The following is a 144,179-nucleotide window of genomic DNA, read 5'->3' as shown; positions in this document are numbered from 1 at the left end:
AGGTTTTGATAAGAAAAGACAGGAGCTGCATTGTGAGAAAGTTACTTACCTAGTAAGGGTCAGCTCCTAAGAAAAATGATAGAAAAACATTTGCACCTTCCTTTGCGGGGCAGCTTACAGTGCAGGCTGCAGGAGTACAGCGATGTGGAGTCCTGCTGACAAAGCGATCCACTCCTCAGCTGAAATCTAGTACGATAAAGCATCACATCTCTCTAGCTGAGCACATATTGCACATTGGCTGGAGAGTGTGGAACTCTGTCTGAGGACAGGTGATCAGCCAACAGTGAGCTTGTGGGCCAGGGTCAAAGGGAGAACAGCGATGGGGGACATGACTGTGGGGATCTGTTACAGGCCACCTGATCAGGAGGACTCTCTGGATGAAGTGCTCTATAGACAGATAGAAGCAGCCTCACGCTTGCAGGCCCTTGTCCTCATGGGGGATTTCAACCATCCTGATATCTGTTGGAGGGACAGTATGGCCCGGCACAAGCAATCCAGGAGGTTCCTCGATTGTGTGGAAGACAACTTCCTCTTGCAAGTAATAGAGGAGATGACAAGGAGAGGTGCCATGCTGGACCTCGTGCTCACCAACAGGGAGGGACTGGTTGGGAATGTGACGCTCCAGGGCAGCCTTGGCTGTAGCGATCATGAGATGGTCGAGTTTGAGATCCTCAGGACAGTGAGAAGGGCACGCAGCAAGCTCCCTGCCCTGGACTTCAAGAGAGCAGGCTTTGGCCTCTTCAGGAACCTGCTCAATAAGGTTCCATGGGATATAGTCCTAGAGGGCAAGGGGGCCCAAGACTGCTGGTTGATATTCAAGGATCACCTGCTACATGCTGAGGAGTGTTGCATCCCAACTAGAAGGAAATGTGGCAGGAGGGCCAGGAGACCTCCATGGATGGATAAGGAGCTGCTGAGGAAACTTAGAGAGAAAAAAAGAAGCTTATAAAAGGTGGAAGAGAGGACAGGCGGCCTGGGAAGAAGACAGGGACATTGTCCGGGAAGCTAGGGACCAGGTTAGGAAAGCTAAGGCCCAGCTAGAACTAAATCTGGCAAGGGAGGTGAAAGATAACAGGAAAGGCTTGTATAGGTATGTCACAAATAAAAGACAGACTAGGGATAATGTGGGCCCTCTCTGGAAGCTATCAGAACTGGCTACCCTGGATTTGGAGAAGGCTGAGGTTCTTAATGACTTCTTTGCCTTGGTCTTCACTAGCAAATGCTCTGACCACACCATGAAAGTCTTGGAAGGCAGATGCAGGGACTGTGAGAATGAAGACCTTAGGCCCACTGTAGGAGAGGATCAGGTTCGAGACCATCTTAAGAACCTGAATGTGCACAAGTCCATGGGACCTGATGAAATCCATCCACAGGTCCTGAAGGAGCTGGCGAATGAAGTTGCTAAACCACTGTGCATCATATTTGAAAAATCCTGGCAGTCAGGTGAAGTTCCCGATGACTGGAAGAAGGGTAATATAACCCCCATTTTCAAGAAGGGGAAAATGGAAGACCCGGGAAACTACAGACCAGTCAGCCTCACCTCTGTGCCTGTCAAAATCTTGGAGCAGATTCTCCTGGAAAGCATGCTAAGGCACATGAAAAACAACGAGGTGGTTGGTGACAGCCAACATGGCTTCACTAAGGGGAAATCCTGCCTGACCAATTTGGTGGCCTTCTATGATGGGGCTATGGAACTGATGGACAGGGGCAGAGCAGTTGGTGTCATCTACCTGGACTTGTGCAAAGCGTTCGACACTGTCCTGCACGACATCCTTGTCTCTAAACCGGAGAGACATCAATTTGATGGATGGATCACTTGGTGGATAAAGAATTGGCTGGATGGTAGCACACAAAGAGTTGTGGTCAATGTCTCAATGTCCAGTTGGAGACCAGTAACGAGTGGTGTCTCTCAGGGATCGGTGTTGGGACCGATCTTGTTCAACATCTTTGTCAGCGGCATGGACAGTGGGATTGAGTGCGCCCTCAGCAAGTTTGCTGATGACACCGAGCTGTGTGGTTCGGTTGATACGCTGGAGGGAAGGGATGCCATCCAGAGGGACCTTGACACGCTTGTGAGGTGGACTGATGCCAACCTTATGAAGTTTAACCAAGCCAAGTGCAAGGTCGTATACCTGGATCAGGGCAATCCCAGGCATAGCTACAGGTTGGGCGGAGAAGAGATTCAGAGCAGTCCTGCAGAGAAGGACTTGGGGGTGTTGGTTGATGAGAAGCTTAACATGAGCCGGCAGTGTGCACTTGCAGCCCAGAAAGCCAACCGTATCCTGGGCCGCATCAAAAGAAGCATGACCAGCAGGTCGAAGGAAGTGGTCCTGCCCCTCTACTCTGCTCCCGTGAGACCTCACTTGGAGTACTGCGTACATTTCTGGTGTCCTCAACATAAGAAGAACGTGGAGCTGTTGGAGCAAGTCCAAAGGAGGGCCACAAGGACGATAAGAAGGCTGGAGCACCTCCCGTATGAAGACAGGCTGAGAGAGTTGGGGCTGTTCAGCCTGGAGAAGAGAAGGCTGCGTGGAGACCTCATAGCAGCCTTCCAGTATCTGAAGGGGGCCTACAAGGATGCTGGGGAGGGACTCTTCCTTAGGGACTGTAGTGATAGGACAAGGGGTAACAGGTTCAAACTTAAACAGGGGAAGTTTAGATTAGATATAAGGAAGAAGTTCTTTACAGTGAGGGTGGTGAGGCACTGGAATGGGTTGCCCAAGGAAGTTGTGACTGCTCCATCCCTGGCGGTGTTCAAGGCTAGGTTGGACGGAGTCTTCTGTGGCATGGTTTAGTGTGTGGTTTCCCTGCCCATGGCAGGGGGGTTGGAACTAGATGATATTAAGGTCCTTTCCAACCCTAACTATTCTATGATTCTATGATTCTATGATTGTGATACGAGAAGCACTGAAGACAGGAATAAAAAAGCAAAACAAAAACCTTTCTATTTCCTGGTAGAGCTGGGATGAATCACACAGCTGGGTGTGGATACCTGCCTCGGACCTTACACCCGGCACAATTTCTGATGAACTGAGGAGCTCTAGGAAGTTGTTTCTATAAGTGAATTACAGAGTTTGATCATACAAAACACTTTGAAAACATCAAGAGTCATTTTGAACTTGACTTCTAAAACCTCGCTCTTAGTGATGGATGGGAATGTTTTGGGTTTGGATTTAAGGTGTCTTTTTGGCATTGCAGGAATCAAATGCACTGATTTTTTTTTAGCTTCATCTCGTGAACTTTGCATGCAAACATTACTCATATGAGATGAATTTTGCCATCATGTTTTTAGCTTTCATCTTGCTGTGTTCTAGAACATGAATTTTATTTCCCATTTTGTTCCATATCTCTACTTTGTTAAGTGTTTCAACAACTGTTCCTGAACTCCTTTTTGTATAACTCTAATCACCTTTTCCTTTCCCTTGGTATGATTTGTGGATTTTTCCACTCTTTCTGTGAACAGTTTAAATTCTGAGGAGGTGTTAGTGAGTTTTAATTTGCCCATGTTATTTTTATATTGGAATACTTCAATAGGACTGGTTTTTTTGTTTGTTTGTTTTTAAATAACAACTACTTCTATTGCTAATATTCAGAGAGGATGGTTTGACCTGTAAGCTTGACTTCTGTGATCATTTCTGGAAACCTGTGAGCCATCTGCTAGGTATTTTAAAGAGAAGTAGATGTCCATAAAACTTAGGGAGGCATCACTGATCTGTGCAAATCTGTTCCTTAACTTTTCTACTTTAAAGAACAAATGATTCAATATTCTGTATTTCCTTAAAGGGAAGCTATACCTGCACTTAAAATTTAACTGAAAGCAAATTCAGTGAAAATTCATGAGGTTCATTAGGAAAACAAGGTGTTTTGATAAAATCACTGTGTTGCCAACTGGAGTGTGATTGAGTTACTTTAAGAAAGGTCAACCCTTGGTACAGCTGGTTTGAAACGGTAGCTCTTGCTTAGCAGACTCTGGTAACAATAAAAGCTATTCTCATCTGTTTTGCCTAATGCTTTTATACTTTGGCAAACATTACACATGGTTTATGCAGTAATTGCCTTCCTTGGGATACTCTCAGTATATGAAGCACATTGCTTACGAATAAGGGTTTTCACATGCTGAGAGGAAATTGGCAAATAGTTTGAATACATAATAGGAACTTTACTAACATTTCCATTAACTTCTCCAGTAGAAAAATGTTGCAGTGGTCAAATCTTTTGCTATTAAAGAGCTGGCTAACAGTAAGGAATGTAATTCTGCTAGATAGGACATCTATTTATAACTGATAAAAAAATGAAATGCCTGCTCAGAACCAAGTGTAGAGGATGGCATTTGCCAAAAATACTGGTTTTGGTTTAATTTTCCCCATCTAAGTCAGTGGTAGAATACACAGTGACTTCAGTGTTAGCAGAATACATCCAAACACTGAATTCCTTTAAAAACTTACCAAGAGAATACATTAACTCCCCCAGAATATGCAGCCAGTCTAAAATTGCTTTTTATATTAGACTAACTTTGTGAGAAAAATTATTCAGCTTAAAAAAAACCCCATCTTATATAGATTATAAATTATAAAAGGTGAAAATAAATATAAATTATTGGAAATACCACTAACGGGTTAGTGTAAGTAAAAAACTCAAGAGAAAAGTGGTGAGATAGTCAACTTCTCCAACGTACTGAGAATAATATTAATGGCATTTCTAAAAATTTGGTAGAAATTAATATTTAATTATGCATGACCTACTCTTTTATCTTGACTCTGCTGCAGTCCTGCTGCTTGGAACCAGAAAAGCAACTTCAGTGGAGGAAGTAAAGTAGGTTCTTTCATACTTGTTCTCCAGCAAAGCCCAAATCCTTCATATAAATGCCATCAGCATTTATAAAATATGTAAAAATAAGTCTCCTTGTTAACTGATATCTGGCACAATTATTGGAATGGATTCTGACATTCTGGTCTGTATGTTCTGTTATACAAAGGGCATGGGTTTGGCCACAGCCGGCTATAAGATAAATCCTTTACTGTAGGAGGACTCCCTGCTGGGTCTTCAAAGCTGGGCCTCAGCCCAGGAGCTCTATCCTTACTAATATGTGCTCTGTCTTCTGCACCAAGTAGAGCTCTAATGAAGAAGAGGATCTGTTTCTGTCCACTAGTTTCCTTAACTGTGTTTCTAGTTTGCAAATCTATAAAAAGGGAAAAGCAGGGTTCAGAACAGTATGACTCCTATGACCTTATTTCTTTGTCCAGTTGTATTAAATGTCTTATCCACAATTCTCATGACAAGGTTAAAATAATTTCTTCTTGAGCTAGTTCACTATGATGAAGTAGAATTGCTCAGGAGACAGATTGCTCTGAGAGTGGAAGATTATGGAGTGCAATTCACTCTGTTAAAGAATTTGGCAGCACAATGAGACTGTTCAGCTGACTGATGCAGGACTAATATCCTGCACTGAACAGGAGAATCATTGTGTGTTTGAGGTATCTTGTGGCTTTTGGCATCATTTAACTTCATTAACCTTTAAAAACATGAAATAACTTTACTTGCCAGAAAATGCCTGTATGGACAAAGCTTTGATAACATTCCTAAATGCCTGCCTTATGGTTTTATATTAGTTCTTCTGGAAGTCTGTCTATTCGAAGACTGGGCCCTTTGGATTTACAAACTTATAGAATGACTTCAGTATAATCATGTACTAAGTATCTAGAAGCTGACAAAAAATCAGATTAAACGTTAAAGGTATTTTCCTCCCACAGAGCCAGTTCTGCCCTTTATGTGAAATACAGGTGACCTCTATGCAGCTGCAGAGGAATTTGACCTTCAAACGTATTTTCTCAGCAATGACTAGGCACCTCCTTTTGTTTTTAATTTAGTCATATAAAATTATCACCTTAATTAAAAGGAAAACTGTAAGCACTTGGCCTTCTGCTTAAATTTCAGGTCCCTCTTGTTCCTTGGTTTGTTGAATGAAGATACTGTATTTTCTTTCATACAGCAATGTACTCTCTTTAGTTAACCCTTCCCGTTCCTTCAGAGGGGAATTATTCACCAGTCAGAATTAGGGCTCACTCATCAGTAAATATGGATTTTATAAATTCATTACACTTCCTTCCTCTGGATAGGATTGCATACTTCTTAATGAAAAATTGGCTTCAAATTCCATCTATAGAAACTATTTCATTTGTAATCTGTAACTGACAGCTATACAAAAAGCAACATTTAACATGATTGTAAAAGTCCCAAGATGCCATAAGTCAGGAACAAATAGTCTTGGGAAAGGTTAGTGGTGATGCCTGCAAAAAGGATAACAAAACTGCACGGTACTTTTGCTATCCGTAATTATCAGCCTTTTTGTAGAAGATTCATTCTGTTGCCCTTGTGAGATTAATACGTGGTCAATGGACCGAAGTTAAAAGCTTAGCTAACAGGAGTAGACTAAATTTTTGAAGCTTAGCAAATACAAAATAGAAGGTGAATTGTGTTGACATTACTAACAATGACAATTTGGGCACTGGCTTCTAAAGAAGCTGTAATTTAATGTTTTGATTTCTGTGCAAGGAACTTAAAGTTTCCTGCATTCTTAAATGCAGGTTTCTCCATTACTTTTCAGAGCCATGCTCCTCTTTTACAAAATGCTGTCCTCCTTCTACACAATGTAGTTGTTTCACAACTGTATTGCACAGCAGCCAAATTTCCTGTAAATTGACAAATCATGCAGGTCTTTAGTGTAATTTAGAAAGCAGTCTTGAAGTCTGAACTTAGCCCCTGTGAAGATTTTACTTTTTGTGGATGAAAATTGTCTGGGGGACTTTTCTCTTATTTATCAATGAGATGACCAAGTAGATGGTGTTAAAAGACCAGCAACCCTAGAAATAATTTATTTTACACATTTTATTTCATTTCTTTAAACATATTTGTGGGCAAAGTCTGTGTTTGGGGCTTTGAATAGGTAAAGACTAAAATAGTGCAGAATGACTGTTATACTTACCATGCTTCTTTTCCTTTTTTTTTTTTTTTTTTTTTGAAGCAGGGGTATCTTAGAAATGTCAGCACTTGAAATCAGACATGAATGTACCTCTTTTTCTGACCAGGAGTGGGGTCGTGGCCTCTGCCCAGTGGAAAGCCTGTATCAGTGCAAACGTCCTCCCTCTTTGCCGCTCGAGTGGCGTGCTGGAGGAAGCAGGCAGAGCCAGCAGCCTGACCCAGCTGGCTATAATTAGCTCCTGATGTAAACAACAGAGTTAAGTCCTAACTACTCAACTTTCATAAACCTGCTTTTGTCATCACTTCATGCGTGCTGGTCTACAGAGCAAGCAGGTATCAGAGCTAATCCTAAAAATGCATTGTTATTTTTATAGTGACCTTTCTAAATAACCTGGAAGTGGTGTCATTTGGATCAAATCAGAGCTGTTGGTAGTTCACTATGCTCATGTCACTGTGCATTTGCCTCCAAAACATTTAATCAAATATCCCCAATACTCGTTTAATGCCCTTAATCTGACATAAGACTATCTTCTTTCCCATTTAAAATAAAATCATACTATGTTTGTCTTTGGCATGGAAAAAAAGAAAGGAAATGTTTAGCTATTTTGATTTTTTTAAGGGTTGAAATGACAAGGTCTCTCTTCATCAGAATGGAAAAATCACTGTTTAGTTGTCACTTAAACTTTATCCTTTAAACTTTAAACATCCCACTGTTACTTTTCCTGATGCTGTAGTTATTTTCAAATTAACTTTTGTGGGAGTTGAAAAGCATGTAGTAAAAACATGTATTAGTTACAGAAGTAACTTAAAACTAAAAGCATACTGAAAAAAAATCCAAGCTACCCTGTACTTGAAAGCAGTTTGATAATTAAACTGAACAATTTAAAAAGTAAAAAAAAGCAAAGCAATTTGGAAAGGAAGTAATTTGTATAACTAGCAAATATTTAAATAGAACAGGACTATTTCCTGCAGTGTGGGACTCCTTGCAGAGTGTTTCAAACAGTTGAATTCACAACAGGAAGTAATTTGCTGTTGAAAATAAGATCACATGAAACTCACTGCCTATAGTGATAAAAGGGAAGTACTTCACTTGGTGAAACTGCTAGTTAATGTGAAGGCATCAGAGCAGTTTAATGACACTGTGTATTCTAAATTGGTTTGCAATGTTAGAAACAGGAGTAGAGAAGACATGATAATCACATGTAACAAGCATTAACTGAATATGGGTCCCACCAGACATCAGATTACACGAAATGGCTGTTTGAAAACATCAAAATCTTTATCACAGGTGCCTGGAAGTGTGAAACCAATTAAAAAAGGATGTTTTAGATCCCTACACTGTCACACACAGAGGAATAATTGATGACAGTGAATAAAATTCTTTTTAAATTCCTATGCAGGCCAAGGTGTAAGTATGGACCTGTAAGTAGAAAATTAAGCACCTCGAAAACCAATTTGCATATTTCCTCTAAAGTGACCACAGGAACGATGATGTTTGACAATATCTGATTATGCACTTGGAGACAATAAACCATGATACTGTTCATTTTGAATGAACGTCCTTTCAGGTGGCAATGGGGCAATCTTTTTCAAAGGAAAAACATCAATTCTTAGTATTAAACAATGCAGAAGGATTAAAATTTTTCTGGAGTTGATGCACAAAGTCACTTCTGTCAGCTGTATCGGCTACTACTTGTGTCCAATTTACAAAGGACTTTGATAAAACAGAGTATTTTTATAGACCTCTTTATATTTGATTTTGTGCCTATTTTGGGGGTTTTTTTGGTTTGGGTTTTTTTTTTTTCTCTTACTGTGTTGTCACCTGTGAAGGACCTCTGAGACTTCCAAGAGTGAAGCTGCTGTTTAACCCACCATCCTTATATTCCTAAAATACTTAAGGCAGGATTACCACTTTTCTAAATCAACCACTTTTCTTAGGGCCTGATGCCAAAATTAATAGGAATTGTTCAGTTGACTTTGGTAACCCATGCATGTAGTTTCAGAAACATTAGATCTATTGAGTACATCTTTGTAGGAATCATTCTTATAAGATATTTATACTTATTCATTCTCTGGCACTGCCAGGCAGCATTTGCTGTGTTGTTGGGATGTTTGGCCATTCAATAGCAGACACTAGAATATGGTCATCTGCTCTAATCTGCACTGAATTCACAAATGTGGCGTATTCCTGACACATGTCTGTGCCAATGTACCCTTTTAAATTTATAACAAAAGAAATTTAGCTCTACGTTTCAGTGTTAAATTATTATTATAATCTGAATGTTAATTAAATCTTTGCTATATAACATGGCATTTTAATGCTCTTAGTAATAAAATAGTATTTCAAGTAAGTTGCTAGAAAGATGTTATAATAGTTGAGATCAAATATATTTGCACTCATTCTAGGAGGAGAAATGATCTTGTTTCCTGGTATAACACAGTGGCATGATTTATCAGTTTATCTGTACTATGTCCAAATATGCCCATATATATGTAAAAATAATTTTCATTTCTATATTAGCCACAAGTGCTTGCTCAGTGGAAGTGTTGTCGCTTAGTGTCATGTGTTTCGTTTTGCCAGGAGTCACATGGTGTCTTCCTTCCTTTCACCAAGATCAATTGGACTTTAGTAATGAAGTCAGTTGGAATTACTTGATGCTTGGTTAGTTTCTCCCTGTATTTGTACAGGGTGTTATGACTGGAGGGAGATTCATCTGCTTTCTTGGGATATTGCAGTGTAACTGTCCCGTATACCACATGCAGTGCAGGATTGCACTGCCAGGAACTGTGGCTGCTCTAAAAGATGAGTAGTCCACAGTGTAAATAGTTTGTGCAGTTTAAGAAGTTTGGATTTTTTTGTTGCTTTGCCCTAGCATCACAAAGCAACAGGCTTGGATTCCACTACAGAAATCAGCTCAAAATGCACATGATGTAATTATTTCATTCCCAAGTTTCTGTACAGTTGGGACTCTCATTAAGGCGAAGATTACCAGTAGAGTGAAACTGAAACTAGTTGAAGTTTTATTTCCCTCAAATTTGTTAATTTTGCAGTTTCTACTTAAAATCAGTTTTGCAAATACTCTTCTTTAATCACAGCAAGCCCTGTTGACAGAAGTTATTTACTTAGTAAGCATGTCGTACCTCAACATCTATGCATGTTAATGAAAACACAGAAAAATGATGGTGTAAAAGTTGCTTCAGACCCAATGCAATCACATATGCAATGATAATTTACATATGTATTACACAACTATTTATTCAGCCTTTAAAAGGGGAAAATATCAGTTACCAAAGCGACTGCTATAGTGTGTTACTAGTGCTATTTTTAAAATAAAGAACATCAGTATCTCTTAGGAACAAGTACACACTTTGCAAAGCAGAAAAGCACCAGAACTATTATAATTAATTTGTAAAAAGAGAAGTTCAGACCCGTTTGCTAAGTATTTCCTTATAATTTTTATCACCATTTTTAACAGCATTGTAAAGTATTCTTACAGCACTTCTAGGTAGTATTCAGGAAAAAAATAAAGGGATATTATTATATGTGACAGTAAGGGCCAAGTGAAATACGTTTGTGTTTAGGATTAGTCTGGTAGATCAAGCAGCATTTGAATCTAAAGTGTGCAGCTGAACGTGCAACATTTATATCATTAGAGAAGAAGACTCTATATAAAAACAAGCTACTGATGATAGTTTTATTCCTTTCTTTTCTGCTCAGCCAGCAGAGTACTCCCCTATCACTGCTCTGAGAGTTGAGAACATAATGTTCTCTGTATTCCTTGCCACAGAGCAAATACTTGGGACACAAGATGTTTGCATATCACTGTTATGGGCTGAACAACTATGATTCTGTGTCATAGTGGAAAATAATAGCACATGATGTAAGCTTCAGTAAATCATTTTTGTCCTAAGTGCACTCATAATCAAGTTACAGACTTTTTAAATGCCCGTTTCTACTTTTCGATGTGGCAGCCCAAAGGGCACAGAAGAATACAGTCGGTTTAGGAAGAGCTGGGGTTTATTCATCATATTTCAACTTTTTCTGTGAATAGAAATTCTGTTCATGAATAGACTGATGTTTCCTTGATTCTAGTTGCACTTCAGAATTGTTTACAAGATAATAGTTTCCAAAAAAATCCTGGTCTATGGCTCACTATAGCCCATGCATGTCCTTCAGATGGGATAAGTTAAGTGATGTTATCCTGAATATTATGATATGTTTTAAATGCTTTTTGTAAACCTGTGGGGCTATGAATGTGAATATAGCTTTCTGTCAGTATTAGACAAAGATCTGTTTTCAGAAACCCTGGAAAACTTAATTTGAAGAATGCCTGTGACATCACTTGTTCCTGGCAAAACCTTACATCTTTGACCAGCCAAGATAAAGCAATAGTGAAACTGGAACAAGTAGAGCTACTCTGATGGTCTAAATGAAAAGATGTTCTGGAGCAAGTATTTTGTGTATGGGGACAAAAGGAGCTACGTACAATTTGCCCCAAATCAGCCCTGCTTCCTACTTGCAGAAAGTGCTGATGCACCTCGTTGAAAGACCAGACCATGCAGGCTCTGGATTACTCGCTTAAATAAATTACCTGTGTGATTTTGTAGCTGAAGAGCAGGGCCCAAAATGAGCACCCAAGAAATGCTGAAGTGATGCAATGTAGAGATCCCCCTGCTGCCCAAAGGAAGTGTTCCAGATTTTATTGTAAAGGAGCTCTGGGTCAGATTTTCAGAGTTGTGTAAATGAGACGACTTGCAATGAAAGAAGTGTGAGTGGGTTTTCCTACCACTTATGGTGATCTAGTCCCTTTGCTTAGAAAGAGAGTTGATTTATGTGATATTATCAATTTATCTAGCAGCTTCTTCAGTCATTTATGTTGCTGGCTGAATAAGGCTTCAAATTGTCTGCTATCCTATTTGATGAATGACAGCAACATCTGAGTACTGCTAATCCAGTGTTAGCCATTTCTCCACTCGGGTGCGGTATCAGTGTCTCGGTTACTTGATTCAGGGGTAATCATCTATGGAGAGGTATTTTGGGAGAAGCACGAGCCATGGATCAGTGCCTGCATCCTCTTTGTGGCTCAGCTCTGCAGAATACCGCAGGAGAACTTTCGTCTCTGATATCAGGATTGAAGTACACAGCAGGGAAGTCATCCAAGTCCATACAGAGCTCTCAATTTTTTCTATAAATTGTATAAATCCTGTTGGTCTCTGATGGAAAGTAAGTCTAAAACATTTAAAGATATTTCATTGCATTTAGGATGCCTCTGTAGTAGTGGGAATGGATAAACTGTATCAGGAATCCAAGAGTATGTCACTTTCAACAGAGAGATGGAGGTGGGAGAATAGATGTATTAATTTGTCTTTACTTTCTAACTCTGGATACTCCGGGCTTTTCCTGGCTCCCTCTGCTATGAAGCTGGTTTAGATTTTTTTTTCCACTACAGTATTATTTTTGCTGATTAAAATAGCTATGGCGGCTTTGTTTCTATCTCAGCCTCTCACCCCCCACTATCCTGCTCTACAGATTCTTCAGTTCTTAAATACACAATTGTTTTTATGAGTAACTCCTCCCTTGTAAGATTACCTTGTGATTCATATTTAAAAAAGAACCCATCCTTTTGAAAAGCAATTGGTTACTCCAAGTACATAAACAAAGAAGCAAAAAAAAAAAAAAAAGAGAAAAAGCCAAAAGCCATGAAGTTCCTAAAATATTAAGCAGTAATTTCCAGTATGGACTGACTTTTTATCAACACCGAATTTAAATAATGAAAGAAAATGATAACAACAGCATAGCAGCAGAAGCCCCAACTACAAAGTGTTTGTATTATGCTTTATATAGTGCCTCTTTTCTAGTCACCTGAGGTTTGAAATGCTGCACCTGCTTTATAGTACTTTTACTTAAACAATAGTAGTACTTGGCCTGACATGGAATTTCCATCTCTAGAACATTGAAGTCTAAACTGATTAAATCTAACAGTTCTCCTGTAGAGCAGGTAATAACAACCATTGCAGATATATCACAGAACATCCCAATTCACAGAAGGGGATGCTCATCTGGTAAGATAAAACAAAATATCAAGTCAAAGCAAAAACAACCCTGGTTCAGATAGTCACTTTTAACAGTGAATTCCACCATCTAGGTTTGGATTTCCACTGCATCTGCAATCAATCAGTTATTAGTATGTAGCTGGTGATTAGCACACCTAGAGTCATGCTGTGTGTGCATGATTTTGGTATTAGCACGAACGGAATTACAGACCCATTTTAAAGGGCTGTTGAAATAGCAGCTACACCAGTTGATCTTGCTTCCAGGCTTTGAAAACCAATGAGCACTGTGACCACTGCAGCAACAACTGCATTAGCCAAGCAGGACAATGCAGCTGAATACTCCAACTGCCTCTGCTTCCATATCTTTCAGTTAATCTAAGCCCTTCGCTTCTGTGAGTCACCACTTTCCTCCCAAGAACAGCACTCCTGTCTGTCTCTGGGCTGGAACCCAGCTGAAGTCCTTTGTGTGGGAAACAAGCTCCTGGGCTAAATTTTTTCTATGCAATTTTTAACACTCCTTAGTGACTCAGCCCAAATCCTGTGGGAATTCCTAAACCACTTTGAGGGTTTTGAAAATGTTGCCCTGTACCTGCGGGGCTTGCTGTGTTCCAGAGTTAATGGGTAAATATGTTGGTAGTAGGCAGAAAATTCTATTAGGATTCTTGTATTACTGTTGCTGCTATAATATATGGATGCTGCAAGATCTTGAATGTTTCTATCTTCCCAGCTTCCTGCTGAGGTCATATTATTGCTTGGGTTAAAAGCTGAGTGTCTTTGTGTATGTACACACTCCAGTAAAATATATGATTGCTAATCATCTGCGTAGCATGAAGGGAAAAGTATTTCAGATGTGGTAGCACAGAGTTTCGCTTAAGCTAGTAACTCACATTTGGATTGAGAAGAGCTGCTGCAATCTGGGTTGAAGATTGCACTTTCTTCTTAAATTTAGTCTGTGGTTCTCCAAGGACTTATTTGGTTGTTTTTATCCTCATTACCGCGTGAATATAAACTTAACCTTGAAAGTGCTTCTTGAAAATTTTATATAAAAAACTTTTCTAGATATAAAATTGATTTTTTTCAAGTGAAAATTTTAAGGTTTTAATACAGTAAAAAACTGCAATAAAAATTATCAAAATACATAAAATAACTTGAGAGTTCTAATTTTTTTGACAAAAAGCCTGCATTTTTAGTGATTCAGGGTAGAGTGAGAGGATAGCAATACTGACATGTTCTAACTAACTTCTCTTTGAAGAATGCTTAATATTCTGAGCCATAAGTACTGATGGTAACATCAGCCATATAAACTGATACATGCAGTTTTGGACCACTCATGAAGTCTGAGATCCTGCCCTGATCCTGCAACCCCTGGTTAGGGTGCTGGAGCTGAGTCAACTGTGGACTGCAGGCCACATTCACCCTGGAGTTTTGAGAAAATGCATGGTGATATTGAGACCTGTAAATGTTTTGCTTTCTATAAAAGAACTTGATTTCTAGATTTTCAACCTAGAGGACAGTGCCATCAGACATTAATAATCATTATTCTTACTAATTGACCATAAACTTCCCTTATCTGATACTTCACAAGAACAGGTCACCTAGTAGAGGAGGTGAGTTTATACAGTAAAATCTCCTAAGTGTAGAATAAATATTCCAAATTTGCTGCTGCTTGCACACAAGGGATGATTTTAGCACTTCATTTGGAATTTGATAATAATCCATATGTATCATACCATAAATCAGTTTTAAAATATCAAAAGAAAAACAAAGTTACATCAGTGAAGCTACGTAGATGAGCTGTTACTGCTGTACAAATACTAGTTCGAGCAGATGTCCACTACCCTACCTGGTTGCCTTTGCCTGTTTATTTCAGGCATTTGCTGCAATGACTTTTGCTGGAAGAGCTCCTGTGTTTCCAGAGTCTAGGGTAATAGGATCCTGTCTACTTAGGTAATAAAAAGCTGTGACTTGATGAAAATTTACATATAAGCCATTCACATCAGTCTGTCTAGATAGAACATCATAAATGGTATGACTTCCATACAGTTTCTTTCCTGTGAAGGTGAATAGAGACTTAACATGTTTGTATTTCAGAGAGTGTTTCTAATGCATCTTTCCTGTGACTATGTTTACATCATTCTTTTTTCTGTTAAAACTGATGTAAGGAGCACAACCTGTCATTTGGTTGAAGATTAGTGTCTAATTCCTTGCATTTTTTGAACTTCTTATCATATTAAGAGCATTTCCAATGGAATCAAGATGGCTGATTGATAGAGATCAAGGCACAGAATAGGCCATCTCTTAGTGAAGTGACTTTGTCTATATGCATGTGTGTGATTTTGCCTTGTAATTAATTTTCATTCAGAAGGGGAATCTTTTAAATATTAAAATACAATTCCTCCAGCTGCTGGTTTTTTTCTGCTCTTCATGGTTTTTGTGTTTGATAGAGCTGTCTTTTCACCAAGGCTTCTTGTGTGACAGATGATATCTATGTATTGCCCTGCTGTTTAATGTGAAGCAAATAGGATAGCTTATCTAATGTGACAAGTACAGTCATCTGTTGTCAAAGCTGTGACAGTACTGACCAGGATTACTTGGATGACTGGTCATCTTGATGTTGCAGCATGGAAGGTGTGGGCCTCATGGATAAACTGCAGCAGTACAATGAGATATGGCCAATGAAGTGGAAAAGGTGAGGTAGACTAGATGCTAATGTGATATATAAAGACATCAGAAGCTGCCCAGTGAAATTAGGATAAAGGTTTTGGGGGTGTAGGTAAGTGTAGTGGAGGATGCATGAAATACCTCCTGGAAAATCTGTTAGACATTATTTCCAATAAAATAGGATGTAAATTCATTTTTATGCAGATAAGCAGATGTCTGCACAGACTGCTATTCAGCATTATTTGTGAGTCAGTGGAGGAGTCTCTCAGAGCTAATATGGTACAGAGGCAAGTGAATGAGCAGCCAACAGTACGAGATATTTTCCTAAATATAATTGTGAGCAAATAAGCCAAGCATGTAAACAGTTTAAAAGTTGTTTTATTATGTGTTATAGTGAGTACAACATTGTCCAACTTGAAATGAGAGTGGCATTACAGTAGCTTTGATAGAACATAAAATTTTACTGTTACAGCTGTGATTTTCACAGGGGCATACAAGTGCCACATTTATGGACATTCACTGGGGAATTAGCTATCTTAGGAAAGGCAGGGTCTACTGCAAAGAATGAGTAAATAGAACTTTTAAAATGTCCATATGATGAACATAATGTGAAATTTGTAAAAAAAGTCTATGTGGGTGCAAGATGATGGAATTTTTAATACATATGGTGAATGAGCTTTTTAATCGCAGAAAAGGCAACTAGTGGTTGTTTAAAAAGACAAGATGACTTGCTTCCAGGAAGAGGGTCAGAGAGAAACAGAAAATCATCGCTGATATATGTTTCAACAATAGAAATCAGCAGAAAGGAGTTGAGCACACTGATAGATCTACTGCTGTACAGCAGAATGCACTCAAGAGCATGTGAGTATGACAGCCCAGCAGATTGCAATGTTTTATCAGGTGTTTCACAGTGTTTTCTTAAATCATCGTCTTCCACAGTCATACGGATATACAAAACCCAAAGCTTTCATCTCCAGGAAAGTTAGCTAAGTTCTTCTGTAGAAAAACTTCCAGTGTTAAACCCATCAGAGTCAGGAGACTTTAGCCAGTCCAATCAATGATCCTGACAGTTTGTCTCATACTTTTTCCAGTGGGTGGGATTGGCAGCACTGCTGTAATGGTGTGGTTGGAAGAGTACTTCTTAGTTTCTTTCCGAAGAGCATCACTATATAAGAATGTAGAGACTTTCATGGCTTGTAAAAATTAAAAGTTCATGTGGGGTGTTCAGAGAAATGGTATTTCTGCCTACCCTTACTGGCCTGATAAGAATTTATCATCTACACCACGTGCCACTCAGCTTTTCTTGGGACATGAAGACCTAAAAAGTAGCTGAGTGGTTCCATCCTAGTGCTTCTCTCCCAGTCTGAATCATCAAGCCTTGTCTTTAGTAGCTGCTCTTTCAGTGTAGGCAAGGTCCTGGGCAGTAGGGAACAGCAGGCTGCAGTCAGTGCCAGCTTGCTGTTCTGCTAGTTAGCTGATTTTCCAATAAAACCAGCATGATCATTAAATACAACTTCCTTATACCTTAGTGACTAGAACAATGTCAACATGCTGTGGTTATATACAGGAGCATCTGTGGGGTCTGAGAAAGAGAAACGAGATGTCTCTTTACTATTTTTGCCACTGATGGTTGATATTTCTTCCATTTGCAGACCCTCTGTGCCATTTTCTGATGACAAAACTGATCCCTGAGGGCACAATTGATATTAATGAGATGTAAATGAGAGATGAGGTGACAGATGACCGTGTCATCAACCAAAGAAATAAAGAACAGTATCATGAATAAGCACAGAATGTTCGCAGGACAGAAATGAACTGTATGTAGTATTGTTGAACAGGTTATTTTTTTTTTTTTTTAAAAAGGTAATGCATTGGAAAAAAGATAATCAGAGCATGAAATATTAGCATGAAAGAGCTCTGACAATGATAGCTCTTAGCAAACATTTTTACGGGTATATATTGTAGGGGATTGAGAAAGAGAAAGATGATTCATTTATTTATTTGAGTGACAGTGAAAGAAGACGTGTGGCAATGGAAAGCAGGTATTACACACTTGCTGTTCATGAAAGAAAGGTTTGATGTTTTCATGGTTCACCACATGAATAAAGAAAGAGAATGAAAAATGATATTTAAGCAAAGGTCATGAAAGCTTTAATCTGGAAGCCTATGACATATGTCTTGGTATGTTAAGTAACCTTGAAGCCTGGTAGAATATGAAAATTTCACCAGGACTTTTTCTTCTAACTAGTACAGACCTTTACTCTGGGTGACACTATCACAACACACTAGACTAGAAAAGTACTCTACTAGAGGCCTTTTCTGAAGATGTCAGGGAGATAAGGATACTAAATGCAGAAGCCATATATACTGAGAAGAATCAGGGGAAGATTTAGGAAAAAATTAAGAGCTCAAAATCTAATTTCAGATGTGAAGAAAACATTGGACCCATAAATAAATGATAGCTATGGAACATTTAGAACTGCAAAATTAATTATAGCCTTAATAGAAGGCTGAGAGCAAGAGCGTGCTGTGAAGGCATTACAGGGCTGATTAAGGGCAGGCTTGGAAACAGAACACTGAACAAAAATTATTATATTATTTTTTTGAATGACACATGAAAATGCTGGTGCAGAAACCTAGCATGGAGTTCAGCTAGCACATATACAAAGTAAAGGTATGTGCCAGAGGCCAGGTAGATTTCTGACTTGCAACTAATACTTGAATTTTACTTCCTGTGTTAAGATCAGTTAATCACAGCAGTGTTATACACAACTATCTTAAAAATTAGGCCTATTTCTATGGAAATGTGAAGCTTAGTTTTGTTTTTCTGACATGTTTTAATAATTTTCCTGTCTCCTTTAGTCAAAATTTTTCTTCAGATTGGTCATTATGAAACTAGTGTGGATTTGTGGTATACATGAACAAACTGCATTTGGAATCTACCACCAAATAGTTGGGGGATAAATTTAAAAGCTGATCTGTTTCAACCTGTCTGAAGAAAGGAGTCATAATTTTTTGAATTAGTTATTTTTTATGAGCAGGAGATGAACTATTAAAATAGAAATTACACTAGGTTTTGTGAACTGGATAACAGGGAGTGTGTTTCCAAAGTGTGAATTCAATTATGGGCTGTAGTAAGAAGTGTGATGTTACAAATCTAATAGGCAATTTGTTGAAGGTATAGTATTCATAGACTTGCTGAGTGTTTCTTTCATCCTGTAAGTACAATATGTTCTTGTGTAATTTTACTCAAGAGATCAATTTATATTATAGGATTAGGAACAAATAGACATCTGTGGACAGTGTTGATGTGTCATACTCTCAAACCTGACATCAGGGATAGGATAGTGGTAATGATGGTGACTATAATTATGATTCAGTTCTGCTTGCTTATTTGTGAGGAGGTTGAATGATCACAGGATGGCTGGAGTCCAGTGACATGGGCGAACCAAGGATAGATGTGAGACAGACTCATCAGTAAATTTAAAAATAAATTGAGGATTTAGTTGAGCTTACTGAAGATGGCATTAAGGCTGATGTAACTCAGTTGCCCTCTTCCAGTCTTCATAAACATCCAGTGTTCATGTGAAACCATTGTTGTGGTGCTGTGACAAACTGACGTGCAGAAAACGCTGTAGATTTTGTCTCTGCTGATAACTGGAACTGCACCATAGTACTTTTTCCTTTCTTTTTGTTTGAGAGGTTAGAATCTCCATGTCAGGAATATTAGAATATTTGGACAGCAGTTGCTGAGATTAGGTACTGTTGCTCACAGCAAAAGCTGAAAATAACTAGAAAACATTTCCAGTTCTAATTACAGAACACTTACTCTGAGATACAGAGTTGTGTACACTACCCACTCTGTGGGTTTCCCATTTTCTCGGCTGACATCTGTAAATAACTTTCAGCTTGTCCCTATTGATTCCCCAGCTTACTGTTGCTAATGTCAGAGACAGATTGTGAGAGAAACAGAGTTGTTTTCGCATTTTGGGGATGGGGCTTTGCAATATTGGGGCTTTGCAATATTAAGGCTTTGCAGTATTGGGGCTGGGGCTAAGTTACTAAGGAAACAAAACAAAGGGTTTGAGATATCATAACTCAAAAAGACACACTGTGGTTAAAGACAATATCATCTTTTGGACGAAAGACACTCTGTGGTTAAAGACAATATCATCTCTGGATGAAAGATACTCTGTGGTTAAAAAGAATATTATCTGTGTACAACCTATGAAACTCAGCTGGTGCAGGCTGGTTAAACAGTAAATTGGGGTACCACAAGTCTGCCAGAGAGTTATGAAATCGAACCATAAAAGGAGATAAATAAATAAGAGGAAGGGGTGTACAAAATCGAGTAAGGGTAGATGTAAACAGAGGCGGGACAGTTAGCATGTAGATTACATGCATCGGATAGGCTGTAAACCTTGGAGTACCCAACCAATGGGGGAAAAAGGGAGGGAACTTGCGGACAGAGGTAGGAAATATAAATCAAAGTTCTGCTTTTGCTGTGTGTGCCTACTTTCTAGGACACCCGTTTTTGCAAAAGCGTTAAATAAATAGCTGCTTCACTGTTGTGTCTACCCTGAGCTTTTACAAGAAAAGTTTTTATCTAGAGACCATTTCTCACACAGATGAGTCTCGAGGGAAGCATGCGAAGGCTGGAACAGAACTACTGCAAATGCCTACAGAGCAGTCAAGATGTTCCAGTTGGTCACTGGCATCCTTCTGGTACCCAGAGAGTCTGGAAGTTCATTGAGGTCATACAGGTTTTCTGAGTATCCATCCTGAACATTTACACAGGAACAGAGGCAAAACTAAGGGTTTACTATGTGTTCAAAGGTAAATCATCTTCCTCTTCATTCTTTTATTGTGTTCCCTTTCTGGGTTTTATCTTCCACTCATTGAATTCAATAGCAAAACTCAAATTGGCTTAAGTGGGATAAGATCAGTTCCCATGCCAGGAGGAGTTCCTACAATAGGGTAATGATAATCTCACATTTGGTGTTTTATGTAATGATAACATGGTATTTTCAGGATTTACCTATGAGTTCTGTCTGAGGTTATGAAGCTACTGTCTGATAATATTTTCCACGCATTTTACAGGCTAGTGTTGTTAGAGGGTCAGTAAACATTAGAACCTATTCCAGTCTGAGCAATGGACAGTGCAGTAGCTGATGGTTAAATAAACATGACCATCAGGTTTGTCATCAGCTATTTAGAAGGTGGTAATTTCCCTGGACACTGGATTACAAGACTGTGTGTTAAGACTTGGTCTTCTGTACCACAGATGCCTTCTAGGTAGGAATGCAGATAATTTCTGAGAAAGGGAGCAGACACAGAGGGCTTTACCTTGCTGATAGGAGGGTTATAAAAATGCAGTTAATAAACTGTAGGACTAGCTGAAAAAGAGGGAAAATGTTTGCAAAAGAAAGGGAGGATTTGTGAATCAGATCACAGTATATACAGGAGAGGAGAGTTACTTGCTACAGAAAGGCCAAGGTAAAAGTGATGCTGGAGCCCCCTTAGGCCAAGCAAAGCTCAGATGTACCTACCAACACTGGCAGGTCTGAAAGCATTAGGTTCAGTGACAGTTGCTGCACAGCTGATGGATCTCTGCAGAGCAGATCTGACACATCCCAGATGGGTCAGACATACTGCACATTTGCACACAGGCTCTGTAGCGTATGGGCAATGAAGTTGATGCGGCGGTCTCTTTGCATATGTGATTCGGCATTCCTGTGAAATGGCCATTTGTTCAGGATATCCAGACATCCAGAATTTGGACAAATCTATTCAGTCACTGCTCAAAGCAGCACAGAGAGAGATTTCCTGATGTAAGCAACAGACTAGTATCCATGCTGGGAGAGCTGGCAGGTCTGCTGAACATGCCTGCATCCAATACAGTTGGGACCCAAACACAACTGTGTGTGAGCTCTACCAGGAAGATACAACAATTGAACTACTCCCAAAGCCTTCAACCTGCATAGAATAACAAGATTGGGTTCACAAAGCCTAGTCCTATTAGCTGGGGGTGGGGAGAAAAAAACATTTGTATGAAGGTCAAATGGAGTAATACTCCAGTCATTCTTACAGGCACCTTTTACTCATTCACATTCAGTCCCTACCCTCTCTCTCAGATTTGTCTGTTCATTTCCATCCTGCCTTCTCCAGCTTTGCTCCTTCTTATTCCTTTCTTTCTGGTTTCCCCTTCCTCTGTGGATATGTAGACTCCAGCTTCTCCTTTAAACTCCTTCCCCATGAGACAGTATTTCTGCAAACTGCATTTCTTACTTAACAGGATTTATTTTTTTTTTCTTACCAGCATACTAGGAAGGTAGGTCCCAGTGCAATTAGGGATACACATGTCAACAACTGGCTCTCATGAAAACTACAGAGCTGAAAGTTTGCTGCATCTGTGTTTTATTTTATTTTAAGCAACTTAGTATCTCGTACAAATTCCTGTTAAAAGTCAGGGTGTCAGTTCTTGTCTTTGAGTTTCATGGACACCTAGAGCTGTTTGTGAGACTGGATTCTGTAGTTAAAGTTCCTGGGTGAATGAATAAAATATGCAGTTTAATAAAAATTGAAGCAACATGGATATTAACCAAAAATAACAGCACAGAGCAGTTTTCCTGGCCTTCATCCTGTATAGAGTCAATGGGAATTTCTTCATTGGTTTCAGCAGGATTTTCATTAAGTCTGTTGAGAATACTGTACAAACCCCCCACTTCAGAAAGCAAGCTTTATAATAGGCAGTATGAAACATGAAGTAAGAATTATCAGAAAAAAATACTGGGCTGAAGCCAAAGGCTAGTGGAAATTAGCTGTCATGGAAGGCTCAAAGGTTGTTCAGGTTCTGTGTAGCTGCTAAAGGTGCCTGGCAGTGCAGTTTACACACACGACACTACCTGTTGAGCTGGGATGGGTACTCATGGGATCACACTATTTCAAGAGTGTCTGGGTTCTCCAAATGTGAACTCAAATGGAAGGTGCTTTAGGCGACATCACGCTGCCAGTGACATTAAAAAGAGGCTTCAATGTTCATGTTCATTAATGGAGACAAACCAAAAAATCTGAGTCACTAGCCACAAACTATTTTGCAACGCATGTGCAAGATGCTAAATGTCTTGAGATGTTTGTAGAAGCAGAAGCAAACACTGAAAGCAAAATAATGAAAATTAAACATTTCCTTGCTCATTCAAGGTTAATGATGTCAAGGTTAATCACTGCCATATAAATACCCAAATAAATAAAATAGATTAGGCAAGCATTATCTGAGTATTTGCCTGGCTATCTGGCTTTCTCAGGATCACTAATTATTGACTTTTCAAAACTTGCTTCTAATTGACTTTAAATTCACAGTATCATAGAATAAGTTAAGTTGCAAGGAATGTCTAGGTTTTCTGAATCACTTACCAAGTTTCTTTCCACCCAGTGCATATGTAACACAGAATGATCACCCTCAGATCTGACATGCAGTAAGAATTGAGAAGCTGTGATTAGATCAGTTAGTTTAGAAACACTGCCTCTAAATCATCCCCATGTCTTTTCTTGAGAAAAAGTAAGAGGTTAGTGCAGCATCTCTTCTCTAACCTCTTCTACAAGTTGGAAAACAATGTCACCAATGAATAAAACATTTAGTCTGAAAAAAGGGTTAATTGCTTTTTTTAAAAAAGAAATAGCCAGTGGTAACCATAATTCTCCTACTGAATATTTTTGCATAAAGTTTCTATTTATATGAAGCTGAAAGACTCAGTGTGGTACTCTGGCTTCAGAGTGCCTGGAACTATATACATAACAAGATGTTATTTATCAAAAACATTACATGTACGATTAGGTAGATCTGACTATACCTCATATCCTAGTCACTTTTGTACTGAAACTAATGTTTAAATAACCATTCTTTTAGCTTAGAATCTGGTGATTCTTTTGAAAGCTCAGAGTGCTACTATTGGACAACTTTTCAGTACATGGAAAAGTTTGCCAAGTAGTTTAAAATATTGCATTCATTGTAAAATGCTGACGCTAGGATCTCAACATGCAAGACATGCTAAAAACCCCTTTTTAAGTGGTAGAAGTGTGTGCATGTGTTTGATATACACTTGGATATAAAGGAGTTTATTGATCTTTTGCAATTGAGAAAGCTGAAGTACAGGCAATAACTTTACATTGTGTCCCAGTATACGTGCTTCTCTGGGCACAGGATTGAATCCTGATTCCTTCCCTTCTCCAGGGAAGAACTATAATACTTCATCCCTTCTTCATGAAGAAATGCATTTTCTTCTGGGCAGCTAGATTAGATGAGTGGAAATTCTGTTTTCCACATTGCAGAATAAGTTGCAGCTGGACATTTTTGGGTGCATACACTGTACTCTTCCGCCACAGCTGTGATTACCAGCTGAGTAGAGCTAACCAGACTGGGGACCGGTTTTGTCCTCCTCCTTTGGCATTGTGTGGCAGCCTTGTGAAAACCAGCATGGATGCTCCTGCAGTAGGATGCTGAGTCAGGACAGCCGAGTGTTACTGAAAGATCTGTCAAATTACCTCTCTGTGGACTTTGTCATTTCATTGATATAATGCAAAATTCATTGTTAAAACCCTATTTCTTTCTCTCCCAAAACAAACATACTGATAATTACTACATAGTAATATGGTGGTAGGCTTGCTGCCTCCTTTCATATGTCACCAGCCCTTGCAGTAAATGTTGTCACCCTCTCCAATGTCTTGTCATGCCTTTCACCCATCCCTTTTGCTTTATCTGCTTGATAACATCTCACCTGTCTCAAGCACTTAGGCAGCAGCCTTTCCTGCCATTTGTGCCTCCTGCTTTTTGTAATTTTCCTCTGCACATAACTTCAGTCTGAATCTCTTCTGTCCTGCAATACAGCCTATGTTTTATACATATTATAACTCTTAAAAAAAATTAAATCTATCCCTGATTGTCCTTCATAATTCTTCACCCACTTCTATTGCCCCTTTAATGTTTTATTCTTGCCATATTTATTACAAGATGTCATGCAGATGCTTTGATCCTGCATATATTATTCTGCCCATTCTATTGCTTCTTTATTCCACTGGATTTAATCAAGTATTGCTCCATTATTCATTCATATTTTTCTCTGGTAAAATATAACTTCCTTTGTAAACAAAATTATCTTGTTTTTTAAAATGTCTTGTATTATCCTGCTGAAAATTCATCTCTTAGTTGATGGAGAATTTTCTTGATTTGTGAATTTTCTGCAGTTTCTTTAAAGTTTTGTGGAAAAAAAAAATCAATACATTTTAGTAAAAAGAAAGCTCCTTTACAGAAAACAATGTGCCTAATTCATTAGCATTATTTTATGGCATCTTGTATAGAAAGGTTTAATGTCAATTCAGTAAATAGGTGTAGATTAATAGCACATTGTGAAACCATCCCTTTCCCCACAAAGTTTAAATTAAGAATGGCCACTTGGATCAGCAAGTTTAGTCTCCCGCATAACACAGGTCATACAACTCCATTCTATTTTGCTTCACATCCACTAACTTTGCTTATTGTTGGAACAAGACCATATGCTTTAGAAAAACAGTGCATGTTGTTTTTTAAATTATCCAGTGTTGGGAAATGCACTACAACATGTGTAAGTTTCTCCCATAATTACTTAACCACACTGTTAATAGCATGTGCCTTATTTCTAATCTGAATTCATATAGCTTCAGCTTTAACAATTGGTTCTTTCTTTTCCTCCTCTTTTTAACATAAAGCCCTTGACAAAAGTCTTCCTCAGACAGCTGGAAATTTCTTTGTCTGGTGTTTTGCAAGTCAGCCTGAGCAGCCATCCCTAAGAACGTTTTAGCATTTTCCATTTTGTTACAATAGCTGGATCTTCTGAGCTATTACCTCTCATTGTGCTGAGAGCTGATGTTTCTGTCAGGATAGAACTGTAGCTCCTTCTCTCTGAGCACTTGAACCTGTGCACCCTTGGTGTCTTCAGTCATCCAAGTTCCACCCGGACCCTTGTCTGTGTCAAATCCTCTCTGTGTTGAATCTGGACTGGACAAGCTAAAAGAATAACATTCCCAAAATGTTTTTCAGTGCTTCAAATATAGGTCAGCTCAGAATGGTGCAGAAGGGTAAGGGATTGAGCAATCTCTCCTCATTTGATTTGGGGCCACCATCAAACCAAAAGCAGTCTTCCTAGAGAGCAAACAACAGGCAGTACAGGCAGTCCACAAGCCTGCCTGTAGCACAGTCTTTTAGCTTCTCTGTGGCTACTGTAGTGTGTATGTATGAGTATGCATGTAGGATGTATGACCCATATATATGTGCTTTTTACATATACATGTGTTGTATACACATACAAGTTAGATACGTATACACATTAGATACATATACACGTTAGATATGCACACATTAGTCTGCATATATATGGCAAAATAGCCATTTATGGTAAAAGCAGATTAAAAAACAGTTTGTTTTTTTTGGGGGGACAGATCATACTTAAAATCCTTGAGGATTCATTATTCAGGGACAGCAGGTTCTCTGTGTACTACAGCATCATCATGGCAGAAGCTATAGAGGCCTCATTCTTGTGAACTCTGAAGAGTTGAGAGGTGGCTGGTTGGGAAAGCTGTGGATGCTTCTTTGACTTGCCTTTGATATAATGAACATACAGTAATCACACTTAAAAAGGGGAGAAACAAACCTACACCAAGCCTTGTCAAAAGGAAACATGCACAGATACACATTCCTGATTACTGAATGTAGTTTTTTACATTTATTTTTATACTTTACTACATGACACAATTGAGAAGGTGTGTGTAAAATAGTAGTTTTAGTAGTAGTAATATGTAAACATACTACTATGAATACAGTTTTTCTAAATATAGGACAATAAACTCCTGAAACCACTTTTCCATTAAAAATATCTCTAGAAATTGAGCTTTAAATTAATAAAAACCCTAATGAAAAGTCTCTTAGGCAAAAAAAGAGACTTGCAGTAGACTATCGTGGCCTGAACGAAGTCACACCACCATTGAGTGCTGCTGTACCAGACATGCTAGACCTTCAGTATGAACTGGAGTCAAAGGCAGCCAAGGGGGATGCCACAACTGATATTGCAAATGCGTTTTTCTCAATTCCCTGGGCAGCAGAATGCAGGCCACAGTTTGCTCTCACTTGGAGGGGCGTCCAGTACACTTGGAACCGACTGCCCCAGGGGTGGAAACACAGCCCTACCATCTGCCATGGACTGATCCAGACTGCACTGGAACAGGGGCAAGCTCCAGAACACCTGCAATACATTGATGACATCATCGTGTGGGGTGATACAACAGAAGAAGCTTTTTGAGAAAGGGAGGATGTCGTGGTTTGAGCCCAGCCGGTAACTCAGAACCACGCAGCCACTCGCTCACTCCCCCCCCCCCCCGTCTTCCTCCCCCCGCTCCCGGAGGGATGGGGAGGAGAATGGGAAGAATGTAACTCCCACGGGTTGAGATAAGAGCAGTCCCGCAACTAAGGTATAATACAAACCACTACTGCTACCACCAGTGATAATAATGATTAGTGAAATAACAAGGGGAGAGGATACAATTGCTCACCACCCGCCGACCGATACCCAGCCCGACCCGAGCAGTGATCAGGGCCTTCCGGGTAACTCCCCCCGGTTTATATACTGGGCATGATGTGCTGTGGTATGAAATACCCCTTTGGTTAGTTTGGGTCAGGTGTCCTGTCTCTGCTTCCGCCCGGCTTCCCCTCCTCCCTGGCAAAACATGAGACTGAGAAAGTCCTTGGTTGGAATAAACATTACTTAGCAACAACTAAAAACATCAGTGTTATCAGTGTTGTTCCCAGGCTGAAAGTTAAAAACCACAGCACTGCACCAGCTACTAAGAAGGAGAAAAATGACTGCTATAGCTGAACCCAGGACAGTATCCACCCCTTATTCCATACCATTCATGTCATGTTCAGATCCCACATCTCTCAGCACACCATCACCCCTGTCCCATATATGCACATATATATATACACCCACACCCACACACAGAGAAAGATATCATTCCCTAGTCCATGGACCAATCCCTGTAAAATTGCTGAACTCATCCAGTCCATGATGTCAGGCTCCATCTCTTGTAATAGTCTTTCAGGGCAGGAGGGAAGGTATGTAGTGTTGGGTTGTTGCCTGCTGATGACACCACCAAACTCGTCTGGTCACTGCTGAGCTCATCTGGTTTCCTCAAAATTCATTCTTTGTTGAGGTGATGATCGGAGGGAAGTCAGGGTCAATTGCTGGCGACCTGAAGATATCTAGCTGGTGGGCTATAAAAGTGTTATAGAGCAGGCAACAGCATACAATTGAGTTCATTGGCTGTTTTCCCCCAAAATCAAATCCCCTTGAGGTACACATCGGACTTCCCCATCTTCCCGCATTACCCGCCAAGTATATCCAGGTCCCTGAGCAAAAGCAACCCCACGAGTGGGTTTGCCTTTACCTGAAGCAGGAATAACAAGACTGTCTTCCCCAACAAATTCTTTATGTGCACCACAGGAACTTTATCCCCCTCTACAGTACGTAAAAGTTCTGATTGGGCTGGGCCAGCCCTGTTGGCAGATCCCCTACTGTTAACCAACCAGGTAGCTTTTGGTAAATGTGTATCCCAGTGTTTGAAAGTCCCACCACCCATTGCTCTCAGTGGAGTTTTTAACAGCCCATTGTACCGTTCGATTTTCCCAGAGGCTGGTGCATGGTAGGGGATGTGATATACCCACTCAATGCCATGCTCTTTGGCCCAAGTGTCTATGAGGTTGTTCTAGAAATGAGTCCCATTGTCTGACTCAATTCTCTCTGGGGTGCCGTGTCGCCACAAGACTTGTTTCTCAAGGCCCAGAATAGTGTTCGGGGCAGTGGCGTGGGACACAGCATATGTTTCCAGCCAGACGGTGGTTGCTTCCACCATGGTAAGCACATAGCGCTTGCCTTGGCATGTCGGTGGGAGTGTGATATAGTCAATCTGCCAGGCCTCCCCATACTTGTACTTCAGCCATCGTCCTCCATACCAGAGAGGCTTTAACTGCTTGGCTTGCTTAATTGCAGCACATGTTTCACATTCGTGAATAACCTGGGCAATAGTGTCCATCGTTAAGTCCACCCCTCGATCACGAGCCCATCTATATGTTGCATCTCTGCCTTGATGGCCTGAGGTGTCATGGGCCCACTGGGCTAAAAATTATTCACCCTTATGTTGCCAATCCAAGTCCATTTGAGCCACTTTAATCTTAGCAGCTTTATCCACTTGCTGGTTGTTCTGGTGTTCCTCAGTGGTCCGACTCTTGGGTACATGAGCATCTACGTGGCGTACCTTCACCACCAGGTTCTGCACCCGGGCAGCAATATCTTGCCACAATGCAGCAGCCCAGATGGGTTTACTTCTGCGTTGCCAGTTGCTCTGCTTCCATTGCTGCAACCACCCCCACAGGGCGTTTGCCACCATCCATGAGTCAGTATAGAGATAAAGCACTGGCCATTTTTCTTGTTCAGCAATGTCCAAGGCCAGCTGGATGGCTTTCACCTCTGCAAACTGACTCAATTCACCCTCTCCCTCAGCAGTTTCTGCAACTTGTCCCAGGGGACTCCACACAGCTGCCTTCCATCTCTGATTCTTTCCCACAATACAGCAGGACCCATCAGTAAACAAGGCATATTGCTTTTCACTCTCTGACAGTTCATTATATGGTGGGGCCTCTTCAGCACGCGTCACCTCCTCTTCTGGTGACATCCCAAAATCTTTGCCCTCTGGCCAGTCCATGATGACTTCTAGAATTCCTGGATGACTGGGATTTCCTATTCGAGCTCGTTGTGTAATTAGTGCAGCCCACTTACTCCATGTAGCATCAGTTGCATGATGTGTAGAGGAGACCCTGCCTTTGAACATCCAGCCCAGCACAGGCAACCGGGGTGCCAGGAGGAGCTGTGCTTCAGTGCCAATCACTTCTGAAGCAGCTCGAACCCCTTCATAGGCTGCCAGTATCTCTTTTTCAGTGGGAGTATAGCTGGCCTCGGATCCTTTATATCCCTGAGTCCAAAAGCCGAGGGGTGGACCTCGAGTCTCCCCTGGAGCTTTCTGCCAGAGGCTCCAGGTAGGACCATTCTCCCCAGCTGCGGTATAGAGCACATTTTTCACATCTGGCCCAGCCCGGACTGGTCCAAGGGCTACTGCATGAACTATTTCTCGTTTAATTTGTTCAAAGGCTTGTCGTTGCTCAGGGCCCCATTTGAAATCATTCTTCTTCCGGGTCACGTGGTAGAGAGGGCTTACAATCAGACTGTAATTTGGGATGTGCATTCTCCAGAACCCCACAACACCTAAGAAAGCTTGTGTTTCTTTCTTGCTAGTTGGTGGAGACATTGCTGTTATCTTGTTGATCACGACTGTTGGGATCTGGCGGCGTCCATCTTGCCATTTTATTCCCAAAAATTGAATCTCCTGTGCAGGTCCCTTGACCTTATTCCGTTTTATGGCAAAACCGGCCTTCAGCAGGATTTGGATTATCTTCCTCCCTTTCTCAAAAACTTCTTCCGTTGTAACACCCCACACGATGATGTCATCAATGTGTTGCAGGTGTTCTGGAGCTTGCCCCTGTTCCAGTGCAGTCTGGATCAATCCCTGGCAGATGGTAGGGCTGTGTTTCCACCCCTGGGGCAGTCGGTTCCAAGTGTACTGGACGCCCCTCCCAAGTGAAAGCAAACTGTGGCCTGCATTCTGCTGCCAAAGGGATTGAGAAAAATGCATTGGCAATGTCAATTGTGGCATACCACTTGGCTGCCTTTGATTCTTGTTCATACTGAAGTTCTAACATGTCCGGTACGGCAGCACTCAATGGTGGTGTGACTTCGTTCAGGCCACGATAGTCTACTGTTAATCTCCACTCTCCATTAGACTTTTGCACTGGCCATATGGGGCTATTAAAGGGTGAGCGGGTCCTGCTGATCACTCCTTGGCTCTCCAGTCTGCGGATCAGCTTATGGATGGGAATCAGGGAGTCTCGGTTGGTGCGATATTGCCGCCGGTGCACTGTTGTGGTCGCAATTGGCACTTGTTGTTCTTCGACCTTCAGCAACCCCACAACAGAAGGATCCTCTGAGAGACCGGGTAAGGTGGACAGCTGCTTAATTTCCTCTGTCTCCAAGGCAGCAGTACCAAAAGCCCATCTATACCCTTTTGGGTCTTTGAAGTACCCTCTCCTGAGATAGTCTATGCCAAGGATGCGTGGAGCCCCTGGACCAGTTACAATGGGGTGCTTTTGCCACTTCCTCCCAGTCAGGCTGATTTCAGCTTCCAGCATAGTTAACGCCTGGGATCCTCCTGTCACTCCAGAAATATAAATGGGTTTCACCCCTTGATACCTTGATGGCATCAGAGTACACTGTGCACCGGTATCTACTAGAGCCTTATACTTCTGTGGGACTGATGTGCCAGGCCATCTGATCCACACAGTCCAGTAAACCCGATTATCCCTCTCCTCCACCTGGCTGGAGGCAGGGCCCCTCTAATAGTGATCATAAAATTCTCCACTTCTGTCTTGTAGAAAGGGATTAGTATTCCTTATCACAGGAGCTGGAGTAAAATCAGCTCTTTCACTCCATCTGGGAAACTGCTCACCAGAGACTGGAGCAGCAGCTTTCCTGGGAGGATCATCCTTGACCATTGTTCTCCTCTTCAGTTCATGCACCCGTTGCTCCAGAGCTGAAGTAGGTTTTCCATCCCACTTTCTCATGTCTTCTCCGTGATCCCGCAGGTAAAACCATAGGGTGGCCCGTGGCGTGTACCTCCTATATTTTCTTTCTCGAGCAGTAGGGCGCCTTCTGTTAATAGCTGAGACATGGGTTGGTACACGTGGGGAGCTGGATAGATCGGATAAATCGTCTCTCGATTGTTTGAACTCCTGGGACAGTTTTTCCACAGCTGAAATGATGGAAGGGGTGAGATTGTCTTCGAACTCTCGGAGTTGACGAATCAGGCAATCCACTGTTGGTGATATTCCGTCATTCCAGGTCATTGATGCCAATGTGTGGGCATATGATGATGGCGCACTCCGTGTAAGTTTCCGCCACATGGGTCGTGTACATTCGACTTCATCTGGATCTACGGATGTGTTCCTGGCATCCGGCCTACGATAGATCATCTCTATAATGGCTGATTCCCTCAGGGACTGGATGCCTTTCTCTATCGTGGTCCAGTTGGCTGAGTGACTCGTAATATCGTCTTTGTAGGGAAACCTTTCCTTCACAGCTGCCAGGAGCCGCCTCCAAAGACTGAGGGCTTGCTTCTCTCTTGCAATCGCTTTGTCAATTCCTCCTTCCTTAGCAAGTGATCCCAGCTGCTTGGCTTCCCTACCTTCTAGTTCGTGACCGTCGGCCCCATTGTCCCAGCACCGGAGCAACCAGGTGACAGTGTGCTCCCCTGGAAGACGGGTGAAATCTTTTTGCATATTCCGCAGCTCGGTTGAGGTCTGGGGTCGAGAAGTGACCTCTTCTTCTTCTTCCTCTTCCTCTGACCCACGTAGTAGTAACTCTTGTTCAGATGCTGTTGCATGTAGTAATGGCATTGGGTCTTCATCTTTCTTCGTTTTGCGGGTTGCTCTTTGTGCCTCTCGTCTGCTTTTGCTTACAGGGGCAACAGACATTGTCACAAACTGGCCATTTGGTTTAGCTGCAGTATTTGTCACTGTGGTTGGAGTGGCTGCAGTGTCTGCCACTAGGATTGGAGTGGTTGCAATGTCTATTGCTGGGGTTGGTGCAGCTGTTGTGCTTGGGAGTTGAGTACCACCAACAGCTGCATTGTCTGTTGCTGCCGGGGTTTGAGTAGCTACTGTGCTTGTCACTGGGGTTGGTGTAGCTGCGGTGCTTGGAGTAGCTATATTGTCTGTTGCTGTCGGGGTTTGAGTAGCTACTGTGCTTGTCGCTGGGGTTGGTGTGGCTGCTGTATTTGAAGTTGGAGTAGTTGCGTTGTCTGTTGTGGTCAGGGTTTGAGTAGCTGTTGTGCTTGTCACTGGGGTTGATGTAGCTGCTGTACTTGGAGTAGCTGTGTTGTCTGTTGTGGTCAGGGTCTGAGTAGCTGCTGTGCTTGTAGTTGGCATAGCTGCGTTGTCTGTTGCTTTGCCATCAGATCCAGAGACATTTTTTTCCCTTTGAAGGTGCTGGAGAGTGTTGAGCAGGGCTCTGTAGGCATAGGCCAAGCCCCAGCACGTTGCCAAGATTTGTCCCTCTCTGGTATAACCAGGGCGACAGCACACCTCGTTTAAGTGTTTTACTAGTTTTTCCGGATGTTGCACTTGTTCAGTGGTGAAGTTCCAAAGCACTGGAGGGGCCCACTGGCCTAGTTACTTGCCCATACTATCCCACACACCCTGCCACTCATAACTGTCCAGCCTCAGGGAAAATCTCCTGGTGGTCCTCCTATATCGTCGTTTAACCCTAGACCAGATTCGAACCTGATACTGCTGAATTTTTGAGATTAAACGAAATAGGATGTTCCTACGACGGGATGGCCGTGGGTAAAACACACTCCGTATGTTTGCCAACATGCTGATCCCCAGCACAATCAGCAGGCAGGTTTCAAGGGTATTCAAAGGCCATCTAAAACCTTCAGAACTCTCAACTGCTGTTGCAAATAGGCTGGTGGGGGAGCGGGGGGTGAAAGAGAATGCTTCCTTCGTAAGTTGACCCCCCGAGGAGAAAAAAAAAGATATGCAATTGCTAAAATATTTCATTATATACCTCCCAATGTATAGTGGTGATGGCCACGCTGGAAGCACAAACCAGACCAGTTTCATGATCAATGAGTCTATTGTATTACAAGTCATTACCATGAAGTACAGTGAAACAAGAACCTTAGCCCAGGCCCCCCAGCTGATAAACACTAAAACAGCCAATAGTGGCTGTAAGTAAGGTACGACATGCTGAAACTCTGAGATCAAGCGCAACAAGTCTGAGAGCCAAATAATCACCATTGTGAGGAGTAGTAACAATGAATGCTTATCACAAATATGATTAGACACACTCTGGTCAGATCTGTCGTTATCTCAACCTTTCGTGCCCCAAGTTGGGCGCCAAAAAGAACTGTCGTGGTTTGAGCCCAGCCGGTAACTCAGAACCACACAGCTGCTCGCTCAATCCCCCCCCCCCTTCTTCCTCCCCCCGCTCCCGGAGGGATGGGGAGGAGAATGGGAAGAATGTAACTCCCACGGGTTGAGATAAGAGCAGTCCCGCAACTAAGGTATAATACAAAACCACCACTGCTACCACCAATGATAATAACGATTAGTGAAATAACAAGTGGAGAGGATACAATTCCTCACCACCCGCCGACCGATATCCAGCCCGACCCGAGCAGTGATCAGGGCCTTCCGGGTAACTCCCCCCGGTTTATATACAGAGCATGATGTGCTGTGGTATGGAATACCCCTTTGGTTAGTTTGGGTCAGGTGTCCTGTCTCTGCTTCCGCCCGGCTTCCCCTCCTCCCTGGCAAAGCATGAGACTGAGAAAGTCCTTGGTTGGAATAAACATTACTTAGCAACAACTAAAAACATCAGTGTTATCAGCGTTGTTCCCAGGCTGAAAGTTAAAAAACACAGCACTGCACCAGCTACTAAGAAGGAGAAAAATGACTGCTATAGCTGAACCCAGGACAGAGGAAAATAATCCAAATTTTTCTGGAGGCTGGTTTTGCATTAAAACAGAGTAAGGTTAAGGGACCTGCACAGGAGATTCAGTTTTTGGGAATAAAATGGCAAGATGGACGTCGCTAGATCCCCACAGATGTGATCCACAAGATAACAGCAATGTCTCCACCAACTAATAAGAAAGAAACACAAGCTTTCTTAGGTGTTGTGGGATTATGGAGAATGCACATCCCGAATTACAGTCTGATTGTAAGCCCTCTCTGTCACGTGACCCAGAAGAAGAATGATTTCAAATGGGGCCCTGAGCAACAACAAGCCTTTGAACAAATTAAATGAGAGATAGTTCATGCAGAAGCCCTTGGACCAGTCTGGACCGGGCCAGATGTGAAAGATGTGCTTTACACCGCAGCCAGGGAGAATGGTCCTACCTAGAGCCTCTGGCAGAAAGCTCCAGGGGAGACTCGAGGTCGACCCCTAGTCTTTTGGAGTCGGGGATTCAGAGGAATTAAGGCCAACTATACTCTCACTCAAAAAGAGATACTGGCAGCCTATGAAGGGGTTCAAGGTGCTTCAGAAGTGATTGGAACTGAAGCGCAGCTCCTCCTGGCACCCCGGTTGCCTGTGCTGGGCTGGATGTTCAAAGGCAGGGTCTCCTCTACACATCATGCAACTGATGCTACATGGAGTAAGTGGGCCGCACTAATTACACAACGAGCTCGAATAGGAAATCCCAGTCGTCCAGGAATTCTAGAAGTCAGCATGGACTGGCCAGAGGGCAAAGCTTTTGGGATGTCACCAGAGGAGGAAGATATGTGTGCTGAAGAGGCCGCACCATATAATAAACGGTCAGAGAGTGAAAAGTAATATGCCTTCTTTACACATGGGTCCTGCCCTATTGTGAGAAAGCATCGGAGATGGAAGGCAGCTGTGTGGAGTCCCCTACAACAAGATGCAGAAAGTGCTGAAGGAGAGGGTGAATCAAGTCAGTTTGCAGAGGTGAAAGCCATCCGGCTAGCCTTGGAAATTGCTGAACCAGAAAAATGGCCAGTACTTTATCTCTATACTGACTCATGGATGGTGGCAAATGCCCTGTGGGGGTGGTTGCAGCAATGGAAGCAGAGCAACTGGCAATGCAGAAGTAAACCCATCTGGGCTGCTGCATTGTGGCAAGATATCGCTGCCCAGGTGCAGAACCTGGTGGTGACGGTACGCCATGTAGATGCTCATGTACCCAAGAGTCGGGCCACTGAGGAACACCAGAACAACCACAGGTGGATCAAGCTGTTAAGATTGAAGTGGCTCAGATGGACTTAGATTGGCAACAGAAGGGTGAATTACTTTTATCCCAGTGGGCCCATGACACCTCAGGCCATCAAGGCAGAGATGCAACATATAGATGGGCTCGTGATCGAGGGGTGGACTTAACAATGGACACTATTGCTCAGGTTATTCACGAATGTGAAACATGTGCTGCAATTAAGCAAGCCAAGCGGTTAAAGCCTCTCTGGTATGGAGGACGATGGCTGAAGTACAAGTATGGGGAGGCCTGGCAGATTGACTATATCACACTCCCACCAACCCGCCAAGGCAAGCACCATGTGCTTACCATGGTGGAAGCAACCACCGGATGGCTGGAAACATACGCTGTGCCCCACGCCACTGCCCCGAACACTATTCTGGGCCTTGAGAAACAAGTCTTGTGGCGACACGGCACCCCAGAGAGAATTGAGTCAGACAATGGGCCTCATTTCCGGAACAACCTTATAGACACTTGGGCTGAAGAGAATGGCATTGAGTGGGTATATCACATCCCCTACCATGCACCAGCCTCTGGGAAAATCGAACGGTACAATGGGCTGTTAAAAACTCCAGTGAGAGCAATGGGTGGTGGGACTTTCAAACACTGGGATACACATTTGGCAAAAGCCACCTGGTTGGTCAACACGAGGGGACCTGCCGGCAGGGCTGACCAAGCCCAATCAGAACTTTTACATACTGTAGAGCGGGAAAAAGTTCCTGTGGTGCACATAAAGAATTTGTTGGGGAAGACAGTCTGGGTTATTCCTGCTTCAGGTAAAGGCAAACCCACTCTTGGGGTTGCTTTTGCTCAGGCACCTGGATGTACTTGGTGGGTAATGCAGTGCCGTGGTTTGAGCCCAGCCAGTAACTAAGAACCACGCAGCCGCTCGCTCAATCCCCCCTCCTTCTTCCTCCCCCCGATTCCGCAGGGATGGGGAGGAGAATTGGAAGAATGTATGAGGAGAGATGACAACGGACCCTACGCAATCCAATGTGAATCAAGCAGAAGCCACTTTATTGTTCCCACAATCCCTTTATATACAGAGTTCTCTATCTCTATGTTCAGTCACGGGCCTTTTGATTGGTAAAAGCCCTCTTGCACGCGGCAATCATGTGGCTCAGTAAGTGTCCTTATTGGTTCATCTAATTCCTGGTGTTCTTCCCATGTATCCGACTGCAGATGTTTTCTTCCTCTTATCTTCTTCTTGGTATGCGGCTACGTGTTTAGAAGAAGCTCTCTGATGGCTGGTTCACATCCTTTTATCTTCTTCTTGGTATGCGGCTGCATGCTTAGAAGAGGCCCTCATATGGCTGGCTCATCACATGTCCACTGTCCTCCAAATACGACCCCACAATTCCCCCTTTTTCTCTTTGAACCAGCCAAACTTTCTTCAAGGAATTAGTAATCATGTTAGACACTCCCTTTAAGATACAGGGAACGATTAACAATACAATCACAGTTATATTTAAAATTACAATGCCTTGTTTACAAAGATCTAAAAGCCATCCCGTTATGCCCCAACCCCTTAACCACTTATCTAAACCTGAATTGACCACTGTTAGTTTGTTCATGTTGTCTTTTATCTCCTTGAGACTTTTGTGAATTGACTCCGAATGGTCAAATTCATACAACACATCCCTTCAAAATCCTCACACCTGTGACCCTGTGCTAAAAGCAAAAATCAATTGCAGCTCTATTTTGCAAAACAGCGTGTCTTGTGCTATCTACATCATTAAGCATTTGCGTAAGTACTTCTGACGTTAAATTTATCTGCTTTGCGGCCCAACACCCTAACTCAGTCACGTTTCCTAATGCTTTTGCTGCAGCTACTCCAGGTGCAAACAAGGAGGCGATAACTCAAGACGGCACATCCCAAAATTGTACCTGATCATTACAATCGGGCCTCAGTTGTATCCTTGTTGACAAGTAATATTGAGCTCTAACTTAAACAATGTGTCATTTGACACATATCCCTTGAACCATTGTGACTGATATAACCTTCTACCCCACGCGTGCCCTAGAACTTTGACTATACCATCTGACCCCACAATACTTGCAAACACACAAACTCCAAGGCTCCCAAGTTCCACAGTTATGGCATGGAGTCCTTAGGTGCTGGGGTGTTTTCGGGTGGGTCATGCAACTTTTCTTGCCATGGCTTTACCCACTTGGCTGGTATCCATCTGGTTCCTGTATCTGTAACAACACATGCATATCCTCTTCCCCCTGTGATTAACTTAACTGGTCCTTCCCAGGCCCCTGTTATTCCATTTTTAATCATTACCTTGCATTGTCTGCTCTTAACTTCTTCCAACCCTCCTTGTAGACCAGCCCCATGTTTTACCATTGGTGGCACCAAGCTATCTTGCGGCAATCGTAAGAAATTTAACACATATAGGACTTTGTTTAATCTACCTGTTGGTGATATAGCACTTTCTCCCACTTTTTGTTTTTGAAGCAAATGCTTCAATGTCTGATTCATATGTTCGACCATAGCCTGACCGGTAGGTGAATGGGGCGTACCCATCACGTGAGTAATGCCCCAGAGCTGGAAAAATGCTTGCGTGGAATGAGCTACATAGCCAAGGCCGTTGTCAGTTTTGATTTCTCGTGGCATGCCAAGGCCCGCTATAGCCGAACGCATGTGACAATGCACATGTTTGCTAGATTTGCCAGTCTGAGCTGTAGCCCAAACTGCAAGAGAAAAACAATCCAAGCAGACATGCACATATTTTTGTTTACCGAATTCTGGGACATGCGTAACATCCATTTGCCAAATTTCTAAAGGTCCAGTACCACGAGGATTGACTCCAGGAGCCAAGCCTCCGGTATACTGTTGACAATCGGGGCACGACTGGACAATGCCCGGGGCATCTGATTCAGACAGCCTGAATTGGCGGCGCAGTGCTTTGGCTGACCGGTGGAAAAAATCATGAGACCGTCTGGCTTGCGCGAACTGGTCCGTTGAGGGAGCCGCCCATAGCGGCACTACCAGCTTGTCGGCTCTCCGGTTGCCTTCCGCTAAGCCTTCGATTATTCCTGTGTGACTCCGAATATGGGTGATAATATATTCACATTGTCTTTCTGACAGCAATAGCCACAACCTCCAAAATAGCTTGTACAATACCTCATCGTTTATCTCTTTCAGCAATGCTCGTTCTATACGTGATACAACTCCTACTACATACAGTGAATCACAAACAACATTGACTGGTGTTGTCTTCCATCGAGCAAACACTTCTACCATGGCTCGCAACTCCAAATGTTGTGTGGAGCCTTGACAGTCTGTTAAAACTACATCATGCCATTGCCCATTGGCCTGCCACGTGATGGCAGCCTTTTGAGATCTTCCTCCTGCGTCTGTAAAGACTGTAGCACCGTCTACCGGACGTGCAGAGTGTCTAGGTCGCTCTTCTATTTGACAGGAATGTAGTACACTAAAAAACTTGTGTGGTGGATAGTGCACCTTTACTTCACCCGAATAATCCAGCAACGCCACTTGCAATAAAATACACTGGCGCAAAGCCCAAGCTAAATATTCTGCCACTAAAGGTATTATGATAAAAGATGGTTCTTTCCCTGCTATTTCAACAATTCGATTTCGCCCCCTCATGATTAATTGTGCTAGCGCCTCCATTCGTGTTGTAACTGTCCGCTTTGACTGTGCCGATAAAAACACCCACTCTAATAACCGCAAAGGATCTCTTCCAGGAATCCATTGCAGTATTACAGCAAAAGGGTGCTGCTCACTATTGATTATTGCTAAACCTATCCCATAATCAGGCTTCCAGTGATGGGTATAGGCCTTACTAACTTTTATGCTAATATGCTGCAAAGCCTCTTTGGCCTCATTTGTCAATGTCCGGGGTGCGTTTGCACCACCTCCTCCCCTGAGTAACCTCATCAGAGGTGCCAACTCCTCATTGGTAATACCACATAGGTCCTCACCCAGTTTAAATCTCCTAACAATTTTTGTACATCATTCAAGGTGTGGATCTCCGTCCGGAGTTCCACCTTTTGAGGTTGAACAACTGCTTTGTCGATTTCCCAGCCAAGATACTTCCATACTTCTGTTTTTTGTATTTTTTCAGGGGCCAATTGTAGCCCATTTGACTGCAACACATTTTGTAATTCAACAATCAATTGGTCTCCATTCAGCTGTTTTCCAGCTATCAAAATGTCATCCATGTAATGATAAATAAGCAAGTCTGGATGCGCTTCACGTGCCCAGGCCACGTAAACCTGGCACATGGTTGGTGAATTTTTCATGCCCTGCAGTAACACTACCCAGTGGTACCTTTTCATAGGTTCACTTTTGTTTACGCTCGGTACAGAAAAAGCAAATTTCTGATAATCTTCTGGATGCAGGGGAATGGTAAAAAAGCAATCTTTTAAATCGATAATTAAAATGTCCCAATTTTTCGGAATCATATTTGGGGAGGGTAATCCAGGCTGTAACGCCCCCATATCCTCCATGACCTCATTAATTTTCCTCAGATCATGCAATAGGCACCATTTGCCACTTCTCTTTGGTATTGTAAAAATTGGGGTATTCCAAGGGCTTGTGGTCGGTTTAATGTGACCTTTCTCTAATTGCTCCTGTCCCTTTCCAAAGCTAAAATTAAGGGATCTGGTGGAGCTCTCTTAATTCCACATTCCTTCTGCCACTCCTGCTGGTTTCTTAACGTGAAAAACATATCTGCATACATTACTTTGCTCTGTTGATATCCCATTATTAATTTTACACACACACACAAGGGATCCCACAAACATACTCCACACAACTACAATACCTAAAACACAAACAAAACCCAATTAGACAAACAACTATTAAGGACACAATCACAACATACAGTGCAGCCTTAACCATATTATATCGTCAACACCAAAATCATTACCATGATAATCCACAAAACAAGGTCAAATACCAGCAAGTCGCAAACAGAAACAAATGCAAATGTATACCAGTCTAGTGCTAGCAGCCGGGTATATGCCTTTACCTACGAGATTTCTATATCTCGATTTATAGAAGGCTCCAAACAAAAGGTTAACCCACCAAAATCCAAACTTCAGACAGACTCCCGTGCAGGACGTCTCCTACGACTTACGGAATGTTAACCAAAACAAAACAATATTTACAAAAGAATACCTTCTTAAAGATGGTCCTTGTCTGCTCCCCCAGTGATCCGAGTGAGTCGAGGGGTCCCTCTGGGAAAATTCCCCGGGGGCCCTAGGGAGCCCTGTTCTCAGCGGGTCCTGCAGCCGAGCAGAGAGGGTCCCACCTGGGTCACCAAATTGATTCATAGAACTCGTTAAGAACTTGCCAACTTAATTAGTTCGGTAACACTGCTGGCATAAATGAGTGATTTCTCCTTGTCCTTCTACTTATCAGTTAACTTCGCTACATCACCTCCTGAACATCTGCTTAGTTTCAGCTACTCCTTAGCTACAATCCTGTTTTGGCTACAATAAATTTTGTGCGTAGGTCATAAGGTTCCAAAACTATGTCAGCTACAACGATTCATCTTAGACAAGGACCCTTATTGTGTTCTTTTGGTCGGGCCTTTTTTAGGTTTGGAAAGTTTTGTTGTTATATACAAAGCCACCAAGCTTAAAGTTACTTAGAACTAAATTTTCTTATTTACAAAAGATTATATTTCATTTTGTACTTCCTTGTCTCAAATCCCCCTTTTTTCTATCCTTTTGCAAATTCTTTTGCAATTTTATTTTTTTTTTTTTTTTCACTAACGCATTCGGAATAATCCCTCTCCATCGTCGTGTTGGGTCCCCGTCAGTTTTAGCAGTTTCGCCTCTCACCTCCCCCCACCCCCTGGAGCTTCCCGCAGCTTCGCCTCTTGCCTCCCCCCACCCCCCTGTGTTCTTCTTGAGTGATCTTATCTCTTTCCAAGTCCTCCAACTTTCGAAGTAGTTTCTGTGGCCAGTCCAGTTCCCTGTGGGGCTTGAGTGTGGATGATTTTCATGGAGACGTTGGTGGGGGAGGCGTGGACGGAGGGAGAGGTGGAAAAAGCGATGGCTGGCTCTTGGAGTGAGACGGGTCGGGTGGGACGGGCGGCGTCTCTCCCCTGGGTGGCTTTTCTACACAAGGGTAGGGAGGCAGCGGTACGGGCCAGGATTCATCCACTTCCATCCCCTCGTCTTTCCGGGGATCCACCTTGTCCTCTATCGGAGGTGCCGACGGGGCAGCGGGGGAAGGGACAGGGAGCCGATTGAAAACTTTGATCTTAGACGATGGGGGCTGTGAAGCTATAAAAGCTCCGGCAGCGGATGATTGCCCCGCCCTCATTGCTTGAAGGGTCATTAGAATCAGCTTCCAAGTTATTGCTAGTCCCTTAGCTTCTTTGTTGCCGTCGCTTACGGCATCCCATAACCGTTCCCCAAACTTTTCCCAAGTTTCGACCTTAAAAGCAGCCTGTGGATCTGGGGGGAACCCGTTCTCTCGGCACCATATTAATAACTTTCGGAGCACAAGCTCATCGTGTTTAATTCCTCTCTTAGAGAGTATATGCAGGAGCAGTTTTACAATCTCACTTTCTTCCTTTGTTACACTCTGCCCCATCTCTTATTACCGGCTGCTCACCTCCAAGGGTGTCCCGTTGCAATGTGCATTCTTTTTCTTCACAGACTGTCCTCCGATCTGTCCCGACTCCAGTCCCACTGGCTCGGCTCTCCAGCCGGTCCTCTCCTTTGGGGTTGCTCCCGGTACTATCGTATGACGATCACGTCGGGGTCACCAACTGAGGAGGGATGACAAGGGACCCTACACGATCCAATGTGAATCAAGCAGAAGCCACTTTATTGTTCCCACGATCCCTTTATATACAGAGTTTTCTATCTCTACATGCGGTCACGCGCCTTTTGATTGGTAAAAGCCCTCTTGCACGAGGCAATCACGTGGCTCAGTAAGTGTCCTTATTGGTTCATCTAATTCCTGGTGTTCTTCCCACGTATCCGACTGCAGATGTTTTCTTCCTCTTCTTCTTGGTATGCGGCTACGTGTTTAGAAGAAGCTCTCTGATGGCTGGTTCACATCCTCTTATCTTCTTCTTGGTATGCGGCTGCATGCTTAGAAAAGGCCCTCATATGGCTGGCTCATCACATGTCCGCTGTCCTCCAAATATGACCCCACAAATGTAACTAACTCCCACGGGTTGAGGTAAGAACAGTCCAATAACTAAGGTATAATGCAAAACCACTAGTGCTACCACCAATGATAATAACGATAAGGGAAATAAAAGGGGAGAGGATACAATTGCTCACCACCCGCCGACCGATACCCACCCTGACCCGAGCAGTGATCCTGGCTTTCCGGGTTACCCCCCTGGTCTATATACTGGGCATAACGTGCTGTGGTATGGAATAACCCTTTGGCTAGTTTGGGTCAGGTGTCCTGTCTCTGCTTCCTCCAGGCTTCCCCTCCTGCCTGGCAAAGCATGAGAATGAGAAAGTCCTTGGTCGGAGTAAACATTACTTAGCAACAATTAAAACCATCAGTGTTACCAGTGTGGTTCCCAGGCTGAAAGTTAAAAAACACAGCACTGCACCAGCTACTAAGGAGAAAAATCACTGCTATAGCTGAACCCAGGACATGCAGGAAGATGGGGAAGTCCGATGTGTATCTCAAGGGGATTTTACTTTTGGGGGAAAACAACCAATGAACTCAGTTGTATGCTGTTGCCTGCTTTATAACACTTTTATAGCCCACCAGCTAGATATCTTCAGGTCACCAGCAACTGACCCTGACTTCCTTCCGATCATCACCCCAACATAGAATGAATTTTGAGGAAACCAGACAAGCTCAGCAGTGACCAGACGAGTTTGGCGGTGTCATCAGCAGGCAACAACCCAACACTGCACATCGTCCTTCCTGCCCTGAAAGACTATTACAAGAGATGAAAAACTGACATCATGGACTGGATGAATTCAGCAACTTCATAGGAATTAGTCCATGGATTAAGGAATTATATCTCTTTCTCTGTGTGTGGGTGTATATATATATAAGACAAAAGCGATGGTATACTGGAAAATGTGGGATCTGAGCATGATGTGAATGGTATGGAATAAGGGGTGGATACTGTCCTTGGTTTAGCTGTAGCAGTCATTTTTCTCCTTCTTAGTAGCTGGGGCAGTGCTGTGTTTTTGACTTTCAGCCTGGGAACAACAGTGATAACACCGATGTTTTTAGTTGTTGCTAAGTAATGTTTACTCTGACCAAGGACTTTGTCAGTCTCATGCTCTGCCAGGGAAGAGGGGAAGCTGGGAGGAAGCAGAGACAGGACACCTGACCCAAATTGGCCAAAGGGGTATTCCATACCACAGCACGTCATGCCCAGTATATAAACCGGGGGGAGTTACCCGGAAGGCCCTGATCACTGCTCGCATCGGGCTGGGTATCGGTCGGCGGGTGGTGAGCAATTGTATCCTCTCGCATTGTGATTTCCCTTATCATTATTATTATTAGTTGTAGTAGTACTGGTTTTGTATTATACTTTACTTACTGTACTGCTCTTATCTCAACCCGTGGGAGTTACATTCTTCCGATTCTCCTACCCATCACTCCGGGAGTGGGGGGAGGAGGAAGCGGGGGAGTGAGCAAGTGGCTTCGTGGTTCTGATTTACCGGCTGGGCTTAAACCATGGCACGCACCCACCGAGATTGCCTGATTCCCATCCAGAAGCTGATCCATAGACTGGAGAGCCAAGGAGTGATCAGCAGGACCCGCTCACCCTTTAATAGCCCCATATGGCCAGTGCAAAAGTCTAATGGAGAGTGGAGACTAACAGTAGACTATCGTGGCCTGCATGTAGTCACACCACCATTGAGTGTTGCCATACAGGACATGCTAGAACTTCACTATGAACTGGAGTCAAAGGCAGCCAAGTGGGATGCCACAATTGATATTGCCAATGCATTTTTCTCAATTCCTTTGGCAGCAGAGTGCAGGCCACAATTTGCTGTCACTCGGAGGGGCATCCAGTACACTTGGAACCGACTGCCCCAGGGGTGGAATCACAGCCCTACCATCTGCCATGGACTAATCCAGACTTCACTGGAACAGGGGTAAGCTCCAGAACACCTGCAGTACACTGATGACATTATCGTGTGGCGCGATACAGTGGAAGAAACTTTTTGAGAAAGGGAGGAAAATAATCCAAATTTTTCTGAAGGCCGGTTTTGCCATAAAACAGAATAAGGTCAAGGGACCTGCACAGGAGATTCAAGATTTGGGAATAAAATGGCAAGATGGACATCACCAGATCCCCACAGATGTGATCAACAAGATAACAGCAATGTCTCCACCAACTAACAAGAAAGAAACACCAGCTTTCTTAGATGTTTTACGTTCTGGAGAATGCACATCCCAAATTACAGTCTGATTGTAAGCCCTCTCTGTCACGTGACCCAGAAGAAGAATGATTTCAAATGGGGCCCTGAGCAACAACAAGCCTTTGAACAAATTAAATGAGAGATAGTTCATGCAGTAGCCTTTGGACTGGTCTGAACTTCACAAGATATGATAGATGTGCTCTACACTGCTGCAGGGGAGAATGGTCCTACCTGGAGCCTCTGGCAGAAAGCTCCAGGGGAGACTCAAGGTTGACCCCTCAGCTTTTGGAGTTGGGGATATGGAGAATCCAAGGCCGGCTATACTCAAACTGAAAAAGAGATTCTGGCAGCCTATGAAGGGGTTCAAGCTGCTTCAGAAGTGATGGGCACTGAAGCACAGCTTCTCCTGGCACCCCGGTTGCCGGTGTTGGGCTGGATGTTCAAAGGCAGGGTTTCCTCTGCATATCATGCAAATGACGCTACATGGAGTAAGTGGGCTGCACTAATTACACAACGAGCTCGAATAGGAAATCCCAGTCGTCCAGGAATTCTAGGAGTCATCATGGATTGGCTAGATGGCAAAGATTCTGGGATGTCACGAGAAGAGGAGGTGACGCGTGCTGAAGAGGCCCCACCATATAATCAAATGTAAGAAGGAGCGGAGCAATATGCCTCCTTTACTGATGGGTCCTGCTGTATTTTGGAAAAGCATCGGAGATGGAAGGCAGCTGTGTGGAGTCCCCTGGGACAAGTTGCAGAAACTGCTGAAGGAGAGGGTGAATTGAGTCAGTATGCAGAGGTGAAAGCCATCCCACTGGCCTTGGACATTGCTGAACCCGAAAAATGGCCAGTACTTTATACTGACTCATGGATGGTGGCAAATGCCCTGTGGGGGTGGCTGTAGCAATAGAAGCAGACTAACTGGCAACACAGAGGTAAATTCATCTGGGCTGCTGCACTATGGCAAGATATTGCTGCCCGGGTGCAGAACCTGGTGGTGAAGGTACGCCACGTAGATGCTCATGTACCCAAGAGTCGGGCCACTGAGGAACACCAGAACAACCAGCAAGTGGATAAAGCTGCTAAGATTGAAGTGGCTCAGATGGACTTAGATTTACAACACAAGGGTGAATTATTTTTAGCCTGGTGGGCCCATGACACCTCAGGCCATCAAGGCAGAGGTGGAACATATAGATGGGCTCGTGATCGAGGGGTGGACTTAACAATGGACACTATTGCCCAGGTTATTCATGAATGTGAAACATGTGCTGCAATTAAGCAAGCCAAGCGGTTAAAGCCTCTCTGGTATGGAGGACGATGGCTGAAGTACAAGTATGGGGAGGCCTGGCAGATTGACTATATCACACCCCCACTGACCCGCCAAGGCAAGCGCCATGTGAAAACCGGATGGCTGGAAACATATGGTGTGCCCCATGCCACTGCCCCAAATGCTATCCTGGGCCTTGAGAAACAAATTTTGTGGCAGTGCGGCACCCCAGAGAGAATTGAGTCAGACAGTGGGACTCATTTCCGGAACAACATTATAGACACTTGGGCCAAAGAGAATGGCATTGAGAGGGTGTAGCACATCTCCTACCATGCACCAGACTCTAGGAAAATTGAATGGTACAATGGACTGTTAAAAATTACACTGAGAGCAATGGGTGGCGAGATTTTCTAACATTGGGATACAAATCTAGCAAAAGCCACCTGGTTGGTCAACACTGGGGGATCTGCCAACAGGGCTGGCCTAGCCCAGTCAAAACTTTTACGTACTGTACAGGGGGATAAAGTTCCTGTGGTGCACATAAAGAATTTGTTGGGGAAGACAGTCTGGGTTATTCCTGCTTCAGGTAAAGGCAAACCCACACATGGGTTTGCTTTTGCTCAGGGTCCCGGATATACTTGGTGGGTAATTCAGGAAGATCGGGAATTCTGATGTGTACCTCAAGGGGATTTAATTTTGGGGGAAAACAGCCACTGAACTCAATTGTATGCTGTTGCCTGCTCTATAACACTTTTATAGCCCATCAGCTAGATGCCCATCTCCACCACTCTGTGCTTTGAAAAGAAGATATGCCCTGTCATGATCATCAGCGGAAAATAAAGCCATGGGAAAAGCCAGCAGCAGCAGAACTGTCTTCAGGTCACCATTGACTGACCCTGACTTCCCTCCGATCATCACCCCAACAAAGAATGAACTTTGATTAAACCAGACGAGCTCAGCTTTGACCAGACAAGTTCGGTGGTGTCGTCAGTTGGCAGCAATCCAGCGCTACACACTGTCTTTCCTGCCCTGAAAGGCTCTTACAAGAGATGGAGCCTGACATCACGGACTGGATGAATTCAGCAACTTTATAGGGATTGGTTAATGGATAAGGAATGATATCTCTCTCTTTGTATGTGTACTGGTGTGTATATATGTATATATATATGAGACAAAAGTGATGGTATATTGAAAAATTTGGGATTTGAGCATGATGTGAATGGTATGGAATAAGGGGTGGATACTGTCCTGGGTTCTGCTATAGCAGTTATTTTTCTCCTTCCTAGTAGCTGGTGCAGTGCTGTGTTTTTGACTTTCAGCCTGGGAACACTGCTGATAGCACACCGATGTTTTGAGTTGTTTCTAAAAGTAATGTTTACTCTGATCAAGAAGTTTTTTGGTCTCATGCTCTGCCAGTGAGGAGGGGCACAGGAAAATAGGAGGAAGCAGAGATAGGACACCTGACCCAAACTGGACAAAGGGATATTCTGTACCACAGCATGTCATGCCCATTGTATAAACTGAGGGGAGTTACCCGGAAGGCCCAAATCGCTCCTCAGGTCAGGCTGGATATCGGTCAGCGGGTGGTGAGCAATTGTTTTCTCTGCCCTTTGTTATTTCCCTTATCATTATTGTTATTATTATTGGTGGTAGCAGTAGTCATTTTTTATTATACCTTTGTTAGTGGACTGTTCTTATCTCAACCCATGGGATTTACACTCTTTCATTTCTCCTCCCCATCCCTCTGGGTGTGGGGGGCAAGAAGTGGGGGAGTGAGCGAGCGGCTGTGTGGTTCTGACTTACCAGCTCAGAATCCATGTCCTTGATCAGAGTAAGCATTACCTAGCAACGACTAAAAACATCGGTGTGTTATTCAGCACCCTTCTCATACTAAAGTCAAAAACAGAGCACTGCACCAGCTACTAAGGAGAAAATTAACTGCTACAGCTGAACCCAGGACAGGCACCAATATCTGCATCTGTTTGTCAACTTAATTGCTCTTTACAAGTATTTATAACAGAATAAGTAGCTTCTGTTTCTACAAGAAATTTTATCTTATCATTCCCCAACCTAAGTGTATGCAGGGTCTCTGTTGGGGAGGGTTTTGAATCTTCCCCTGCTCCTCCTCAGTCTTCATCTAAAGTAATAGTTTTCTCTGCCTGTCCTGAAATTCCACTATATCTCCAGTGTTTATTTTGATTCTGGGGGCATTTTCTTTTCCAGCGCAACCTGTGGAGTCTGTTCAAAAACCTTTCCATGTAATCCTTCTTTCCTCTCCTCCCAGGCTGCTCCCCCCTTTCCTGGTTTCCTAGGTGAGAGCTACAGCCAACAATTTTTCTCTTTTTTTTCCCCCTAAAAATTCCACTTTTACTCTGGAGCTTATCTTATGCCTCCACATATACAATAACAGATTCCTAGTTGAAACCTGACACACCATAACCCACAGTACACAATATTGTATTATAGTAATAATTTAATAATATTAATATTATATATATTAATAATCAGGGACTCGAATCCCTTTCTACCACCATTTGAACCTTTTCAGGGAACTTGCACCAGAGCAATGATGGTATGATTGCGATTAGTCTCCCAGGTCACTTTCATTATTTTTCCCAAATCATGTTGTTCCTCTCCTTTAAGCTTTTGTACCTTTTTCCTCACATCTTCCATGGATTGACCTTTTATTAAATGGCCTAATTCTCTCCTTCGTTCCTGTGATTCAGAATCAATAGTAGTATACTTATGCATCACCTCTTTTAATCTTTCCACAAATCCAGAAGGCAATTCATTTATATCTTGCTTTATTTCATATAGCTTAGACCAGTTCACTGCCTTGGGGACCACATTCTTAATACTAAATAAAATCCACCTCTGATATTGTTTCAAAGCCTGCCTGTCCTGGTCCCAATTAGGATCCCAGTTAGGATCGGCATGAAGATTCACTGTACCTGCCAATGTGCCTGCCATCATTTGTTGCTCTACTGTGGTCCGAGCTGTACGAATAACCATATCCCTGTCAACACTCTCAAAAACATGATGCATAATTACCAGCCACTTGTTTCCAAATATTCAAATCTATAATGGTAAAGGGAATCTTTATCATGACCGGACCATCATTGCCCACAGCTTGTCTTAAAGGCGCAATCACAGTTTCCCCTCATTTTCCCCTAGTTCACCTCGCTATAGGGCAAAATCCTTCAGCCCCCCTCTAACATCTCCCTTTCCGGTGCCTGTGCCTGTTCTTGATTCTCATTGTCAGCACCTTCGGCCCTACAATTCACAATACCCCTTCTCTGGGGGGCTACCATCAAATCCAAATCCTCCTCCACATTTCTCAAATGTTTAGTGCATAACTGTCCTATGCTGCACAAAGAGCAACAGTGTTTAAGTGAATTTTACTATCTTTCTCCAAGGACAATACTACCAGGTCCTGGGGTGCAAAATTAAAACTACAATCCTTTTGCCATTCCAGATGATATCTCAAAGTGAAAAACATTTCCACATAAGCTACTTCATCCCACTTTCCTTCTCAAGAATAACGTCAATTGCAACAAAGTATTATAATTAATTGTGCTGTTCACAGCCCACTTTTCCCCAAAATCCAGTTTGTACAATGGCCACCACTGACTACAGTATTTTAGCAAAGTCTCCCGGGTAACCGAACCACCCGGGGGTCCACCACTTTGTTTACAGTGTTGCAAAATGCAACCCATCAGGAACCTTTTTACAACTCCCCCTTTGGAGGCGGTGGCACCCATGATCCTGACCTCCACCAGATACCAGAGTTTGGACAACCAGAACTAGAATCAGACTACCTTTACCCACTGCACTGGGTGTCCCCTGTGACTAACGTGGTAAGGGATCAGAAAGAATGAGTTTTTAAAGAAATAAAATCAGGGGTCTTACCGAGGTCCCAAGTTGGTCCAGGGATCTGTGGTTCCTTTCAGGGAAATTCCCCAACGCCAGCATGAAGGTCCCAGAGATTCCCCGGATCCGCGGGAAACACGGCAGAGGGTCCCTGTTCAGGCACCAAATTGTTACCGTAAAAGTCAGTCGGAGAAACTCTCTAAGACTCAAGTTGGAGTTTTAGAAAGCGGGCATTCTTTATTGCAGCACTGGGCGCACACGTGAATAGTCTCACAAAGTTGAGCGCACCCTTTACTTGCCAGCAGCAGCTATATATTTAGCATACTCGTGCATATTCATAGATTTTTCCCCAGGAACTAATTATAATATTTGCATCCTAATTATGCATGCGCTTTCTTGCTGAGTGGGGGTCTCTGGTGGTCGCTGATAGTCTTCCTCACTGTGTTTATTGAATGACAGTGCTTGTGCATGCTCACAAGGTCCTAGTGCTGAGTTAGCAGTTGGTATGTCCTTGCTTCTGTTCTCTTCCAGTCTCGCTCCATGTTGAGTGCCACTCTGCTATCTTGAAGGCTGGCATCCTTGGTCTTATTTACTGTCGTCTTAGTTGTTATCAGCCCCATGATGTTCCTTCCTCCATCAGCCGAGCATTCCTTTCTCTCTATGTGTTAGTAAGTAGAGAACAGTTTGGTCTATTCTACTATGTTAAAGGCACACACACTATTGTTAGTTTAAAATTTAAGCCTACACCTGCAGGACCAGAGACATTTAACATTTCTAAGTATTTTAATCCTTTTACCTCTGCAGATCAAATCTGCAATTTTCAGTCTAGATGATTCCATGGAAATACCACCATTTGCGTCTTGTGCATTTTCTCATTGTTCTACTTTTTCAGCATACCTAGTCCAGACTCTCTTAATAGCCTGCTCTCTATTATAGAAACACCCACCACAACATTAAGCCCAATATTCAGTGTATGCATCTCATGCTTTTCCCTCATAGTATCATTCACATCAAACATAGGCAGCAAAGCAGGAGGTGCAGGCACACAAAACAGCTTGGTAAAGGAATGCAGACGACCTCAGAAGCCTATAAAATGCTTAATGGTACTGCTGATTCAAAAGCTAAAAGTTGCCTCATATCCACATATACAACATTGAGTAAACCTACTAAAGGTGATATGTACTGCAACAGTTTGATGGTTTTGAACAATAATTTGGGCATGAATGTTTAGTGCAAATGTATTCTGCTTTGGGTTTTGGTTCCTTATGTATGCAGCATTTGTAAGTATTTAACAACATCTAGCAAACTGTTATTGCAATTACAATGGGCACACCGAGTCAGTATTTATATCTTCAACTGATCCAATACAAACTCCTGATAAGAGCATTTTCCTCACCGTCTCAGATAATTTCAAAATTTCCACACCATTCCTTAAACAAACACATATATGTCACTGGTATCCTACGGCCTTCACAAAAGAGGTCCATGAACTTCCAGTTCTTATCATTTCTTAATGTTATTTGAAAAAATACATGAGGCATTAAAAGAAATAAAGGACGATGAGTAAATGTTTATCAAACCTTATAGCATCATCGGTCACACAACAGATGCAGTAAAGTCACAGTATTTGTATTGGGTTTGCATGGCAAGGTTTTGGTAGCTGGGGGGCTACAGGGGTGGCTTTTGCAAGAAGCTGCTGGAAGCTTCCTCCATGTCTGATGGAGCCAGCTCCAAGATGGACCCACACTGGAGCAGTTCATAAAGAACTGCAGCCTGTGGGAAGGACTTACATTGGAGAAGTTCATGGAGGACTGTCTCCCATAGGAGGGACCCCACACTGGAGCAGGGGTAGAGTGTGAGGAGTCTTTCCCTGAGGAGAAAGGAGCAGCAGACACAACATGTGATGAACTGACCACAACTCCCATTCCTTGTCCCCCTGTGCCACTGCGGGGGGAGGAGGTAGAGAAAATCAGGATTAAAGTTAAAAGGGGGGGACATGCAGCCTTTGCTTTTGTTTTATTAAACTGCCTTTATATTGACCCATGAGGTTTTTCCATCTTGTTTTCCCCTCCCTGTCCTGTTGAGGAGGGGAGTGATAGAGTGGCTTGGTAGGCACCTGGTGTAAGCTATAAACAAGTTTGGCATTTAAATAATTTAATTTGAATGGAGGAACAGAGAATATGTTAAAGGCTTGTGCCTTCAGTCAATAAAACTAGCAATATTTCTAAGTTTTAGTGAAGAAAGCAACTCAGCTTCTAAACAAGATCAAGGTCCACTTATGCCAAATGATCTGCAGGCACATCCAGCAGAGCCTCTTCTGCAAGGGGCGAAGAGAAGTATGGGGCAAAGCAAACTAAAATCTTATGCATTTGCTGTTCTTGTAGACCAAAAGACTTACATAAATTATTAGCAAGTTTTTCTTTTGTTATTTTTCCATCCTCCTCTTTGATCCAGTACAGAGAGGCTGTTGTTGGGATGTACCCAGCACTGAAGAATACCCCTGACTGCCCCTTGTATTCCCACAGAGCAAACATGTACTTCCACTGGACTTTAACCAGTGTCAGAGAAGCCACAGGGCTATTTAGACATTTTCTGCATAATAACCCATTACTTTGGGTTTGTAATGTAGAAAGAAGCCTCTCCCACAAAACTCTTATCTCCATTCCATCAGACTGCTTGTCATCAAAACCTGGGAGATTGGTAGTGCCAAGCCACAGCCATATGTTCAATTCAAGGCAGAAATAATGCAAGTGAAGATAAGATGACATAAGGATTTTATGGACTATAAAAGGAATATGTGATGGAGCATTTCTTAAGCATGGCTTGCAATTGAGTTGGGAGTAGAATTAGAATCTCTTCTGTTTGCAAAGAAAATTTACCCCAGTGGAATGATCTACATAAATTCTTCTGTACAACTGAAGAACCACATTAAGCACCTAAATTATTGGGCAAACGTGTCTGAGAATGTGAATTTCAAGGGTGCTGTTAGAAGTGAAACTGCATCCATCAAAAGGAACTGGTTTCCTGTTTCTATTCTTCTTGCCTTTCATTTTTCAGATGTGTAAGCTAGACAATGAAAAGCCATTCCAGACCATTTTAGGTATTGCTGGGATGAAGAAAGGCTGTTATCTATTTGAAGGAGAATAATTTTTCATTGTCTGCTAGTATAAACAAGTAGAGACTTTTTTGCTTTTCCCTCACATCCAACTGACATAAAAATCTTAACATTCTCCAAAGAGCAGTATGGAATTTACCCATTCCATTTGCTTTAGCCCACAATACAGCAACAGGGATTGATGACTACAGCTATGCTTTTCCTTGAAAATCTGGAGTGTACAAATTTCACATTAAGTTGGTTTTATGTGGTTTCATAGTTTCATTTTTCATCCTTTTTCCATTTCCTTCTCTCCTCATCAGATTTGCAATACACATGGAGTGTAAACTAATGAAAGCACCTACCTCATCCCAAACTTTGACTTTTCATACAATAGCATATTGATATAATTGAGACCAGGATCTCAATTTCATGTTGTATTTAAAGATGGTTCTAGGAACCCATGTCCCACCTACTACATTATAAGACCGGATCTACTCCTCTCAGTGTATCACCAACACTTTCTGCACCTTTTAAAGTATCACCCATGCAATGGTTGAGCCAACTGAGCACTAGTTAACAGTGTGTATAACAGCATTATTTCTCAGGGGAGGCTTGACTAAAGACATTGACAGCTAAAGGCAATCCAATTCTGAATTATGCAAAATTACTTGAGAGAAAAGTCGATGAAAAAGCTGCATGCTTCATGGTCATTGTACATTTCTTAATTCTCCAGGCCTTCCTCTCATCAGTCTTTTTAACACACAAATCTTTCAGAATCCAGACTAAACTCTGCAAACCAGCCCACTGCTTTTGGGTCTTGCAAATAAATATCTCTTACAGTCAACAGGCAACTGAACCAATTCCATACTGTCAGGTGTAAAATAGTCCTCATTCTGGAATATCAAGAACCATTATGCAAGCTCAATTCACACTCATTTCACAGCCCCAACTTTGCTGATGAAGTTTCCTGTGTGAAATAACGTGACTGCTAATTTTCATGAAAAATCAAAACACCACTGCAATTTATTAGTATAGAAAACCTCTCTTCTTGGAGGAATGACGACTCACCTCATTCCTCAAACTACTCATGTGAATTTCTCAAACTGCTTAGGCTCTTTTCAGAGCTGAATTGTACTTCTGAGTTCTAAAATTTACATAGACTCATTTTTCAGGGAAAATGTATTTGTGGATTAATGAGCCCAAGGCTGTCTGCATCAGGCTTTGAGTGAAACGGATATGCCGTGTGCAATCTACTGTTTCTCATTCCAGGATGAGGCCACTGGATTTAACCACTCTCACATTATGCAGCTTTATCAGGAAAATAGTTTTTGTTAAATCAGCAGTTTTTAACTCATCTCAGAAGTTTTGGAATTTTTTTTGCAGCTAATATAAAAGTTGTTACAAGAGCAAAGATGAAGATTATTAAAAATAGAAACTTGTGCAAATATTTCTAAAACCAAATTTAAATTGGGCAGATTGCCAAAAATACTCACTGACTGCAATGGGAAAGACAAATACTTGGTTTTCTTTAAAAAACTGCCATTTATTAAGTAGTCTAATTTGGGGATTCTCTTAGGAAAGTGTCTTACATCCTTTCATACTCCAAGACCAGAGGGAAAAGTTTTGATCAGCTCCTAACACAGTCAACATAAATGTACCCAGTGAGTCCTACATCTAACCTAAACCCATGTCAGTGATCTAGGGAACTGCTCAAGTACAGCCCAGAAACCAGACAGTGATTTACAACATGAAAAGCCATGGGGATTTTCAATCCCTCACTTCAGGACATGGTCCTCATGAGCTGTTGTGCAGCTACACACCAATCCTGCCCTTTCCCTTTCAATATTCAACATTACAAAGTGCTCTTCAGTCCAAAAGTCCTACAGCTTGCAACTGATTAACTTCCAGTATAGATGGCCTGAAAACAGTGTGACACAGCAATAAACTACAGAGCTATCCCTTAGCAAGTACAAAATTAATAAATATTATACTTGGCAAGATTTTTACTAAACTCTCACTGGTCTCTGTTCTGCCTTAGGACTGGCACAGATCTTTGCACCTGCATTAACGTCAACTTACAGCAGTGCAGATCCGGCACAACACAGTTTTGCTAAATCAAGTATTGTTAAATTACACAACATTAATTTATTTGATTCCATTTGTCATTACACAAATGGCCACCTTTTGGAACAGCACTTGCAGCATGACTCCATTGTCTCAGATTTTCTCAGGACAAAAAAAGTAAAAATAATCCAGCTTTTGCTCAGGGATTTGCTTTGGCACTGCATTTCCTTCCCCAGTCCCTGCCAAATGTCAGAACGTTTGGAGAGAACACCATAAAAACAAAGCAACACAGAAATAAAGGAGCAAGACTGCTATCTTCTCACCTAGAGCACACCGTGATGAGGAGCAGTTGACTGCAACACAGGCTTCCCAGTGTGGGACAGCTTTCCCAACACAAATATGTAACCCTAAAGAGACTGTCACAGCAGTAAGCCGTGGTAGTTTTATTATTATTTATTTCTATTTTACTTAGATGCTTTGGTCTTTTTGAGTTCACATGGTGACACCTGGGGGGGGGGGAAATGTAAAAATCTTAGAAACACTCACCAGGTTTATATTTCCTTTTCTTTTCAAAGAAACTAATGTAAAGAACAGCATCCCTATGGCCTGCAGGCACCTCTCCAGCCAGCAATTACAATTGAAAAGAATTACAGCTTCAATCTAGCTGAAGAAATTGTCTTATCTGCTCCATGAATGCACCCTTGGGAGGATTCTTAAATGCTATTTTATATCCCTGGAGAAGAGTAAGGCAGAGACAAAGATGAAAAAGGAATCTGTTTTAGATGCATTTAGTTCTAACCACTAATGGGATCTATGCCTGTGGACAGTATGACTACTGCTCATTAAAATTTTATCATAGGATGCTCCATATCTTATTCACTGTGTAGAAGCTCAAATGAGACCTAAACACAGTCAGCCTAGAACCTCCAAAAGAGGTGTTTGAAAACAGTGGAGGGATAAGCCATAAAATTTGTCCTATTTATGAAAAAAGAAAAAAGTCTTTAAATTTATCTGACTGCTGCCAGCTATGTATTCCTGCAGTGAAGTAGCATACACCAATATGGACTCTCCCAATGGCAAGCAAGACAGGAGATATATTCTGAAAATAAATTTCAAAGAAATCAATCTAGAAAATGTTGAGGAATTTTCACCAACAACTCTTTTTTCAAAAAACATCTCTATTTTTGAAAAGCAAGGTACAAGAGAATCAGTCTGGAAGGACTGAAAGTTTTCAGCCTTCTCTCCTGAATGGCGCAGGTTAAAGGTAGTCTTCTGATAGAACCATCTTTCAGCATCTCTGCTCCCTACTGCTTGGTTCTTGCTCCTCATGCTTTTACAGAAGTGTAAGGTACACAAGATCCCATTGTACTTAAAGAAATTACCCTAATCATGACCCAGCCACATCTGAAGTATCAACTCCAGATTATTTCAAAATTAGCATTCTTGAGTTAGTCCAGCCAATTTTAATAAATCTTAAAGCAGATTTAGATGGCTTAATCCCCAAACCAGTGAGAAAACTGTTAGGTAGAAACAGTTCAAATGCAAATTTACTTAAACAGGTTCTAAAAAAAAACCAACCCAAAAACATCAATAGTGAGGTCCCAAGGTATTTGCTCATATACATTTAGTGAGCTGCTAGCCAAAACACATTAAAGCAAGGTGGCACTTCTGTATAATTTGTCATATACTTGGGCATAGAGATGGTGTTGTGTTAAAAGGTAAGACAATTTGGCAGAAAATAAACCCCCTTGCTTTCCAGCTGGTCCTCAGATATTAGAGGGGCTGGGTGTGGCTAGGCTTAGATTCTGAGTGATGCTCAATTTACCACTATCAATCTAGTCGCATTCAATAAATTGAATAATCACAATTTCGGATGCACTAATAGTGCACTGCACCTTCAGTCTAATCGTGCTCATGAACTAACATGGCCACACTGAAGGATTTGGTCACGTTCAATGAGAAAATTATTATGATTAGCTACTTAAACAGTGCAGTTTATTGAAGCAACAGATACAGGTTCTTGTGGATTGCCGGTGATAAATACACTGTCTGCAAAAGCACGTGCAAATAATAAGGTATACAACTGTGCGACAAAGTTATGAATAATACAGCCTGGCTTTAAAGTATAAAAGTAGAAAGAAACTCTATATAGAGATTCCTAATTTTCCTGAGGAAGCACTGGATACAGTGCAAGTCTTACCCAAAGGCGTCCCTATGGGGGGCAAGAAAGGTCCAGCCCGTCAACCGGTCCCAGGAGTCAAGGGTAGTCTGCTGATGGAATCTTCCTCGACTCATTCACGATGATGTCTTCCCTAATATCCCCTCCTCCTTGGGCCATTTTTATACTATTTTTCACCTTCAAGGTGGAGCTTGAGTGACTCTAGTCATACATACCTTTACTGTTATTGGTGTAAAATTCTTGTGCTTTTCTTTTAAAGGTATATTCCACAAGAAATTCAAAGAGCATGCATAAAGAGGGGTGGTCTCACTTTGGAGGCGGGTAGCATTGGAGGTGGAGGTGTGGTTTTGTATTAAAATGCATTATAATGAAGCAAAGTTCACACAAAGGATAGCATTTTGTCAAAAGATGACAGACTGTTGGCTCAGGGCAGCAAGTATGCAGCTTATCAGTTTTAAGTACCACCTAGTTCCCATCTCTGCTGGTGTTGGGACAGAGCTTGGCCGCAGAATCTCCACTCCGCTCCATCCTCCATCAGGCAATGTTGTCACGGGAACCACTGTGGAGTGAATTCCTGTCATACCACGTGCAGCTGCATCTTACCCTGAAAGTCCATTTTTCCTTTATGTGTGAACAATGCTACATTTTTAAATATAAGTTTAATTTCTAAATCGTGTTCAGTAATTATTCTACAGATAGAAGTAATTTATTGTTCAAACAACCCCAGAATGTATGCAAAATACAAGTTTCTAAATCACGTTTCATCCCAGGCCCCAAAAGGCATGGAGAAACATCAGTGCACTCATTAAATACCCACCTCTAATCCCACACATCTAGTCAGTAGTGTTGTCATGGTTTGAGCACAGCCAGTAACTCGGAGCCAAGCAGCCGCTCACTCACTTCCCCCCTTCTTCCTGCCCCCGCTCCCGGAGGGATGGGGAGGAGAATCAAAAGAATGTAACTCCCACAGGTTGAGATAAGAACAGTCCAGCAACTAAGGTATAATACAATACTACTGCTACCACTAATAATAATAATGATAAGGGAAATAACAAGGGGAGAGGATACAATTGCTCACCACCCGCCGACCGATACCCAGCCCGACGCGAGCAGCGATCTGGGCCTTCCGGGTAACTCCCCCCGGTTTATATACTGGGCATGATGTGCCATGATATGGAATACCCCTTTGGCCAATTTGGGTCAGGTGTCCTGTCTCTGCTTCCTCCCGGCTTCCCCTCTTCCCTGGCAGAGCATGAGACTGACAAAGTCCTTGGTCAGAGTAAACATTACTTAGCAACAACTAAAAACATCGGTGTTATCAGCGTTGTTCCCAGGCTGAAAGTTAAAAACACAGCACTGCACCAGCTACTAAGAAGGAGAAAAATGACTGCTACAGCTGAACCCAGGACAACAACTTATTTCTTGCCTGAGAAGTGTCCACAACCCCTTTGTACCTGTCTTTCCATCCATAAAGTAACAAAAATAACGTTCTTTTGTCTTCTGTGTAGTGCTTTTTTTGGAGTGATTATGCAATTATTGCATTGTAACAGGTCTCAAGTGCAGTAATTAGGGCTTCTCTAGGGGATAACAGCAACACAAAACACAAAATCCTCACAAATAGCCTTTTGTAGGTATTTGTCACTATGGTATTATGAAAAAAACATAGATCAAATCAGTGCTTTAGGTTTTCTTAAGCTAAATTGACTGAAACTCACTCATTAATATGACATGCACTAAATTTTTATATTTGCACCTAAAATAGTCCATTGACAATGTTTTCTGGACACAAACAGATTACATAGTTGTACAGTTACAGTTCTGCAGATCACTTCTACAAAATACCTAGGTCATTTGAACAGGAGTCTGCAATTTATAGTGACAATTTACAGGGATGTGGTTCTACCAGCTATATCCAGTCACAGAGTTCTCCTGCTTTTTACTTGCTTAGGATTTTTACCAAATCACTTAAGCCCAACTCTCTTGCCTTTCTCTCATACAGGAAGAATTTAAAAATAACAAAACCCAGCTACGCCATCAGCTAAAACAGAGTCTTCAGATTGAACTAGTTCAAATGATATAATACTTCCACTTAATTTAGCTCTCATTCTATTTTTAGGTAAACCATTTTTACAATATTCAAACCATAAAAATATGATCAAATTAGAAAGTTAAGCACACCATGTGGGAAGCCAGAAACATGGGTTATATTACCAGATGAAGTTTATTTCTGTCTCCTTTCACATCCATGAATGACCTGGGCAATATTGTCCATGGTCAAGTCCACCCCTTGATCATGAGCCCATCTATATGTTTCAAATCTTTCTTGATGGCCTGAGGTGTCACAGGCCCACCAAGCTATAAATAATTCACCCTTCTGTGGCTAATCCAGATCCACCTGAGCTACTTCAATCTTAGCAGCTTGATCCACCTATTGGCTGTTCTGATGTTCCTCAGTGGCCCGACTCTTGGGTACATGAGTATCTAGGTGGCGTACCTTCACCACCAGGTTCTGCACCCGGGCAGCAATATCTTGTCACAGTGTGGCAGCCAAGATGGGCTTTCATTATGATTTATTATTATTTTATTGGACCATTTTGTTTTGAAACAAACAACTGCATTTTGAATGGTCTTGTGATGTAGAATACAGTAACAAAATACTGTACGCTTTTCAGGATCTTTTCCCCTTTTTATTTCTTCTTTGCTCAACACAGCAGTACTAACCCAGGGCCTATCTTAGGCTTAGAAGTATAGTCAAGACAAGAGCCAGGATTTCTATCTCCTGTCAGGCTCACTTATTTTTCGCTCCTGTAGAGAGTTCTGCTGGCCAGCGTGAACTTGAATCCAAAATACATATCAGATTTTTTCCATTCCTTCTTCGTATGGTTAGCTACTCTGCAGCTCTATTCACGTCTCCTTAAGCCTTCCTTTTGTCTGCCTGCCCCACTTCTCCATACCTTCTGGGACAAGCAGCACATCAGCTCTTCTACACTCTTTGTCAACAACCAAAAGCAGTAGGTAAAGCTCATTATTCCTAAACTCTCTTTTAAGAGCAGGCCAGGCAAAGGCAGGAAAAAAGGACCCCTTCTGTCCCAAAGACAGAGACGCTAGAAGGAGCAGCAGAAATCTGAAACTTCAAAGAAAAGAACAAGAACTTGGTGTCTTCAGAAAAACAAATTCTTGCCTAGTATCAAGTACCTACTGCTTGGTATTTTCCTAGCTTTGTAGTTTCTGCTTTCCTTCTTCTCTACTGGACTTCCCTCATTGCATCAATATTGGCATTTTCAAGCCCAGCTGGGGAGCTCTGATCCTCTGCTATGTCCCTGAAAGCGATCACTCACTCCATGAAGAAGGTCATGCCTTTTATTTTCCCCCAAAGAAAATGCAAAACATTTTTCTTCCTGAAGAAGTCACAGTCAAAGGGGAAGGAGGAAGAGAGAATTTGCCTCAATATGAAACTAGGTCAAATTTAACACCTCAGAGTGGGAATTTCCAATTGTCACACAACTCTAAGTGCACCAGACCTGAAATAAGGCTGCTGCAAGAAGGAAAGAAAGGAAGCTGCAACAAGAAGCAAACAGGTCTTTCAGCTGGTGATGTAAAGCATGGAAAGACAGACTCACGCATGATCCAGAGACTTCTGAAATCGGAGTCTTTCCAACAACTGCCAACTTTGGATTCAGCATTCCTAGACATTCTTTGCCAAAGTGAATAATGCTGCAGTGTTTTACAAAATCATGAAAAAACAACTAGACATTTCTGATTGTGAGAGATAAAGAAAAGATAATGGCAATTAACTGCAAGAAGAGATCAGTTTCTGTGGACAAAACAGAAATGGGATTGGCAGCAGCTTGCTCAGAAATATGCTACAGATGTACTTCAGCATCAGACAACTGGAATCCTGTCACAATTGGCTTTCCGGAAATAAAACAAATCAATAACTAAGAAATTACACTCCACAACAAGTTTAGAGGAATTCCTCTCCCTGTGTGGAGGAAGGATATACAATCACCTCCTGCTGGTTTGGTATTTCTAAACACAGAATGAAATGCCACTCATATTGTAATACTCAGTGGAATTACTGTTTAGTGTCATTTCAGAGCGCATGATGATGGTATTAACAAGACAGCCATTGCAACTTGCTAAGCTCCATCTGAAGTTTCTCTTTTTGACTGTCTAACAGTGGCACATTATTTCATATTAATTAATAGCATTGGACAAATGACAGTCCATGGAACAGGTTCAGAATAGGCGTGGGTCTGAAAATAAACAGCTTTACATACTGTCCTGGGTTTGGCTGTAACACTTGTTTTTCTCCTCCTTGGTAGCTGGTTCAGTGCTATGTTTTCAATGTTAGTATGAGTACAATGCTGATAACACACCAATGTTTTTAGTTGTTGCTAAGTAATGCTTACCCCGATCAAGGACATTTCAGTCTCATACTCTGCCAGGGAGGAGGGGCACGGGAAGATGGGAGGAAGCAGAGACAGGACACCTGACCCAAACTAGCCAAAGGGGTATTCCATACCACAGCACGTCATGCCCAGTACATAAACTTGGGGGAGTTACCTGGAAGGCCAGATCGCTGCTCGGGTCAGGCTAGGTATTGGTTGGTGGATGGTGAGCAATTGCATTGTGCATCACTTGTGTTTATTGGGTTCTTTTTCCTTTTCCCTTTTAGTTTTATATTCTCTCACCTTGTTATTTCCTTTATCATTATTATTATTGGTGGTAGAAGTAGTAGTTTTGTATGGTAACTTAGTTATTGGACTGTTCTTAGCTCAACCCATAGGATTTAGATTCTTTCGATTCTGCTCCTTGTCCCTCTGGGAGCAGGGGGAAGAAGGGGGGGAGTAAGCGAGCGGCTGCATGGTTCTGAGTCAACCTATGAAGGAGATATTCCCTCACACCCTCCGCTCACCCACCAGGCTATTTATAGTAGAAGTAGATTCTGGAAATGTTAAAGATCTTGAATATCCTTTCAAAGCCCTTGAAAGCACCCTGCTCCTTTTGCTGAGAATCAGCTTGTTGCTGAATATGCTCTCTGTGTTTTACCTATGGTGTGACCACCCTGAGAACACCCAATCTTGTCCAATCTAAGATGCTAAGAAGGGTCCGGCTCAGGTCTTGTCTAAGGTTAAATGACTATTTAAGAATATTACCAAGAGATCTTCCCCAAGGCTGGACAGTCATGAGTGGCAGGGTGTGTGGGATCATATGGGCAAGGTCCTAGGCCAGCTGGCCCCTCCAGTGCTTTGGAATTAAACTCCGGAACAAATGCAGTATCTGGGAAAACTAGCAGAACACTTAGACAAGCTGTGCTGTCGTCCTGGCAATACCAGAGAGGGACAACTCACTGCAACATGCTGGGGCTTGGCCTACGCCTACAGAGCCCTGTTCTGTAAGGAGCAGGAAAAAGATGTCTCTGGATCTGATGGCAAAGCAACTGACAATGTAGCTACTCAAACCCCAAGCACAGCAGCTACCCCAACTCCAGCGACAAGCACAGCAGCTACTCAAACCCCGACACTGGGAGATAGTGCAGCCACTCCGACTCCAGTGAAAGACATGGCAGCCACTCCGAGTCCAGTGAAAGACATGGCAGCTGAACCAAAGGATCAATCCATGCCAGTATCAGTAGCCCCTATAAGCAAGAGGAAAAGCAAACAAAAAGCATGAAAAACAACTCATGCAGTAAAGGAAGATGAAGACTCAGCACTCGAAATAGAGGGGGCAGCATCTGAATGATAGTAATTAGTACAGGAAACAGAGGAAGAAGAAGGGGTAACTTCTCGATCCGTGACCTTGAGTGGGATGTGGAATATGCAAAAAGATTTCAGCTGTCTTCTGGGGAGCACATTGTCACCTGGTTGCTCCGATGCTGGGATAATGGGGCCGACAGTCACGAACTAGAGGGTAGGGAAGCCAAGCAGCTGGGATCACTTGCTAGGGAAGGAGGAATTGACAAAGTGATTGCGAAAGAGAAATGAATCCTCAGCCTCTGGAGGCTGCTTTTGGCAGCTGTGAAGGAAAGGTATCCCTACAAGGATGATGTCATATGTCACCCAGTCAAGTGGACCATGATAGAGAGAGGCCTCCAGTCCCTGAGAGAATTAAGAATTCTATAGGTGACCTGTCGTAAGCCAGATGCTGGGAATGCAAACGTAGATCCAGATGAAGTTGAATGTACAAGACCCATGTGGCGTAAGTTTACACAGAGTGCACCATCATCATATGCCCACTCAATGGCATCAATGACCTGGAGTGAGGCAGCAGCACCAACAGTGGATGAAGTGAGTCATGAGCTCTGGGAATTTGAAGATAATCATCTCACCTCTTCCATCATTTCAGCTGTGGAAAACAGTCGCAGGAGTTCAAACAATTGAGAGACGATCTATCCAGCTCCCCACGTGTACCGACCCACGTCTCAGCTATTAACAGAAGGGGCCATATTGCCCAAGAGAGAAGATATAGGAGGTACATGCCTATGGTTTTAACTGCAGGATCATGGAGAAGACATGAGAAAGTGGGATGGAAAACCCACCTCAGTTCTGGAGAAACGGGTGTGTGAATTGAAAAGTAAAACAATGGTTAAAGATGATCCTCTCAAGAAAGTTGCTGCTCCAGTCATTGGTGAGGAGCTTCCCAGATGGGGTGGAAGAGCTGATTTTACTCCTGTGATAAGGAATACTAATCCCTTTATACAAGACGTAAGTGGGGAATCTCATGATCACTATTAGAAGGGCCCTGCCTCCAGCCAGGTGGAGGAGAGGGATAATCGGGTTTACTGGACTGTGTGGATCAGATGGCCTGGCACATTAGTCCCACAGAAGTATAAGGCTCTAGTAGATACTGGTGCACCATGTACCATGATGCCATCAAGCTATCAAGGGGTGGAACCCATTTATATTTCTGGAGTGACAGGAGGATCCCAAGAGTTGACTGTACTGGAGGCTGAAATCAGCCTGACTGGGAGGAAGTGGCAAAAGCACCCCATTGTGACTGGTCCAGGGGCTCCATGCATCCTTGGCATAGAGATCTCAGGAGAGGGTACTTCAAAGACCCAAAAGGATACCGATGGGCTTTTGGTATACCTGCCCCAGAGACGGAGGAAATTAAGCAGCTGTCCACCTTGCCCAGTCTCTCAGAGAATCCTTCTGTTTTGGGGTCGCTGAAGGTCGAAGGACAACAAGCGGCAATCGTGACCACAACAGTGCACCGGCGGCAATATCGCACCAACTGAGACTCCTTGATTCCCATCCATAAGCTGATCCGCAGACTGGAGAGCCAAGGAGTGATCAGCAGGACCCGCTCACCCTTTAATAGCCCCATATGGCCAGTGCAAAAGTCTAATGGAGTGTGGAGACTAACAGTAGACTATCGTGGCCTGAATGAAGTCACACCACCATTGAGTGCTGCTGTACCGGACATGCTAGAACTTCAATATGAACTGGAGTCAAAGGCAGCCAAGTGGTATGCCACAAGTGATAGTGCCAATGCATTTTTCTCAGTTCCTTTGGCAGCAGAGTGCAGGCCACAGTTTGCTTTCACTTGGAGGGGCGTCCAGTACACTTGGAACCGACTGCCCCAGGGGTGGAAACACAGCCCTACCATCTGCCATGGATTGATCCAGACTGCACTGGAACAGAGGCACGCTCCAGAACACCTGCAGTGCACTGATGACATCATTGTGTGGGGCGATACAGCGGAAGAAGCTTTTGAGAAAGGGAGGAAAATAATCCAAATCCTGCTGAAGGCTGGTTTTGCCATAAAACAGAGGAAGGTCAAGGGACCTGCACAAGAGATTCAGTTTTTGGGAATAAAATGGCAGGATGGACGTCGCCAGATCCTACAGATGTGACCAACAAGATATCAGCAATGTCTCCACCAACTAACAAGAAAGAAACACAAGCTTTCTTAGGTGTTGTGGGGTTCTGGAGAATGCGCATCCCAAATTACAGTCTAATTATAAGCCCTCTCTACCACGTGACCCAGAAGAAGGATGATTTCAAATGGGGCCCTGAGCAACAACAAGCCTTTGAACCAAGTAATGCACAGTACAATTGCTTGCCACCCCCTGACCGATACCCAGTCCGACCCATGCAGCAATCTGCCCTTCCAGGTGACTCCCCCCAGTTTATATACTGGGCATGACGTGCTGGGGTATTGAATACCCCTTTGGCTAATTTGGGTCAGGTGTCCTGTCTCTGCTTCCTCCCGGCTTCTTGTGTCCCTCCTCACTGGCAGAGCATGAGTGACTGAAATGTCCTTGATCGGGGTAAGCATTACTTAGCAACAACTAAAAACATTGGTGTGCTATCAGCATTGTTCTCAGACTAAAGCTGAAACACAGCACTGCACAAGGAGAAAAATAACTGTTGCAGCTAAACCCAGGACAGATGTGAATGTTCAGTGTTTTTTCAATCTGTAAAAAGCTACAGACCATCAGTCCAGTACAGACGTATTTTCTAATAGTAGTGACAGAATGTCACATCTGCCATACTGTGTCGTCTTCATTGCCAGCATATAGTGAGTAGAAAAGTGTCATGTGGTTTCCTCTTGTCAGGATTTATGTTGCCTAATTTGAAATATCTACAGCGTAGATGTCAATGTACGAGCTCATTATCCAAGCTCTCCCTGCAATCAGTGGAGAGAAATGGGCACTTTTAAGGCTGAGCTAATCAATAATTTACCAGCGAAAGTGAAGGTATCTTTTTTCATTTGCAGATTCTCTGGGAATCAATATGCTGTATGTGAGAAAGTCTCCATTCTTTGTGATATATGCCTCAGGTCTCTAATCCTCCTGTTAGGTAGTTACAAGTGTTTCAATGCCAACATTAAAACCCCTCCCCAAATTAATAACAATAGAATTTTTCTAGTATAAGCAATAAATGCCTTGTTTATACTTTCATTGCATTTAACAAGTGTTTCAAAGTAATATATATATAACTATTATAGAATGAGCTGGTAGTACTACTTGTAAATATTTCTTAGGGCTGTTATGCCATGTTAGAGGCTTCGAGTAAATACATAGACCTATCAAAAAGGAGCAGCATGGTTAAACAGGAGAGCAAAAGGAGGCTTTTATAAATAAAAAAGCATCTGGCTCAAAATGGGAGGGGGAAAAAGAGCATAACCTTGGCTGGTTAAGTATAAAACCAGGCCATATATAAATATAAAACCATGAGGCAGACCTAAGAAGATTTTGGGAAACACGTTGCTGAAGGCATAAACGGTTGAAGAAGAAAACCCTTTTCTCCAGAGAAGACATTCTGCCAGAGAAGCTGCATGGCTAATAAATTTGTAAAATACACATGCAGGAGGAATGACATGGCAGACAAGCTGAATGAATTACATGCATTCATGTTCACTCTGGAGAAAAGTTTGATTTCTTCTTTATGGTGCCAAGGCTGAAGACCTGTCTTGTGTTCAGGTGCTGGTAGACGAAATATTAGAATAAATAGAAATGAGAAGCAGATGATACAACAGAGCTAAAAAATAGTTGTTCTAATTTTTCATTAGAAACTAATGCTGTCCTCCAGACATCTGGGTTGGGAATCTCTGCTGTTTAATATATTCATAGCTGAACAAAAGAAGTGACCAGGAGTAGTGAGTTTATCAGCTTTTCTGGTGCTAAGTTATTTTTGAAGATGTTAGTCAAAATTAAAGCTGAGAAAAGTGTTTTGAGAATTGCTTATGAATAGTTCCCTGAAAATGTCACCTCGACATTTTCTAATAAATATAAAATAAAATATTGGGAATTATTAGGAAAAAGATGCAAAATTCAATAAAAAATTTCGGTATGCCAGTTTACTCAATGGCACATCTACATTTGGAATATGATGTGCAGTTCTATCAGCTTTCTCCTAAAAAGACAATATGGAATTAGGGAAAGCAGAGAGGATATTGGGAATGGTCAAGTATGAATGGCCACGGAAGAGACATGAACAGTCTGAGACTCTTTAGCGGGGAGAGAGGGTGCCCAGAAATCATGGGACAGAGGTTTTGAATGGCAAGGCAATACTATTACTTTCTCTGAACACAGCACCTACAAGGCATCAGACAACATGGTTGTGCTGCAGATTGAGAGCAAACAAAAGGAAGTACTCATTTTGCACAACACACAATTAAGTCATGGGATCCATCACTACAGGATGTTTTGTATGCCAGAATATATATAGGTTTAAAAAAAATGATTAGACAATTCATGAAAGAAAGGTCTGTTGAGGGCTACTAAACAGGAAGATGCTGATGTAACCTCCAGCTCAGGAAGTCCCCGACTGCAGATTGCCAGGAACTGTGAAAGATTCTGGGGGAATGTTCTTAGAGTCTTTCTTTTTACATCTGTTCCTGGTCGCTGCCCTCTGGGGAACAGGGAGCAAGCAGTGGTTATTTTTTGCTGTGGTTGTTGCATGCAGCTGCTGACATACCACGTTTTGGAATGTGTCTTAGGATATTAAAAGCGAAAGAAGAACTGAATTTAATTTTCTTTGTTCTTGCAGTTTCCATGTCATGCGTTTCACTCAGTTTTGGTGATGTAACTAAACCGCTCAATTCCTTTTCAACACAGCGTGTTCAGTTTTCAGTGCTACCGAAATTACACAGTGTGGATGTCTGACATGCTGGGACGGTATTACCAAATAAGAGCAAATAAACTACCAAAAATATATGGAACAAACCACAATAATTAGGGTATTTCTATTCATGTTGGTATTTTAACCCAGTGCCTATTTTAAATCAATGTGGATGCCCACTCCCTGGGAATTCAGCACCTTTACGGGAGTTTGGTGCTTGTGTCCCTTTCTGGTAGGGGTTTTGAACTCTTCAACTGCAATTTCTCATAACAGGTATGGTGGGTATTCCTCCTTGGGAATTGTTCTTTAAAGGCAGACATAGAACAGGAAAGAGCAATTATAAAAAATCTATTTTAGGGAAAATAAATTTAAATATGAGTTATCCAGAATAAAACAAGTTCTGGTGGTAATAGCCAAGTGTAATCTTTCTATCAGATGGAAATGCAATGGGAAATCATTGACTGGACCACTCAATGTTCTTTATATTTTGCTGCCACACTAATGGAAGCCCTGAATTTACTCAGCTTATCTGCCAGCTGCCATGTCCATGGAGGAGCAATGCAGCCGAGGGATCTAACCCCAGAAGAGAAATATCAGATGGAACACACTGACATTTAGACACTCCATAGCATATTACAGAGATCTTAAGAATAACTACTGTGGGATAATTACTGAATATGATTTAGAAATTAAACTAATTTTTAAAAATGTAGCATTGCTCACACATAAAGGAAAAATGGACTTTCAGGGTAAGATGCAGCTGCACGTGGTATGCCAGGAATTCACTCCACAGCGGTTCCCATGGCAACATTGCTTGACGGAGGATGGAGCAGAGTGGAGATTCTGCGGCCAAACTCTGTCCCAACACCAGCAGAGATGGGAACTAGGTGGTACTTAAAACTGATAAGCTGCATACTTGCTGCCCTGAGCCAACGGTCTGTCATCTTTTGACAAAATGCTGTCCTTTGTGTGAACTTTGCTTCATTTTAATGCATTTTAATATGAAAACACACCTCCACCTCCAATGCTACCTGCCTCCAAAGTGAGACCACCCCTCTTTGAGCATGCTCTTTGAATTTTTTGTGGCATATACCTTTAAAAGTGAAGCGAGGAAAATTTACACCAATAACAATAAAGGTATGTATGTATGACTAGAGTCACTCAAGCTCCACCTTGAAAGTGAAAAATACTATAAAAATGACCCAAAAAGTGGGGGGCCTTAGGGAAGACATCATCGTGGACGAGCCGAGGAAGACCCCATCAGCTGACTACTCTCGACTCCTGGGACCGGTCAACGGGCTGGACCTTTCTTGCCCCCCATAGGGACGCCTTTGGGTAAGACTTGCACTGTATCCAGTGCTTCCCCGGGAAAATTAGGAATCTCTATATAGAGTTACTTTTTACTTTTATACTTTAAAGCCAGGCTGTATTATTCATAACTTTGTCGCACAGTTGTATACCTTATTATTTGCACGTGCTTTTGCAGACAGTGTATTTATCACCGGCAATCCACAAGAACCTGTATCTGTTGCTTCAATAAACTGGACTGTTTAAGTAGCTAATCGTAAATCTCTCATTGAACGCGACCAGCTCCCTCAGTGTGGCCGTGCTAGTTCGTGAGCACGATTAGACTGAAGGTGCAGTGCACTATTAGTGCATCCGGAATCGTGATTATTCAATATATTGAATGTGACCGGACTGATAGTGGCAAATTGGGCATCACTCAGAATCTAAGCCTAGCCGCACCCAGCCCCTCTAATATCTGAGGACCAGCTGGAAAGCAAGGGGGTTTATTTTCTGCCAAATTATTTTAACCTTTCATGCAACAACTACTAAGAACGAGTAAAGCAACAAAGTTTTTAGAAGTGACATAGTAAAGACAGACTCTTAATCGATGCAGGAAGTTGATAATTTCATATTAAATGAAGACTTTAGTTTCCTGTTGTTAGAACTGTAGGTTGATGTCTTGACAATATTTCAGCTTTCTTAAGAAGATGTTTGTGGGAGGTGAAGGCGACAGGATCTGCATGATGAGCTTGAGCAACACTCTGAATGCAAGCTATGAGGCCCTGATACCAAACAAGCCTTGGGCAGATAAGCCAGGATGTTGAGAAACAGATAAGCCAGGATGTTGGGAAACAGATGAGCTAGGATGTTGAAAGACAGGAAAAGTGTGGCATGCCCAGGCATGTTGGGAAAGTACCGAATGAGGGAATAAAAGGGGCTTGATTGTAATAAAGCTTTGTCTCAGTATCCTCACCAACCTGAGTCCGTGCCTTCAGTATGCCACAAATGGCACCCAACGTGGGGCAAAACGACTAGCTGTTGATCCAGTGGCATAGCTCAGCCGAACTACGGGACTAAATGCTGAAAGGAAGCATAACCAGAGCACTCAATTACCTATCGCAGGACGAGGGTAAGCGGCTGAGAACTATGGGGACTGCTTTAACAAAAGAGCAAAGAAATGTTTTACAAGTCTTTACTAATATTCTTAAGAAGTATGGGAAGAAAGTAGACGAGGAAGAATTGAAACGTGTTCTTCTATGGGCATCAAAAGCCAGCCCATTTATTAATTCCACTAATATTTATACCCTGGAGATTTGGGATAAAATTGGCGTTAATCTGTGGGACTGCACCACAAAAAATTATAAGGTTGCCGCCACTTTATTGACCCCTTATTTTTGAAACTTTAAAAGCTCATGTCGGCTCACAATCAAAGGAAGTAGAAGCGGCACCTTCAGCTCCCCCTCTGCCCCCCCCCTTTGGCGGACTCTGCCATAAGACCAAAAACTCAGCCTGCTGCTGCTGCTCCTGCGGTTCTGCCTCCTGATAATTCCTATGATGACCCCGATGATCCATTTGACCCAGGACCGATCGATCCAGAACAAGAACAGGATTTATACCCCCCAGACCCTCATGATAAATGGGCAGCTGTAAAGGGAGAAGCGAGACGAGCAGGGGGTGCAGATGTATTGTGTGCTTTCCCTGTGGTGTATATGCCTGATCAAGATCCGCGACGGGAAGGTCTCTCGTATGCTCTTATCAAAGATATCAGGCAAACAGTGATGGACCATGGACTTGGGGCCCCATATACAACCCATTTGATACAGTCTTTCTGTGATACTCATGTATTTACCCCAAATGACTTTAAAACATTGTTTCATTTGATAATGACGGACATGCAATACAGTATGTGGGAGTCGAAAATGAGACAGCTTGCAGGTGCCTAGGCTACTGAAAACTTAGCGTTGGGGGCGCGTGACCCATTGCGAGTGGTCACTGCCGATGCATTACTGGGGCAAGCTGATTTTAGTAGCAATGCTGCACAAGCTAGGATTTGCCAGGCGGGCTTGCAGCAAGTTAAACAATTGGCACTTTGTGCCTTGAAAACTGTCCCTGAAGCTGGTAAACAGAGGCAGCCTTTTGTTCAAATCAAACAAGAGGCAAATGAACCATTTATGAAATTTTTAGACCCACTTAATGAAGCTCTGGAAAAACAGATCGATAATGAGCAAGCACGTGAATATATTTTCAAACAACTTGCTATTGAAAATGCTAACCCTGACTGTCAGAAATTATTATGACCCTTACGAAATCCTAGTATAGATGATATGTTAAATGCTTGCATGAATATTGGGTCTAGACAACACGATTTGTCTCTGATTGTGGAAGCATTTGCAGCGTTGTCAGTTAAGTCACATCAGTGCTTTTTGTGTGGTCAGTATGGCCATCTGAGAAAGGACTGTCCAAAACTAAAAGCAAATAATAAAGGGGGAACACCTGGAATCTGCCCGCGCTGTCATAAAGGGCCCCATTTTACAAATCAATGATCAAAATTTGACCGGAATGGCCAGCCTTTGACCTTACCGGGAAACCCCAAGCAGAGCATGGCGAGGGGTCGCACCATGACAATAAATCACCCCTCCAAATGGCCCCCTCAGGGAGCTGCCATAGTTTGTGTGCCAGCACAAACAGCAGTGCCAGAGTGGACCTGGCCACCTCAGGAGAAACAATAATTCAAGACACATCAGTTGTGCTTATTCCAAACTGGCACATATGGCCCACTCGGTCATGGAAAGGCAGCACTGTTAATTGGATGATCCTCTACAACAATAAGAGGCCTTTTTGTGATGCCAGGAGTCATAGATGCTGATTTTGAGGGAGAAATTAAAACAATGGCATGGACTCCAATGCCACCATGTACTATACCAGCAGGAAGACGAATCGCACAATTAATATATTTTTTACCCCAGTCACCAAGTGCCGTCCAAACCGTGCAGGGTTCAGGATGTTTTGGATCTACGGGGATGACAGAGATTTATTGGACTCAACAATTAACTATGGATCGACCCCAATTGTCCTGTACTTTAAAATCAGGAGGGACACAAATTACTTTACAAGGAATTGTCGATAGTGGAGCAGATGTTACAGTCATTTCTGCGCCACAATGGCCCAATCAGTGGCCTTTAATGGACGCTCATGCTTCCTTATTGGGAATTGGTGGTCAAACTTCTCTGAAACAGAGCAAAGTGCTGCTTGTTATTTTTGACCCAGAAGGAAGATCTGCTTTGATCAGGCCCTATGTGTTACCTGGATCTCCTACCCTATGGGGCAGAGACTGTCTAAGCCAATGGGGAATGCATTTAAGCACGGATTTTTCCTAGGGGCCACTGTTCTGCAACAGGTCCCACCTTTAACCTGGAAATCAGATGAGCCTGTGTGGGTAGATCAGTGGCCCCTTCCAAAAGAAAAACTGCTGCAATTACACAAATTGGTGGATGAACAGCTGAAAGCTGGTCACATGGTCCCCACAACCAGCCCATGGAACACACTTGTCTTTGTGATTCATAAGAAAAATAATTCTTGGAGGCTTTTACATGATCTAAGAAAGATAAATTAGGTCACTGAGGATATGGGAGCCTTACAACCTGGGCTCCCTCGCCGACAATGTTACCACAAACATGGACTCTCATAGTCATTGACTTAAAAGACTGTTTTTTCATGATACCTCTTGCTCCGCAAGGTGCACCGCGATTTGCCTTTTCTGTACCTTCTATCAATGCCACAGAGCCGCATAAAAGATATCATTGGAAAGTGTTGCCGCAAGGCATGAAAAACAGTCCCACACTATGCTGACAATTTATAGCAGCAGTTTTAAGCCCGATACGAGAGTGTTTTGAGAATGTTTTAATCTACCATTATACGGACGACATCTTAATTGCTGCGGAATCAAAACAAACAGCCCAAAAGGTGAAACAGCAAGTGATCCAAGCAGTATCAACGAAAGGGCTCAAAATTGCAGAAGAAAAAATTCAAGAAACTCCACCTTGGAAATATTTAGGATGGAAAATATCTGAACAAAACATTCGACCTCAAAGTATAGCCCTATGGACAGAAATAAAGACTCTAAATGATTTGCAAAAGCTTTTAGGAACCATAAACTGGATCCGTCTTCTTTTGGGAATATCTACTGAAGAACTCCATCCTCTCTTTAAACTATTGAAGGGAGACCCGTGTTTAACATCTCCTCAAACACTTACCCCCTCTGCAAAAACTGCCCTTGATAAAGTGGTTACAAGATTGACTGGTCAAGTTGCTCATCGGTGAAAAATGAACCACCCTATTAGCCTTTTCATTTTTTATTCATCTTTTCAACCCTATGGGCTCTTAGCACAGTGGGTTCCACAAGACATATATCCATTGATTATCCTGGAATGGACATTTTTACCACATAATTTTGGAAAAACAGTTACAACAGCCATTGAAATGATAGCTATGATTATCCAGAAAGGAAGAGAGTGGTTATTGGCTCTAGATGGTGTTGAACCTAATATTATCTATCTATCTGCCTCTTGATACAAAGCAACTAACCTTTTTAACTCACCAGTCTTTTGTTTTTCAGTGTGCTCTAGCAGATTTTATGGGACAAATAAGTATTCACTTCCCAGGACACAAAATTATACAATCCCTACACTCTCTTCCCCTTTTACCTACTGCACAATTAGCTATCACACCAATAGCTGAAGCACTCACAGTATTCACTGATGGGTCTGGCAAAACAGGTCGAGTAGTAATAGTTTGGAGAGACAGTGAAGAAAACTGGAAAAGTGATATACATATTGTTACAGGATCACCTCAGATAGTAGAACTCTCTGATGTAGTCCGTGTTTTCAAATTATGGACTACTCCAATAAATATTATCACAGATTCTGCCTACGTGGCAGGCCTTGTTTCTAGGCTAGAACATGCCTTTTTAAAGGAAGTTTCCAACGGAACTTTATTTGCCCTTCTCTGGGAGCTCAAGTGGCTCCTGGATCGACAGGCACACCCATATTTTATACAACACATACGATCACATACCTCCCTACCCGGACCCATAAGTGAGGGAAATACACAGGCTGATAGGCTTGCAGGTATTACGGTCTTACCTGACCGTTTTGCACAAGCTCGTTTATCCCATGAATTTTATCATCAAAATGCAAAAACTCTGCAACATACTTTTCAGCTGACTCAGGATCAGGCGAGGCAAATCATACAATCGTGTCCCGATTGTCAACAAGTTTTGCCCGCACCGACAATTGGAACTAATCCTCGAGGTCTTTCATCACTTGAAATTTGGCAGACAAATGTTACTCATGTACCAGAATTTGGCAAATACAAATATGTCCATGTTTCTGTTGACACCTTTTCATCTTGTATTTATGCATCGGTACACTCAGGCGAAAAGGCCAAAGATGTCTGTCGACATTTTATTGCAGCCTTTTCCACCCTGAGAGTCCCAAAAACCGTAAAAACCAATAATGGCCCAGGCTATATAGAGCACAAAACACAGACATTTTTTCAACAATGGGGAATTCAACATACCACAGGTATTCCACATTCTCCCACAGGCCAAGCCATTATTGAACGCACATATAGCACTCTTAAAACCATGTTGCAGAAACAAAAAAGGGGGAGTTTAGGGTTAACCCCACAAGAACGTATAGCTAAAGCCTGTTATGTTTTGAATTTTTTAAATTGCTGGATGGAGGATGGACCTCCTATACAGTGCCATTTCGGGGGTTCTAAAGATCTTAAACAGGAAAAAGCTCATGTAAAAGTACGAAACCTTGAAACCCATGAATGGGAAGGCCCATTCCCCTTAATAACCTGGGGACGAGGCTATGCTTGTGTTTCCACAGATAAAGGACCTCGTTGGGTTCCTGCACTATGGGTCCGTCCAGCCTTGTCCTCTGCCTCCTCGTCGCAGAAGGACTGACCATAGCATGGATCCCCAACCAGCCGAAAGAAAACGTCTGGGTGACATTGGCTAATGTGACTGGACAGGACACTCTGTGTCTGTCTGTTGCAATGCCTATGAACCCATTTAGCACGTGTCTGGTGGGATTGCCACTGGACGATTGGACGCGTCTCGTTGATACACCCCTCATCGATGTATTCATGAAAGATGGAAAACTTGTGGACACATGGGACGGCTGGATGCCAAGTCAGCCGTTAGTCTCTCTAGAACCCCAAGAAATTGATTTGTTAGGCTCTGTTAGAATGGATGAATGTTTGTATTTTAATTATACAGGTCAGAATCAATCATTAATTCAAATTGTTAACTCTTCTTTGTCTGTCTATTGAAATGCTTCTATATGGTGTAATCATATGTCTGTTACCATTTCTCGCTCTTCTAATAGTCCTATATCGCTTCCCTGAGGTGTCTTTCTAATCTGCAGAGATCGAGCATGGCCTGGCATCCCTTCTCACCTACGAGGAGGCCCTTGTAGTTTAGGCAGATTGACAATGATAATCCCAAATATTTCTATGATACTGAATTATACTAGATTCCACCATCTCCACAGGTTAAAAAGATCTGCTCATGCTTTTACTCCCGACTGCAAAGACACGGCTACATTCTGGAGTCCTGCAGAGATAATCTCAGCATCCTTTTTTGCACCAGGAGTAGCCGCTGCACAAGCTCTTGCAACTCTATACAAATTAGGATGATGGCCTGAAAAGCAAACAAATGTCACATCTAAAGCTCTTTCCAGTCTCCTCCTTGATACAGATTCCATAAGACATGCAACCTTACAAAATCAGGCTGCCATAGATTTTCTTCTCCTTGCCCATGGTCATGGGTGTGAGGACTTTGAAGGTCTATGTTGCATGAACCTTTCAGACCACTCTGAATCGGTTCACAAAAGTATACAAACTCTTAAAGAACTTACAGGAAAACTTCAGGGTGAGGATGACTGGAACCCTTTTTCAGGTTTATTTGCTGGAATAAGAGCATGGGTAAAAAAATTGATTGTATTAGGAGCTCTTGTTTTCTTGGTGTTTATTAGCTTGTGAATTTGTATTCCTTGTTTAATGAAACTTATGCAATCTCTTATTGATCGAGCCCTCAAACAGGTATTGATAGTAGATGTACAAAACAAAAAAGGGGGAGATGTGGGAGGTGAAGGCGACAGGATCTGCATGATGAGCTTGAGCAACACTCTGAATGCAAGCTATGAGGCCCTGATACCAAACAAGCCTTGGGCAGATAAGCCAGGATGTTGAGAAACAGATAAGCCAGAATGTTGGGAAACAGATGAGCTAGGATGTTGAAAGACAGGAAAAGTGTGGCATGCCCGGGCATGTTGGGAAAGTACCAAATGAGGGATTAAAAGGGGCTTGATTGTAATAAAGCTTTGCCTCAGTATCCTCACCGACCTGAGTCCATGCCTTCAATACACCACAGATGTTCAATTTAAACCAACATTTAGTACATTAAATAGCAAGTATTATACTTTCTGTGGTAATATATTGCTTTTAACATTTGTTAGCCATATAAGGTGCTGTTAAGGAGTGATATGATTAGTTGAAAAGCTCAGGATAGTCAGCAAATATTTCTTTTTAGTAGACACTTCTATACTTAGATAGTAGGATAAAATAAAGGATGTTATTTGTTAGTACCATTTCAGATCAAATGTATGTGATGCTGATATTTCAAGCTGAGAGCTTTTGTACCGGAAAGAGATGGAACTGGAAACAAATTTGCTGTAGGAGTAAATTTTGCCCATTTTAGAAAAATAACAATGAAGCTCAAGGGAGGTTGTGTCTTTTGGTAGTTTCCTTTGCTAATTTTTCAAATTGCTGCAATTTTATACCTTTTCCCTATGTTAAAGTTAACAATACAATGATAATTTCCATAAATTAGTGACTATTCTCATTTGTAAGAACAGTATTTTATTTGTGAATATCTTCACTGCTAAACCTCCATTTAAAAGCTCTTTAGATTTCTCCTAATTTTATTACTCCTATTAGACATTTGTTTCAGAACTTCACTAATTATCAGAAATGTCCTCCAGGTTTCTGCAACATATTTATGATTAATGCTAACATTGTCTTTTTGCTTAAGCATATCTTGCTTAAGCATCTCTTCTTCCTATTTCTCATATGTACATCTGGAAACAGCAGCTGTATCTTCACAGCCTTTGTTTTGCTAGGTCAAACAAATCCCAGTCAGTAAAAATATTTCTAAGAATTCTTAAGACAGATCATTTGCCACCCCATCAATCTGAGCAGTTTTCCTTTTTACCAATGTGAAGTTTTTTGGTTTTTTTCTTAAAAACAGGAAAAAGAATCATAGAACCATAGATAGTTAGGGTTGGAAAGGACCTTAAGATCATCTAGTTCCAACCCCCCTGCTGTGGGCACGGATGCCTCACCCTAGACCAAGTCGCCCAAGGCTCTGCCCAACCTGGCATTGAACACTGCCAGGGATGGAGCATTTACCACTTCTTTGGTGTCCTGGGTTCAGTTATAGCAGTCATTTTTCTCCTTCTTAGTAGCTGGTGCAGTGCTGTGTTTTTTAACTTTCAGCCTGGGAACAATGCTGATAACACCGATGTTTTTAGTTGTTGCTAAGTAATGTTTACTCCGACCAAGGATTTTCTCAGTCTCATGCTTTGCCAGGGAGGAGGAGAAGCCAGGAGGAAGCAGAGACAGGACACCTGACTCAAACTAGCAAAAGGGGTATTCCATACCATGGCATGTCATGCTCAGTATATAAACTCGGAGGAGATACCCAGAAGGCCCAGATTGCTGCTCGGGTTAGGCTAGGTATTGGTTGGTGGATGGTGAGCAATTGCATTGTGCATCACTTGTGTTTATTGGGTTCTTTTTCCTTTTCCCTTTTAGTTTTATATTCTCTCACCTTGTAATTTCACTTAGCATTATTATTATTGGTGGTAGAAGTAGAAGTTTTGTATGGTAACTTAGTTACTGGACTGTTCTTAGCCCAACCCATAGGATTTACATCCCCCAAGGCTGGACAGTCATGAGTGGCAGGGTGTGTGGGATAGTATGGGCAAGTATCTAGGACAGTGGGCCCCTCCAGTGCTTTGGAACTTCACCACTGAACAAGTGCAACATCCGGAAAAACTATTAAAACACTTAAATGAGGTGTGCTGTTGTCCTGGTTATACCAGAGAGGGACAAATCATGGCAACCTGCTGGGGCTTGGCCTATGCTTACAGAGCCCTGGTCAACACTAACCTTCAAAGGGAAAAAGATGTCTCTGGATCTCATGGCAAAGCAACAGACAACGAAGCTACGCCAACTCCAAGCACAGCACCTACACCAACCTCAGTGACAAGCACAACAGCTACTCAAACCCTGACCACAACAGACAACACAGCTACTCCAACTTCAAATACAGCAGCTACACCAACCTCAGTGACAAGCACAGCAGCTACTCAAACCCCGACAGCAACAGACAATGCAGCTGTTGGTGTTACTCAACGCCCAAGCACAACATCTGCATGAACCGTGGCAACAGACACTGCAGCCACTCCAACACTAGTGGCAGACGCTGCAAACACTCCAATCCTAGTGGCAGACACTGCAGCCACTCCAACCACAGTGACAAACACTGCAGCTAAACCAAATGGCCAATTTGTGAGAATATCTGTTGCCCCTGTAAGCAAAAGCAAACGAGAGGCACAAAAAGCAACCCCTGCAGCGAAGAAAGAGGAAGTCGCAATGCAATTATTACACAGAACAGGACCTGAACAAGACTTACTACTACGTGGATCAGAGGAAGAGGAAGAAGAAGAAGAGGTCACTTCTCGACCCTGGACCTCAACCGAGCTGCGGAATATGCGAAAAGATTTCACCCGTCTTCCAGGGGAGCACATTGTCACCTGGTTACTCCGGTGCTGGGACAATGGGGCCGACGGTCACGAACTAGAAGGTAGGGAAGCCAAGCAGCTGAGATCACTTGCTAAGGAAGGAGGAAGTGACAAAGCAATTGCAAGAGAGAAGAGAGCCCACAGCCTTTGGAGGCAGCTCCTGGCAGCTGTGAAGGAAAGGTTTCCCTACAAGGACGATATTATGAGTCGCTCAGCCAACTGGACCACGATAGAGAAAGGCATCCAGTCCCTGAGGGAATCAGCCATTACAGAGATGATCTATCATAGGCCGGATGCCAGGAACACATCCGTAGATCCAGATGAAGTCGAATGTACACGACCCATGTGGCGGAAACTTAAATGGAGTGCACCATCATCATATGCCCGCTCATTGGCATCAATGACCTGGAATGGTGGAGCATCACCAATAGTGGATTACCTGATTCATCAACACCGAGAGTTCGAGGACAATCTCACCCCTTCCATCATTTCAGCTGTGGAAAAACTGTCCCAGGAGTTCAAACAATTGAGAGACAATTTATCCAATCTATCCAGCTCCCCACGTGTACCAACCCATGTCTCAGCTATTAACAGAAGGCGCCCTACTGCTCGAGAAAGAAAATATAGGAGGTACACGCCATAGGCTACCCTATGGTATTACCCGTGGGATCACGGAGAAGACATGAGAAAGTGGGATGGAAAACCTACTTCAATTCTGGAGGAACGGGTGCGTGAGTTGAAGAGGAGAACAAAGGTCAAGGATGATCCTCCCATGAAAGCTGCTGCTCCAGTCTCTGGTGAGCAGTTTCCCAGATGGAGTGGAAGAGCTGATTTTACTCCTGTGATAAGGAATACTAATTGCTTTATATGGGACATAAGAGGACAATCTTGTGATCACTATTAGAGGGGCCCTGCCTCCAGCCAGGTGGAGGAGAGGGATAATAGGTTTTACTGGACTGTGTGGAACAGATGGCCTGGCACATCAGTCCCACAGAAGTATAAGGCTCTAGTAGATACCGGTGCACAGTGTACTCTGATGCCATCAAGGTATCAAGGGGTGGAACCCATTTATATTTCTGGAGTGACAGGAGGATCCCAAGAGCTGATGGTACTAGAGGATGAAATCAGCCTGACTGGGAGGAAGTGGCAAAAGCACCCCATTGTGACTGGTCCAGGGGCTCCATGCATCCTTGGCATAGAAATCTCAGGAGAGGGTACTTCAAAGACCCAAAAGAGTACCAATGGGCTTTTGGTATCGCTGCCTTGGAAAGAGAGGTTATTAAGCAGCTGTCCACCTTGCCCGGTCTCTCATAGGATCCTTCTGTTTTGGGGTCGCTGAAGGTCGAAGAACAACAAGTGCCAATCGCGACCACAGCAGTGCACCGGCGGCAATATCGCACCAACCGAGACTCCCTGATTCCCATCCATAAGCTGATCCGCAGACTGGAGAGCCAAGGAGTGACCAGCAGGACCCGCTCACCCTTTAATAGCCCCATATGGCCAGTGCAAAAGTCTAATGGAGAGTGGAGACTAACAGTAGACTATCGTGGCCTGCATGTAGTCACACCACCATTGAGTGCTGCTGTACCAGACATGCTAGAACTTCACTATGAACTGGAGTCAAAGGCAGCCAAGTGGGATGCCACAAGTGATAGTGACAATGCATTTTTCTCAATTCCTTTGGCAGCAGAGTGCAGGCCACAGTTCGCTTTTACTCGGAGGGGCGTCCAGTACACTTGGAACCGACTGCCCCAGGGGTGGAAACACAGCCCTACCATCTGCCATGGATTGATCCAGACTGCACTGGAACAGGGGCAAGCTCCAGAACACCTGCAGTACATTGATGACATCATCGTGTGGGGTGATACAGCAGAAGAAGTTTTTGAGAAAGGGAGGAAGATAATCCAAATCCTTCTGAAGGCTGGTTTTGCCATAAAACAGAGGAAGGTCAATGGACCTGCACAGGAGATTCAATTTTTGGGAATAAAATGGCAAGATGGATGTCACCAGATCCCCACAGACGTGATCAACAAGATACCAGCAATGTCTCCACCAACAAACAAGAAAAAAACACAAGCTTTCTTAGGTGTTGTGGGGTTCTGGAGAATGCACATCCCAAATTACAGTCTGATTGTAAGCCCTCTCTACCACGTGACCCGGAAGAAGAAGGATTTCAAATGGGGCCCTGAGCAGCAACAAGCCTTTGAAGAAATTAAACGAGAAATAGTTCATGCAGTAGCCCTTGGACCAGTCCGGGCCAGGCCAGATGTGAAAAATGTGCTCTATACCGCAGCTGGGGAGAATGGTCCTACCTGGAGCCTTTGGCAGAAAGCTCCAAGAGAGACTCGAGGTCGACCCCTTGGCTTTTGGAGTCGGGGATATAAAGGATCCGAGGCCAGCTATACTCCCACTGAAAAAGAGATACTGGCAGCCTATGAAGTGGCTCGAGCTGCTTGAGAAGTGATTGGCACTGAAGCACAGCTTCTCCTGTCACCCCGGTTGCCTGTGTTGGGCTGGATGTTCAAAGGCAGGGTCTCCTCTACACATCATGCAACCTATGCTACATGGAGTAAGTGGGCCTTAATTATTCAGCTCGAATAGGAAATCCCAGTCATCCAGGAATTCTGTAAGTCATCATGGACTGGTCAGAGGGCAAAGATTTTGGGATGTCACCAGAAGAGGAGGTGATGCGTGCTGAAGAGGCCCCACCATATAATGAACTGTCAGAGAGTGAAAAGGAATATGCCTTGTTTACTGATGGGTCCTGCCCTATTGTGGGAAAGCATCAGAGATGGAATTCAGCTGTGTGGAGTCCCCTACAACAAGCTGCAGAAAGTGCTGAAGGAGAGGGTGAATCAAGTCAGTTTGCAGAGGTGAAAGCCATCCAGCTGGCCTTGGACATTGCTGAAAGAGAAAAATGGCCAATACTTTATACTGACTCATGGATGGTGGTGGCAAATGCCCTGTGGGGGTGGTTGCAGCAATGGAAGCAGAGCAACTGGCAACGCAGAAGTAAACCCATCTGGGATGCTGCATTGTGGCAAGAAATCACTGCCCGGGTGCAGAACCCAGTGGTGAAGGTACACCACGTAGATACTCATGTACCCAGGAGTCGGGCCACTGAGGAACACCAGAACAACCAACAGGTGGATCAAGCTGCTAAGATTGAGGTGGCTCAGATGCACTTAGATTGTCAACAGAAGGGTGAATTATTTTGAGCCTGGTGCGCCCATGACACCTCAGGCCACCAAGGCAGAGATGCAACATATAGATCCAGATCACTGCTCAGGTCAGGCTGGGTATCAGTCGGTGGGTGGTGAGCAATTGTATCCTCTCCCCTTATTATTTCCCTTTTCATTATTATTTTTGGTGGTAGTAATAGTGGTTTTATGTTATACCTTTAGTTACTGGACTACTCTTATCTCAACCCGTGGGAGTTACATTCTTTCGATTCTCCTCCCCATCCCTCCGGGAGTGGGGGGAGGAAGAAGTGAGGGAGTGAGCAAGCAGCTGCATGGTTCTGAGTTACCAGCTGGGCTTAAACCACGACAGTTTTTTGTGGTGCCCAATGTTGGGCACAAAGGGTTGATATAACGACAGATCTGGCTAGAGTGTGTCTAATCATATTTGCGATAAGCATTCATTGTTTTGGACGGGGATGCCTGCTAAAGTAGTGCCTGTCACCCCATCTCTTCGCGATGCACCTCGGAGCTGGCGTTTTGGTCATTGGACAAGTGTGTGGGTTGGTAAGAATCTGTGCCTCACCTATTCTTTGGTAGCCTTTAGTTATCTCTCTTTGTAGCTTGTTACATCTCTGGATTTTATATCTATCTCTGGATCTTGTAATAAACTTTCTAGCAGTTTGGTGTGTGTGTATGTGTGGCTTATGTTCCTTCACCACCTGGAATCCTTCGATCCCTGGAAAAGGGGGTCAACCTATGAAGGAGGCATTCCCTTACACCCCCTGCTCCCCCACCAGGCTATTTACAGCAGCATTTGAGAGTTCTGAAGGTTTTGGATGGCCTTTGAATACCGTTAAGACCTGCCTGCTGATTGTGCTAAGGATCAGCACGTTGGCACACATACACAGTGTTTTTTACCCACAGCCTTATATCACATCCCCTACCATGCACCAGCCTCTGGGAAAATCGAATGGTAGAATGGGCTGTTAAAAACTACACTGAGAGCAATGGGTGGTGGGACTTTCAAACACTGGGATACACATTTACCAAAAGCCACCTGGTTGGTCAACACGAGGGCATCTGCCAACAGGGCTGGCCCAGCCCACTCAGAAATTTTACGTACTGTAGAGTGGGATAAAGTTCCTGTGGTGCACATAAAGAATTTGTTGGGGAAGACAGTGTGGGTTATTCCTGCTTCAGGTAAAGGCAAACCCACTCGTGGGGTTGCTTTTGCTCAGGGACCCAGAGGCTGGTGCATGGTAGGGGATGTGATATACCCACTCAATGCCATGCTCTTTGGCCCAAGTGTCTGTAACGTTGTTCCGGAAATGAATCCCATTGTCTGACTCAATTCTTTCCGGGGTGCCGCGTTGCCACAAGACTTGTTTCTCAAGGCCCAGGATAGTGTTCCGGGCAGTGGAGTGGGGCACAGCGTATTTTTCTAGCCATCCGGTGGTTACTTCCACCATGGTAAGTACATGGCGCTTGCCTTGGCGGGTCGGTGGGAGTGTGATATAGTCAGTCTGCCAGGCCTCCCCATATTTGTACTTCAGCCATTGTCCTCCATACCAGAGAGGCTTTAACCGCTTGGCTTGCTTAATTGCAGCACATGTTTCACATTCGTGAATAACCTGGGCAATAGTGTCCATTGTTAAGTCCACCCCTCGATCACGAGCCCATCTATATGTTGCATCTCTGCCTTGATGGCCTGAGGTGTCATGGGCCCACCAGGCTAAAAATAATTCACCTTTCTGTTGCCAATCTAAGTGCATCTGAGCCACCTCAATCTTAGCAGCTTGATCCACTTGCTGGTTGTTCTGGTGTTCCTCAGTGGCCAGACTCTTGGGTACATGAGCATCTACGTGGCATACCTTCACCACCGGGTTCTGCACCCGGCAGCGATATCTTGCCACAGTGCAGCATCCCAGATGGGTTTACCTCTGCGTTGCCAGTTGCTCTGCTTCCATTGCTGCAACCACCCCCACAGGGCATTTGCCACCACCATCCATGAGTCAGTCTAGAGATAAAGTACTGGCCATTTTTCTCATTCAGCAATGTCCAAGGCCAGCTGGATGGCTTTCACCTCTGCAAACTGACTTGATTCACCCTCTCCTTCAGCAGTTTCTGCAACTTGTCATAGGGGTATCCGTACAACTGCCATCCAAAGTATAGAGGTCATGACCACGTTGAGAGTGCATGCCAGGCCGGTTTCATGATCACTGATTCTGTTGTATTAGAAGTCATTACCGTAAAGCACAGCTAAACAAGAACCTTAGCCCAGTCCCCAAAGCCGATAAATGCCAAAACAGCAAATACTAGCTGCAAGTAAGTTATGACATGCTGAAACTGAGATCAAGTGCTACAATTCCGAGAGCAAATAAATCAACATTGCCACAAATGAGTATTAATCTGAAATAATGAATGCTTATCACAAATACGTTTTTACACACTCTGGTCAGATCTCTCGTTATCTCAACCGTTCGGGCCCCACATTGGGTGCCAAAAAGATCTGTCATAGTTTAAGCCCAGTTGGTAATTCAGAACAATGCAGCCGTTCACTCACACACACCCCTTCTTCCCCTCCCCCACTCCCAGAGGGATGGAGAGGAGAATCGAAAGATTGTAAATCCTATGGGTTGAGATAAGAACAGTCCAGTAACTAAGGTACCATACAAAACTACTACTACTACCACTAATAATAATAATGGTAAGGGATATAACAAGGGGAGAGAATATGAAACTAAAAGGGGAAAAGAAAAAGAAAACAATAAACACAAGTGACACACAATACAATTGTTCACCACCTGCCAACCAATACCCAGCCTGACCCAAGCAGCGATCTGGCCTTCTGGGTAGCTCCCCCCAGTTTATATACTGGGCATGATGTGCTGTGATATGGAATACCCCTTTGGCTAGTTTGGGTCACGTGTCCTGTCTCTGCTTCCTTCCATCTTCCCTTGCCCCTCCTCCCTGGCAGAGCATGAGACTGAGAAGTCCTTGATCGGAGTAAGCATTACTTAGCAAGAACTAAAAACATCAAGACTCTTCTCAGACTAAAGCCAAAAACACAGCACTGCACCAGCTACTAAGAAGGAGAAAAAAAACTGTTACAGCTGAACCCAGGACAATAGGCAATATATATTGTCTTATTACTGATTTCCACTCTTCTATTACTTGGACAATATAGGCTATTTCTTCTTTTTTTCAGTGTTTGTGTTGTGTTTGTAATTCATATCAAAGTTTTAAAACCCCCATACTTGTGTAGACCATAGGTATTTATATATGGATTTTTGTAGGTTTCCTAGGCCAGGGCACAAGCATTTCTTGGAAATATGGTGGGAATATTCTGTGAGAGGCTGTGCATCACTGAGGATGAAGCCTGGCAAAATTGCAGTTGGTTTTGGAGAGACCAAGGTATACAAGATTAAATATTAATAAATATAGTAAATATCTGGATTTCAGAATAGAGTTAAATATTTGTTGATAGAGCTATTTTACAGAAAAAAAATGACTGAATTTTAAAGAAAAGTTATTATCTTTTTTAGTATTTAGTTTTCTTCTGGAATTTTACCAAACATCCCCATTTACATTTGCTGTAAGAAATTAAAAAAAACACTAACCCATAAAAAGGAGACAGTTTTCTACTACGTTATTAGGTTTTTAGATTGCTTTCTGTAGCAGTGCCTCTTGGTGTCCTGCCTGTTGATTTCTCCATGAGGGAAGTGACTCAGATAATCTGAGCAATTTTTCTTCTGTGCACCTTTCTTCCGCAGTGCTTGTTTCTTGGGTAGTTGTCCCACATACAGAGCTCTGGAGGGATGTGTGGATCTTTCCTCAGGTAAGTCTTCACACTTACTCATGTAGCCCCAAACCACCAAAGCCTCCTTTCCATGGCACCATCACAGGTTTCCACATGGGTGAGGACCCAGCAGTGACATCCACCGCCAGGTTTGGTAGGTTTGCTCTTTGTGCCACATGAGCCAGCAGCCGGGTGTCAGGCCAGGGGCTGCTTTGCTCAGTGTAAGGTGATCCTGGTGTAGTGTGTCACAGAGAGATTAAGTGGTAGGTGGGGTGTTGCTTCACACACACAAGGAATTATTCATTGTTATAATTTGTGTGGAGTTTTAGAAAGGTGTTATCTGAGGTGCCTGGACTACAAATGCAAATAGCAGAGCTCTGCAGTAAGGGTTAATACAGCTGTACCAAAATCCTTGCTGACCTCAGGACAGCTGAATAGGGAGAGTCTCCTTGTGCTGTCTGGAACCACTCTGCTTCCTGAGCCTGCAGGGAAGCAAGGGGAGGGGATGGGAAGGGAACATGACTGCCAGTATCTTCTCCTGGGAGGTTGTCAAGAGGAAGTAGCTTTAATTTCTTTGGAAGGCTCGGCAGTTCCCAACCATTCCAGCCATCTTTCTGGGAAGCACCATGCCACTTCCAGGCAGTTTCAGGAGGAGAGGCTGTGGGAGTTTTGGTCTGGATTTTTCCCCTTGGGGAAACATTGCTAGGAGCTACACGGAACAGTGTTGGGTGCTAGTAAGAACATCTATATTGGGATGTGTAGGCTTCTATTTTATTTTGGGCTGTTCGTTTGCCCTTGATTAATTTTTCCCCAAATTCTTCAGCTGATCTGCTCAGTCTGTGCACGGGAAGCTGTCCGGACATCCACAGATGGATGAAATGCCCATGTAGTGACTGGAGTAAGATGGAAGTCTGCAGGGCAGCTCCTCCCTTCCCTGTTGGGTGACAAAAGAAATAGATTCTCTGGTCCTCGTAGTCTGAAGCTGTGGTTTATTGAAGTAAATTACTTTGTTTTTTTCTTTTGAGTTATTTATTATTATGCCTTTGCTCAGTTATCAAATTGGAAGCAAATGGTGGAAGAATTTGCTTTCCATGTAAATGACAGAGACTGAAACTACTTCTTTTTGCTGTGGCACTTCGTATACAGTTTCCTTAAGCCCAAATGGCTAATCTTTCCGTAATGAACTTGAGTATGTCTTTTTACATGAGTAGTTTCAGTGTCTTTAGTGAGATTTCATGCATTAATAAGCAAACAAGATTTTACCTTTGAGAGCACCAAATCCTTTTGGAAAAATCCTATAATGTTTAAGTAGAAAAGAAACCCAAGAATTCATATATTAATGACTCAAGCCTACAGAACCTAAGGGAGGGTTTTCATAGATTGTTTTAAACATCGGGTAATATGTTTTGTATTAATATCATGTTTACATGGGGTTAATAAACTGAGCAGCAGTAAGAGGAATGGTAGGGAAGTAAGCAAAGTATAGGGGAAGAGGCAATAGAAATCACCCTTACTAGGAACAGTAGTTAATCAGTTGCTCTCAGTTTCTATCACTTTATTAATGTTTTAATGGATATCTTAATAATTATTTCTCTTTATGATTTGTAGAACTCGTCAGGAACTCATCAACAAAGTTTTAAGTTGACAAGCAGGTTATTGTGGCACCGGAGAACACGGGGGATAGCTCCTCCTAGCATGTTCTGTCCGAGCATCAATCAAACCATGATTATATTGTCGTTAGTCATACATATTCATTATATTGTATACATATTCATGAAGTTGTTTATACATGACATCACATTCCTAGAACATTCTTCCTGCATGCGCACTTTATTATGGTAGTGGTCTTTGGGACCTTTGGTGGTCGTTTCTTCATCATCTTCCTCTTCATCACCTTATCTTTTCCTTGAATTCTTGTTCTGGTAGTCTTTGAGGTCTGCACAGTAGATAAGTGCTTACGCCAGTTTAATTAGTTCGGTAACACTGCTGACATAAGTGAGTGATTTCTTCTCGTCCTTCTACTTATCAGTTAACTTAGCTACAGCACATCCTGAACATCTGCTAGTTTCAGACACTCTTTATCTACAGTCCTTATTTTGCTTACAATAAATTTTATACGAAGGTCATAAGGTTCAAAAACTATGTCAGCTACAACGATTTATTATTACAAGGATCCTTATTATGTTCTTTTGGTTGGGCTTTTTAGGTTTGGAAAGTTTTGTTGTTATGTACAAAGCCACCAAGCTTAAAGTTACTTAAAACTGAATTTTCTTGTTTACAAAGGATTATATTTAATTTTGTACTTCCTTGTCTCACTTTTTATAAGGTATTTTAAAATGGAATCTCCATCTAAAGCATGATCATGTATCTTGTCACATTGGAGTGCAGGAATAGGAATTTTGTTCTGTGCTTTAGGGTTTGTCCAAGCATCAGTAAAATAGGTCCTCTTTCCTATTGTATCTGTCAAATGTAATCAGCCTAACCAAAGGAATGGGGTCTTTCTTGACCTATAAATATACTGAATCTATTTTGTATAACAATCATTACTTGGGCAAGTATCCTATAACTCTGGTTGAGAAGGAGGCAGGCTACCTGCTTTCTGTTTAATTACTTTATCCAGATAATAGAAAATTCAATGAGAAGCTGCTAATTCACTAATCTTAAGTTAGATTTTTGAAGAGTTAAGTAATATTTATTAGGAACAAACCAGCATTGCAGGATGTGGCCCTGAGTGGCGACACAAATAGTGTATTTCAAATTGGGCAAATGTAAAACAAGAAAAGCAGATCATATTTGAGGATCGTGCTTATATAAACTTGTTTGTTGGGGCATTAACTTTCAGTGATTTATTATTCTGCTTGTGCAACATATAGCACAGAAATACACGAGCCTGTGAAAGCTCGCAACTGCTGCTAGAAGAATGGGGCCTTTTTTCCCTCTGTTACAAGGATGAGCAGATGTTAAAGAACACTATTTTATGATTGAGATTTATAAAGGCTAGCAATATGTATTGAAAAGTCTTTAGGTATGCTTTCTGTTACAGACTGATAAAAGAAATTAATGACATCTGGGCTTTTAAAGAAAAGTAAAAATTGCTTCGTTTAAAGCAGCAGTCGGAAGAGCAAAATTAATGTGCAGAACACTGATGTCTGATTCCTGAAAGGATGTGTGTATGGTGTTGTAAATGGTTATCAATGTATGGGAAAAGGAGAGCTTGATTTAAAACAATTGAGTAGGGAAACATTATACTAATCACTAGGAAAAAAGGGAGAAGTTAACTAGACTTCTGAAGTGTAGCAATTCAGGCTGCAATAATGAGAACTTTTTATAAAAGAGTGAAAACTCAACTTACCTTTGATATCCTCTCCTTGAGTAATAATTATGCATGATTTCTACAAAAATGCTCTTCTTATAAGCAGTCTATGAATATAAGAAACTATATTACTAATTTTTTCACTCTTTGTAATGTTTCTAATCATCATTAATGGTCTTCATTATCATTCGGTTATTCTGTTTTAGAAAAGCCTGACAGGTATGCCAAATTAGGTAGGCATATATGAGATTCTATGGATGTTTCTTTGCCGGATACTAGAATGATAAGTGACTATTTGTTCTTGCAACATGAGAAAAATGGAGTGTTACAGATTCAGAACACTTTATGACTAGCTAGAAACATCCCAGGCTATACCTGCAAGCAAGAACATTTGAATCACAGAATTATGAAATGCAGACTCAAACTGATACAAAACACTACTCTTGGGCTTATAGTTTTTTCCAATTGTTTGGGGTAGTGCACAAGCAATCTGTGATTAGCTCTGTCATAAAGACTAAATCCGTGGGCTTATTTTTTAAATCCCTCCTACCGCTTTCTATCCAGCACAGTTGTAATTCCTTTATGACATGAATTTTAATTTTCCCGATTCACAAGCACATACCCTGTCAGAATAGTGAGGACCTGATTTAAATGGTTATCAGTGTCACTGTAACACACAGTCATTTTCAGTTGCCTTTTTCCCTCGCTGGCTAAGGATACGCTGTTCTTATTTGCTTAATAAATGGGCAGTTAAGGATCTTTTTTTTTTTTTTAATGCTTGCTTCACACTCATGTTTTATTATTATTTTATTCATTCTATTTATAGATTTTACATTAACATTTGATGAATTGTCCACATAAATGGCAATACTTGATGTAATTCATATGACTCTTTTAATATGTACAATTGGCATATATTATCCCAAGCAATGACCTAGTAAATGAATTAAATAAGCCTTGGTAATAAGAATGACATTTCTGAGCCCATTTAGACAAGAAAAACCAATGCCTCACCAAAGCAGGGCAGTATTGAGAAAACAGAGACACCATCTCAGAATACACTATATATTCTAATTCATCCCAACCTCTGTTGCAAAAACACAAACACCTTCAAAGAATGAGCCAGTGTCTGAAATAAACTAGCTAAGGGTAATATTTTCAATTCTTTTAGAGAGCAAAAATATAATTTGAACATATTCTTGAAGAACAAATCCTCCAGTGAGTCTTATGCGGGTTTTATTAATTTTGAACCTAAAAACATTAATTATATCAATTATATAAAAGCAGCAGTGAAAGAATTGTAATTGCTTGCATTGCGCAAGCCATGCTAGGCTCCCAGCTATTATTCTTCCTTGAGAACCTACCACAAAACAACCATTTAAGGAAGAGAGACTTATGAATGTTTAGAGTGATAGAGCAGGAGTGTTAAACTGATTCCGGGTAGGTTTCTATATGTCTGCTTGACCTGTCAGTGTTCCTGTTGCCATCCATTATATTGGGTAACTGTTACCCAGTTAGGAAAGATGCACATTCTGAAAGCTTTAATGGGATCCACTCAGATTGTGTAGAGTCCATCAGATTTGCTGAGACAAGATAAAGACTTAATACCATTCCTGCAAGAAACTACTATCATATGACTTGAATATTATTGGGGAAGTATTTATTCCTTTAGTGATCATTGAGTGTTAATATTAATTTACTATATTATTAGACCTTTCTGTTGTGGTCATGCTTTTTTTTTTAATTCTTCTTTTCTCAGTGATTCATATTTAGGTTATTGGACTTGATTCTGGTTTCTCAGAGATTCAGAGATTCTTATATTAGCTTCACAGGAGCTATTTGTGATTTACATTAATTTCATGCTACTGGAATTATTCTCAGCAATTCATTGTGATTCCCCCCCCATCCTTACAATTGTTCTTTGCTTTCCCTTCGGCAACTATGGAAATGTTAGGCTTTGCCTACACAAATTCATTATTTCAGGCTAAGCTTCTTTGTTTTGATGGGAAAGTTGTGCCTGTACAATGAAGCCATTATACCTGTGGTACATTGAGAAAATGTATTTGTACATTTATCCCAGGATAATTTTGTCTGGTGAAATAACTTCAGTATGATGTTCTATGGTGTATTTTTTTGATTAGACCGCCAAGCCTTCCAACACTGCTCTGCACCCTCACAGTTAGATCAGTGACTGGAGAGACATATTTATTCATTACAAGCTACATTTGACAGATGTGCCATTCTATTTCCCTGGGTGCTCTTGATAAAACTTAAACCAAAAATACAATCAAGACAAAATGGGTAATAACTCCCTCAGAATTTCAGGGGAACATCATGAACAGCCTTGGAAAGCCAGCATGTTTTGTTGTTGTTTTTTTTTCTTTTACTGGTGCTCAATTCCACATAAAGAGCCAGCTCGCATTTGAATCCAGTTCTCCTCAACCATCTAGATGAAGCAGCAGCCTACTCTGGAAAGGAACAATCCCAATCTATTTTATAGCAAAGGCAGAAGCTTTTCTACAGCTGAAAACCCCATATGGAGAACACTCTACTGGCAAATTTCTATCTATCTATTATGTTGAACAGGATCCAGCATATGTGGCTCCCTTGATAACAGTGCTGACCAAAATGTACAAAGATAAATATGTTCTTTTAAACAGACAGCTCCTAAGACAATTTGGGCTTAAAGGCTTATAAAATCCAAATTCCACCTGGATACATGTAATTGTCAAGGGACAAAACCCTGAGCTCTACCATTTTATGCTCCTGGGAAGATGCACTGCCTACCAGAGAGTAAAGCATTTGCTGCATTCTGCACTAGCCAATTTCTCTAGCTCATTTTTAAGTGTAATTTAAGCCTCTTTTTTTATCCTTCACTATGCCTTTCTGATGAAAAAAACAGTTTTCTAACTCCCAACTGCTGGTAGGGTACATCCACTGTTTGATTCAGGGTGAAGGCTTAAGTTAGACACTTGAAGACAGTTCACTTAGAATCATAGAATCATAGAATCATAGAATCGTAAGGGTTGGAAAGGACCTTAAGATCATCTAGTTCCAACCCCCCTGCCATGGGCAGGGACACCTTGCCCTAAACCATGTGGCTCAAGGCTCTGTCCAACCTGGCCTTGAACACCGCCAGGGATGGAGCATCCACAACCTCCCTGGGCAACCCATTCCAGTGCTTCACCACCCTCACTGTAAAGAACTTCTTCCTTATATCTAATCTAAAACTTCCTCTGTTTAAGTTTGAACCCATTACCCCTTGTCCTACCACTACAGTCCCTAAGGAAGAGTCCCTCCCCAGCATCCTTGTAGACCCCCTTCAGATACTGGAAGGCTGCTATGAGGTCACCACGCAGCCTTCTCTTCTCCAGGCTGAACAGCCCCAACTTTCTCAGCCTGTCTTCATACGGGAGGTGCTCCAGCCCTCTTATCATCCTCGTGGCCCTCCTCTGGACTCGCTCCAACAGCTCCATGTCCTTTTTATGTTGAGGACACCAGAACTGTACGCAGTACTCCAAGTGGGGTCTCACAAGAGCAGAGTAGAGGGGCAGGATCACCTCCTTCGACCTGCTGGCCACGCTTCTTTTGATGCAGCCCAGGATACGGTTGGCTTTCTGGGCTGCAAGCGCACACTGCCGGCTCATGTTAAGCTTCTCGTCAACCAACACCCCCAAGTCCTTTTCTGCAGGGCTGCTCTGAATCTCTTCTCTGCCCAGCCTGTAGCAGTGCCTGGGGTTGCCCCGACCCAGATGTAGGGTGCAGGTAACCCAAAATTGCCACATTATGAACAGTTCAATGCAGGCTGCGAAACCTGCCCAAGAAACAGGGTGGATACTTGTGGGCAGCCAACCTTGAACTACACAGCAGCTTTATTTGTCATCAGGGGAGGTAGCTTATAGCTGGGTCTTTTTAGTCTCCATGCACACCTTTGGTCATATCAGACTGGGTTGCTGGGCTTGAACAGCTGTAGTTATTGGAAAAGCCTGGCTAGTTTTGTCATCTCTGAACCCTCCTTACAAGATCTCTGAGCTGATGGTGAAAGCAACTCAGAAGCAGTGTCTTAACTAGCATTTAATACAAGAAATGTGACTGGTTACAACAGCAGCTTAATCCAATTGGGGAGCTTCCATGGCCAGTTTATTGCCGTCTCTGGTTTGGGAGGAGTCCAAGTAATAGAGTAATCCAAGACAAATTCGAACAATTTAGTCACTATAACAGAGCACCTGGCACATTGTACCTCTGCACCACATGAATGTCATTGAACGTGTACATTTTGTTGATGTCCAGCATTCAGTTTAGCAGTTGGTCTCACCCAGGTAACAAACCCTGTCTGGACAGTAGTAAGGGTTTAAGCTTCCCATTGATTTTAGGTATTGGTTTGAGACATGGAAGACATTGAGCCTCATAGGTACCTACTTCAAATCAGTGTGTCAGCAAAGAACAAATAGGCTGTCTGTGACTTAGATGTAGTTATTAGAAGAGAATCTGGAAAACTGTTCCAGTATCCTGGCCAGTATAGAGATGGGGTGACAGCACTCTCCTTTATTGCTCCCCCATTTATAGTGTCAAGTTTATGGAAAGTCTTTGGGAGTCAGTGGGATGTAGGCATTTAACCTGCTTAAAGTACTTTTGTAAATCCCTTTGGACATCCACCTAAACTGTTAGGCAGCAGGGAGCTTTACATTTTCAAAGGCAAAGTAAGGACATTAAGTAATTAATCCCCACAATGTTTTTGTGATCCGTTACCATCTATATGGAAGAGGAGACTGAAATGAAGGAACTAAGGTTACATAGAGATGTATAGAAATATGGGATCTCTTGATAGTCAACCCCATGGTTATTTCCTTCCTGTTATTCTGCCTTGCTGTTATTTGTAGATGATTAAAGTTGGATCCATAGACTTCCTGTGAAAATGAAGTCTCAACTCTGACTCGCTTGCCATCCTATTAAGAAAATGTAATAGAAAACGAGGACATATCCCTTGTGTTTTCTCAGGTTTCAATTGTTTCCAGAGGCCCAGGCAGCATGGAAAAGTGGTTAGTAATGCATTAACACTGGACAAAATCTTTCACAAGCCATGTGTCTTTGAAAGATTGTTTTTTGTTGTGATGTGCAAAAAACTTCTTTCTTTTTTCTTGTCTGCCTGACTCCATTGACTACATCTTTACAATAAGAATGTAAGTTTGAGGATTTAGGTACAATGAGAAGAGCAGTGGTTCCGTACTAGTTTGGGGTTTTTTTGGTTTTTGGGTTGGTTTTTTTTTAAGTAAGTAAGTGGAGAAGTGATTATAGAGATGCCAGCTGGAAATAAATAAGTTTTGAATCTCTCTGTATTTCAGATCTGCAGTGTAGCCCCAGTCTACTGTAGTCTGCTGGTTTTGGAGAAAGACTGGAGATGATAGATAGACAGTAACCATAACTTTATCCAAGTACTCTGGGGAGTGGTTGCACTGGCCCATGGGAGCCCTGTGCATCAAGGGTGGATGATAAGGCCTCTCTGCAAAGGTTGTAAACAAAGATCAATGAATTACTACAGAGGTAAAGGACTGCATCTTCCATGGTGGATGGTCTCCAGACACTATTAGTAAAGTCACTCAGTAGCATGAGGTATTGCTTATCATCCCTGATGTGTCAAGTCACCAGTCTGTGAGTCCTCTTGTCCTTAGTGGATTATGTCAAGTGGCTGGCTAAGCCCAGCAAAACGTGGAGTCAAGACTGGTAAATCCCATGGCAGATTTCAGACACTGTAGGCATCTATATGGATCAAGGCAGTGGGAGAAATCCCACTGTGAAATTGTGAAATGTCAACTACAGATGCTATTGCAGAGTGTAACAAGAAAGATGCACAGTGGCATTAAGGGACTGTGGCCATTCTTCTGCTTGCAGAAGCAAATGCCAGGCCCAGAAACATCTCTAGTCACTGTGCACTCCAGTTTAAGTATATGGTTGGCTCTAAACCCAGTGCATTGCCAGCTTTTATATTAAAAAAGATTAAACCAAAGACTATTCAGTAGGAGGGAAATTCAGTTTTTCTTCCATTCTGGGGATGCACTATCTAGATACCTAACAGATTGAAATAACCCACTAAAAGACTTATCCTTAGAGAAGGGACACCAGAGTTTAGTATGTGTCCTGTGTAGTCTTGAGCTCAGCTTTAATAAATTAGGCATAGCTGCATGAGTATTCGTTGAGCAGAGACATGAGGAGTAAAGCTAGGCAGAACTTGGGAAACAAATGTAATACTTTTCCTCCCTTTTTCATTAGCATTTGAGTCTTACAAATACTTTATGACTAGTTTTAATTCATGGTAACCCTATTCTTGATGTATTGCCTTAAGGGCACCTTAGAACTTTTAATATTAATTATTTATTTTTAAGAATTTGTTTGCAAAGCCTTTATTTGCTGGGTATTATACATCTGGCTAGGAGATAGAGTCACTGTCTTGAAGGATGACATTGAAGACAGCACTGGTTGTACAGCCCAATAGTAGCAGGAACAGAATTGAGCCCCAATCCATTACTCTAAGGCCAAGGCCATGCTGTGTTTCCAGTCAGAAAGCTCAAACTTCTTGTTTTGCTATTAATTATTCTTGGTATATTGCATATGTGGTACTATTCAGGGTTGAAACCTGGTCTGTAAGATTCAGGAGGTTTATTTTCCATCTTTGCCAGTCTACTCTTGCTGCTCATTCAGCCTGGAAAGTAATTTCCCCAAGGATCTTTGGACTCATTCCAGGTTCAGAAAACTTGGATTTCAGATTGCTTCCACTACCTATTTTTGCCCAGTTCCTGTGCTTTCCCCTCTTGAACTTGCATTTGCCCAGGAGATCCAGAGAAAGTTAGCTTTTACTGAGGCATCTGTGCAACAGCAGATAATATTGTCATCAAGACACTAATAGTATTGCATTGCATTTCATCACTTAGGCAGTGTCTGTTCAGTGTTCGGCCTGTGCTGTGTTGTCACCTCTAGGCACATGACCTCATTGGACTTTAAACATTTGCAAAATATGATCAGGAAATAACTTTGTGGTTTTCTTGATATGGAAGTCCTTTTCATAATGCCTGAAGTGCTCAGCAACTTTTACTGGTGCATCCTAAAATAATTGTTTAAAAAAGCAGAGGTGCACTGACAACATGTTAGTTTCAATTCTTAGGTTTTTTTTAGTGATATGCAAATAGTGACTTAGGTGAAATCTCAGCTTCGCTGAAGCCAGTGGCAGAACTTGCAGTGACTTGACGAAGGCCAGGATATACTGATGTAGTCCTAACCACCTAAATGGTTGGCAGCTAGTAAAAACCTAGTAAGATCATACTATTTATCATATGTCAGTAATTTAAATATAAATAAGTTTTAACATAAAATGTAACATGCAAATATCTCTGATTGAGAAAGCTTCCTTAGTTGTGAGCTCAAATGATCCTAATACTCAATTATACTACAGTATTTCTAAGCAGTGGAGTAGAACTTTGAGAAAGTTATGGCAGGTATCCGAGAGCTGTAACATTTACAAACATTAAATGAACAAAACCATATATTTTTATGCTTGCCATTCCAGACCCATGAAACTTATCTGAAAGGTTACAAGACAAGGGACCGAAAATGAATCCATTATGCAATTGCTGCAGGGAGTTGCTGAGCACAGTAATTAATTGCTGGTGTATTCATTTGTAGCAGGAGGAGCAGCAGAAGGAAAATATCTCATTGAATTTAGAATTGTATTTATTCATGTATGCACTATGGTGTTACAGCACAATTATTATCATCTGACACATTGGAAGCGGACTTGTACTCCGTTAGTTACTTGAGCTATGTGCTATTATTGGGTGATCTGCTACAAAAATGCACAAAACATTTATTTTGAGAAATGCATTCAGGGTCGTAATTGATGCCTCACAGATCTCAGCCTGGCATTCTCAAAATCCAACAAGAGAAATAGGAAGCTCAACTTGGCATCACATATAGTTAGTGTACAGCCTCCTAAAATGCTGATGTGTCCACAGGAGCAAGTAAGAGAAAATCTTGAGTTCACAAGTCAGTCTCTAATGAGGAGCTCTGTTTTTTATCTGTCTGGAAGGAGACACAGGTACAACCAGTCTGTGCTGCTTTCCACTTTCCAGCACAGTATTGGCACTGATCCATAGGCAGCCGTTCATCCAGCATTCCTGGCTAGAAGATCATTTCAGCAGCTATAGAATATGTCAGCCAAGAGGAAGCAAGAAGGAAAAGGAAAGTGGAGTTATGAAGTTAAAACCAAGAAAATAAAAATTCCAGGCAGCTGTAGTGTGGTAGTGGAGGCTGGCGGGGGTCATAGTTTATTTGGTGAATCTGCTGTATAGTTTCTAATAAAACCTTACTAGTCCTATTTGGATTATTTTTTTCCCCTGAATTGTTCATTATTGTTTGCATGAAGCTTCTGAAAGCTGACATGACAACAGCTGATGTAAAGGTTTATACCTTGGACAGGTTTTAAAAGAGTAAATATGGACTAGTGACTGTAGGCAGAACTGTAATGGTACGCAAGTGTCATCCTCCTAGGAATGAGAGAAATCCTGTCAGCTTTGCATTTTATTGACCAGTGCTGAGTTGTAATCCCAATCCCAACAAGCTCAGCTGTGAAGTGTCTTGGAAGAGTGGAGATTGGGATGTGCAGGTCTCTATCCATGCTCCAGAAGTATCCAGGAAGAAATGGAGTATAGCCGACCTGCCACCTCAAAGGAGAAGGCAAATGGGACTGAGCTTTTCCCACTCGCACCTTTCATTGACAAGTGATGAAGATGTTTTACACGAAGGAGTAGCAGGATCAGTTTTGGAGTGATTATTCCTGAGGATTTTAAAAATAAACCAACAGCTTCCTCTAGGCCTTTTAAACAAACAGCCTAAATGTCTGTGAAATTAACCTCTTTTTCCTATCAGTCTGATGAAAGAAACCAGTGGAAGCAATGACAGCATTATATTACTCTATTAATATGACAGATTCTAATTTGTGAGAAGAAAGGAACCTCATTCAGTGCTTTATTACTTTTAGAAATTCTAAAATCAATGCAAGATATGCCATAAACATAGTTCTTGGCAGGCACTCATTGGGGTAAACATATAACTCAAAGATTGCTTGAACTGAATTCTGACCAATTTAGCAAGTAATAAGCAAGGCAGTCTGTGATAAGAACATTAAAAAGAAGAGACAGTGACAGAGTTACAAACAGATGGTATCCATAAAGTGTTGAATTAATAATAATATTTTAAATTTATATATGATGCCTTTCAGTCTGGAAAATCCCACAGTGCTTTACAAAACTGAATTTAAAACACAAACTTAAATAGGTGTGAAATATGACAGTTGTTTGAGAGCCCGAGCAATGCCAAGTCATCTGGGACAAGAAGACAATAAGAATTTTAGCTCATTGCTGCTGCAGTAAGAGCTTGGGTTGAATTTTATTTCTTTCCTCTCTTCTATTTAATCTATCATCACTGATAGTATCTAGATATTCGGCCATAATACATCACTATTATCCAGAAAGACCACTCTCCCTATTGTTAATGATATCAGATGCAACACTGATTTTATTTATTAAAAACTCAAAATGATCAGTAATTTGGCTTTATCCTATGCAAAAAAAAAATTCATTCTCAGCAAAAATATCTCCCAAGGCCAAGTAGTGACAGTAGTTAATACATCCATGTGTGGGGAATATTAACTCCTACGTCAGCCTGAATTCTGAAACTTTTGTCTTTCACTGCAGAACATAATTGCTCCTTCCAAACACTTATGTAGCTCAGCCTAACTTGAGGCTGTCTTCTGATCTCAGATAAACCCAGGCGATCCTTCTGGCTTTACTGGGATTATGCCAACATAAGTGAAACTAAAATTTACCCCATGGTAAATGAGAGTTGATAGGTGCATGAGGCACTGTGTGATGTGTGAAGGCTGCAATGGAAAAGTGCTGGAGGAAAAAATCATACGCTGTGTACACAGAGCAATGGAAACTTTTTAAAGCAGCTCCATCCTCGAATATTCTGTGTAGGCCATTCACAGGGAGAAAGATGTTACATGATAGCCTGGATATTTGAGTGAATAGACTCCATGTTATAGAAAAATAGAAAATGTTGAATACTTCAGAGTGATGAATGATGAATGACACAACCAATTTGCAGGAATGCTGAAAACAGACCAGGAAGTGATGTGGGTTAAAATTAATTCATCTTTAATACTTTCCTATTTGAGTCTGTGGGAATCATAGCCAGTGTTTTCCCATTCCAAGCTCACATTTTTGATACTGGCACCTGCAAGGACTCTTTATGTCAGATGAGCTTTATATCAAGCTTGTGGTAACTGCCTTGGAAATAGTAGAAAAACTGCAGGATACTGAAATACCCTGGAATACTGGAGCATTTCTTGAAAGTGGGGGTTTTCCTTGTAAAAATGGATAAAAAGATTGGTGACAGGGCTTTATCCAAAATTAAGTTTTTAACCCTTCTAAAAAGCTATGCTAGCTCACACCCATTAAACATTTTTAGTTTTCTAAAAGTGGGCTGGATGTAAATATTTGTTGTTGATAGGATTCCTATGCTGGCAATCCGTGGTGCCTCTGGAGGTTTCCATGATGGCGTGAAACCTGCATGAGCAGATTCACCATGTGTGCATGGAGAACAGTGACAGCCTGCCCTGGGATGTAATGCAACACCAGCCGCATGTGTTGCCATTTACTGTTGGCAGAGCTACTGTTGGCAGAGCATTCAATCTGTGTTTTGATGCAGATGATAATTTAGATAGCAAAATGAGCTAATGAGCACAGTAGTACTCGTGGCTTGCTGGCATCCCTTCCGCTAAGAAGGGATGGATATTGGGTTGGATGTGGCTGTACTCTCAGGACCATTTGTTAAATACTGAGTAAAATCTTGTGTCCTGTAAATTAGCAGAACTCCTGCTGGTTCCACTGAATCCAGGTTCACTTCAAGTGTTTTTCAGTCATACCATGTGTTGTTTTGGATGGAAAGGAAGGAAAGCAATGCAGAAATTATATCGTCACATACATAGTAAATATTTGTATAGGTATAGCTGCAGGTTACTGAATAGTTTTTTCAAACATCATAGAAAATAGAGTTTTGTTGTTTATTTTGTAAAATTGCATATTGAAAAGGCCACTCTTACTTAGCATGTATCTACTTTTCAGGAAATATGAGCATTTGGTTTAACTATGGCAATTTGTGCAGAAATCCTTGGACTGTCAGCTTGGGTGTAACTCGTACTCAATTCTTATTCACACCAGCAGGACATGTATAAGCATGCACGTACCTATTTGGATGGACACACTAGTCATATCTGAGACTATTGCACTATTTTAAAGGTTTCTTAAGGCTTTTGTGAGACACTGGGCAGTCTTATGTTCGTGTTTTTCCATTTGCATCTTGGGATGTTACAACCAGTGGATTTGTTTTCCAATTTTATTTTTGCAGTTTCATATCTGCAATGTATCAGACTTTAGTTGCAAGTTTAGATGTTTAGATTAAAATTTACTTTTAAAAAACACAGGATGGCATGCATCAGAGTTGACACTATTGTCAGGGCTTCTGTGTCAATATTTCATATCCTTGAAGCTGGTGGCTGGAAGTTGTTACCAACAAAAACTCTTTGTGTAGGCTCTGTTGACTGGTGACCTGTGTCGTGGTTTAAGCCCAGCCGGTAACTCAGAACCACGCAGCTGCTCGCTCACTCCCCCCTGTTCTTCCTCCCCCGCTCCCGGAGGGATGGGGAAGAGAATCAAAAGAATGTAATTCCCACAGGTTGAGATAAGAACAGTCCAGTAACTAAGGTACCATACAAAACCACTACTATCACCACTAATAATGATAAGGGAAATAACAAGGGGAAAGAATACAATTGTTTACCACACGCCGACCAATACCCAGCCTGACCCAAGCAGCAATCTGGGCCTTCCGGGTAACTCCCCCCAGTTTATATACTGGGCATGATGTGCTGTGGTATGGAATACCCCTTTGGCTAGTTTGGGTCAGGTGTCCTGTCTCTGCTTCCTCCTGACTACTCCTCCTCCCTGGAAGAGCATGAGACTGAAAAAGTCCTTGATCAGGGTAAACATTACTTAGCAACAACTCAAAACATCGGTGTGTTATCAGCATTCTTCTCAGACTAAAGTCGAAAACACAGCACTGCACCATCTACTAAGAAGGAGAAAAATGACTGTTACAGCTGAACCCAAGACACCTCAGCCTGCCTTCTGACGGACACATGTCTGTAGCTAAAGAGCCTGTCACTGTAACTGACATCCTTAGCAGCAGTCTGCACAGAGAGCCTGAGTTTGGGGTGGACATAGAGATAGAGCACATCTCCACACCACCGGCACGGAGGCAGGGAGCTGGCACGTTGCGACCTACTCCCAGACCTATCAAGCTTGAGAATGTGGTCCAAAAAACACCCTCCTGTCCTTCTGGGAGTCAGTTTGGGTTCAGAAACAGGGAAGCTGCTCTCATGTGGAGCTGTGTCTCTGCTAATACAGCTGTGCTATGCTGTGGAGATGTACTGTGGCAGGTTGGCCCTATGCAGGTTCCCTTGGGGATTCAGACTTCCTTGAAATGTTTTAGGTTTGGTGTTTTTCTTTTCACCTGAGCTGAGGCACAGGGAAGAGAACAGTGTTTTTAGTTTATCTGTGCTGCTGTTTCTGCTCTACCTTTCAGGTCTGTCAGTGTGGCAAGATCCTCAAATGCTAAATCTGTATGAAAACATATCCCCCAAAACCTCCCAATTGAAATGCATTTTAGTCCAGCTCATAAGAAATGGGTCATTCAGTAGCCTGTGTTAGTTGTATTTTGTCCACAGCCTTATCTTTGCCATAGAGACTTCCAGTTTTTAGGAAGCAAGTTTGCAGGTCTGCTACAGGTATTTAAATATTTCTGGCTGTTTTCAAACCTCAGCACCAGATGAAATTAAGAAAAAAGTCTGAACACTAAATATACACTGCTGCTGCTAACTTAACCACTTTGCATACATTCCCTCTGGGTGATTTCTTTTCTCTGTCTTCTGGAGGGTGACATTTGTTCTCACAATCTGTGGTGAGACCACAGTGAGCTGGCTGACCACAGTAACTACTGCATGTTGCTCTGCTTGCTGCAGATTAGGAGCATGGAAGGTGTCTCTTGCTTCTCTTTTTTGTCTTTTTTACTATTTCTTGCTTGCAGAACACCTGAAAAAGGACAAGGTTGAGATATTTCCTGAATGTTGCATGGTGCCTTGCCCTGCATGGTATGCAGAGGAGGTGGGGAGAGAGGATGAAAAGAGCTGTTGGATTAACTTGACTCTTGCGTCACCCAACCGCTCAGAAAACAGAGGGTCAACAGAGACTGGGGCTTCAAAACAGGGAGGTTGGAGGAGGCAGAGCTGTCAACATTTCCTGCACCAGCCTGCAGAATAGTTGCTGTTCCGCATGATTTCTGTTTCTGTCTAGAAAAGTGCTTTTTACAGTAGGAAAAGCGTTGTATAAATAACATGTATTTATTATTTTGCTAGAGTTTATTTGCTATGCTGAACTAAGATCAATAAAATGAGAAGGAGGGGGAAAAATACCCAAAGATAAAAGAAACCCAGAGTGCTGTGCATTCCAGAATAAACACAGCACTCCTTTATGTGGTATAGGCACTGTTTGTGCCTGGCTTCCCAACAGGGGTTCTTGCACATCCAGCAACTTTGTATTTTATAAATTAGCAGATGGTTCTTTGATACAACGAGAAAGCATTCCCACATCAGATCAAGTATCTCCCTCTTTTCCCGTACTCTGATATTAAAAAAATCATAGAGAAGGACACAACCACAATTGCTAAAAGTAAATGGGAGATGTAGCAAAGAAAAAATATGTGTAAGTTAACTGCAAAGTCCAATTGACGCTGAATACAGTAAAGCAGAGAATATAACTGAACAGGAGATAGTCTCATTTCCAACAATTCTGAGCTGTGCTCCAGGACACCTTGGGTACAGCCAAGTTAGTTTGTGGAACCGTTTTCTCTGTTTCCTTCCTGTGGAGGCTGCCCAAATCTCATCAAGTGAGGGAATTACTCGGATAAGTATGTCACTACATAAGGGGGGAATAATTTTGTACCTGTCATGAAATCGTTTCATAGAATGATAGAATCATAGAATCATTTAGGTTGGAAAAGACCTTTAAGATCACCGAGTCCAACCATTAACCTGGCACTGCCAAGTCCACCACTAAACTATGTCCCTAAGCACCTGTCATGGGTTCAGCTGTAACAGTTATTTTTCTCCCACTTAGTAGCTGTTGCAGTGCTGTGTTTTCAAATTTTGTCTGAGAACAATGCTGATAACACACTGATGTTTTTAGTTGTTGCTAAGTAAGGCTTACTCCAATCAAGGACTTTGATGGAGTGCAAGAACTGATTTTAATCCAACTCCTGTGAAAAGGAATTCTAATCCCTTTATACAAGACGTAAGTGGGGAACCTTATGATCACTATTAGAGGGGCCCTGCCTCCAGCCAGGTGGAGGAGAGGGACAATTGGGTTTACTGGACTGTGTGGATCAGATGGCCTGGCACATCAGTCCCACAGAAGTATAAGGCTTGAGTAGATACCGGTGCACAGTGTACCCTGATGCCATCAAGCTGTCAAGGGGTGGAACCCATTTGTATTTCTGGAGTGACAGGAGGATCCCAAGAGTTGACTGTACTGGAGGCTGAAGTCAGCCTGACTGGGAAGGAGTGGCCAAAGTACCCTCTTGTGACTGGTCCAGAGGCTCCATGCATCCTTGGCATAGACTATCTCAGGAGAGGGTACTTCAAAGACCCAAAAGGGTATAGATGGGCTTTTGGTAGAGCTGCCTTGGAGACAGAGGAAATGAAGCAGCTGTCCACCTTGCCTGGTCTCTCAGAGGATCCTTCTGTTGTGGGGTTGCTGAAGGTCGAAGAACAACAAGTGCCAATCACAACCACAACAGTGTACCGGTGGCAATATCTTACCAACCAAGACTCCCTGATTCCCATCCATAATATGATCTGTCAACTGGAGAGCCAAGGAGTGATCAGCAGGACCCGCTCACCCTTTAATAGCCCCATATGGCCAGTGCAAAAGTCTAATGGAGAGTGGAGACTAACAGTAGACTATCGTGGCCTGAATAAAGTCACACCACCAATGAATGCTGCCGTACCAGACATGCTAGATCTTCGATATGAACTGGAGTCAAAGGCAGCCAAGTGGTATGCCACAATCGATATTGTCAATGCATTTTTCTCAATCCCTTTGTCAGCAGAATGCAGGCCACAGTTCGCTTTTACTTGGAGGGGCATTCAGTACACTTGGAACCAACTGCCCCAGGGTTGGAAATATAGCCCTACCATCTGCCATGGTGTCCTGGGTTCAGCTGTAGCAGTCATTTTTCTCCTTCTTAGTAGATGGTGCAGTCAGTGCCGTGTTTTCGACTTTAGTCTGAGAACAACGCTGATAACACACCGATGTTTTGAGTTGTTGCTAAGTAATGTTTACCCCGATCAAGGACTTTTCAGTCTCATACTTTGTCAGTGAGGGGGGTACAGGAAGCTGGGAGGAAGCAGAGACAGGACACCTGACCCAAACTAGCCAAAGGGTTATTCCATACCACAGCATGTCATGCCCAGTATATAAAATGGGGGGAGTTACCCGGAAGGCTCTGATCGCTGCTCGGGTCAGGCTGGGTATCGGTCGGTGGGTGGTGAGCAATTGTATTGTGCATCGCTTGTGTTTATTGTTTTTTTTTTCCTTTCCCCTTTTAGTTTTATATTCTCTCCCCTTGTTATTTCCCTTATTATTATTATTGGTGGTGGTGGTAGTAGTGTTTTTGTATTATACCTTAGTTATTGGACTGTTCTCTCAACCTGAGGGATTTACATTCTTTCAGTTCTCCTCCCCCTCCCTCCAGGAGCAGGGGGAAAGAAGAGGGGGAGTGAGTGAGCAGCTGCGTGGTTCTGACTTACTGGCTGGGCTTAAACCATGGCAGCACCACATCTACATGTCTTTAAATAGCTCCAAGGGATGGTGACTCAGCTGTGTAGCTTGTGTCCAAAGTTAGAACAAATTATGGCTACTTTTCCCTCGAACACTGGCTAGCAATTAAGGGGAAAATTTGCTTAAGTACTTATGCAGAAACTCAAAGGGTATGATAGACTCAAGATGGATTTAATGCTCATTAACAACAAGTAATACTCTAAGCAGAGGAAAAATAAAATAAGAGTCAAATTTCCATTATATATAGGAAAAATACATACCATGGAAAAATACATATCCAATACTAAACTTGGGCACAAGCCCGATCCTTCCTCATTTTACGATCATTGAGAGTGGCTCCATTGGCTTCCAAGGGACTTGAATGGGATCCAGCTCCAAATCTGGCTTTCTTAACTCATGGATACTCCTCTTGAAATTAATAGTATTTCCTGAATTAGGAAAGTAAGTCAGAATTTTGGTAGTACAACTCTTGCTCTCAGTACTTCATCATATATATGATTTGAGAGAGAGCCCTTTCAAGGTAATTCCTGTTATTGACATGCATAAATTCATAGTCATATTTTCTTCTGTTTTCTAAGGATGGAAGTCTTAGGACATATATAGGGAGATAATTAAACTTTCTAAAGAAGTTTAAGGAGTCACCAATCTACCCTCTTAAGGTTCCCAATTTAATTCAGAGTGTGCACAGCAGATAAATCATATATTGGATTAATTTGCTCATTTTGACTGTTTAGTGACTAATCCATCCATGGGCACTCCTCACTTCCTTCTTTGTTTTTATCACCTGAGCATAATGGGGTAGTTGTTCTTAAAGGGTAAGTCAGATTTGAAAAATAAGAACACATCTCTGCACATTGCAGATCCATGTCTGTTGAGCAGTGCTGCTTGTCGAGGCAGGTCGCAGAGATTTGATGGTTTTGTTATAGTTTGTTTGATGAACATGTAAGACCTTTTCACTGAATACAGTGTGTTCTGAGTTAAAACACAGTTTCTGACTGTTCTTTTGACAGACGAGAGTGAAACTCATTTTCTGTGACACAAAACCACGAACTGTGTAAAAATGTGCATTTTTCATGAATATTCATTTAATATTTAGAATTATTTTTGTCTTGCGTACATACTCTCCTTGTTTTCTAATACTCAAACCAGCTTTTTGGTAATTAATTTGAATTTTAGTACTAACAAGTTGTGCCTCCTCTGAAGTCTATTACAAACATGGCACATTGTTCTAAATTGTGTAATAAAATAATCATCTAGGGCCACGACTTGTTCAGCAGAATGGCTTTACTGCTGTTTGACAGCATGAACGCCTATGTTTAGTACTCTTCATTTACAAAAAGGGAAGGGAGAGGAGAGAGAAATGCTACTCTGAGAACAGCTTGTCTCATGTTGACCTACTTTCTCCACCAATCTGCATGCAGCCAGAGCTGCTGTTGTGTTGACACTATATATCCAAGCTAAAGCAAACCCAGCAGAATCTGTGGCCTTAGAGATTGGCTCTAGAGAAGACAAAAGGCCTTCTGTGGGTTTGATATGACTTTTGGATGTGCTGGTGCTGCAAGGCTGGGGTAGAGCAGCTGATTTTCAGAACCAAGTCTCATGCCTCCTCTTTCCTGTGAGATCTAAAGTAGATTACACTCACGTAATGAGGCCCCTTTGTGTCTAATCTCTCAGGTACATTTATGTCTAAAGCAGGTGTTGGTCCAGGGAGGGTCTCCTTATCTGCATGGGGGACATAGTCAAAGAGTAGCATTTGCTACTCTTACCAGCATTTTCTCTCTTCTGCCAGGAAAATCGAGAAAACAAGGGAAAAGGGGTGTGCCTATGAGAAATGCAGGGATGACTGCTTGTCATACCTGTCTTTGGCTCCCTTTTAGCTCCTAGTGATTATATGCAGATGGTGCAAATTAGAGTAGCCATAGACCGAATTAGAATAGCTATAGAGGTCCCCTCATCTCGTGCAGATAGGAGAAGTTTTGTACAGAGCCTCCAGACCAGAGAATGGAAACCTTTTTTGTATCCACATATCCATGCAGTGGTAAACACCTTATCTGTGCTGTTTGGGAATTATTGGATCCAGAGGTTTAATTCATGATCTTTGAGTTTTGATTTTTTACTTGCTATCATTAATTTTTGAAAGGACTTAATTTTTTGATGTGCTGCACATCTATAACTCCTGCTGCCTATAGTGGGAGGAGGTACTGCTACCTCATGAGAAATGTGAGGGGGAAAATATGTTGTGTCAATATGCATTACCACATCAGCTTTATCATTTCAAACAATGTTTTCCCAAAAGCTGGTCTGTGCTTTACAAAGCAAATACTCCTCCTTTGCCCCTGAAAGCCTCTTGTCCTTTAATGGAAATGAATACAATTTTATTCTCAGCAGTTTGTCGAAGAAAACTCCAGTAATGCGGCTCTTCACCAAAACATCCTTTTTATGAGTAGTTTTAAATCCAAAGCAAAGAACCCTGTTGATTCTGAGAAGAAGGACCCTAAAACTTTGGTTTTTGAAATCATGGCATTTCCTTTACACTGTTCTGGAGATTTCTTTTTACAAATCCTTTCTTTGCATGTCATCTAATAAGGGTCTTTGTGATAGGACACTGGTAAGATGCATTGAGATCCATTTCTTTATTTGGGTCCTAAAGAATTAAAATTTACCTCAGTTTAGTAGAAGTAGTAAAATAATGAGTCAAGTCAGAGCCTTTAAAAAGACCTAAATGAGGTCTCCTAGAAGCTATTTAGTGCTAGGTGAAATGTTACTGGGACTTACATGTACCCTGTTGCTGTGCAGCATCACAAGGTCTGGTCTTGGCACAGCTAAAACCATACTGGGAACGTGTGTGCCGCACCAGAAGTTATTAATTCCTTTAGCTACTCCAGTAAATCTCTTTTTGCAACAAGCGTACACTGAGAGTTGCTCCTGTAATTTCAAATTCTGTGCAGAAAAGGAAGGCTTTTCTTTCCATTAGACTGTGTGGTTAAAGACAGCCAGAATCTGGCCATCATGTGCAAATCTTTTAAGTGTAATAGTTACCTCATTTGACATAGATTTTCAAGCCAAGGTGATTTAATGAGTCATAAATATAATGCTACAGTGATCCTTAAAATAAACAACATTTCTTGATTTGAAAATCCCAGGAGATGAGTTTTAATTTCTCTAACCAATCTGGGAATGTAAAAGATCTTTCTGCAGTGCTTTATTGTTATAATTTGACTTTGCTCGGCAGTGGAGCTCCCTGATGGGGGGGGAAGGAGGGTGTGTGGGAACACATGCAAAGTGCTCTTACTATGCCTGTATTCAAATTCTAATTCCATATTCTTGTAAGAAAGAGCCTCTCACAAGGAACCAAAAATAGCACAGATGGAAAATATTCTCACACACGATTGTCACACAAATAAAAGAATAGTTTCTCTTTAACCCATTCTTTTATCAGCTAAGATCTCTGCAAGCTCCTGATCTTCTGCTGGTGCTTTACTTCAGCTATTGGCCAAGAATCTATTCATGAAAAGCAACAATTTAATAGCAATAAAATATCTTTGTGGTTGACAGTATACCACTAAGCTGGATTAAATGAAGTGTGCTTACCTTGTTTTAACAATATAAAAGTATTGCTTCAGTGATGGTAATTCACCATCTTTGTAATAGGATGTGCTTCTGAGTTTTGGTGACTGTTTTTCCAGGTCTTTCTAGCTTTAAACATTGACAGTTACATCTCCTAATGCTTTGTTGCTTTCGATGAGATAGCACAAAATGCACGTCTGACCCAAATTCTGCATGCCAATCACAATTTCCTGTATAGAAAGAGAAGGTGAATTAACAGTGATGCCTTTATTTATTTTTATTACCACAGCACCCCACAAACCTCAGCTTTGGAAGAGGCTGGGCTGTGCTAGGCATTACAAATACACAGAATAAAAAGGTTCTCCTTTCAGAAAGCCTGTCCTCTAAGTACTGGAGGGGGATGACAGAAGATACTGGTAGACGGTTCAAGGAAACCATGAAACAATATTCTTCAGCACACAAAGCAACCAAACAATTGTCTTCATAGGCACCATGGCAGAGTAGAGGTATGAGAAGTTGAATGAGAAGTATGAAGCTATGGAGGTTTAGGGAGCTCCTGCAAAGCGAGAGACAGCCTGAATTTGCTTGTCTGAAGCTCTAGCAAATGTAGTGACCTAGCAACACCTGCACATCCAAGGTGGAAGCTGATCAGTGCAGGAAATAGATCTATCAGTCCACAGGCTTAGGAAGTGGTGTGTTATAGAAGGGGGAGGTGGCAACAGGATTCAGGGAGAATAGAGGGGGCAGAGGAGAGTCGATACCATGAATCCCCTACTTTATCCAGGTTGATATGGGGGAAATGCACTTTGTAGACTGTTAACAGTGGTCTGCAAATGAGCTGATCTGTCAAGTTAGTGTTTTACAATGGTGTGTTAATTCCTGGACTTCTATGATAGTTACATATAAATAAAAGTTATCATCCTGTTCTTTTGCTTGAATTTGTTTATAGACTATGGAGAAAAGCTGATGGTTGCATATGTAACACACAACAGATGTTCATAGTTATCTGGGACATCATCTGCCCAATTGCCCATGGCTTTGTCTATTCCAATTATTTTTCCAATATGTACACACTGGGTTGCATTCCAGTGCTGAGACAAAGAGGGTTTAATTTTTTATTCTTCTCCGGAAATCCTGAGGTCCTTCAGGCTTCTCACAAGGGCTGTCACATCCTGAAGAAGAGCCCTGAAAATGTGCCCATGGCAGTAACCTGTAAGGGAGTGACTGACAGGCTCCCAGTCAGCTGGTCTGGTGATAACTCTGCTATGAAGCCTTCCATTTTGGGCATGATCCTCAGCTTGCCCATGTTGCTTTACCCCAGAAAAGCTGCTGTACCTTGGATATTCTAGTAAGGCTCCCTCATACTGCTGTGAGAAAACTTGCAAAAACCTGTGCCATGAAGTTGCTGTGCCAGCTACAGCGGGTAGAGTGTATGGGCAGAGTTTGAGCGTAGGAGCAGTGGAGTGTGGAATACTGCCCAGACAAGCAAAAATGGTCATAAAAGGCTGAAGAATTGCCATGCTACCTTCTTTTCTGCAATGATAATCTTAGATGGATCTGGTAAGGTATGACACACTGAAACTCTGAGACCATATGTGGATGCTACGTCCACCTTGCCATGTTATTCCCAAAAACTAAATGTCCTGTGCAGGTCCCTTGAACTTCCTTCTTTTTACGGCAAAACCGGCCTTCAGCAGGATTTGGATTATTTCCCTCCCTTTCTCGAAAACTTCTTCCACTGTTTCGCCCCACACGATTATGTCATCAATGTACTGCAGGTGTTCTGGAGCTTGCCCCTGTTCCAGTGCAGTCTGGATCAATCCATGGCAGATGGTAGGGCTGTGTTTCCACCCCTGGGGCAGTCGGTTCCAAGTGTACTGGACGCCCCTCCAAGTGAGAGCAAACTGTGGCCTGCATTCTGCTGCCAAAGGGATTGAGAAAAATGCATTGGCAATATCAATTGTGGCATCCCACTTGGCTGCCTTTGACTCCAGTTCATATTGAAGTTCTAGCATGTCCAGTACAGCAGCATTCAGTGGTGGTGTGACTTTGTTCAGGCCACGATAGTCTACTGTTAGTCTCCACTCTCCATTAGACTTTTGCACTGGCCATATGGGGCTATTAAAGGGTGAGCGGGTCCTGCTGATCACTCCTTGGCTCTCCAGTCTACAGATCAGCTTATGGATGGGAATCAGGGAGTCTCGGTTGGTGCGATATTGCCGCCAGTGCACTGCTGTGGTCGCGATTAGCACTTGTTGTTCTTCGACCTTCAGCAACCCCACAACAGAAGGATCCTCTGAGAGACCAGGCAAGGTGGACAGCTGCTTCATTTCCTCTGTCTCCAAGGCAGCGATACCAAAAGCCCATCTATACCCTTTTGGGTCTCTGAAGTACCCTCTCCTGAGATAGTCTATGCCAAGGATGCATGGAGCCTCTGGACCAGTCACAAGAGGGTATTTTGGCCACTCCTTCCCAGTCAGGCTGATTTCAGCCTCCAGTACAGTCAACTCTTGGGATCCTCCTGTCACTCCAGAAATATAAATGGGTTCCACCCCTTGACAGCTTGATGGCATCAGGGTACACTGTGCACCGGTATCTACTCAAGCCTTATACTTCTGTGGGACTGATGTGCCAGGCCATCTGATCCACACAGTCCAGTAAACCTGATTATCCCTCTCCTCCACCTAGCTGGAGGCAGGGCCCCTCTAATAGTGATCATAAGATTCCCCACTTACGTCTTGTAGAAAGGGATTAGAATTCGTTATAACAGGAGCTGGAGTAAAATCAGCTCTTCCACTCCATCTGGGAAGCTGCTCACCAAAGACTGGAGCAGCAACTTTCATGGGAGGATTATCCTTGACCGTTGTTCTCCAATTCACACACCCATTCCTCCAGAACTAAGGTAGGTTTTCCATCCCACTTTCTCATGTCTTCTCTGTGATACCTTAGTCAAAACCATAGGGTGGCGCATGGCATGTACCTCCTATATCTTCTCTCTCGAGAAGTAGGGTGCCTTCTGTTAATAGGTGAGACTTGGGTTGGTACATGTGGGGAGCTGGATAGATCAGATAAATCGTCTCTCAATTGTTTGAACTCCTGGGACAGTTTTTCCACAGCTGAAAGGATGGAAGGGGTGAGATTGTCTTCGAACTCTCGGAGTTGACGAATCAGGCAATCCACTGTTGGCGGTGCTATGTCATTCCAGGTCGATGATGCCAATGAGTGGGCATATGATGATGGTGCACTCTGTGTAAGTTTCCGCCACGTGGGTCATGTACATTCAACTTCATCTGGATCTACGGATGCATTCCCAGCATCCGTCTTATGATAGATCATCTCTAGAATGGCTGATTCCCTCAGGGACTGGATGCATCTCTCTATCGTCCACTTGGCTAAGCCACACATAATATCATCCTTGTAGGGAAACCTTTCCTTCACAGCTGCCAAGAGCCACCTCCAAAGGCTGAGGGCTCTCTTCTCTCTTGCAATCGCTTTGTCAATTCCTCCTTCCATAGCAAGTGATGCCAGCTGCTTGACTTCCCTACCTTCTAGTTTGTGACCGTCGGCCCCATTGTCCCAGCATCGGAACAACTAGGTGGCGATGTGCTCCCCTGGAAGACGGCTGAAATCTTTTTGCATATTCTGTTGCTCGGTCGAGGTCCAGGATCGAGAAGTTACCTCTTCTTCCTCTTCCTCTGATTCCTGTATTAATAACTCGCATTCAGATGCCATCCCCTGTGGTACATGCATTGGGTCTTCATCTTTCTTCACTGCATGAGTTGTTCTTTGTACCTCTCGTTTGCTTTTCCCCTTGCTTACAGGGGCAACTGATATTGGCACTGATTGGTCCTTTGGTTTAGCTGCATTTTCTGTCACTGGGGTTGGAGTGGCTGCAGTGTCTGCCACTAGGGTTGGAGTGGCTGCAGTGTCTGTCACCGGGGTTGGAGTGCCCCACTGCAGCTCCCTGTGACAGCGAGTGTGTGCTATGGAAAGGCAAATACAGTCTTTGTTTGCTTAGCTCTATGGTTGAAATGTAATTCATGGCAAATGGGTCAAAAGTATGGATTATAAAATCATGGCATAAGTTTCCAGATTATTTTCATCCCAAGGTGTTTAGAATAGCTTAATTTTTATTTTAAATTTTTGTTTTGTTTTGGGAGTTATTTCTGGTTAGTAATAATTTCCAAATTTTCTCATAAGCATGGTCAAACTGTTAAGATACTTGCATTCAATTAAATATTTAAATAACCATATCAGAAAAAAATGCATAAATTCTGTCAATATGTTTTAAAAGTAACAAAGGAACATTTGTGAAAATCCTCCTGCAAAATTACAGTAATGACTTTTTTCTTTTTTAGTTATTTTCTTTCTTTGTTAGATTTTTGATCATGTCTCTTGCTACAAGAAAAAGAAAGATCCCCAAAATATGCCTGTCTTACTTTGTGTATTAATATATAAACCAGCTGTAATTTAAAAGTGGAAACAACCTCTTGCCTTCAAATTTCCTAATAGTATCCAGTAGAAAAAGCCTGAATGTTTCTTTGAGAAGCATCATCATCCTCACAGCTTCCAGCAATCTTTATATACTTAGTAAGGAAAACCGACCCAAGAACAAACCAGAAAACCAAGCCTTCAAGGTTACAAACTGGCCCTGTGCCATTCCGTTCAAATTTAAGTAATCTGTGAGATGTTAAAACTATCCATTTCCCTTCTCTCACATGAGATCCCTAGGAAAACCCAGTCAGTCTGCTAAAAATCACTGAGCTCTGCAGAGCCCAGCACATGCTGCCAGCAGCGCTGGAGCAGTCTCAGAGCAGTGTCCTGAGGATGCCTGGGAGGTTTGGGCAGAGCAAGGTAGTAGCATCCTCCCCATCAAGCATCCCACCTTCATCTTACTCAGCATCTGGTCTTTTTGTTTTTGTAACCCCACTTTTAGAGCACTGTATGAACCCAGCACATGGTGATAAAAATTCAGTAGTCTTTCAAAGATAATAGCCTTCTCCTGTTGTGAGCTGATATATATTTTGTCCCATTCCCAAGTGGTGGGAACCTGTTTTCAATAGCAAGGAATCCATCCTCCTCCTTGTGCTCATTCACAACAGAGAGAGCCTGTTAGAAGTTGTACGTACCACAAATGTTTTCCTTAATCTAAGTGTTTAAAAATTCAGTCTAGTAATTAATATATTTGAGACAGTCAAAATCTATGCAAACATTAGAAGAATTTCAGATGGTGGTGATTATGCAAGCTCTCTCATTTCCATGCATGTAGGTATTGCACTTAGTCTACATGGTCACATTTTGTCTCTGACATCCTGCCTGCCACACTGAGCAGGCTGGATGCACAAGGGAGATTGCATGTGCAGCTGTAAATGTGACATTTGGAAAGTCTGAAACAGAACAGAAATAGCATTATTTTAATGTCACTTTTTGTATGCATACAAATAAGCCTGTGGCTTATGTTCACCTCTCAGGTGATGAGGCTTTGATATTCCTTCTATTTAGTGGCTCTGTACTTGTCACTTCTAGAAACAGGTGTTAAGCACAGTGGAGGAATGAAGATTCAGTTCCTCTTTTCTCGTACCTAGATAAGGTGTGTTTCACTGCTCCTTGAACCAAATGAATGTTAAAATACGTTAATTCATTAAAAATCTGGAAAGACATGTTCTATTGATTGTGTTCTGCCTTAGTAAGGATTTTTCCCAGTTTTCTCTTCCTTGGTCTCACCTGTAATGGCCTGTCCGCTGAACATCACTTTTAGGCAGCATAGTCATGGGTCCAACTGTTTGTAAAATTTGGTAAGTTGTTCAAGGAATACCAGATTTTCTTTTTTATAGAAAAAGAAGTTTTTTTTATAAGCCTTAACTAACTAGTCAAATGGCAAAACTAAAGTTTGTAAAGTTCATACTGCGTGAGCTCACATTGTATGAGCATCTTGCAAGATGACCAGAATGACTTAGACATAGTGGTATCCAGCTACTCTATTTGTGTTGAATTACTAAGTACCCCAAACTTGTATGCACAAGCCATGCTTGTGCTGAGGGGATGAATATACATAATTTATTTTAAAATCTGGGCTTTAAATGAGAAAATAATAAACAAATATTAGCCTGTTTGTTTATAATAGAATGCAGAATTTGATTAAACCATAATATCTCTTTGAAAAAAAACATGTTTGTTAATTATTTCTTAGGAAGTTTAAAAAATGCATTGTGAAAAGTTAAGTCAAAACCTTGTGTAGAACCTGCTTAGGAAACTTTAAGTATAGGAAAAGTAGGGTGTTGGAGCAGTCACACAAAGAGGTAGACTTCTGGGAATGGAAAATGACATTTTTTGGCCCTGCTACCTGTACTTAACTGAATGCCAATGACTTAATGGGAAGTGAAAGTGATAAGGAATGTAGTTTCTGCTGGGAAATGTGAGCTAAGATCTGCTTTACTCCAAGCCACTAGCCCTCAGGGTAGATTTGCAAGGTCCTGGAGGAACTTGGAAGGCATCAGCCTGTCCTGGCACAGTGAAAGGAGAAATGGAGATGCAGTAATGGTGCATTTTACAGTGTTGCTAGAGCAGCCATAGTCAAACCTCACAGGTCCTCTTGCTTATTTTCACCTGCACTGCTAACGAAGCTTCTGCAGCCATAAATCTGTGCACAATCTGTTACTGCTTTCTTCGAAGCCTAATACTTCCCTTTTCATATCACTTAATACAAGTTCAATCACTAAACCACCTTATTCTATGAAATGCATTCCTAAGGTGTGCGGTGAGGCAATTGTTTTGTTTGAATTGCATTCAAAAGCTGCACCTGGAATATCCAGAAAGATACTGCAAATATTTTGCATGCTCTCTTATCACAACCATTGCTTAATTCCTTAATGAAGATACAAATGGCTTATTCCACAATGGAAAGGGAAAAGAACATTGTCTGACCATATGGTGTCATCTCCATACAGGAAGTTTAAAATAGAGTGAAACTGTTTCTCATAGATATGACAAAAAGCAAAAGCATTTTACCACAAAGTGATTGACTTTTTTTGAAGAAGGTGCTCTTTATCGCAGAAACAACATAAGCATAACATGATGTGGCAGTTACCATGGCAACTAATTATTTTTTATTGAACAACAAGAATAAGCATGATAGCTTCATAAAACCCAGCATATCTTAGCAAGCAAGTTAAAATATCTTGGGACATCATCAACATGTGCAGTTAGTTATAATTTTTATTTTAATTTTTTTTCTTTCAGAGGTTTTTTATTTTTGAATATGAACAAATACATTTCATGATGGGTCAGAAAAGGTGTTTTACTTTCTCATCTGACTTCTTCCTTTACTTGATGTTGCTGCACTAGGGATGCATTGTGGTCATTTAAGTTACAATAGGAGATGTCTGCCTTGGTTATGCACTTGAATTGATGAGCCCACATTTTCAGAAGTTGCCTGAGTAAGGAGTGAAAGGTTGACAATTTAGCTGACAGGAGAATGTGACAAGGAAAACGGAACAGATGGGGGCCTTGGAAATGCCATTCTTTAGAAGTATGTGGAATCAATTTAATCCACAATAATAGTACAATGAAGAATCTTGTTCTGTAATTATGAGGCTGAAAGAGAGATGGCTTTGATCCAGATATTGATTTAGTAGACTGTGGGTAATAAAGTCATTCAGAAATTATAGTGTCTGATTCAGTCCTGGCTGAAGTTAACCGCTCATTCTTTTGTTTAGAGACCCTTTTAATAAATTGGAATGAACTTTAATGGACATCACACTGAATACATGAGTCAAGGGTGATGTATTGATGTTACCAACATTGATGGAACTTTTGCTGTGTCTGCACAGCGTCATCCACATGGAGAGGCAAGGAGAAAGACCATGACACACTTCTTCCTTTAACATCCAGAAGTATGTGGGTTTGGATAGATTACTTCAGAAATACTGATGTTTGCAATATCAAATATCACAGCGAGTGAAGATTCTCATCCTGTGATAGTTTGCATGTACCTAATTCAGTTTGTATAATTCATTATGCTATATTCATACTCACTTGTGTTATTGCAGACCATCTTGAAAGCAAGTATATTAGCTTCAGTAGCAGTATTAGAATCATAGAATCATAGAATCATAGAATCATAGAATAGTTAGGGTTGGAAAGGACCTTAAGATCATCTAGTTCCAACCTCCCTGACATGGGGCAGGGACACCACACACTAAACCATGTCACCCAAGACTCCGTCCAACCTGTCCTTGAACACTGCCAGGGATGGAGCATTCACAACTTCTTTGGGCAACCTGTTCCAGTGCCTCACCACCCTCACAGTAAAGAACTTCTTCCTTATATCTAACCTAAACTTCCCCTGTTTAAGTTTGAACCCATTACCCCTTGTCCTATCACTACAGTCCCCGATGAAGAGTTCCTCTCCAATATTGCTGCTATAGTTTCAATTATGCATGCAGGCTCATCTGAGGACAAATTAGATATACTGCCAAAGCCAAAACATTTCAGGAATTTTCCCATCTCCATGTAATATATCAGAATGAAAGAAGAAAATCTCCATCTTGGTTCTACCATTTAGGATGACCTTATAACTATCATTGGTTTAATTCTAGCCTCAATTAGGGAGAAAAAATGATCCCCCAACCATATAATCAACCTCAAAGTCAATATTTTGGTTTGGTTCAGAGCCGGTTGTGTTAAACTAGTTTAAGGTCAGATTTAGTCTGGAGAGGCTGCAAAATGACAGGATCAAATGACACATGATGTGCTGTGAAACCGAATTGCATTAGAGGTTGCATAAACACAGTTAATATTGCTTAATATTGGTCCAACATCTGAAGCAGTAAGAAATCAGAGTGAACATGATTGAGAATCTCCATCTCTAGTAAAAGTGTGGTGGAGAATTGGACAAGATGTGCCAGGAAGGCTTACATCTCGCAGGAGATGGTGCTTATGTTCTGGAGGGTCTTTTGCTTTGAGTCATGGCTGAATCGAGAGGCCAGCCTGTGCATTAGGGTCACTGAAAGGAACAGGACAAAATGTCCATTGTCACGCTGTCACTGTTGGCTGTCTTTTACTGAAACACAAAAGAGACACTGGCTCACTGCTGTTGAAGATGTAGTAGTTTTGTTTGTAGAGTTGGGAGTGCAGGTTTAAGTGCCCCGCACAGATTCTGATTGAGATGAATTAATTCTGCTGCCCCAAAAATGCTCCTGAGAAGCTCTATCCAACTGTGCTAGTAAGACCAACTAAAATGTAGCTTATCTACCACCAACATTGGTTAAGACCAGTATAGCAAGTTACTAGTTTTGGTAGTTAGTCCCTAGAAAGTCGGTATTTGCTTCTGCTGACAATACAGAGGCTAAAACCTTTGGGGAAGGGAAGAGATGGGGTAGTTAGTTTGTGGGTGTAATAAATTCTCATATCCCTTTAGGATGAGTCACTGGAGCTTCCCACTAGTTTTGTCAGGCACCTGATGCTTCAGTTGTAGTGACTGTATGTAAGTAGCACTCGAGTTCTTGCTGCTGTTGTTGAAGAAACTCCTCACATCATCTCTGTATATGAGAAGACCTGGCTGTGTGATTGTCGTGGTTTAAGTCCAGCTGGTAACTCAGAACCATGCAGCCGCTCGCTCACTCCCCACCTTCTTCCTTCCCCTGCTCCCGGAGGGATGGGGAGGAGAATCGAAGGAATGTAAATCCCACAGGTTGAGATAAGAACAGTCCCGCAACTAAGGTATAATACAAAATTACTACTGCTACCACCACCAATAATAATACTGATAAGGAAAATAACAAGGGGAGAGAATACAATTGCTCACCACCCGCCGACTGATACCCAGCCGGAGCCGAGCAGCGATCTAGGCCTTCCAGGTAACTTCCCCCAGTTTATATACTGGGCGTGACATGCTGTGGTATGGAATAGCCCTTTGGCTAGTTTGAGTCAGGTGTTCTGTCTCTGCTTCCTCCTGGCTTCCCCTCCTCCCTGGCAGAGCATGAGACTGAGAAAGTCCTTGATTGGAGTAAACATTACTTAGCAACAACTAAAAACATCGGTGTTATCAGCACTGTTCTCAGACTAAAGTTGAAAACACAGCACTGCACCATCTACTAAGAAGGAGAAAAATAACTGCTACAGCTGAACCCAGGACAGTGATCATTGGGGTAGAAAGCAGGACTGGGAAATAGTGCTAGCTGGAAAACTAAAATGTTCACACCCACCTCCCCCTCCCCAAAGTAATTTAAAAATTTATGTAAATAGTTGAATTCTCTTTCATAAATATTTTATGTATTATATTTTGATGAAATGCTGAGTGTTAAAGGGCAAAAATACTTGGTCCCGTTGATCTGATTTACTGTGGAAAAGCCTGGAGCGTTAAAAATTGTTTTCAGAAAGATGCCTAATCCCTCCTAAAAACCATAAATGGGATGGTGGCCTGTGCAGAAATACTGGTTTCATTCATGAAACGCAGAGCATTCAGCAAACAAACTAACACGGAAGGCAGGAGACATATCGTTCTGTGATGACAAACTATGAAGATAAACAAGCCTTTGTGGAATTTGCAGTGAAAAGGAATAATTTATTAACAAGTTGCATGCTTTCTCAGGCTTTTTCATTTTCTTTCTGGCACTCTGTACGAGGTGTTCCAGATAGTATGAATGGAACAATGCCTGGAGGAATCTCTGAGAGCTGGAATTGTGGCACAAAGGGTGGGAGACTGGGCTGAGAGGATCCATGTAACTACACAGATAGACACCAACTGAGAATGTAATTCTAAGAGTGGATTGAATTGTTCATAGCTCAAAAAGACATTTATTTTATCGTCGAAATAAACCCATGCAGGCAGTAGATGCTGATGAGTTCACATTCCTCAGCCAGCACTCATGAGAGTGATCCCATCTCATACATGAAGGCAAGAGAAGTCAACTCTTGAGTAAGTACAGGTTGTGGGTCAGACTGTCATTGACTTCTTCACTTGCCTAACATGATTATATTGTATCTGGGAGGGAGATGCTGACAGCGTTTTTTTGTTGTTGCTTTTGAAGGACAAGGACAATGGGCTGCAAATTAGAAATTCAGGGCAAATCAGTTATGTTTAAACATTTTTGAAATGGAATTTAACATGACATAATGTTATAAAGAAATAGATTTGACTGCCCAGTCACCTTTATACATACCATCCTGGCAGGATAGGGACTTGGAGGAATAGCATATTATATTATGTTTATGCCCAACTCAATATTCTTTTACAGTATTGTCAGTGTAAAGGTGCTTTTGTTGTAAATGAGAATCAGGAACTGAGAATTTTTTGCTGATGATTTTCTTCAGCATTTCTCCTTTATTGAATTGCTAAGGCTGCAATATCCAGTGCTGTGTTACATACAGCTGACTTTCATACAGATCAGTACCAGGCTTTGTATTTACCAGAAGAAATACTTGGTTTTATCAGAGACTTTTGCTGAGAGATTTCGTCCTGTAGCAAAGTGACATGAACTTACATCACTTATAATTAGCGTAAGAAAACATTAAGGGGAAACTAGTGTCTGCCACTGCCTCTGGGACCAACACTTTTATCTGTAGAGGTCTATGATATAGTTGGATTTTACAGATGATAAATATCAAGGTATATAGAAAGAGTTATGAAGATCTGTTCCTAAAGGGGTAAATGGTGTGTAGGGAATTACAGTACTCCTGCTGTAAGGCCAAAAATGTCTTGTCTTCATACTACACTTTTAAACAGAAAGGCATCTGAGTATGTTGCAACACAAATGAAGGAAACTAGACCAGAATTATACAAGTTGTAAGTAAAATAATAATACAGTACTTCTCAATGATACTTATTCCTTTCCCCTTTCAACCTGGGAAATCTTCATTTACCACAAATTTCTCTCTCATCCAAAAGATTTTAAATGGGAAATAGCAGTAAGGGATGTAGCTGAAGTGTAGCAAAAGACACAAGTGTCAACTTCGGCAAACGAAGGTTTACATCTACTTGAAAATTCTGCTGAGTATTATGGCTTAGACCTGCTCTGTTTACATCACATTGTGGCTATCTCTATAGTGCAGTGTAGTGGAAAATATCCAAATTAATGTTAACTAGTTGCTTAATACCAATAGCAGTCTAGTTATGGAGTCATTAGCACCCAGCACCTAATTAGGTGACACAGAGCTCCATGTGAATGCACTATAGATGCATTACCTACATCACTTAATGTTAATTCAGAAAGCCCCATCATTGCTGGAGTAATGGCAGTTGTAGGCTGTATCGTTTGACAGCTGTGTATTTTCTGAATACTCCTGAATAGGAGTAGAGGAAACTGTTGATTATCTGTACAAGAGGAATTTGCTGGCAGGGAAGAAGTGATTCGTGCTCTCAGACTTAAAAGTATCTATCTCCACCAAAGCCTTCAGTTTTCTTAAGAGCTATAAAGTAGCCTTTCTGGGCCCATATGTGATATGAAACCATACTTCAAATTGTTTCTGATGAAGGCATTGAATGCCCTCCAGCAAAAGTTTGAACTGGCAGACAAATCTCATGTTGTTAGCACTTGCTTTACTTTTCAAGAACAACAATTAGGCACTCACATACCAGTGTGATGACTGTTCCAATCTGAATAAAGCAGCACAATGAATTGCCTCAGCAGCACATTTTGAAGTAGTTTTTCCTCGTACCCTTTACCTCCTACTCTGAAGTTTGTAGGAGATCCTGTGTATCTTACAGCAAAAGTGCACTGATTGTGCTGAGGGAATTTTCTCACAGACAGCCAAAGGTTTTTTAATTCCCAAGTACACTTCTGTGGCAACGCGAAGACTGCAGTGAAAGAAAAAAATTCCCTTTTATCTGAACTTCAGCTGGAGTCAAAGCAGTGAAGGATGCTGAGTAGTCTTGTTTTAGCCTTGTAGAGCACTTAACCATGTGCTTAGGAGGCAAATTTGTGTACAGTCCCATTGTCATCAATGGCACTTGTATTTCCATGCTTTGCAGCATCTAGGCCAGTGCTTTTCCACCAAAGTGGATCAGGCCTTTGGTATGCAACTTCTTCTGATATTACATAGACATGACTTAGGAAAACCCACCACAGCTGGTTCATTTGTCACTTGAAGAGCCAGAGGATGTATGCAGAAATGAGCTTATGTCTGCAGTGAGGACCTGTAATATTGAACAGTGAGAGTGGTGGCACAAATTTGGGTCCTTCTCAGAGGTGACGTGACTGGTGCAACTCACTGAGCTACCTTCACACCTTTACTCACCCTACAGGCTATACATGATGAATTTAAAAGCTGATAATCATAATCTGTATGTGGCGTTGTATTTGGAGGACAGTGGACATGTGATGAGCCAGCCATATGAGGGCATCTTCTAAGCATGAAGCTGCATGCCAAGAAGAAGATAAGAGGAAGTGAACCAGCCATCAGAGAGCTTCTTCTAAACACGTAGCCGCATACCAAGAAGAAGATAAGAGGAAGAAAACATCTGCAGTCAGATACATGGGAAGAACACCAGGAATTAGGTGATCCAATAAGGACACTTACCGAGCCACGTGATTGCCTCGTGCAAGAGGGCTTTTACCAATCAAAAGGAGCATGACCGCATGTAGAGATAGAGAACTCTGTATATAAAGGGATTGTGGGAACAATAAAGTGGCTTCTGCTTGATTCACATTGAATCGTGTAGGGTCCCTTGTCATCTCTCCTCATCTGTAACACTGTTCTTGGACTGCAGACATTGCAAGGACAAATGAGAGCAGAATTTGGCCTGTGAACTGTAGTTTACAGTATATGTAGTATTAAATTGAAATGTCATTTATTGGAGAAGCTCTCAGAAACAGTTTCCAAAATCACAATATTTGGAAGAGCAGCAGCCAGTCAAGAACAGGTATGTGCTCCATACTGTGTATGGACATGCAAGGCTGATATGCCAGTCACCCTTCTCATCTGTGCACTCTGTAGAGAGTAGAGACTCAGTGCAATAACCACGTGTAGGTATGGCATGCACACCTCCAGCCTTGTCCTTATGTGGCAGCAGCAGTAAGAGATTGCTCCTCCTGCTCTGTGCACTGTGTTTGGGACTAATCTGGGAGGCTGTCCTGGGTTCAGCTATAGCAGTCATTTTTCTCCTTCTTAGTAGCTGGTGCAGTGCTGTGTTTTTTAACTTTCAGCCTGGGAACAACGCTGGTAACACTGATGTTTTTAGTTGTTGCTAAGTAATGTTTATTCCCACCAAGGACTTTCTCAGTCTCATGCTTTGCCAGGGAGGAGGGGAAGCCGGGAGGAAGCAGAGACAGGACACCTGACCCAAACTAGCCAAAGGGGTATTCCATACCACAGCACGTCATGCCCAGTATATAAACCGTGGAGAGTTAACCGGAAGGCCCAGATCACTGCTCGGGTCGGGCTTGGTATCGGTCGGCGGGTGGTGAGCAATTGTATCCTCTCCCCTTGTTATTTCACTAATCATTATTATCATTGGTGGTAGCAGTAGTGGTTTTGTATTATACCTTAGTTGCGGGACTGCTCTTATCTCAACCCGTGGGAGTTACATTCTTCCGATTCTCCTCCCCATCCCTCCGGGAGCGGGGAAGGAAGAAGGGGGGGAGTGAGTGAGCGGCTGTGTGGTTCTGAGTTACCGGCTGGGCTCAAACCACAACAGAGGCTGAGACACATTCCCTCTTACAGTCCCTCTCTGGAAATGCCCCATGCTCTGCAGAACACAGCAAGAAGCAGTGGGTCTGTAAGGTGTATTTGAGTCCTTGGCATATCCTCAGCCTCCTGAAAACTGTGCAGGAAAACAGTGAGAGCATGTGGATATGGCTGTGCAAAGCTGTCATGGATTAAAGTCCAGCAGGTAACTCAGAATCACGCAGCCGCTCGCCCACTCCCCCCCTTCTTCCTCCCCCCGCTCTGGACGGATGGGGAGGAGAATCGGAAAAATGTAACTCCCACGGGTTAAGATAAGAACAGTCCAGTAACTAAGGCATAATACAAAACCACTACTACAACCACCAATAATAATAATGATAAGGGAAACAACAAGGGGAGAGGATACAATTGCTCACCACCCGCCGACCGATACCCAGCCCGACCCGAGCAGCGATCTGGCCTTCCGGATAACTTCCCCCATTTTATATAGTGGGCACGACGTGCTGTGGTATGGAATACCCCTTTGGCTAGTTTGGGTCAGGTGTCCTGTCTCTGCTTCCTCCTGGATTCCCCTCCTCCCTGGCAGAGCATGAGACTGAGAAAGTCCATGGCCGGAGTAAACATTACTTAGCAACAACTAAAAACATCAGTGTTATCAGCGTTGTTCCCAGGCTGAAAGTTAAAAAACACAGCACTGCACCAGCTACTAAGAAGGAGAAAAATGACTGCTATAGCTGAACCCAGGACAGAATCCACCCCTTATTCTATACCATTCACGTCATGCTCAGATCCCACATCTCTCAACACACCATCGGTCCTTTCCCATATATACACATATATACACCCAAACCCACACACACAAAGAGAAAGATATCATTCCCTAGTCCATGGACCAATCCCTATAAAATTGCTGAATTCATCCAGTCCATGATGTCAGTTTCCACCACTTGTAATAGACTTTCAGGGCAGGAGGGACGGTGTGTAGTGTTGGGTTGTTGCCTGCTGATGATACCGCCAAACTCGTCTGGTCACTGCTGAGCTCGTCTGGTTTCCTCAAAATTCATTCTTTGTTGAGGTGATGATTGGAGGGAAGTCAGGGTCAATTGCTGGCGACCTGAAGATATCTAGCTGGTGGGCTATAAAAGTGTTATAGAGCAGGCAACAGTGTACAATTGAGTTCATTGGCTGTTTTCCCCCAAGATTAAATCCCCTTGAGGTACACATCAGACTTCCCCATCTTCCCGCATTACCCACCAAGTATATCCAGGTCCCTGAGCAAAAGCAACCCCACGAGTGGGTTTGCCTTTACCTGAAGCAGGAATAACCCAGACTGTCTTCCCCAACAAATCCTTTATGTGCACCACAGGAACTTTATCCCCCTCTACAGTACATAAAAGTTCTGAGTGGGCTGGGCCAGCCCTGTTGGCAGATCCCCTCGTGTTGACCAACCAGGTGGCTTTTGGTAAATGTGTATCCCAGTGTTTGAAAGTCCCAACACCCATAGCTCTCAGTGTAGTTTTTAGCAGCCCATTGTACTGTTCAATTTTCCCGGAGGCTGGTGCATGGCAGGGGATGTGATATATCCACTCAATACCATGGTCCTTAGCCCAAGTGTCCATAAGGTTGTTCCGAAAATGATTCCCATCATCTAACTCAATTCTCTCTGGGGTGCCGTGCCACCACAAGGCTTTAACCGCTTGGCTTGCTTAGTTGCAGGACATGTTTCACATGCATAAATAACCTGGGCAGTAGTGTCCATTGTTAAGCCCACCCCTCGATCACGAGCCCATCTATATGTTGCATCTCTGCCTTGATGGCCTGAGGTGTCATGGGCCCACTGGGCTAAAAATAATTCACCCTTATGTTGCCAATCCAAGTCCATCTGAGCCACTTCAATCTTAGCAGCTTTATCCACCCATTGGTTGTTCTGGTGTTCCTCAGTGGCCTGACTCTTGGGTACATGAGCATCTACATGGCATACCTTCACCACCGGGTTCTTCACCCGGGCTGCAATATCTTGCCACAGTGCAGCAGCCCAGATGGGTTTACCTCTGCGTGGCCAGTTGCTCTGCTTCCATTGCTGTAACCACCCCCACAGGGCATTTGCCACCATCCATGAGTAGGTACAGGGATAAAGCACTGGCCATTTTTTTCATTCGGCAATGTCCAAGGCCAGCTGGATGGCTTTCACCTCTGCAAACTGACTCAATTCACCCTCTCCCTCAGCAGTTTCTGCAACTTGTCACAGGGGACTCCACACAGCTGCCTTCCATCTCTGATGCTTTCCCACAATAGGGCAGGACCCATCAGTAAACAAGGCATATTGCTTTTCACTCTCTGACAGTTCATTATATGGTGGGGCCTCTTCAGCACGCATCACCTCCTCTTCTGGTGACATCCCAAAATCTTTGCCCTCTGGCCAGTCCATGATGACTTCTAGAATTCCTGGACGACTGGGATTTCCTATTCGAGCTGAATAATTAAGGCCCACTTACTCCATGTAGCATCGGTTGCATGATGTGTAGAGGAGACCCTGCCTTTGAACATCCAGCCCAACACAGGCAACCGGGGTGACAGGAGAAGCTGTGCTTCAGTGCCAATCACTTCTCAAGCAGCTCGAGCCACTTCATAGGCTGCCAGTATCTCTTTTTCAGTGGGAGTATAGCTGGCCTCGGATCCTTTATATCCCCGACTCCAAAAGCCGAGGGGTCGACCTCAAGTCTCCCCTGGAGCTTTCTGCCAGAGGCTCCAGGTAGGACCATTCTCCCCAGCTGCGGTATAGAGCACTTTTTTCACATCTGGCCCGGCCCAGACTGGTCCAAGGGCTACTGCATGAACTATTTCTCGTTTAATTTGTTCAAAGGCTTGTTGTTGCTCAGGGCCCCATTTGAAATCATTCTTCTTCTGGGTCACGTGGGAGAGAGGGCTTACAATCAGACTGTAATTTGGGATGTGCATTTTCCAGAACCCCACAACACCTAAGAAAGCTTGTGTTTCTTTCTTGCTAGTTGGTGGAGACATTGCTGTTATCTTGTTGATCACGTCTGTGGGGATCTGGCGACGTCCATCTTGCCATTTTTTTCCCAAAAATTGAATCTCCTGTGCAGGTCCCTTTACCTTACTCTGTTTTACGGCAACACCGGCCTTCAGCAAGATTTGGATTATTTCCCTCCCTTTCTCAAAAGCTTCTTCTGCTGTATCACCCCACACGATGATGTCATCAATGTATTGCAGGTGTTCTGGAGCTTGCCCCTGTTCCAGTGCAGTCTGGATCAATCCATGGCAGATGGTAGGGCTGTGTTTCCACCCCTGGGGCAGACAGTTCCACATGTACTGTATGCCCCTCCAAGTGAAAGCACACTGTGGCCTGCATTCTACTGCCATAGGGATTGAGAAAAATGCATTGGCACTATCACTTGTGGCATCCCACTTGGCTGCCTTTGACTCCAGTTCATATTGAAGTTCTAGCATGTCCGCTAAGGCAGCACTCAATGGTAGCGTGCCTTCATTCAGGCCACGATAGTCTACTGTTAGTCTCCACTCTCCGCTTGATTTCGCACTCGCCGTATGGGGCTATTAAATGGTGAGCAGGTCCTGCTGGTCACTCCTTGCCTCTCCAATTGGCAGATCAGCTCATGGACAGGATTCAGGGAATCTCGGTTGGTGCAGTATTGCTGCTGGTGCACTGTTGTGGTCGCGATTGGCAATTGTTCTTCGACCTTCAGCAACCCCTTCTCTTATAGAAGGATGCTCTTAGAGACCGGGCAAGGTGGACAGCTGCTTCATGTCCTCTGTCTCCAAGGCAGCTATACCAAAAGCCCATCTATACCCTTTTGGGTCTTTGAAGTACCCTCTCCTGAGATTCTCTATGCCAAGGATGCATGGAGCCCCTCGACCAGTCACAATGGGGTGCTTTTGCCACTTCCTCCCAGTCAGGCTGATTTCATCCTCTAGTACCATCAGCTCTTGGGACCCTCCTGTCACTCCAGAAACATAAATGGGTTTCACCCCTTGACAGCTTGATGGCATCAGGGTACACTGTGCACCGGTATCTACTAGAGCCTTATACTTCCGTGGGACTGATGGGCCAGGCCATCTGATCCACACAGTCCAGTAAACCCGATTATCCCTCTCCTCCACCTGGCTGGAGGCAGGGCCCCTCTAATAGTGATCATGAGATTCCCCACTTACTTCTTCTAGAATGGGATTAGTATTCCTTATCACAGGAGCTGGAGTAAAATCAGCTCTTCCACTCCATCTGGGAAGCTGCTCGCCAGAGACTGGAGCAGCAGCTTTCCTGGGAGGATCATCCTTGACCGTTGTTCTTCTCTTCAGTTCACGCACCCGTTCCTCCAGAACTGAGGTAGGTTTTCCATCCCACTTTCTCATGTCTTCTCCGTGATCCCATGGGTAAAACCATAGGGTTGCCCATGGCATGTACCTCCTATATCTTCTTTCTCGAGCGGTAGGGCGCCTTCTGTTAATAGTTGACATATGGGCTGGTACACGTGGGGAGCTGGATAGATCGGATAAATCATCTCTCAATTGTTTGAACTCCAGGGTCAGTTTTTCCACAGCTGAAATGAAGGAAGGGGTGAGATTGTCTTCGAACTCTCGGAGTTGACGAATCAGGCAATCCACTGTTGGTGGTGTTCCGTCATTCCAGGTCATTGATGCCAATGTGTGGGCATATGATGATGGTGCACTCCGTGTAAGTTTCCGCCACATGGGTTGTGTACATTCTACTTCATCTGGATCTACTGATGCATTCCTGGCATCCGTCCTATGATAGATCATCTCTAGAATGGCTGTTTCCCTCAGACACTGGATGCCTTTCTCTATTGTCGTCCACTTGGCTGAGGGACACATAACATTGTCCTTGTAGGGAAACCTTTCCTTCACAGCTTCCAAGACCTGCCTCCAAAGGCTGAGGACTCGTTTCTCTTTTGCAATTGCTTTGTGAATTCCTCCTTCCATAGCAAGTGATCCCAGCTGCTTGGCTTCCCTACCTTCTAGTTCGTGACCGTTGGCCCCATTGTCCAAGCGTCGGAACAACCAGGTGACAATGTGCTCCCCTGGAAGACAGGTGAAATCTTTTCGCATATTCTGCAGCTCAGTCAAGGTCTGGGGTCGAGAAGTCACCTGTTCTTCTTCTTCCTCTTCCTCTGATCCACATAGTAGTAACTCTTGTTCAGATGCCGTTCTCTGTAGTAAGTGCATTGGGTCTTTATCTTTCTTCACTGCACGGGTTGCTCTTTGTACCTCTCGTTTGCTTTTCCCCTTGCTTGCAGGGGCAACCAGTACTGGCATGAATTGGTCATTTGGTTTAGCTGCAGTGTCTGCCACTAGGGTTGGAGTGGCTGCAGTGTCTTTCACAGGAGTTGGAGTGGCTGCAGTATCTGTTGTCACGGTTGGTGCAGTTGCTGTGCTTGGGGTTTGAGTACCACCAACAGCTGCATTGTCTTTTGCTGTTGGAGTTTGAGTAGCTGCTGTACTTGTCACTGGAGTTTGTGCAGCTGTGGTTCTTGGAGTTGGAGTAGCTATTTTGTCTGTTGTGGTCAGGGTTTGAGTAGCTGCTGTGCTTGTCACTGGGGTTGGTGTAGCTGCTGTGCTTGAAGTTGGAGTAGGTCCATTGTCTGCTGCTTTGCCATCAGATCCAGAGACATCTTTTTCCCTTTGAAGGTGCCAGATAGTGTTGAGCAGGGCTCTGTAGGCATAGGCCAAGCCCCAGCACGTTGCCAGGATTTGTCCCTCTCTGGTATAACCAGGACAACAGAATACCTCGTTTAAGTGTTTTAATAGTTTTTCTGGATGTTGCACTTGTTCAGGGGTGAAGTTCCAAAGCATTGGAGGGGCCCACTGGCCTGGATACTTTCCCATAGTATCCCACACACCCTGCCACTCATGACTGTCCAGCCTCAGGGAAAATCTCCTGGTGGTCCTCCTATATCGTCGTCTAACCCTAGACCAGTCTCGAACCTGACACTGCTTAACTTTTGAGATGAGAAGAAATAGGGTGTTCCCAGGGTGGGATGGCCGTGAGTAAAAAACACTCCATATGTGTGCCAACATGCTGATCCCCAGCACAATCAGCAGGCAGGCCTCAAGGGTATTCAAAGGCCATCCAAAACCTTCAGAACTCTCAAATGATGCTGTAAATAGCCTGGTGGGGGAGCAGGGGGTGTAAAGGAATGTCTCCTTCATAGGTTGACCCCCTGCCGAATAAAAAAGATGTGTAATTTCTAAAAAATTCCATTATATACCTGCCAAAGTATAGAGGTGATGACCATGCTGGGAACACAAGCCAGACCAGTTTCATGATCAATGAGTCTATTGTATTACAAGTCATTACCATGAAGTACAGTGAAACAAGAACCTTAGCCCAGGCCCCCCAGCCGATAAACGCTAAAACAGCAAATAGTGGCTGTAAGTAAGGTACAACATGCTGAAACTCTGAGATCAAGTGCAATAACTCTGAGAGCCAATAAATCAGCATTGTGACGAGTGACTATTAATCCAAAACAATGAATGCTTATCACGAATATGATTAGACACACTCTGGTCAGATCTGTCATTATCTCAACCCTTCGTGCCCCATGTTGGGTGCCCCAAAGAACTGTTGTCGTTTAAGCCCAGCCGGTATCTCAGAACCCTGCAGCCGCTTGCTCATTCCCCCCCCCTTCTTCCTTCCCCGCTCCCAGAGGGATGGGGAGGAGAATTGAAAGAATCTATCATCTCCCACAGGTTGAGATAAGAGCAGTCCAGTAACTAAGGTACCATACAAAACCACCACTACCACCACCAATAATAATAACGATAAGGGAAATAACAAGGGGAGAGAATATAATTGCTCACCACCTGCTGACCGATACCCAGCCTGACCCAAGCAGCGATCTGGGCCTTCCAGGGAACTCCCCCCCAGTTTATATACTAGGCATAACATGCTGTGGTATGAAATACCCCTTTGGCTAGTTTGGGTCAGGTGTCCTGTCTCTGCTTCCTCCCGGCTTCCCCTCCTCCCTGGCAAAGCATGAGACTGAGAAAGTCCTTGATCCGAGTAAACATTACTTAGCAACAACTAAAAACATCGGTGTTATCAGTGTTGTTCCCAGGCTGAAAGTCAAAGACACAGCACTGCACCAGCTACTAAGAAGGAGAAAAATGACTGCTATAGCTGAACCCAGCACAAACTCTCAGCTAGGTTCTCATCCATTACATTCGGTCCTTTGAATCCCAATCATGACGGAGGCACACGAGACACAATGTCTCATAATCGGTACCATAGACAGCAATTCCATATTGTTAATGAAATGAGTGTAACAACTATTATGCACATTGAGGGATGCTATAGTTATATCCCCAAATACTACCACTCAGGTCGTATACATTTTCAGTACTATCAGCACAGTGAATATAAGAACTAGAAAAGTTACAACATTTGATAGCAACAACATTAGCATTAGCTATAGTTACTACATCTTAATCCATTTGATGTTGTATAAACAATTATTAGTAGCGTTTTTCTGACAAACTGGTTGTCCACCTATGTATTCCTGAGGAAAATGTTGAACTTGCTACGATGGCAAGGTTCATTCACATTACAGATTCAATTATCTTGTCTCCAAGATCTGGTGCCACTCTTCCATCTCCAGCGCACAAGTGAGATGTCAGTCCTTTTCAGATATCTTCCTGGGGTAATGGCATCACCCAAAGGGGCCATAAAACATATGAGGATGGCTAGGATCTATAGTTTCTGTAAAACACAAAACTAAAACATAATAATATCATTCTCTCAAATAACATTTATTCGCAGGGACATATTCCTATTTTTCTTGTTTGGATTTAATCACTAATACTGCATTGTCTTTTCCAGAGGCACTATATGTGGTATGGTCCTTTGCAGTGTATGTTGGCAGATGGGGCACTGGGCCATCACTGTTTTAATGATAACCAAATTTATAAAAATTCCACGGTCCTGGGTCCTCCTGTAAGTGGCCTTCTCTCCAAGATGACTGCATTTCTGGTGTACCCATTTGGCCAAACCCATCTGTTTGTTTGTGATGAGGGTCTTCCACCATGACTTGGGAGATTTTTGCTCGTCCATCTGTAACAGAATTATATCATCTTTCTAGGGTGCCAGTTCCACAGTGGGCATCTACACAGAACACTGTGACTCGAGTTTGTTGGACAAATGCCCAAATATCTTGCCACAATTCCTTTCTTCATACTTCTTTGGAATGAATTTTCCAGTCATGTTTGGCCCAAGTTGGGAGCCAGATAGCTAAACCATTAGCAACTGACCATGAATCTGTAAAAATATGACATTGTCCTAGTTCTTCTTGCTTAATTGCCACATATACAGCATCTAATTCAGCATAGGATTATTAAAAGCAGTAGTAGTTCATTTTAACACTCCCATATCTAATAAATCTTTAATAGTGTCTGAAATCTCTTAATGTCCTCCTGGTATACAATATTGTTTCATTGTGATTACCTTGGTGGCAGATGGGATTTGTATTGGAGGCATTTTAACTTTCCCAACTAGAACTGGCGGAGCCAATACATATGTCCTGGTTCCGAATTGATACTTATCATCAGGTAAGCACCGGGCCATTCCCCTTCAGTGGGGTATTTTCTGTTACAACCCTCCACCACCACTGCTAATAAATTAGTCTCATCCTCAGCGCCTCGGAAGGTGTCCTGAACAAATGAGTGGGAGCTTAACATCATTACAAATTTTTTATCATCATCTGGATCCTATTTAACTCCCGAAGCCCCTAAATCATGCAACCTGATGGTCCAAGAAAGCAAAGATTCTCCAGGCTTTTGTTTGAACCTGTCCATAATGTCATTAATTTCGTGCTGAGTGAAATCTTCTAAAACGTCCCGCCTAACCGGATGACCCAGAGGGTTGTGTTCCAATTTTCTCTGGAATATTGGCTTTGCTTCAACAAACACCTCACCCTTTGAACTACTATCCAAATCTGTTGAATCCCACACATCTCCATCCCATTTCTCAGGGTCCCAATTCCTTCCTGCCTCCACAATCACTGCATGCACTTTTTGCTGGTTTCCTCGACCTCTTCTCTTTCTATATTTATATTGGGCTGCTTTTTCTGCTACCATTTGATAAGTGTCCAATTTATCAGTTAGTAATCGATTTTGGCATTGTAACATAACTATTTTTCCCTGTAATTCACAAACTTGTTTTTCCAAATCCATCTTCTCCCTCTGTATTCGCTCTCCCCACTGATGCTGCTTTCGGTATGCAGCCAGCAGGATCCACCCCTGTCTTCCCAGAGCAATTAATTCCTCTCCTTTTTCTGCTAAAACTTTTTCCAAACATTTAACTATATCAGGAGGTTCTTCCTCATTCAAACAGGAGTCCCAATTCTCACATAAACCATAACACAACCATTCAGCAGTTACGTTACAATAAGGTAATTGTTCCCATCCAGGGATATCCAGCTTCACCGTCTTAGGAACCTTTTTCTTTATCTTAAAAAATGCTATTTTGTTTCGTATCCTGCCGACTACACCAAAATATTCTGCTGACAGACAGGGTACACCACAAAGTGACCACACACTAGCTATATAATATGCAGAGTTTAATAAACAAGCACACTAAAGCCAATAAGCACACTAAATCAAGCACACTAATGTGAATTAGGTAAATATATATATAGTGAATAAGTACAATAAAGCAAATCAGAGATATAGGTATATAAGTAAAGTACCAAAGAAAGTTAGCAATGCATTAAATCATTACTGTATAGAGAGAACAGAGATTAAGAAGAAATAGATCACCAATTACCACTGAATCATCATCCAGGCCCACACTTCCAGGTGGGAAGCCCCGTTGCAGCTGACGCCAGGAGTCTCAGGTAATTGGGAAAATTCCTATGCGGTACGTCCACTCATAGGTGAGGCTTCTCTCATGGCCACAAGAAGGTCCTGCTTTTATACCCTTATCAAAACAACCAGCTTTATGCCAGATCTCTAATTGTTTACTCGTGGGACCATGCAGTTTCTCATGATCTCACTCTTGTCCGCTCTGAGAGCATTGGCCAGGTGCCCCAGTGCGGCCAAGTATGAAGGTCATAGAACAGCTGCACACCTATGTTTTCCTGCCTCTTTCCAACAAACAGTCACGATGAACATAAAAATATATACTCTGCCGAATACACTGTGGCAAACAACATACTTTGTTATGTCTCTCAGTCATGAGAGGGAATCAACTCTCAGCTAGGTTCCCATCAATTACAAGGCTGTGTCCCAAGGATGCTTATAATCCAGGCATCATTAACAATACTAGATAAAATGCTATATGCAAAGCATTTGTGGAACTGAATTGCCAATTATATGCGGGCTTCTATAAAGAAACCACTTAGGTGGTGTCATTAAAGACAAGTTTTTAAATGCTTGGTGTATTAAGGCCTTTGTGGTTTCTTCAGAGGTGCTGATTTCTTGACTTCAGATGGCTTATAATCAGGAAAGAGAGGAGAGATAGCTTTTGCCTCCTGAATTTTGGTTTTGAAATAAAAGTGTATTTTAAGTTAAGAATACCTCTTCATGGCATTACAATATCTGTGAGTCTATATAATATCACATCAACTTGGGTTGGGTACAGATGTTCTTGGCACATTGCTAATCTCAGAGCCTTCATTTTATCATGGAGCTGGAGGGTCTGCGTAGAAACTCCTCAACTATCTATATCAGAAAATTTATTTCAGTTAGAGTTGTAAAAGTGCTCAGTAGGTGTCCAGTTTTAGATAGCCTTAAAACCTGACCTTTAAAAGGTACTATTTCAAACACCTTCAGTAATCATGCCTCTGGAAAGTTTCATTCCCATGCTGTACAGTCTTGCAGTCTGTGATTATCTAACTTATTTTGGTGGGATTTGAAGTTTATTACTATTTGTTTGTGTGGGGTTTTGGTTGACTGATTTCTGTGTTTTCTTGGTAAATGCCTGCAACAGTAAACTGCTCTTCCTTACCTCGGAGTGTTTTGCCATATTCTCACAACCTGGTTACCTGCCTTTGCTGGTAATTGCTACTTAATCATTCTGAAAACAAAGATACTATCAACACAGAATTATTACTGAGGATTCACACACATACATTTTTCCCCTCTCCACTTGATTTATCTTTGTATTGTTCCTGTATAATTTGAAAAATCTCTTTGAAGGTATATTTTGGGATTGATGGCTTTTTTCTTACAATTTCTTCAACTCAATTAAAAGTGCTAGATGGTGATAGTAAATAAAAAGGAAAAACAATATCAAGATGAACTATTTTAAGCTCATTAGTACACATTCAATTAGGTATTTTTGTATTATGGGCAAAGAATAAAAATATTTATTCAGAGCAAAGGTGCCTCAATTAAAGGAAGCTTTAATTTTTATTTTTTTAAATCTCAGAAGAAGTACTCACCATTTTAACTTTTTATTTCCCTTCATGCCAAACATCTGTAATCCAATCTCTTCTGGAGTTAGAGCAATTCAATCCTACTGCCCCTTATTCAGTCCTAGGTAAAGCAGCAGACAATAAAGTCTTTCCTTCACAGTGCATTTAGTGTGCCAAAATAATGTCTACTTGCAAACACAAGTATCTTTAGAAAGAGTTTCTTTTGAGTCAGGGGTGAAGGTAAGACCATCATCAGGATGTCAGAGCTTTTGTGTGGCATGGGAAGGCCAAAGTAGGAGATGAAGGATGTTAGATATTGTCCCTGCCCATGGCAGGGGGGTTGGAGCTGGATGATCGTTCAGGTCCCTTCCAACCCAAAACATTCTATGATTCTATGAACTATCTCATATCTGGTGTCAGGAGTGTCTTAAAGGCTGTAATAGAGGGAGGGGAGCAGCTTTAGACACAAAGCTGGTGCCGGCAGCATGGCTAAAGCCTCCTGTGGGAAAAGCTGTGGAGACTAGCAATAGACTATCATGGCCTGAATGAAGTCACACCACCATTGAGTGCTGCCATACCGGACGTGCTAGAACTTCAATATGAACTGGAGTCAAAGGCAGCCAAGTGGGATGCCACAAGTGATAGTGCCAATGCATTTTTCTCAATCCCTTTGGCAACAGAATGCAGGCCACAGTTTGCTTTCACTTGGAGGGGCACAGAGTACATTTGGAACCGACTGCCCCAGGGGTGGAAACACAGCCCTACCATCTGCCAGGGATTGATCCAGACTGCACTGGAACAGGGGCAAGCTCCAGAACACCTGCAATACATTGATGACATCATTATCGTGTGGGGCGATACAGCAGAAGAAGCTTTTGAGAAAGGGAGGAAAATAATCCAAATCCTTCTGAAGGCCGGTTTTGCCATAAAATGGAGGAAGGTCAAGGGACCTGCACAGGAGATTCAACTTTTGGGAATAAAATGGGAAGATGGATGTCGCCAGATCCCCACAGATGTGACCAACAAGATACCAGCAATGTCTCCACCAACTAACAAGAAAGAAACACAAGCTTTCTTAGGTGTTGTGGGGTTCTGGAGAATGCACATCCCAAATTACAGTCTGATTGTAAGCCTTCTCTATGACGTGACCCAGAAGAAGAATGATTTCAAATGGGGCCCTGAGCAACAACAAGCCTTTGAACAAATTAAACGAGAAATAGTTCATGCAGTAGCCCTTGGACCAGTCCGGGCCAGGCCAGATGTGAAAAATGTGCTCTACACCACAGCCAGGGAGAGTGGTCCTACCTGGAGCCTCTGGCAGAAAGCTCCAGGGGAGACTTGAGGTCAACCCCTCGGCTTTTGGAGTCAGGGATACAAAGGATCCAAGGCCGGCTATATTCCAACTGAAAAAGAGATGCTGGCAGCCTTTGAAAGGGTTCAAGCCCCATGTTGAGCACCACAAAGGACTGTCGTGGTTTAAGCCCAGCTGGTAACAGAACCACACAGTCCCTCACTCACTCGCTCCCCCTTCTTCCCTCCCCCCTCTGCTCCCAGAGGAGGCTAACTCCCCACAGTTTACATACTGGGCATGACGTGCTGTGGTATGGAATACCCCTTTGGCTAGTTTGGGTCAGGTGTCCTGTCTCTGCTTCCTCCCGGCTTCCCGTGCCCCTCCTCCCTGGCAGAGCATGAGACTGAAATAGTCCTTGGTCAGAGTAAACATTACTTAGCTACAACTAAAACCATCGGTGTGTTATCAGCATTGTTCTCAGACTAAAGTCGAAAACGCAGCACTGCACCAGCTACTAAGAAGGAGAAAAATGACTGCTACAGCTGAACCCCGGACAAGCTGTCTTCCTTTTACCTACAGCCTTCCCCTGGTGAGATCTCTTCCTCCACCTCCTCTGCAAAGAAAGAGACATCTGTGGAGTACTCAAAGGGAGTGGAAAAAACCAGAATGGCAAAAATAAGACCTTTTTCTTCCCTGTAAATTGTCTTTGAAACCTCATCTAAAGAAGCAAACCTGACCCTGAATTTGTGTCAGGAAAAATGCAAGTTAGGTAATGCTTTGGAAGGCCTGTAAGGAACTCTGTTTTGGAGGTCTCTGTGGGTATCGCAGCAAGATCAGATGCTGTGTCTCCATGTGATAACATCCTGCCAGTGTCCAGAGAGGTATTTTTGTCCAGAGCCAAGCTGCTAAGAAGTCTGAAGGAGAATACCCTTCCAAATGGTGAGTGTTTTGTTATTAATTCGTATGAATCTGCACAGAAAATGAGCACTGTCTCCATTCTGAAGGCCAACCACCTGATGCACAAACAAAATATGCACAAATGCTCATTTGCAAAAGATGTCAGACAAACATAGTTTAAATTAAACAGTTTTTCAGGAACAGATAGTAGCAATAGGAAAAGTTGTTGCCTCTCCCCATACACATCAAAGTGACATATTCTAAATACTGTAAGTAAGCAGGAGGCTCTGTTCTACTAAATAACTAAAGAATTAATAACTTGATATATAGAGGAAAGGACAAGCATCTCAAAAGGTGTCTTCTAATTGTCCATAAATCCTTTATAACATGCATAATGCGTGGACTATCAGTATGGACCTTAATAGCTGCATTTGAAAGCATGCACACTTACTGCTGTTGTGCAATGCCAAAAACCATTTGTGTGTTACTCACTGATAGTAAAGATGAATGTCAGTTAGTTACCCTCTGCACAATCTGATCTGTGCAGAATTTCAGCCAGCAACTGCCTGCAAAGAATGATCTGCTCATACCAGGCTGGTGTGTAGGACCGGAGACTGTTTTACCATGCAAATAATTACTATAAATTAATATAACTATTACCAGAGAAGAAATCACTTTGAGCTCAAGCTATGGCATTTTAGAAAGGCCAAATTTGAATAGCATGCATGATCAGTTTAGCTGATTAATTAGTTAATACTGATATAAAGGAAGGATACAATGGACCTGTTTTCCATTGATACTAAGACCCTTTAAATCAGTTGTTTGGCAGGGAGTTATTGTTCCAAGTTGTTAAAAACCACTCCAAACATGTCTCTGTTTTCATACAGCTGTTATTCATCAGCAAGTTAAGCCAATGTTGTAAAAATATCTGTGAATACTGAGTCAGGTTTGAAAATTAATTTTATGAACCATGTTTATACCTCTTTTGTATTCCCTTTCCATGAGTACAACTGAAATGCACAGTCAAGGTGCCCATGGAAGGTGCTTGCATGCTCAAGTGCTTGTGGGGATAGAGTTGTGAATTTAAGTGCTCAAATACTGATGGGGAAAACACCTATGATGTGCTTAAATGTGCAACAGGTTTCCATCTCCTTGGACATTTGGCTGGGTAAATTTTAAGGGTATGCTGCCAAAAACCACATGGAAATTTTGTCTTTAAATTTATTTTCTGTGAATATAGTTTTTGCATTTGGAAACTGACTCTAAAGCTGAGCTAAGTATATTACAGAGCTCTCCCAAGCTGTGTGGTATGATAACATATTAGTCAATTATTGTAATATTCACAGTTTATGAAGGACTTTTAAAAAAGATTAAAGAATTACTAAATAACATTTAGATTTATCAGGCTTTGGTCATTTCCAATTTGAAAAATAAATGAATTGCATGGAGTGAGATAAATGATGATTTATGTTTGGAATTATAATGTGTTACAATTCAAGATCAGAATCAATTTATACTAAGTCTGCTTTGAAACTATTATATAACTGAGCCACAGTAGGTCACTGTGTCCTGCTCTGCATACAAAAAGCTCTCAGACTCAGTGTCTATAAATAAAGATCAAGCTAAACCAGACAAGCAGCTTGAGTCGAATATTGGGAAGATCATTTTGTGCTACCTTCTGCAAATAATTACACTGGAGTCCAAGCAACAAATGAGCACACTATCATCTGGTGTACGCCATGCAGAAAGTGAAAAATATGATCTTTTTGCATTAATGTCAGCATTAATAAATAACCTTTCATAGCTCTCAGTAAACTCCAGGTCTAAAATATGAGCCAGAGGAGTGGGCAATGTTTGTTTTTTATTTACCCATCCACTTACCTATCATATTTTGTGTTGCAATGGAAGAAGACAAAATAACATGGCATGGGTTATTTCTGAGATGCTGTTGCCCTAGTTACCAGCCTCATATCAGGGTTAAGGTTGACAGTGTGGGCTCATTCCTTAATCTCAGCTCAGGTTGCTTACAAGGGAAAAGGCTTTAATGTTAACTGAGCCTGTATTTGGCTTGGGGAGTTGGGCCTTTAACAGTGCACCAGGGAATATTTCTTTGGGGCTGTCATAGCCTGTCTGGGGAATGGGAAAGGGAATCGTGATGGGGGAGGGTGAACCTCGCTACCGTGAAGCTTATTAAATTATGGAGGAGGGGATTATTGGTGGGAGCAGGGCTGTGGGCTCAGGAGGAACCTTTATGGGTTCCAGCATGGCAGTGGACAGGTTTTAGTTACAGTACCTTCTACACAGGCTGGATAGGGTTGCTTCATGGTATGTGCCATAGGGACAAGAAGGGTTTCACTGTAAGGGCAGACCGCTGCTTGGGTCAGGCTGGGTATCGGTCGGCGGGTGGTAAGCAACTGTATTGTGCATCACTTGCATTTATTGTTTATTGGGTTTTTTTTCCTTTCCTTTTTAGTTTTATATTATTTCCCCTATCATTATTATTATTAGTAGTAGTTTTATATTATACTTTAGTTATTGCACTGTTCTTATCTCAACCTGTGGGAGTTACATTCTTTCGATTCTCCTCCCCATCCTGCCTGGGGGGGGGGGTGGTGAAAGCAGGGAGTGAGCAAGGGGCAACATGGTTCTGAGTTACCAGCTGGGCTTAAAACACAACAGTCCCTTTTGGTGCCCAAAGTGGGGCAAGAAGGGTTGAGATACAGAGAGATCTGACCAGAGTGTGTCTAATCATATTCGTAATAAGCATTCATTGTTTTGGATTAATAGTCATTCATCACAATGCTGATTTATTGGCTCTCAGAGTTGTCGTGCTTGGTCTCAGAGTTTCGTTATGTTACAATTTACTTGCAGCCAGTATTTGCTGTTTTAGTGTTTATCAGCTTTGGGGCCTGGGCTAAGGTTCTTGTTTTGTTGTAATTTACGATAATGGCCTGTGATACAATAGAATTATTGATCATGAAATTGATCTCATATGCATTCTCAGCATGGCCATCACCTCTATATTTTGGGATGAATGTAATGGGAATTATTAACAATTACACCTCTTTTTTCCCCCCTAGGAGGGCCAACCTATGGAGAAGACATCCTGCCACACCTTCCGCTCCCCCATCAGGCATTTGAGAATTTTAAAAATCGTGAATATCCATTGAGTACCCTTGAAACCACCCTGTTCCTTTTGCTGGGAACCATCATTTTGTTCAATATGGTTCAGAACTTGTTTACAGTTAAAAAACTACCTAAAAATACAACCAAGAGATCTTCCCGGAGGCTGGACAGTGTTGTGGTTTAAGCCCAGCCGGTAACTCGGAACCACGCAGCCGCTCGCTCACTCCCCCCCTTCCTCCTCCCCCCACTCCCGGAGGGATGGGGAGGAGGATCGGAAGAATGTAACTCCCACGGGTTGAGATAAGAGCAGTCCCGCAACTAAGGTATAATACAAAACCACTGCTACCACCACCACTAATAATAATGATAAGGGAAATAACAAGGGGAGAGGATACAATTGCTCACCACCCGCCGACCGATACCCAGCCCAACCCGAGCAGCGATCTGGGCCTTCCGGGCAACTCCCCCCGGTTTAGATGCTGGGCATGACGTACCGTGGTATGGAATACCCCTTTGGCTAGTTTGGGTCAGGTGTCCTGTCTCTGCTTCCTCCTGGATTCCCCTCCTCCCTGGCAGAGCATGAGACTGACAAAGTCCTTGATCGGAATAAATATTACTAAGCAACAACTAAAAACATCGGTGTTATCAGTGTTGTTCCCAGGCTGAAAGTCAAAAACACAGCACTGCCCCAGCTACTAAGAAGGAGAAAAAATGACTGCTATAGCTGAACCCAGGACCATATCCACCCCTTATTCCATACCATTCACGTCATGCTCAGATCCCACATTTTTGAACATACCATCACTTTTGTCTCATATATATATACACATACACCCACACCCACACACAAAGAGAGAGATATCATTCCCTAGTCCATGGACTAATCCCTATAAAGTTGCTGAATTCATCCAGTCCATGATGTCAGGCTCCATCTCTTGTAAAAGTCTTTCAGGGCAGGAGGGACGGTGTGTAGTGATGGGTTGTTGCCTGCTGATGACACCGCCGAACTCGTCTGGTCACTGCTGAGCTCGTCTGGTTTCCTCAAGATTCATTCTATGTTGGGGTGATGATCGGAGGGAAGTCAGGGTCAGTTGCTGGCGACCTGAAGATATCTAGCTGGTGGGCAATAAAAGTATTATAGAGCAGGCAAGAGCATACAATTGAGTTCATGGGCTGTTTTCCCCCAAAATTAAAACCCCTTGAGGTACACATCGGACTTCCCCATCTTCCCGCATTACCCACCAAGTATATCCAGGTCCCTGAGCAAAAGCAACCCCACAAGTGGGTTTGCCTTTACCTGAAGCAGGAATAACCCAGACTGTCTTCCCCAACAAATTCTTGATGTGCACCACAGGAACTTTATCCCCCTCTACGGTACGTAAAAGTTCTGATTGGGCTGGGCCAGCCCTGTTGGCAGATCCCCTCGTGTTGACCAACCAGGTGGCTTTTGGTAAATGTGTATCCCAGTGTTTGAAAGTCCCACCACCCATTGCTCTCAGTGTAGTTTTTAACAGCCCATTGTACCGTTCGATTTTCCCAGAGGCTGGTGCATGGCAGGGGATGTGATATACCCACTCAATGCCGTGCTCTTTAGCCCAAGTGTCCGTAAGGTTGTTCCGGAAATGAGTCCCATCGTCTAACTCAATTCTCTCTGGGGTGCCGTGTCGCCACAAGACTTGTTTCTCAAGGCCCAGAATAGTGTTCTGGGCCGTGGCGTGGGGCACAGCACATGTTTCCAGCCATCCGGTGGTTGCTTCCACCATGGTCAGCACATAGTGCTTGCCTTGGAGGGTCGGTGGGAGTGTGATATAGTCAATCTGCCAGGCCTCCCCATATTTGTTCTTCAGCCATCGTCCTCCACACCAGAGAGGCTTTAGCCGCTTGGCTTGCTTCATTGCAGCATGTTTCACATTCATGAATAACCTGGGCAATAGTGTCCATTGTTAGGTCCACCCCTCGATCACGAGCCCATCTATATGTTGCATCTCTGCCTTGATGGCCTGAGGTGTCATGGGCCCACTGGGCTAAAATAATTCACCCTTCTGTTGCAAACTAAGTCCATCTGAGCCACTTCAATCTTAGCAGCTTGATCCACCTGTGGTTGTTCTGGTGTTCCTCAGTGGCCCGACTCTTGGGTGCATGAGCATCTACGTGGCGTACCTTCACCACCGGGTTCTGCACCCGGGCAGCGATATCTTGCCACAGTGCAGCAGCCCAGATGGGTTTACTTCTGCATTGCCAGTTGCTCCGCTTCCATTGCTGCAACCACCCCCACAGGGCATTTGCCACCATCCATGAGTCAGTATAGAGATAAAGCACTGGCCATTTTTCTCGTTCAGCAATGTCCAAGGCCAGCTGGATGGCTTTCACCTCTGCAAACTGACTCCATTCACCCTCTCCTTCAGCACTTTCTGCAGCTTGTCCCAGGGGACTCCATACAGCTGCCTGCCATCTCCGATGCTTTCCCACAGTACAGCAGGACCCATCAGTAAACAAGGCATATTGCTTTTCACTCTCTGACAGTTCATTATATGGTAGGGCCTCTTCAGCACGCATCACCTCCTCTTCTGGTGACATCCCAAAATCTTTGCCCTCTGGCCAGTCCATGATGACTTCTAGAATTCCTGGACGACTGGGATTTCCTGTTGTGTAATTAGGGCGGCCCACTTACTCCATGTAGCATCGGTTGCATGATGTGTAGAGGAGACCCTGCCTTTGAACATCCAGCCCAGCACGGGCAACCGGGGCGCCAGGAGGAGCTGTGCTTCAGTGCCAGTCACTTCTGAAGCAGCTCGAACCCCTTCATAGGCTGCCGGTATCTCTTTTTCAGTGGGAGTGTAGCTGGCCTCGGATCCTTTATATCCCCGAGTCCAAAAGCCGAGGGGTCGACCTCGAGTCTCCCCTGGAGCTTTCTGCCAGAGGCTCCAGGTAGGACCATTCTCCCCGGCCACGGTATAGAGCACATTTTTCACATCTGGCCCTGCCCGGACTGGTCCAAGGTCTACTGCATGAACTATTTCTCGTTTAATTTCTTCAAAGGCTTGTTGTTGCTCAGGGCCCCATTTGAAATCATTCTTCTTCCGGGTCACGTCATAGAGAAGGCTTACAATCAGACTGTAATTTGGGATGTGCATTCTCCAGAACCCCACAACACCTAAGAAAGCTTGTGTTTCTTTCTCGTTAATTGGTGGAGACATTGCTGTTATCTTGTTGCTGGAGTTGGTGTAGCTGCCGTGCTTGGACCAGCTGCGCTGTCTGTTGCTGTCGCGGTTTGAGTAGCTACTGTGCTTGCCACTGGGGTTGGCGTAGCTGCTGTACTTCGAGTTGGAGTAGCTGTGTTGTCTGTTGCTTTGCCATGAGATCCAGAGACATTTTTTTCCCTTTGAAGGTTAGTGTTGAGCAGGGGTCTGTAGTCATAGGCCAAGCCCCTCACGGGTTCAGATAAGAACAGCCCAGTAACTAAGGTCTAAGACAAAACCACTACTGCTACCACCAATAATAATAACGAGAAGGGAAATAACAAGGGGAGAGGATACAATTGCTCACCACCTGCTGACCGATACCCAGCCTGACCCGAACAGTGATCTGGGCCTTCTGGTTAACTCCCTCCAGTTTATATACTGGGCATGACGTGCTGTGGTATGGAATAGCCCTTTGGCTAGTTTGGGTCAGGTGTCCTGTCTCTGCTTCCTCCCGGCTTCCCATGCCCCTCCTCCCTGGCAGAGCATGAGACTGAGAAAGTCTTTGGTCGGAGCAAACG

This window comes from Strigops habroptila, chromosome W (assembly GCF_004027225.2).
Source record: "Strigops habroptila isolate Jane chromosome W, bStrHab1.2.pri, whole genome shotgun sequence".
Classification (NCBI taxonomy): domain Eukaryota; kingdom Metazoa; phylum Chordata; class Aves; order Psittaciformes; family Psittacidae; genus Strigops; species Strigops habroptila.
This window is presented reverse-complemented; position numbering follows the sequence as displayed.